Raw genomic sequence first — 144179 nt, 5'->3', positions numbered from 1 at the left:
GTTAAAGGGTCATGTGAAACCGAGAGATATTTATCTCCGCAGAAACCCTATGTGTGTAAGATTCCCGGCTGTACGAAGCGCTACACCGATCCCAGCTCGCTACGGAAACACGTCAAAACCGTCCACGGGCCCGAGGCGCACGTCACCAAGAAACAGCGTGGCGAGCTGCCATCACGACCTCACCAGCCCAAGGAAAATGTCGATTACGAGTCGGGAACCAAGCTGTCTGTCCAGACGGTGGAGGAGAAACTCGAAGCCAACAGCACAACTAGAGGCGTGGAGGACTATCTGCAGGTCAAGTCAATAAAGACTGAGAAGTCTATGGTAAGATTCCATTGAAAAGTAGTTAAGTCTAGTTACTCATGCTTGAGTTCGTATGATGTTGTATTCTGAAATGTGTCAGACCACAGCTCATAATGCAATTCTATAATTGCTATAAGTATGTAAGGCTATAATATGTACTCTCAAATCAAGGATGTAACCACTTATTCAGGATTGGTTGGGACCAATTGTAATAAATTAATAATCAACCTCGGAAAAATCCCATATCAGTAGACAACTCTTAAGAATATTGGGGTGGACATGTCCCCCTCAATGTCTATTGTGGTTACAGCCCTGTATCAGATATATTATTTATTGCTCATTAAATATACATTCAAATGTTTTTTGTCCATCAGAGGTTATGGTAACTGAAACTAACAAAGCATGCCACTGTATCGGACCTCAGTTTTCTGCTCACTATACATGTGCTTCCTGCTATCTTTTCCTTTTCTCTTGCGTACATTTTTCGTAAGGACAGACGTTATTGAGGTGAGCACGGAAATCATGTACTGATGTCTTCATAGCTGTTTCCACGGTTATTTTCAATGCAATGGGTAGCTGAAATACAAAGACATCGACATTTTTTTAAGCAATATTTTTGCTTAAAATGTATGTATTTGTATATGGGAAATGACCATGGATGTAGTTCCACATAAACATTACAAATTTAACTAACCGTAGCAGGTAAAACTCTCCCTCTTTACTTGCTAGCTTGAAAATAACTTATTAACTTCCTGTTGGGGTCCTGATTAGCAACATTTAATAGGCTCCCCAACAGATCGTCTATTTAGAAATCGAGTCACTCCATATGCTATCCAGCCAAATAATGGCAATTATAAAATATTAATAATTTTTCTTTTTGGACGTTAAAATTACATGTCATGTCAACTGCCCGTGCATGCATGGTAAAGTGATTGCAATGCATGAAAAAGCATGTCATGATTCTCTTTCAACCACATGCTGTAAATAAGTCTGCTATCTTCTCTTTTTATGCATTTGTTGTTTTATTTATTTCTGTGTGCAGAGTTTGTATTATAAAAGCTCCCTCACCTGCAAAATCAAATTCAGGACATTGTATAGCTTTGCACTGTTTTGCAAACTGCTAGCTTTTTAGCTGCCAGCTTGGGTGTTAAATAGAATATGGTATGGCCGCATAAAAAATGTGTACCCCCTATAGTATATTTCGTAATTGCTTGCGATATTTTGACATGCAGAGGGGCTCTAATTTCCCATGGAATTTCCCAACAATCCAATCCAATCACCCACATTAGAGATCTAATGCAGCCCCCCCCCACCCACCCACCGCCCGCCCCTGGCACTCCAGGATAAAAGCCATTTGTGAATTAATATTATATCAGTGGGACTATTTTTGTGTCCTGAACAAATAGTGCCAGAGATCAAGTTGTGATCAAGAGCGACTTCCCGGTTCACATGGGGACAGAATACATTTGTCGCATTCGTTGGATGCACCTTCAAATTACATAAATAAAATGACGTAGCATACCTTATTTTATGTTGAGAGATTTCCCCTTTGTGTATATACGCCAGAACACATGCATAATGCACAAAGATGTTGCCGTAGGAAATAATGATTAGTCAGGCATTTAACCTAGATTTCTGAGATGATCACGAGGGGAAGGATATAAACGTTGAGTGTGTGTTAAGAAGGCTCAGTATGCTTATCCCCACTCAGTATGCTCATTATTTACAATTACAATCCACGAAGTGATTATAAGGGCTGCCTGCATGTCGCTGTGCCTGAATTCTGCTTCTGTTGGCTCATTCTCTCCGTTGAGTAATATTTTGGGTGGCATTTATTGGGTAACCAAACTTGTACTCCCGTTGGTCTCTCTCAGATGTATCAGTCCAGCCCTGGTGGTCAGTCATCATGTAGCAGCAAGCCATCACCACTTGGCAGTGCCAGCTACCATGATGGTGGAGTAGAGCTGATGGGACTTAGCGGGGGCAGCATGGGAGATCTGAGCGCCCTGGACGACATGCCCCTCATGGACTCTACCGTCTCCACGGGATTGTTGGGCCTCCACCGTCACAAGAATGCCAGCTCTGCACACAAACTCACACACTTGAAGCAGGAAAAGCTAAAGTCAGTGAGGGACTCGTGCTTCTGGGCAAACCCAGCTCCTCCTGCCCCCAGCACCAAACTACCACCCATCAGTACCAGTGAGTTACTAAACAAACAAATCCATGATTATTCTTCATGTACCACTGCCGCTGTCATGCTGTGTCCTGAGAGTACAACGACAAGCAATTTGTTTGTCAGCACTGAATGCAAAACTGCTCAAGAAGCCATCACAGCCAAGAAGAACAAATTTGATGTTTGATGTAGTAATTTGTGTAGCTGAATTGTAGACCAATGAGATTTCACAGAGGGCGGGGTTACACAGCATAATACTGCAAAAATAGCAACCAAGCAATCAGTAAAATGTCCACTTGCTCATTGCTTGATAGGTCATGTTTCATAAGTTCCTAAAATCCAAAATGTCCTCATTATGTATGTTTTTTGTGAATTTTGAACTATATGCTCTTCTAAATTCTTCCTCTGTCACAGGTTCTTTGTTGGAAAGTTCTGGCAGACTCTGTGATCCGGGGCTCTCCAGCCCACGCCTGGGTGACCTTTGCCCTGGTAAGACTATGATTCTGAGTCAGCTGGTAGAGCGTCGGGACAGCCTGGCCAGCACAGTGAGCTCGGCCTACACTCTCAGCCGACGTTCCTCCGGTATCTCCCCCTGCTATTCCAGCCGTCGTTCCAGCCAAACCTCTCAACCTGGCGGTCGCATTTACAACATAAGCTCAGCCGGATCCTACGACCCCATCTCCACAGACCTATCCAGAAGATCCAGTGAGGCCAGCCAATGTGGAGGACTCCCCAGCCTGCTCAGTCTCACTCCTGCCCAACACTACAGACTCAAAGCCAAGTATGCTGCTGCCACAGGGGGTGCTCCACCAACCCCTCTACCCAATATGGACCGCATGAGCCTGAAGACTCGCATGGCCTTGTTTGGGGACTCCCATGAAATTACCTTGTTCCCAGTCCATCCACCCACAGTTCCAAGGAGGTGTAGTGACACCAGCTATGCTAATGGTAGCGTTTTGCCCCATGAGGTACCAGGCAACATCACACGAAGGGCAAGTGACCCAATTCGAAGAGTGGGCATAGAGCACCATTCTCTCCATCAAGGGCAGCGTTTCAACAGCATGAATAATGTCAACCACTACTCTAGCCAACATGTCAACCTACATCAACTTGAGGGTAACGTAAACTGCCACCTGTATCCACCCCGGCCTCCTAGCATTTCAGAGAATATTGCGATGGAAACCCTGGCAAGTGACATGGACAATCAGAACACTGGTCTTGATGATGCCATCATGTTACCAGATGATGTTGTTCAGTACCTCACATCTCAGAATGGAGGCTCCACCCAACATACAGCGACAGCACACCGTGTGCAGGGCATCCATGGCTTCAGCTCTCCACAGCAACAGCAGTGCCATTACCAAAGTGCGCCGGCCTTGGTGGAGGGCAGCATGAATAGCGTAACGCAACAAACAGCAGCTTCCTGTCAGATGAGTCCAAGCTCTCAGCAGACATTCCCAGGCTCCCCCAATGCCATCAAGAGCCAGATGCCAGTGCAGTGGAACGAGGTCAGTTCAGGGACAGTGGATTCGACTCACTGTCAGACCAAGCAGGGAAACATCAGCACAATCCATCAAAAACAAAACCTCAGCCCTTCTCAGAACCTCAGTTCCAACCAGCAAGTTGGGCTAATGAGTCAGAACCTCACTCAAGCTGCCCAACAGAATCACGTGCAAAGGAATAGCGCATTTATTTCCCAGAAAATGACCTGTGGGCCAACTCAAAGGCAATCACTGCATCAGACTGACTTTCTGCACAGGTACCATCAGGGCTCTGCTTCAAGTGACATAAGTGGAAATAACAACCAACTCCAGTCTCACAGAAACATGATAGGGCTCAGTGTAGGTTTGCCGAGCCCATCTGGTAAAACACTGATGGCACAGCCTGCCAGCGAACAGAATAACAGGGTGCAAGATGAGCCAGTGACAAGTCAAAACCATGCTACTTTTCAGAATAATCAGGAAAATTATTCCCAGTTGAACATCAACCAGCAAGGCTATGGCATTCCAGCCCAGAATCCCATGCTGAACAGAAACCATGGGAATCTACAGCCAAGACCGCCCACAGAACCCAAGCCTTACAGCCGGCAAATCACAGGGCCAATGTCAACTGCAACGCAGCAACTTGGTTACCCACAATCCAACTGTAACCCAGCATATGACACCTCAGAACCAAGACCAAAAAAATCAGGCAATGTGGGTGTTAACAGCTCAGATACCAACACCATGTTCTACACTGGTCAGATTCACATGTTCGATTCCAACAGTCTAGCAATGGTGGACACAGTGCAGCATGGGACAGATAGCATAGCCATGGCTGCATTAGGCTCCCCTGAATCAAATCAGGTCTCCAGCACGGTGGATTCAAATGGAGCAGAGCATCTGCAGATTGACTTTGACGCCATGCTGGATGACGGCGATCACGCCAGCCTCATATCAGGAACTTTAAGTCCCACCCTCCTCCGCAGCTTTTCCCAGAATTCCTCCCGCCTCACCACACCCAGGAACTCCGTGACATTGCCCCCGGTGGCTGCGGGAATCGGCAACATGGCCATCGGAGACATGAGTTCCATGCTTACTGCACTCGCAGAGGAGAGCAAGTTCCTCAATATGATGTCATAGGAAAAACAGGAAGTAATATTTAAAGAGACAGAGTGAGACCTATGTGACTTTGAACGCAATATAACCGAATATTGTATAAAACAACATTTAAAATCCTTTTAAAAAGTGTATTATTCTGTACAGTATTAGTTAAGACTTTGGTAGTGTCTTTTGTTGGCTTTTGTTTGTTCAAGAAGCCATACTTTGCCTTAGAAAAGTGTATACAGTGCATATGTAAACAGAGAATTTGAAAAGTGGCAGTCCAGTATTTTTATATATCCTTTGAAGTGACAAAATGAAAACAGGAAAAGTGCCTCGGTGTGCACAAGCATATGGAGGAATAACATTACACTAGAACAGAACGGGACTTTATCATTTCTGTCGTCTTCAAGGGATACGAAGAGGTTTTGTATATTCTGTAAATTATTGTACTTTCTATCATGTTTGTATCAGACATAAGAGAAGCTCCAAATTATTGATACCACAGATGGAGTATTATAAAATGCTTTTTTTGGTTTATGGAGGACCAGAATGGGATCATAAAGGAACATAACAGCGCTCTAAAGAGATGTACTAAAGAGATTATGACTCTCATGTCTGAACCGGGCTCAATCTGAGCGAAACACAGAACTGATTATCAAAAAACATATGCGTAGGCTGTCCCGATGTACACAGACTCCTTTTACAAGGCTGGATCATGTAGATATCTTTTGTATATTTTTAATGAAATACAATATTGTTGTTTTTTCTACAACAGTGTTGTTTGGTTTTTCATTCTACACAATTGGTCTTCATGAAGGACTTGGAAATAGGATTTCTTTTTAAGGGATCAAATAATGAACATTTCCACTATTTTTTAACAAAATCCCTGATTATTTCAGTCCAATCTTAACAGTTTCAGCAGCACATTTCAGCACAGATTTATTTGAACTGGTCTTAATATAATTAAGGTTTTACTGAAGGATGGGGCAGTGCAATTGGAAATCTGAAGCCCATGTGTGAGGACAACAAAGCATTATTAATCATTTCACATGTGAAGAAGGCATCTATATAGAAGTCTTAATGACACAGAAAAAAAGTACTGGAAAAGCTTTTTTTTTGGCACACAAGACTTTTGTGGAAACAAGGGGGAAAACTACTAGTGACTAGTGTGAAGCTTCCATCAAAAACACACGTCAAAATAAAATCTTGATTCAAAATAAAAGCTAGACACCTGAAACTTAAGAAATTGCAATAGAAAAAATTATGTATATTTTAACTGTATAGTAAATGTAATATTTACTTTATAGATAATAATTAATTAATAAATAAAATAATGCTAAATAATAAAAATCAAGCAATGCATCACAAGCAAGAGTGCTTTTGTACTGAATAAGTTTGGTAAAAAATAATGCAATGGTGTAAACTTAAACATAGAATTCTAAAAAACAAAACAAAAACACTAGATTTGAGAAAAATAAAACAGATTTGTGTAGGGCCCTACTTAAAATGAATGCACATAACACTTATGTCAGTTGGCGACAGTATGAGAGGTAAACGCACAAAGGAGGATGATCGCAAGACTCGCAGACTTGAGTGAGATTTAAGATGACATTTATTTGATGAATATAAAACAGAAAGGTAATGTCTCTCTCTTTGACGTTGGCACCGTCTGGCGGTCCGAAGAAGTACTCGGAACCGTCATATCCTGGCGGAGATAGGAGGCAGGGGCGAGGAGCCATGCAAGGCACTAGCCTGCCATTGGGAGCAACTTGGGGTTCAGTGTCTTGCCCAAGCACACTTCGGCATGTGGAGTCACATGACATTAGAAATAGTTTTCCTTCTTTTCTTTCAATATTGTTTTGCAGTTGTGGCTCTGGACCTCAAACAGTTGAGAATGGGTTACTTTAAGAGGACTCAACGCATACTAAACAGGTTCTAGAGTAAACCACCATGTTTTCTCAAATAAACAGTGGCAGATTTACCCAGAGGAACGACTGCCTAAACCACATAAAACACACACTTGAAGGAGGAAACGGTCGAGGGACAAGGCCTTCAGAGTAAAAGCCTCAGGAACAAATGGTTATATTCTGACAGTGAATTCAGCCGAGGCCTCGTTTGATCTCATGTTTCTGATCGCTGGAATTTGGTATTCTCTCTGTGAAATGAAGGAGAAGGGAAAATAGCCTTAGGAGGAATAGCCTGAGGATGAAAAAAAAACATAGCGTTGAAGTCTGAGAGCAGACAAAAGGGAAATTGCTAAAGAACGTGATGCGGGTTCATGTGAAAGGCATTGTAAAGTAACCCCAGTGACCTTCAGCAAAATCCTCATGAACCTTAAATTAGATAAGACAGTTCAAATGTGCATGCTATCTGGGTCAGTTTAACTTGTTTAGGGAAATTATCCTAATATCACATGCCAAGGCCTATTGAAAACTTTTCCAAAATGTTTAAAAATTGTAATGGACAAGAGGTCTATGGGGCAAGACATTCAGGAGGGTTTAAAAGCAATAATGTACGGCTCGTATTTTGTACAAAATTGTGTTATGTGAGCTGTAAAATGTTATGAATCGTACTTTTTGCACCGGGACTACTTTTCTAGCCTTGCCACCTTTGCATGTTCCGTACAAACTACAAGATACGAGGCTGTGGCTCAGTTGGTAGAGCGGGTCGGCCACTAATCGCAGGGTTGGTGGTTTGATTCCCGGCCCACACGACTCCACGTGCCGAAGTGTCCTTGGGCAAGACACTGAACCCCAAGTTGCTCCCAATGGCAGGCTAGCACCTTGCATGCAGCTCTGCCACCATTGGTGTACGAGTGTGAGTGTGAATAGGTGATTGGGACGCAGTGTAAAGCGCTTTGGTAACATCTAAGGTTAAAAAAATTTGCTATATAAGTTCAGACCATCTCTCGGAAGTACTCAGTACGTGCCAACTGAAATTTTATGTAAGACAGGAAAAGAGCATCATTTCACTTACCCTGAGTTCAACGAGAGACTCACAGATATAATAGAAAGGGGTAGAGAGAGGCTTGAGGGATTTGGTAATGGTGTGTGTTGAGAGCGGGCTCAGGAGATCGCACTGCTAATGATGCTGTAATGTAGTGCTGCTGTCCGCGTGAGCCGCGCTGTGACAGATTGGGTGAGCAGTGAGAGTAGACCCGAGAACTCCACGCACACACCGACTGATCAATCAATTAATGATGCGGGCAACCCCAGCAGGAAAGCAGGTGGAGAAGTCTATTTAACATACTGGGGTGAGGCGATCACACACACAAGAGATGGGAAGTCCCATTTCTGCAAAATGGTTTGCCCAATTTGACAACGTCTTTTACATCACGTGGTCCCACTGAAGCCATGCTGTTTCTATTACGTTTTATTAACATTGCTTTAATTGTTTGTCCCAGTTCATTTAATGAAGATGAAGAAAATTAGAGGTAAACATATTTCCAGTACATTTGTTAACATTTCTTCTTTTCGGCCCATCTGTCAAATCCTCATCACACTGAAATGACATTAGCTCACTCATTAGTTTCAGACATACTCGAAATGGTTCTCACTTCAATGTCCTCTAGAACCGATCCAGAATGATTCGTGAGCCTGATCATTCATAAAGGTTTGGTAAATCACTTGAACGGATTCATTGAAATAATCTAACTCACAAGAATAGTGGTGGGGATTTTGATTCATCTGAAGCCTAAAGTATACTTCGATTTTGGCACGGACGCTCAGCATCAGCATACGGTCGAACGCGACCAAAGTATACTACATATGACTGCCTGCATGCACAGGCAGATCAGCTCGCGATTGATCGACCGAGCGAGTACGAACGTGTTTGACACATGCCCACTATAACTTCCTTGTGATATTCTTTTAGTACAGTTAATAGCAGGCGCATGCATCAGCGCCAAACCGCGTGCGCGGGTCAAGATAATCTAGGCGGCGCACAGTTTCCACATTCGTCTCCTGTTGTTTAGCGGCGACTACATCTTCTTCTAGTACTTCTTCGTGACAGCAACGGCTCCATTGTGGGTGTTGCCACCTTGTGGACCCACTAATTAGTGCAAATAATGAATAATAATAATTAATGCACATTTTTGGTTAGAGAAATCAGGCTTTACATGTTCAGTGCTTGAGCACTCTGCTGATGACGAGATTTTTGTCACGTGTTCTGTGCGGCTGACCGAAGTATACTTTGGGTTTCGAGTGTTTTGAATCCGTTCATTAAAAAGATGAGTTCAGATTTGTTCACTGATCATATCAGAAATGATGCCTTTGCACCAGTAGGTGGTGACAAATGAGCGTCTTTTATGTGTTTTGAGTGAGTCATTGAACCAAAAGCAAGAGTCGTTCACAACTGAAACAAGTGCTCTGAAAAAGCCTAAATATCTAATGCAGTGTAGCTTCTCAAGTACATTTATTTTAAGGATTTATTAGATTGTTTTACAGGGGGAAAAAAAAGAATGAAATTCTTATTAAGATGAATATATTTGCGGTGCATCTTTCCACTAATATCAAAAGTCTTACTAGACGAAAAAAAAATCTAACATGGATTTTCTTGATAGCATTAATTATCAAATATAATGGTAACACGTGCATCTAATGGCTACAAATACCATTTTACCTTGACATAATGCTAAATGTTCACATGGCAGTATACACAAGGAACTATTTCTGATGCTCCAAACTCACAGTGTACACAACAACATCATCTTCTGATCGTTTGTGGATTCTTGTCATACAATTAGGCAGAAAATATAATATCTGTAGCTTTCTATATGATGCTACAAGCTACACTGATTAATACAAATACTCAAACCGTTAAAAATGCACGAACCATTTAGTCTTGTAATCGTGTATTTTTGGATTTATGTTTCGTCTTTCAGAGTGTTTCTAACTGCATCAGATCCATCTTTTCACTCACAACAGTACGAGTGCACCCTCTGTCTGCTCGTATGAGTGCAACTCATCAGAAGAAAGTGTTTCACCGCTGTTTAAACGCTCCTCAGATCGCTTCATTTAAAAGTAATCTCTTCAGTAACCAAATACTTTTTTATAGTAACGGTATTCTGATTACGAACTCATTTAAATTGTAACTGTAGTTGTATTTTGTACACACAAACACACACAAAAACATACACAAACAAGCACACACACACAAACACCACACACACACAAACATGCACACACACACACACGCACACACTCACACACACGCACACACTCACACACACACACACACACACACAAAAACATGCACACACACACACTCACACACAAAAACACAAACAAACAAACCCACACACAAACACTCACACACAAAACACACACACACGCAAACACACACTCACTCACACACACTCACAAATAGTCACACAAACAAGCACACACACAAACATGCACACACTAACACACACAAACACACACTCATACACAAACACACACACACACAAACACAAACCCACACACAATCACACACAAAAACATGCACACACTCACACACACACAAAAACACAGAGACACGCACACACACACACAAACACACACATACGTGTAATCAAACACAAGACCTCTTGACCTCGGTTAACCGTTTGGGTTACACACGCACCCCTGCTGAGAGTATCACATGAGCCGATGTGAGATTTCAGAAGCGTTCTGTCAGTGTCCGGAAACTCAAATAGATCAAAGACACGCAGATTTCTCTTTTATCTGATGACATGTCCAGGTTTTAGCTCTGGTGATGGTAGAATGAGGCTAGAAAATACAAAATGCTACATATAAAAAAGAGAAATATCCTATATTAGTTAAAGAAATGTCATATGGTGTTACATATAGTCAAAGTATTTTAATAATCAGAAATTCACTGTTATTCGGGTAAATTCTCACTGCATTTCTAATAATGCAAAAAACATTTTCTAAATAATTTCCATTTATAAAATGGTAAATTCAATGAAATTCCGAACACCAGTCTGCTCTTGTCTTTTTGCTTTTGTTAAGCCAGTATGTTAATATAGTCATAATATAGTCCGCTATACAGTCTCTAAAATGTACTCTGAATGGTGCCAAAAACACAAATCATCCAGTGAGCGGCAGTTCTGTGGATGGAAACGCATTATTGATGAGAGAGGTCAACAGAGAATGGTCAGACTGGTTTGAACTGACAAAGTCTACAGTAACTCAGATAACCACTCTGTGTAATTGTGGTGAGAAGAATATCATCTCTGAATGCTGTAATGAGATGCGGGTTGGCGCGGTTTTGGCGGCACGAGTGGGACCTATACAATATTAGACAGGTGGTTTCAATATTGTGGCTGATCGGTGTGTATATTCCCATCGTTATTTTATCATTTGCAATGCTTCATGGGATTGTGGTTTGTGTCCACATGAAAGATGGTAAGTACACAGTCTTGAACTTTATGTCTGATTTTCAAATACATCAATAATTTTAAGTTAGTGATGTTGCAATTCTCCTCGGAGCTGATTGGTTTGGTTCATCGCTTTGAACTGTTTTTTTGAAGACTTCTATGAAATCACTTATGCACATACACAAACAAGATGGCTGCAATTGGACATAAAATGTGCAGAAACAATGCATTCATGCATTCAGTCTGCTCTTTAATTGTGGGTCAATGTAAACATGCACTAGACCACTAAATCTTAGGCTGTTGCAATAAATCATGAGTCAAAACATTACAAGATCATGTCAAGTTAAAATTGGTGAATGAATCTGGGATCAGGTTTAGCATTAGCCTATTTAAATATGAACAAGCTTGTAAGTGTATGAGTGTTGATTAGAAACTATTTATGCACCTTCTGTTCAAGTGATTGGCTTCTTACCCTTCCGGTGGCAACAGAGGTTGGAAATGCTATGCACTTCCCACATCCCGTATCTCTCTTGCAAGACAGATCATGATCGGATCGCAACCCCCAGACAGCACTCGTATTTTGACAATAGCTCTGCAATTGTGTCTGCTAATTAATAAGGAGAGAGAGAGAAAGAGAGGCTCCTCTAGCACTCTTCAGCTTTTAATTCAACACTCTTACCGCTGGAAAACGAGATGGTGGCCCACGGTCTGTCTTACGGCGAGTGGAAGCTCTCAGATCTCTCTCTGTCTCTCAGAGAGCTGCCTGTGGGCAGACCCCTGGGACACCAGCCCCCCCTTGCCAGAGACATGACTACTGATCTGTATTAACGATGACACGTTGACTGAAGGACCATTGATGAAAGGGAAAGACGCCCTTAGATACCGTAACACTTTAAAGGAGCCGAGACCCTCTGAGGTTCCTCATCAAACTCAGGTTGATCATTCAGCGTGAGCGCAGAATCGAGACCATGAGCCTTGTGTTTTATTAGTGCTGAGTGTAACAGAGCTTTCATCTATAAAACGCAGACCTGCGTGATGGGCCCTCCTCAGTTGTGCAGTACAGACACGGTTCTGACAGCTGATTTTGGGTGTTAAGTGGACCGTGACTTTGCGGTTAAGATCAGATTTGTACAGAGTTGATTTTTCTCACCTGTGGAACTGCAGCACAATTCCAGTGACTCGTTAAAGTCAACATTAAAAAATCGAAATTGGTCTAATTTTAGATTAGATCTGATTAATCGAGGGAATGTGCTTCTGTTGAAGCCATCAGTCTGTGCTTTTTCAACGTAATTTTTATTAGACACCATGTCAAGTTAAAAAGAACTTTCAAAAATGCATCTCGAGGCACCTGCGTTCTGTTTCATTTGTTATGCTGCGTCTAGCTTGTTTTAAGCACAGGTTTCACAAAGATTTGACATTCTGGCTGCAAAGAGGACTTCACGTGACTGTTATACTGTTAAACATGATTCCAGATTGTTCTGCTCCAAGCAAAGTTTTGACACTTGATAAACGGTAAGCAAATGTTTGTTTGTTTTTTTCCTTCTGCTCTGCCTTGTATGTCATCTGCACTTCATTAACTGTCTGGTTTGGTTCAGCTGCGATATTGGACATTAGCAGACTACAAAGAACAGTTCGGACTGGTGAGAGGATTACTGGTTCCCCCTGCCATCCCTTCAAGAACTATACACTTCCAGAGTGAGGAAAAGGGCTGGAAAAATCACTCTGGGCCTCACTCACCCTATCCACTACCTTTTTGAACTGTTGCCTTCTGGCCGGCGCTACAGAGCACTGAACACTCCGGGTGGAAGGTTTAGATGAAGGAACCTATGCCATAGGGAGCTATACCATAGGTATATTTAGCCGAAGCAGCCTGCTTATATAGGCAGCCTCACGCAAGTGCCTCTCCGGGTGGAGAATTAGCTGAATCAGCCGATGAGGAGCCGGAGCCACAGTTCGAGAGAGAGAGATGCACGAAGCTGTCTGTATATGTCTGCGTGTCAGTGTGCTGTGTGGTGAAAAGCAAAACCGTTGATGTAATGCTGAAAAGCTTATTGTGTGACACTGAAAAGTGCAGCTTTTCAGGAACAAAAGTTCCTCCTTTCCTAGAAATGAACTTTGTTATAACGACCAAAGGGAGCTGTAGGTAACGATCAAATCAGTTGGCTTGTGGAGACTCATGCAATGGTAACAGGAAAATATGGGTTACTGAAATGAACAGGAGGGAATGGTAACCAGCAGTAAAGTAAAGTGGGTGTCCTGTAGGAGCAGAGTTAAGGAGCTGCTGTGGCAGTGGAGTTGAGTATTTGAGAGCATGGTGCTCCTCTGGGAACACTGTTGTGTTTCCATTGTTGCAGATGCAGTTCAAGAAAAGATATAAAATGTAGAAAATGGGAGCGCCTGTGGATGAAATAGATATAGCTTGGTTTGCATGCCTGTAAGGGAAGCAAAACTTAGTTAGGAAAACATTGCAATTGCATTTGAGCGGGGCACAGCTGCGGCAGTATCAACAGGCAAAAGGGGGCACTGCTGAGGCAGAATAGAGTGGGGTACTGATACGGTAGTATCAACAGTCGAAAGGGGGTACTGCTGCGGCAGTATCAAAAGGCAAAAGGGGGTACTGCTGCGGCAGTATCGAGTGGGGCACTGCTGCGGTAGTATCAACAGTCGAAAGGGGGTACTGCTGCGGCAGTATAGAGTGGGGCACTGCTGCGGCAGTATCGAGTGGGGCACTGCTGCGGCAGTATCGAGTGGGGCACTGCTGCGGCAGTATTAATAGGCGAAAGGGGTACTGCTGCGGCAGTATCAAAAGGCAAAAGGAGGCACTGCTGCGGCAGTATCGAGTGGGGCACTGCTGCGGCAGTATCGAGTGGGGCACTGCTGCGGCAGTATAGAGTGGGGCACTGCTGCGGCAGTATAGAGCGGGGCACTGCTGCGGCAGTATAGAGCGGGGCACTGCTGCGGTAGTATCAACAGTCGAAAGGGGGTACTGCTGCAGCAGTATAGAGTGGAGCACTGCTGCGGTAGTATCAACAGTCGAAAGGGGGCACTGCTGCAGCAGTATAGAGTGGGGCACTGCTGCGGTAGTATCAACAGTCGAAAGGGGGTACTACTGCAGCAGTATAGAGTGTGGCACTGCTGCGGTAGTATCAACTGTCGAAAGGGGGCACTGCTGCAGCAGTATAGAGTGGGGCACTGCCTCGGTAGTATCAACAGTCGAAAGGGGGTACTGCTGCAGCAGTATAGAGTGGGGCACTGCCTCGGTAGTATCAACAGTCGAAAGGGGGCACTGCTGCGGCAGTATAGAGTGGGGCACTGCTGCGGTAGTATCAACAGTCGAAAGGGGGCACTGCTGCGGTAGTATCAACAGTCGAAAGGGGGCACTGCTGCAGCAGTATAGAGTGGGGCACTTTTGCGGTAGTATCAACAGTCGAAAGGGGGCACTGCTGCAGCAGTATAGAGTGGGGCACTGCTGCGGTAGTATCAACAGGCGAAAGAGGATACTGCTGCAGCAGTATCGAGTGGGGCACTGCTGCGGTAGTATCAACAGTCAAAAGGGGGTACTGCTGCAGCAGTATAGAGTGGGGCACTGCTGCGGTAGTATCAACAGTCGAAAGGGGGCACTGCTGTGGCAGTATAGATTGGGGCACTGCTGCGGTAGTATCAACAGGTGAAAGGGGGTACTGCTGCGGCAGTATCGAGTGGGGCACTGCTGCGGTAGTATCAACAGTCGAAAGGGGGCACTGCTGTGGCAGTATCGAGTGGGGCACTGCTGCGGCAGTATCAACAGTCGAAAGGGGGCACTGCTGTGGCAGTATCGAGTGGGGCACTGCTGCGGCAGTATCAAGCTCAAACTGGAAGGAGTGAAGGTGTTCCTATGGGAGCACTGCTGTGCTTTTTTGTTAATTGTTGTAGATGCACTTTGATAAATGTATCGAACTTTAGAAATTGAGAGTACCTGTAAGGGAAACAAACGTTTAGTTAGGAAAACATGAGAACAATTACATTCGAGCGGGGCACTGCTGCGGCAGTATCGATGAAATAAAATGAATCAGTTGAGGCAGAAAGCACACCACAGTTGCAGTGACTGAGGAGGCTTAGTCGCGCGGCCCATGATGCTGCATTTGTGGCACCTGGACAACCCATTTTTTCTGCTTGAAACCTGCGTACAATCCAGTGAAGAAATGTAACTGATTCTCGCAGACCCCTGCTGTAAGCAATATTGGTGAAAACCCTGAGGATGGCGCAATTGTGGCTGTTTCTATAGAAAAGGCAAATTGCTCACATGAAAGAGAACCTTAAACCGCGAAAACATTGGAGTTATCACAATTCTGTGAAATAGGAAACAATCTGTGAAAACTTAGATCCATGGCAAAATGACCGGTGGAGTGGGGTCACTTGTATTTGCTGTACTTGCACTGGTAGAGGGGAAAAAACTCAGACTGCAAATGCTTATTTGAGGGGACATGAGTCTAGAGAAAAGGGAAAACAAATATTAGAGACAAAGGATGGCACAGCCACCATTGCAGCCACTGGGTCAATGCAGAAGAAGTTTTGTTGCATAAGTGAAGAATGGTACTTGTCTGCTTTCACATTAATGCTGGGATGGAGAAGATGGAGAACTAGAGAAATGTTTTAATTATGATGTTGGGTGGAATCTCTGGATCATGAGTAATAATTACTTGCATGCATATAAAATATATACACCCCTGTATGCTCCTAAAGATTGTTTAGTTTTAGGAACAATAATGTGAGCTATAGAATAAACTTATCAGTGAATCAAAAGAGCTGCAAAGCACTTCTAATCCCAATAAAATTACACAAACACCTTACTTACCTTACCAGTTTAGTAACCTATAAAATACAAATCTACTCTGTAATGGTGCCAGAAAGACTCAATAAAGTGAAACATGTAACATAGCTGGATATAGGAATTATTACCTTGATATATCTTGAATTAGAGCAGCTCAAAGTTAATTGTGGTGTTAATGAAATACAGAAATGCAATAGGCAATATCTACCACTAGGTATCTGGGCACACGGCAACAGATGATACTACCCGTTTATGTAGAGGGGAACAGTGGCTGGAAACATTTGAAGTCAAGAAACATTTTGTGATTTGACGTGCGATATGAGCGACCAGCAGAACGTGTGAAGCATGATCTCAATTAAATGATCTACTATTTAGACCTTTTCGGTGAATCGCATCTGCAAAATCCTAAAATTGTATTTCCAGGTTTCATTTATATTTTGAATAGTCTCTTTTGAACCACATGATGTGTGCTTATGTTTTCTCTTTTAATCGTTTAATGTAATTTTGAGTGTGACCAAGGATTCATTGTTACATCAGGTGTTGTTCTTAAAGCAAAAGAAGCAAACGAAACACAATGTTGACTGTCATCTGTGCAGCATGACCGAAGCAAAGCGATTAACCGAACGTGAAGCGCTGGCGGCTCGTGATGCGCAAATGGCTTGCACGAGCTGCATGAGTCTGTTGGGTATACCGCAGTCTCGTCACATTTTAACTTTTTATTTAGCCTCCCATTCAGCTCATGAAAACATGCTGCGTGATCATGAGGAAGGGTTGCATCAAGATGTAAATTGGAATGAATTTGCAAAATGTATATATTTAAATAGTCTACTCCGCTCTCGACGTTGCTGGTGTGCCAGTGATTACCCCTTTGCGTGCCAATGCTAGCATGCATGCCGTAGGTTGCCGATCCCTGGCCTTATGCATCAATACTTGCTTGGAGAAGAAATGATAAAGAGATTGAGTGATCTTTTTTTTAAGTATATGAAAGAAATTAATGGGGAAAATACTTCTTGAACCCAATCGGCTCAAATAGTGGGCTGTGTAACGCGAGTTTGAGGCGGGACTATCTTTTTGTACAGCCAATGAGAGATGAGGGGAGTTTTCTAGAATCTGTTTGATAATTTTTTTTAATTCTGCTGGGTGACACCAGTGAAGCAGAAAGTACACACTTCAATCTATGTTTATGAAATTCAGAAGGGTGAGTCTAGAGGAGACACGTGAGAGAATAGTATTTTTGCTCAGGAGAAACATCTGCGAAACAACTGAGGTGTTACAAAGATCTCATTTGTGATATTTCTCTGGATTTTAGTGACTGAAACAAGTCAGAGGCAAAAGACAGAGCAAGCGCCCGCTACTGTGGCAAAGGCTCACATGAAAAATGAAGAATTTGAAAATTTGAAGGTGGTATCACGGAGGTGTGCGATCCTTAGGGGCCGATTTTTAAGGCTTATTAATATCTCATGGCTCTGTTCCAATGACTTCTGCCCCCTTATTATAATAAGATGCAACCCAGCCAATCAGTGTGTGCCGTTGATACCATAGTGAACGCTGAGGGTCATGAGGGTGGGTCTGGTGAATAATAATAATTCTAACTGCATAATTCTATAGAGCCCAGAGGTCAGAGAGGGTTACCCTGCGGCAGGAACAGGAAACGCATCATCTAACTCACATCAGAGATGAGCAAAACCACACTAAGAGTGACAAAGAAAGTACAATACAATGTAAGGATTAATTTTATTATATTGCTAAGCTAGCTTGTGCTCAGGCTGGCCTGATTTGCAGCTTTTAGAAGGGTTTTGAGGACTTGGATGTAGTTGTGTGTTTTCCGTGAGAGTATTTTGTTTGTTCACACGTGAACACACACACCTTTCTTCTGCATATGGGACAGCTTTAGCAGGAATGCTAACTCAAGAGTTATAGGGCTGTTTAGATTTACCAGAAACAAGCTCCATGTGGGCACAAACATTCACAGCTGTAACCTCGTTACAACCCTGCGGGCACTGACAGCCCTCATTCGCCCCACCAGGGGCCCTCATACAGTGGCCCTGTACCTGCACCGTTAACATACACCACCTCACACTACCTATCTGACTCACACAAGTATGTACTTAAAACTTGAATAGATAATGGAGTAACTCTGGTAAAATGTTTAAATAACCCATTGACATTTCTCTTTCAAAACTCTTTAAGCTCTGAAGGTGTTTTTGCAGATTTCCTGTTTCAGTGCAATACCCAAAATTAAAGGCCAAAATTAAAAAAACTCAGCAAAATAAACAAGGTGCATCAAGTGCTTAATATCATTTAAAAAAAACATTTCCAATTTTTTTATGATATAGATTATGATGCATTTTGAGATGTTCAGCCTAAGAAACTGCTTTCTTGAAAGCTTTGCTTTACAAAATTTCATTTTTTCTTATTTCTCAGAAAAAACTGCTTTTGTTTTCTACACAATCATGTCAATTTTATCTCAAAAATTGTTTATGATGATACGTCAAAGCAATCAAAAGTTATAGTCATAGTTTCCAAAAGCATCTCCAAACAAATAAGATAATAATTGTGCATAAGAACTAATTACACATGCAAACACAACAATGACTAAAGGTTTGTATAGCATGCAGACATGATTTTAGTCATGAGATTTCACAGAATGAGTTTCATTCTGTGTCATTTGAGTCATCATTGAGTCTGTGTCGTGTATTTGGCGCCATCTCCTGGTGGTCATATGTAACATTGTGCTTCATGTGGATTATCTAATGATCTATACATCTGATTATCTTGTGTGTGGACTCGTTTGAAAGATAATCACCTCTTCTATGTGATATTTTGTCTTCTGTTTATTTTTTTGTGAAGTTACAAGCCAAAATGCAGCATATAAGCAACAGCAACAAAATTGTCAAAGACATATACTTAATTATTACTCACTATATTTGTGTCGGTGAGTAAAACAAATAGTCTGGTTGTATTTTACTCTTTGAGAGATTTACAACAACATATGACACATGAATATTTGATCAATTTGATGTTTTTACTGATTACACTAATATGTGCTGTGCAATTTTGTTTTAAGAATTTATCAAAATGAGCACTTTAGATTTGCCTGCAAATTTCAAAGCTCTTGTTCAGTTTTGGTCATAATGTCTACATGCATTGGAAAGTAGAGACTCTACCGTTTCAAACAATACCTATTTTGTGTTGGTCAAGAATGTAGTTATTAAGATTTTTATGATTTTTTTTATCACGGCCCTGTCTAAGATTAAAGGGTTAACCTTAAAATCCTCAGCTGTTTAGGATTTAACTCGTTTTTAGCACATAGTGGACATTTCACCTCAGAAGTGCCACGATATGTGTAATGAACCATGTTACATCATTTTTTAAATGTCAGCAAAGTCTTGTAATATTCATGAGATCAGGCTGGAAAATGATTTGGGTTTGAAGATTGGTACAAAAATCTCTAATAACAACCTGGAACCAGCAAGAATCACCATATTGTTTACAGTATTCTTGTGCTTTGTGCCATCTTGTTTCTGTAAAAACAAAATAATAAATGAATATTGTTTTCACTATTTAATGTTTTTATTTAAATTACAATTAAATACTAATAAAGACTTTCCTCAATTTGAACAATGTTGTCAAAAAGAAAAAAAAAACATGATTAAGTTCAGTCAGTATCTGTCGATTAAATCAGTTATGGGCACACGAATGACACGTCAGGTGATCTGATCTGGGGTCAGTTTAACACTTCAGGCGCCCACAGCATCAGAAAACCTGAGAACAGGAAACAGGAGGAAAGATGAGAATGTTTATTCAAACATGTGCAGGACAGAGATATATCACAGAAATATATGACAAAAAAAGTGTTTTCACCTCTTGTGTCAATTTTTGTTCTGTAAAAAAATAGTTCAATTTTGTATTAATTAACAAGATGTTTCTTATACGGCAGTGTTATTAAACAGCTCATTACCCATCATTTATTGAATTGTAGAAAGTTTATATAAGTATTTTAATGTCTGTGATTCAGATTAAGTGTTTCATTGAGCCAATATAATTTAGTTGGATTAGGTCAAGTCAGTGTACATCAGTATATGTCAGTTTAAACTGTTGCACTGTCTATTTAATAGCAACTGCTTATAGAGCTAAACAACACTCAAATCTAGTTTCACTTGAAAGTATAAAAGTCCATCCTCAATCTAAATACAAGACCCATTCTTCACCAGAGTGGTAACCCCCAAAACTCCAGCAGAACAGATATTCTTTATATAGCAATATCAATATAACGGAGCATTAAAATTCCTCATATTCTCATCTTGCTCTTAAATGCATTAAATTACACTTCTATCAGGAAGACATGCAGACTTGAGTGAAATGTAAAATTACATTTATTTGATGAATGTAAAACAGGAATGTAATGTCTCTCTCTTTGGCGTAGTCCCCATCTGGCTGTCCAAAGAAGTTGTACTTGGAACCGTCATATCCTGCCGGAGATAGGAGGCAGTGCAGGACGGGACTCAACAGGTGGTGGTGGGGTGGAGGAGGTTGCCGTGTTAGCACACTGAAACAACAATGTGACTTATAAAGCAACGGCTTACACGTGATTGTCTAGGAGTTACCCAGCTAATGGTGCGATGATGTACAGCTGCTAGTCTTCTCGCTAGAACTACGCTGCGCTAACGTTTCATTTCAACATTTGTTCTCCCAATCCAGTCCCAAAGGAAATCGCCTGCCCAGTTTCATCAATGCTGCATTAACACCACAGAAAGTATTAATGTTGTCCCAACTCAAATGGATTAAGTAAACTTCTATTTTACAAATTTAAAGGAATATTCTGGGTTCAATACAAGTTCAACAGCATTTGTGGAATAATGTTGATTATCACAAAAAAATTATTTCGACCAAAAAAAGAAAATGCAAAATTGAGGTGACAGTGAGGCACTTACAATGGAAGTGAATGGGGCCAATTTTTGGAGGGTTTCAAGTAGGGATGTACACGAATAGTCGATATACGGTTAACCGTTTGACACGCCACTATTGGAATACTAAAATCACTATTCGGTTATTCTACACGTGTAACAGAGGTCTTCAACCCGACCCAATCTGGATGAATTCCAACAAACCGTCAGGGTGTCTGGCCGGGTTTGGGACAGTTTTTCAAGTATATGGTGAGTTAGGGACTTTTCAAACATGGTTTTGTGTCCATCTGTGCTGTAAACAGTTTTTTCTATATCAGAGGTCGACTGATAGTGGATTTTGCAGATACCGATGACTATGGTGGTGGAAAAGGCTGATAACTGATTAATCGGGCGATAGTTTTTCAAATTTATTTATAAAACGATTTATAAAAAATTGTCTTAGTCTTTCATTACTATGACGGGCACAAATACAGAGGTGATAAGAGTCCAAAATAAATAAAATCCCCAAAAATAATGAGAGCAAAATTATGATTTACTGCATAACACGGGACTTTTAACTATAAACAAGCCCGAAACACACCTGGGACTGTTATTCTGAAATGCACAGACTTGGCTCTGCTGCAACGCTCTATACTTGAGTATTAACCAAATGAAACTGTTTATGCCTCTATCTCCACTAGATGACGGGTTTTGTATATATAGCACATATAAGATATGATTGGAGACACGATAAATGCGCCGACACGTTTCCATATAGTCGTGTTTTTCATTATATGCCCTCGCTTTAATTTAGATATTGTTTATCCAATAAAAAAGTTAGGATACATTTCTGGATGAATATTGTCAATGATGCAACTATTGCAATAGATTGTACCGATAACGATAGTGCCAAAAAGCAACTATCGGCACTGATTAATCAGTAAAACCGATATATTGGTCTATCTCTATTCTATATATTATTTACTGTTAACACATGCTGGACGTCTTTAAATGTTGTGTTTAACCAAACATATACAACACATATAGTTTATGTCTCGTGTCTATACTTTTGAAACAGTGAGTATTTTAACGTTTACAGATTAAACCCCATTGACTTCCATTGTGTCTCACAGTGACCCAGATATTAAATGCATTTTAAATGCAGTTTTTATTGTAAAAGAAGTCATATTAGAGCGAGTTACAGTATCGAGTGTAAGTAGGACAGTTTGTGCTTCTTTAAAACTCTATTTATTGTCCTTTCAGTGATTTTTCTCAGCAGCCTGTGAGAGGAATTCTGGACTACCGGTCTGTCAGTGTCATAAAATAATTACACATAAATATTCATGCCATGTTTCTATGCAAACTAGCATCTGTTTTGAAATAATATACCATCTGTTTTTGGGACTTTTAGGGACAAATGTGATAAAGAGCTCAATGTGATGTGCATTATCCATTCTGAGCTGAAGAGATTCATATTTTTATTGCACTTTTGGCAATCCTGCCATGTTTCACTAATAAATGATCCTAATCAGTTCCTGAAAACCTCATCAAACAAGTGGACATATTCATTGTCTGTTCCTAGACCTTTTTAAAAAAGCAGAACTATCATTTATTCTCCCTTTCTGTCATTCCAAACCCGAAATACTTTCTGTCCTCCAAGGAACCAAAGAATGAAATGAAGAATTAGTTATGATTATACAGTAGGTCAGAGGTCAGGTACATGTTGGATTTAGAAACCGATTTGAAAGTGGTCAAAATCAAGTGGCAGGAATCCGATCTCACACGTGTTTTTGCCGTTTACTCGCATGCAACAAGATCTGATCTGTGCCAGATACCTGCAAACATATCGGAATTGGATGACAGTGTAAACGCACACAAACAAACACTCATCCATCTCTTCATCTCTCCCTCCATCTGTCTATACAGGAGAGAAACTCGAGCGTGTCCTCTCAGCTCAATTTAGAGCATCACTTCACAAAACGCAGGCGGCTTTTAGCACCCGAGGTGTTGAACACACACATTTATAGGTGGGAAAACATTCCCAGCATCCCTGTGGCATGCAGGTCAGCATGAACGCAAAGAGAAAGACAAGAGAAGGTCAAAGATTAAGCCACAACCTTGAGTTTCAGCCGTAGAGGCTTTAATGAATCAGCAAAGCTCCGATTACACGCCTAATGTCCACTGCTTAAATTCGGTTCGGTTTAAAAAACTCTCTGCGACATTGTGACAGATTGAGACAGTTCAAACAGTGGTACGCTAAAGTGTCGTCATATGACCTCATTGCATGCATGTTAAATTAAGTGGGAAGTGTCCAATTATTGTTTTGAAAATAAACTATTTCTATTATTTTTTCAATTTTGTGTCAAAATGTTGTAGCTTTTGTCAGTCGGATCAAATAATGAGTCAAGAAATAAATAAAAAGAAAGAAACCATCAGATTGATCAGGGTGATCTGCACATTTTGATAATTGTAGTTGGTCGTTTGACTACAGAAAATATGCATACTGTATATATAATGCATCAAACTTTATTTAAACTAACAGTAGATAGGACGCCAATTCAAACATACTCATATACTTCAATAAATAATGAGATTGTGAACCCTCCTATGGAGTGTGTGTGCGTGTGCGAGTGAGCGCGTGCGCAAGCGAGTGTGTGTGTGTGTGTGTGCGTGCGTGAGTGCGCAAGTGAGTGTGTATGCGTGTGTGTGTGCATGAGTGTGCGTGCGTGCGTTTGTGCGTGCGCAAGTGAGTGTGTGCGCGTGCACGTGCGCAAGTGAGAGTGTGCGCTCGTGTGCGTTTGTGTGCCTGTGTGAGTGTGTATGCGAGTGAGTGAGTGTGTGTGTGTGTGTGTGTGTGTGAGCGTGTATTTATCACTTTGTGGGGACCAAATGTCCCCATAAGGATAGTAAAACCCGAAATTTTTGACCTTGTGGGGACATTTTGTCAGTCCCCATGAGGAAAACAGCTTATAAATCACACTAAATTATGTTTTTTGAAAATATAAAAATGCAGAAAGTTTTCTGTGAGGGTTAGGTTTAGGGGTAGGGTTAGGTTTAGGGGATAGAATATAAAGTTTGTACAGTATAAAAACCATTATGTCTATGGAAAGTCCCCATAAAACATGGAAACACAACATGTGTGTGTGTGTGTGTGTGTGTGTGTGTGTGTGTGTGTGTGTGTGTGTGTGTGTGTGTGTGTGTGTGTGTGCGTGTATTTATCACTTTGTGGGGACCAAATGTCCCCATAAGGATAGTAAAACCGAAATTTTTGACCTTGTGGGGACATTTTGTCAGTCCCCATGAGGAAAACAGCTTATAAATCATACTAAATTATGTTTTTTGAAAATGTAAAAATGCAGAAAGTTTTCTGTGAGGGTTAGGTTTAGGGGTAGGGTTAGGTTTAGGGGATAGAATATAAAGTTTGTACAGTATAAAAACCATTATGTCTATGGAAAGTCCCCATAAAACATGGAAACACAACGTGTGTGTGTGTGTGTGTGTGTGTGTGTGTGTGTGTGTGTGTGTGTGTGTCAGATTGCTGGAAAACTTGTAATGTCAACAATGACCAAAAGAAGCCGTAGAGCTCCACTTATTGATATCCTGGTTCAGTGTGTGTGTGTTCGGCATTGTGACTGATATATTTGTATTTTTTTGACATGTAAAAAAAAAAAGAGCTCTAGTCTCACCAGTTTTTTTCTTTGTGTGTTTGTGAGTGTTTTTTGTTTTCGACTGACATCACAAACCCTCTCATTTTTCAAGCCCTCCTCTTCAACCACCTGTCTTTATTCTGGTAACGCCCACTTTGACAAGCTAGTCAATTATGATGGATAAAATGAAGTACCGGTCTACTGTATCTCTGTCCTAATTTCAATTGGAAATACGTCACATTCTAGAAGTAAAATTGGTTCTGAATGATGTTTGCTAAATCCCACCAACATAAACTACACTGAATAAAATCAACAGATTCAAAAAATAATAATACTAATTTTTAATACAAAGACAATCCAAGACATTGTGCAAGTACAATCATTTCTGTAAGAGCCTTTCTGGTAAAAGAGAAAATAGAGTTATGAACTAAAAGATGATGGATATTGGGTGAATTTCTCTCTTTTCTTTTTTTTTTTTGGCTCACGAAAATGAGTTTAACAAAAATGAAAAACCTCTTTCCAGCACAAACCCTTTTTACCCTGACAAGACAAACATCTCAGGGCCTCAAGAGCCCAAACTCACCCCGCCAAACCCAAAACACAGGGGCCACCTCACTTTCATCTATATGCCATGCAGGGTCAACAATGTAACAGTGGTTTGAACATAAATAATGCAGCTTACATCTTCACAAAGACAGTTTGAGAACTCTTGTGTTGTGGTAACAGAGAGAGACACACAGACAGAGTGATTGTTCCCTCATGTAATATTTCAAACACGATTGCAAAGGGCCCCAGAACTAATATGTATATTGTCTCTTTCATTCACTAAGGATGTTTGACTGACAGACGTATAATTAGCCATGAATACAAATAGTACCATTGTGACTAAAGACAATGCCTGACAAACAGCTAAATCACTTTTCAGTTCTGCAATATAACAATTGTAATGTTTACTCAGTTAGAGGGATTCATTTTATTTCTATCAAATATTATCTTATTCTATGGCTACTTTGTCTTTTAATGAGCTCCATTGAGAAGACAGATAGTCCCACACCAAAGGAATGTTTCGGGTTCGGTACAAGTTAAGCTCAATCTACAACATTTGTGGTGAATTTGGACTCGTCCCTCGTTTATTTAAAGAAAAAGACGAAGAAGGAAATCATGTTTCCAGTAAGGCCACGTCCATACTAACACGCTTGTGTTTGAAAGCACATTCATGTTGATTTGTTTATGGCTCTCATCTACACTGGAACGGCACTGACAAAGGACACTTTCCAAAACACATAAAATGATGCCGTTATGAAACTGAAAATGGGAGTTTTTAAAGTGAATTGGATTACGACCATATATGGGATGTCCTGTGAATGCCTGCAGTTATTGACAGGCAGAATGTCTTCTGATTGGCTAAACAAAGGATGTGACTGCGGCACACGTACGTATTTCTCGTCAGTGTTTACTGAGCCTACAGCTGTTACAGAGACTATACACTGCCTGGACACATTGTTTTTAAATTAGGCAGATACTTAAGAGCTTGTGATTGGATCATTATAGCAGTGTTTAATTTGCTTCAGCTGGCAACATTTACTTTAGCCCAAACTGATGCAGTGTGCAGCTTCTCATTTCTTAAACAACCATGTCGGAAGACGTATCATGTGGTCGTGGATGTTACTGTGTTTCAGAAAGGGTAAATTATTGTCCCAAAACAAGCAAAGAACACAGCTAAGGAGATTGCTGAAATCGAGTGAAGATCTGTCCAATGCATTAATAACACCTGGAAGGATAGTGGTGAACCGTCAGCTTCATGTTGAGTGATCGTGATCAGAGATCACTAAAACAAAGTCACATCGTAATAAATCGACAGTAGAACTCACGGCTATGTTTAATAGTGAAAGTAAGAGCATTTCCACACGCACAATGAGACGAGAACTTACAGGATTGGGACTAAACAGCTGTGTGCCCACAAGAAAGACACATGTTAGTGAGGATAATCAGAAAAACAACTTCTATTCACTAGAGAGCATAAAGATTTGACTGTGGAGCAATGGAAAGGTCATGTGGTCTGATGAGTCCAGATTTATCCTATTCCAAAGCGATGGGCGCATCAGTGTAAGAAGGGAAGTGCATGATGCACCCGTCATACATAATGCCACTGTACAAGCCTCTGGAGGTGGTGTTATGATCTAGGGTTGCTTCAATTGGTCAGATCGAGGCTCAGCAACATTATGCGCAATACAATGAAGTCAGTTGACGACCTGAATGTACCGAACGAACAGTTATCCCATCAGTGGATTGTTTTCTCCCCTGACGGCACGGGAATATTCCAGGATGACAATCACAAGACCCATCAGGCTCATATAGTGAAAGAGTGGTTCAGCGAGCATGAGGAATCACTTTCACACATGAATTGGCCACCACAGAATCCTGAACTTAACCCCATTGAAAGAATTTGGGATGTGCTGGAGAAGACTTTACGGAGTGGTTCAACTCTCCCGTCATCAATACAAGATCTCGTCCAAAATATAATGCAACTCTGGATGGAAATAAATGTTGTGACTTTGCATAAATTTGTCGAAACAATGCCATGACGAATGCACGCTGCAATCAAAGCAAAAAGCGGACTAACAAAATAGTATATAATGACACCTATTTAAATTAATCTGACAGGTCGTCATTTTCTGCATATCATTCAAATAAACAAAAACACTAACAGCACCTTGTTCTATTATAGTCACTAAACGTGAACATTATATGCTAACAACATGTTGTTATAAAATGCTTAGAGTGATTACAAGATTTACCGGCGCTACTTCATCATGACCACGAAGTTGTAATATTGGATATAACGTCACACATAGAAGTTTAGTGATTGTATCACACCAAAATCATGGACTTGCCCCGTTCACTTCCATTATATGCACTTACTGCAATTTGTTTCGTGATTGTATTTTTATTTTTGTTATCAACATTATGCCACAAATGCTGCTTAACTTTGAACCGGGAACATGCCTATAAAGTATAGTAGTTTACCCAGAGTTCATTAGATCTGGACCTCCAGCATCTGGCCTAGCGTTGAAATGTTGGAAGTATGGAGGAAACGCATTGGAGATGCGAGACGCCACGGCAATGACCTTATATCAAACCCAGTGGACACCATTTAATCTGGCCGTGTAAAATATATCGGCGGGCTCCAGCAGACAGCGTTAGACCTGATTTATGCAAAGCAGCTTCCGCAGCCTGTCACAGGCTAATCATCCGCAAGGATGATAGATGATGTTTATTTTACGATGATGGAACGCAACCCCCCGGCCGATGATAATTACAATAAAATGGACAGATCAAGCCGGCCAAGTAATTAAATTATCAAACTATAATTTGCATTAATGTCTATGTTTTGGGGGCTTCCTGACAGGAGATCATGCTGGTGTTGTGCGGGACAAACCGTTCCACCTTCACAGTTGCTGCCCTTGACCTCTAACGGGTTTTATCGGCCTCATCTACCGTTCCACTCGTCCTCTCCCACGTGCTTCTGAAAATGGACTCTTTAACGGATCCCACTGGTTCTACCTGGACTGGTCCACACATCAGTCTACACGTGCAACTTGCTAGAATATGCTCTGAAAATAATATCTCAGTCCATAATGTGTCTTTATCATGGGCGCCTGCAGCATTACGCATAAAAGCATTTTTAAATCCTCATCCAGTAATAATAACAAATGTGAGTTCATGCATCCTGGCCAGCGCTGAGAAAAGTAACAGATACCAGGTGACACTGCCGTCTAGCTGTGTGACACCAACTCGTACAACGAAGGGGGCATTTGACAGACTCACAGACAGGCAACTGCAAAGGTTCTACAGATATCTGGACAGATTTTGCTGTTTCAGAAGGAAATCGGTACTTTAATTCACCAAAGTGACATTCAACTGATCACAAAGTATATTCGGGACATTACTGATGTATAAATCAGCACCATCACTATTTAAACAAAGTCATTTTTGATCAAATCTTGACAGCAGCATCACTCCAACACATTATCCTTGAGTAATCATGATAAATTGATCATTTGATACTAGAAAATCACTCGCCATTATATCAAACACAGCTGAAAGATATTTGGTTCATTAAATGAAGTTGAACATTGTCTTTGTGTTGTTTTTGAGTTGCACAGTATGAAATAGACTGGCATGTGTTAAGGTCAATATCAGGACATAAATGGCAAAAAAGAAACTTTCTCTAGAAACTCGTCAGTCAATCATTGTTTTGAGGAATGAAGCGATACAATGATTGAAATTACCAAAAAACTGAAGATTTCATCTAAAGGTGTAACTACAGTCTTCAGAGACAAAGCACAACTGACTCTAACATGGACAGAAAGAGATGTGGAAGACCAGATGTGCAACTAAACAAGAGGATAAGTACATCAGAGTCTCTAGTTTGAGAAATAGACGCCTCACATGTCCTCCGCTGACAGCTTCATTGAATTCTACCCGCTCAACACCAGTGAAGTACTTTGTACATTGAAGTGTAAAAGTGTTTACAAGTTTATTTACACTGTGTTTATTGTTGATTTTGTTGTCACGATTGGCAACTTCTTATTTTGTGAAGTCTGAAGTTATGTGGTACGTCATGAGGTACGTGATTAAACATGTTCAAAAAGGTAAAAAAGAAATTCAAAACCGCTCAAAATGTGAAATGTTCTTATAAACGGTAAATGGTAATGATTTTACGAAGCATCTTTATGTATCATGTACATCCGTTTTGTACGTAAAAGTTACCGTATTAACCAGGGACTAAAAAAAGGTTCAAGAAACGAAAAACAAAAAACAAATGCATTTTATTTTTTATTTGCATTAAGTAACTGAAAACAGGAACAAAGTGATTTCCAATTGTTCCAGAGTGAAAACAGTATTTTTAAATGCTAGTAACGATTATAAACGGTTAATTTAATTCCGATAAAACGAGTTTATCACAGTCTATACCTCTTCATGTCGCCTGAAAAAATTAATCATGTGCTGCATCACACATTTATTTGCCTAATTGCCTCATAAATACCAAATAAACATGCACGGCTAATACAGATACAATGCAAACATTTCTTAATTGTTTCGAAGTCTTCACTGAATAATTGTCAGATCTGATGCATTAATACAGATTATTTGATGCTGCCGGGTTTCGACTCAGAATCAGATCTGTAATTAAAATTATACTTAAATGTTAATTAATTTTATGCTTGTTATTTCTATGCTGATAAATTCACCTGCCATAAACAAAAATTTTTGGTCACTGTGTTAAGTTAAATATAGTTTAACACTCTTACACAGTTATAGTTACACATCTTGAGAACCCTTAATTTGAAAGTGTTTTGAACGCAAGAATGTAACGCATGTTTGTGTTGTTGCTACTGAAGTGTTTCTTCACTGTATAAACTGTGTGTTGCTCACACAGCTGAAGTTTCACTTACTGCCCCCTGGAGTAAACGGGTGGTACTGCAAGCTTGCATTTCTCAGGAATCTTCCTTATTACAGTTCCGGGTCATTGTGATTAATTGCGTAAATTTTTTTAACGCATTATTTTTAATAAAATTAATCGCACTGAATTAACGTGTTAAATCGACAGCCCTAATTAGAGTATAATTAAAAAAACAAAGATACAAGACTGTGTACTTACTATCTTTCATGAGGGCACAAACTACAATCCCATGATGCATTGCGAATGATGTCATTGAAAAAGAAAACGATGGGAAAATATACATATAAAGCTATTGATTTTAGGTTGTTGATTATAAGTATAGAAACAATATATTTATTGCAAATATCCCGATATGTACAAATATATAAGTAGTTTAATTACATCATGCACAGTGCATTATGGGAGCGCGCAGTCGCTTGGAGGCACGCTTCACAGGTTTCGTTCGCCGTGGTTCTCACATTGGTGGATCTTCACTGATGCACCATGGGTAATGCAGTTGTTCACCATGAATTCTGCTATCAAACACAATTTTTAAATGATGAATTTGGACTTATGTCTTCAATGGAAGCTCTCTTTATCGTTAGCTCACGCTCCACTCTTCGCCATAATCAAAACCCCCAAAACTCCCAGAGAAACTCTTCTGAATCTCAACATAACAAAACATGAAACACTAACAAGTCTTCCACTATATACTTCTCACATCAAACATAGTTTTTGAGTGTAGTCTTCCTTGAATCTGACATGCAACAGTCCAATACTACGTTTTGAGATGCACTAAGCCTACAGTTGTTTACTACGTAGTTTGGAAAGAGTGTGAATTGACATGCGGCCCAAATCTCAAAGAGAACACCAGAACAAACCCATCCAAAATAATCCAGCAAGATCACATCTGCTGGGAGTGAAGCTTCGATCCAGTTCTACACAGATTCAGTGTCTCCTCTAGAGGTTCTTCTGGCCGGGAGCAGAAGTGAGGCCTCACGCTGGAACATTTGCCTCAGTTGTCCTTTTTTAACGAAGTGTTTGAAGAGTCTCGCAGGGGAAGGGAAGTCCTGGTGGGCAGCCAGCTGGACAGAAATGCAGGACGAGTGAAAACACGAGAGAAGGGGCTAATCGGGCTGCTGCCTCTTTTAAGTGTGATCTGCCAGAGGAATTCATGAATGTGCAGAGCAGAAAATCTTTTTTCTTTTCTTTCTTCTGTTTGACTAGAACGTGGTGATACACTTCTCAAAGACACAGAAATGTTGTCTGATTTTATCAAACGGGACAGGATATTTTAGAGTGAGACAAAACAACCAACACCACAAAACATCAAAGAATTCATCAAATCAATCGCTCGTGTTTTCCCACTAAAACGAGTCACTTCCTGGACGATGATGTCATTAACTAACAGATGGCCATTTGTTAGTTAAAGAAACGATCTGAAAGATGAACTCAGAAAAAGCCTAATTGATAACCAATTAAAACGAAGCTCTCCTTGTTTGAACATTTTCAATGAAGGAATTGAAAGACATGCAAAAAAAAGAGAAAAGAAAAAGTAGTAAATAATACAAAATTCACCCCCATGTTCACTTTAAATGGATTGTTCACAAAAAAAATTTAATTGCACTCATCATTTTTTGTGTATGACCCTCATGCCATCTTAGATGTGTTTGACTTTCTTAGTTCTGCAGAACACAAATGAAGATTTTTAGAAGAATATTTCAGCTCTGTTGGTCCATAAAATGCAAGTGAATGGTGACCAGAACTTTGAAGCTCCAAAAAGCACATAAAGGCAGCATAAAAGTAATCCACAAGTCTCCAGTGGTTTAATCCATGTCTTCAGAAGTGATATGAGAGGTGAGAGTGAGAAACAGATCAATATTTAAGTCCTTTTTTACTTTAAATTCACCTCCCTGCCCAGTAGGTGGCGATATGCACAAAAATGTGAATTGCCAAAAACAAAAGAAGAAAAATGTGAAAGTAAAAGTGGAGATTTATGATAAAAAGGATTTTAAATATTGATCTGTTTCTCACTCTCACCTCTCATATCACTTCTGAAGACATGGATTAAACCACTGGAGTCTTGTGGATTACTTTTATACTGCCTTTATGTGCTTTTTGGAGCTTCAAAGTTCTGGACACATTCATGTGCATTTTATGGACCAACAGAGCTGAAATATTCTTCTAAAAATCTTCAAATTAGTTCTGCAGAAGACAGTCAGTCGTACACATCTGGGATGGGTGAGAGAATGATGATTAATTGTGTTAATGTGATAAAAGAATTAAACTAATATGATTTCCATCTTTAAATGTTTCATATTTCCTCAATATATATAAACATATGATGGGGGCATACCATTGTTTGCATAGTAGGAAAGACCTAAATAAAATAATACATTTACAAATAGAAAAACACCTTTATATAAATGACATTTGCTATTATATGCCTGTACTGAACAAATAATGATAATTTAGGCATTATTTTTTGTTTTAGATATATATATATATATATATATATATATATATATATATATATATATATATATATATAAAAAAATACAAGTAAACATAATTTCCTGCATCACGTAAAAATAACCACAACATGCCCCCTGCTGCGGCGTTCGGGCTTTTGACCATTAAATGTGTTTATGGATCCCAAAACAAACAGCAACAAACAAAAGAAATCGCACATAATTAGAAGAGGTGGCAATTTAAAACAGATGTGAGTGAGTTTTGGCCGTGGCCCAGGTCGTGTTAAATAGGGAGACCAATTGAAGGCAAATGCTCCAAATCCTGCTCTCAGCCAATCAGGGTGGAGCTTGTGTCCCTGATGGCCCCAGGGTCAGAGGTCACCTGAGCTAAAGCAGATCAGAGGGGCCGAGAGCCTGGCTCAGAGGAAGTCATCCTTCACCCCGCAGTTAAATCTAAACATAATCACACGGGGGCACGGAGGGACACGAACAGTTTTGAACACAATATTTATTAATTCTGCATTTAAATGGGCAATTAAATGTATTTGATTTTTGATCTAAATCCATTCATGTTGACTTTAATCAGTGGAGTCTCCACATTCATGTGTTTGAAACATAGACTGTAAAAAAAGATGGACGACGCCCCTTCGCTCTTTTCCATTGGTGAGAACTGAAGCCGCCAGTGTCCCGATATGGCGCTGACATCTGCGCAGTTGCAATTTCGGGACCAGACCTGCACAGTAGTGAGTAGGGAGTAAAGCCTCGAAATCAAGGCCCCGCCCTCACTCTCGCCGAATCAATCGCAAGCACACGCCCTGCACTTTTGACTTTTGACTTATGACAGTGTGAAATAATTATAGAAATTTAGATATTAAATTTAAAGCTCCAATCTCCTCAGTCCTCCGAAGATCCCGAAAAAAAGTCAGTTGGTGCTTCAGTGACTACTTCGCTCAGAGAACCTGTCAATCACAGCTGTCAATCATGATGTCACAGCACCGTTTTTATAGCATCAAATAACTAAAAACAAACTTATTTTGAAAACAAACACTTGAAATGACATCAACGTGATAGAAACGACAGTAAATGACAGAAACTATCTTTGGAAAAAAGATATGTGAAGTGTAATTGAATTGTTTAGTTGGTCTCATGTCCCGTTGAATAACATGTGGAGGCGGGGTTTATGACCTATACTAGGACCAGTCACCGGGGGGCGATCGAGACGTTTTGGCTTCACTTTTGAGGGCTTGTGTGGCACACTTGGTTTGAAACCACACCGGAAATCTGGGATTTAGTTTTTCTACTCAAACTTAAAATTTTGAAGAAGTGAAAACAAGCAAACAGGATGATATTTCAGATTTTGTCTCTATTTAATAGCCAAATGTGTGATATTGACCATGTTTACTCATTTGTACAAAAGCAAACAAGATGCTCTTGGGAATATTCTCAAATCATGTTTGGATATCTTGCATCATCAGGTTTGGTTTAATTCCACATACAGTATCAATTGCCAAGACAGCCTGAAATTCGTGTACTTTTCACTCAATATGTCATGCTCATAATATAAATTGTAATTAAAAATGCTGCATTAAATTAGAAAAATAGAAGCATTTCCACTTTTGGTTTTAGACTTTTTCACCCCACTGTATATATGCATTAATTATAGCACAAGTCCATCGAACAATACCTGTCTTAACTGTACAGGTATTTGCTAAAAAGTGTTTTACCCCCGAGAGAGTCTATAGTGAACTTGAAGTGGCCTAGTTTACTACAGTAGTCCTACTTACAGTGGGACAGTATAAGTGACATAAATAATGATACAAGAATGTCTTTATCACCGTCACAGTATTCTCAGTATCATGCATGAGATAATAGAGCACTTGAATTAGCAGCACAGCACGCCCCCTAATCCAGCTCTTTGATTGATTTCTGCAATTTTACACTGAAGCACAAAATCTAAAGCAAGTTATAATCAAGGGGTACATTTTTTATCACATTACCTGATGACTTGATGATTTCTGCCACTCACAATTCCCTTCATTTATCATGTGTCTTATAAACGCCTCTACATGTGGTTTACTTGCATTGTGAAACAAAATATCACTAAAATCCTCATGCATACGTTCCCAAATGAAGAACTAATGCTTAAAATTATGCATCTCTTTCAGATTAGATAACGGTTGATTTAACTTGTGTAGAGAACAGCGCAGCAGTAAAATAAGCAACAATCTCGACGTATAAACTGAAGCCTCGGGTGTAATTCAGGTGCTATTTCAATCATCCAGACACGTTGTAAACAGCCGAATCATAAACGGGTCTGAATGGGTGCGAGAATAATATAGTGAGCGACTAAACCACATATTCACGTTTAATGGCAAAAACAAAAGGAAACTCTACCGCCCCCTAGAGTACTGAAGTGTGCAACCAAAGCAACGTGCAACAGTATGTGCAAGAGCGTAGATTTGGCTTGAACATTGGGGGGGTTACAGTGTGAAGAATTTACATGTTTCCATTGATCATGGTATAAATATTGGGGGGTTGTACTTGCTTGATTTTATTATTGGGGGGGGGGGGGGTAACCTCCACCCCATCCCCCTGGAAGCTAAGCCCTTGAGTATGTGCAATGCGTTGGCCAAGCATACGCGTCCGCGATTATGTAATAGTCAGTTAAAATTTACTGTGGTTTTCCGTGTGCGATTACGTCAGCAGATTTCGCCTATAGCGCAGTCCACACAGACCGTCCGCATGCAGCCAAGTTTTTCGAGACCGGGTGTGCATGCACTTTGAGTTGACTGTGTGCCGAACACATAGTAGTGTATACTTTATAAGTCTAGAGCAGTCGAGATGTACTGGCATGCACGGCATAAGCGTTTTCAGGAGCCTCGATGACCAAAATATTCTTTGGTTTTCCGTGTGCCATTACGTCTCTCGCTCAGTCGAGCACACTAGCCTTTCAATGTCTTTCCTTTTGACTATACGTGCCTGTATGGATGCATTCGACGCATGTGCACTACGACTGGTGCACGAAGACGCGACTGTCCACGTGTCTAGAAAAACTTGTCTGCACGAATGTCAAAATTGTCGAGCACTCAAAGTATACTCTTTGACCACGAACACATTTGTGAAGCTCTTTAGTAGTCAGCTCAAGGCGCATGTGCAGATGGCGTGCACAGACGTGGAAAAACTGGGTTGCCACTACGACTACACACAGATAGCATGAGGTCAAGTCATCAATACCACAGTACACGCAAAACGTCCACGTGCTGCCTAATCTTTCTAGATGCATGGACTGTTTGTGTTTGTCTGCATGTGAACCTGGTCGTAGTGCGCATACGACGAACGTGTCCATACAAGCTTGTGGTCAAAAGAGTATACTTTGAAAGGCTAAAGCACTTGACCATGTGGACAACGTATAAAAGCACAAAGTATAGCCTACCGTTCACTATCTGTCAAAGGTATTTCTGTGAAAGTCACAATAGTGCATATTTGTTTGTTGGGCCGTGCTGAGACAATGACATTGGGCGAGTTTAAGTCTCCAACAAGCGCCGCAATGCGACTGCATTCAATTTCATAGTCTGCTCAATTACATCTTCATAATCATAATGGATGACAGGATGGGCAAATTCACCCCCCAGAACCCCAGAACACTGTCAGTCTGACAGCGCTCACATGGGCCACTGGAGTCGAGCGCATACATATTAATCAGGCCGATTAGACGTGTTAAACGCGGGCCAGTATGGAGAGGTGGGTCTCACGGACCTCCAGGTCTGCATCTCATCACCGCTGGCTGCCGACGGCCTCCCACCGCACCCCCTTACTTCATCCGACATCTATCCGCGCCCTGACCCGCTCGGCTGCCAGCGTCTGCTACAGTCCACTCCTTGCAGTGTGCACCGGGGCCGGTGGGCTCCCATGAGCCCACGCTCGCTCCCTGCCATCTGCCGTGATTTATAGAAAACGGGCGATGATTTATGGTCCAGTCATCACACAATGAAGTCGTCCTCTTTCATGCGCTCGACCTACCCGACCCAAACGCCACTCCCAGCCAGGTTTGGGAAATATGCTCTAATCATACACTAAAAAGATGTTTAAACAGTGAGGTCTGGCGCAGGGAATTGAGGCCTTTAATAGAATTAATTTTCTCCGGCTGGGTGAATGTTGATGAGGAATAAGCACACGGTGGCACAGAGGAGACGAGGCGAGCCCACCACAGAGAGAATCGGCCTTAATGAGAGCGGCTGACAGACCAGCACGCAGCTCAGATTTATACCTGCGACAATGTTTCGCTTAGGTTCCTCATCTTTAAATAAACAATAACATGTGTACCTTGAACATCACCTGAGGATTTAGGACAAAACAGACTTAATTTTTTCAATGTCAGATGAACATTAAAAGAAATGACAATTCAAAATTGTATCATCCTCGTATTTTCAAGCCAAAGGACGTAAAATAAGATATTAGGGCAAATGTCCGAGCTGCTCTTTTCCATACAATGAAAGTGGATGGTGATATATATGGAGAGCTCCATAGAAGTATCATAAAAGCAGTCCATATATAACTTGAGTGTCATATTTCCAATCTATAACTATATATTTGCAGATAAATAATATTTCCTTCTGTTGCAGCTCTCAAATCTAATTTACAGTGGTGTATATTCAAACTAGGTAGCTCCAGTTGTGTTGTGATTGGTCAAATATAGTCTGCAATTCATGAGTCACTCCCATGAGTCAAGGCGGACTCCCAAGAGTCAAGGCTGACTCCCATGAGTCAAGGCGGACTCCCATGAGACAAGGCCGACTCCCAAGAGACAAGGCTGACTCCCAAGAGTCAAGGCCGACTCCCACGAGTCAAGGCGGACTACCACGAGACAAGGCCGACTACCATGAGTCAAGGCGGACTCCCATGAGTCAAGGCGGACTCCCATGACTCAAGGCGGACTCCCGTGAGTCAAGGCCGACTCCCGTGAGACAAGGCCGACTCCCGTGAGTCAAGGCGGACTCCCACGAGTCAAGGAGAACTCCCATGAGTCAAGGCCGACTCCCAAGAGTCAAGGCCGACTCCCATGAATCAAGGCGGACTCCCGTGAGTCTAGGCGGACTCCCGTGAGACAAGGCGGACTTCCTTGAGTCTAGGCCGACTCACATGAGTCAAGGCGGACTCCCATGAGACAAGGCCGACTCACATGAGTCAAGGCGGACTTTCATGAGACAAGGCCGACTCACATGAGTCTAGGCCGACTCCCATGAGTCAAGGCCGACTCCCATGAGTCAAGGCCGACTCCCAAGTGTTTTGAAGTGGACTCGGAAATATGGTAATTACGAGTTCTGAGCACATGAATGACCCAGCGAAGTCGGAAGTTCAAGTAGGAAACTCGGAATTCTAGATTATACCCAAGTTGCCGAGTTGGGAGGAGTCCTAAACTTTCAACATGGAAGAGCAGAGTACAGTTTCTGTAGCGAATTAATTTTCTAAATACAGCTAATAGAACCTGGCATTGTCCATGTGTCCTTTTCCTTTCCGACAACAAAGCAGTTTAATGCAACATACTCGTAATTACTACAAGTGGGAAGTAGGAAAATTCTGTTAGCACATGAAGGAAGCATTAAACACAAGCGGAAATGAGATTTGAGGGTTTTGAAGATTTGTTCCTTTAGCTACAATAAGATTATAGTCAACATAAAGAGTAATTTGACTTTCAAATTGAGACATATTTCTGAGTGAAACAGCACATTCAACAAAATAATCTTAAGACCAAGACTTGATTACATCCTCCAGGAATTGATTGGATAGTAAAAAGTGACTCTTATGGATTAAAAATAAGAAGGTTCTGTGACATCAGCCAAAAAGGAAAGTCATTTCAGAAAGGAAAAGATATGACAAACTTTTATATTCTTTGGAATAAACTGATTAATCGTGCATCAAGCCCAACATTGCAAAAGTAAATAGGGTACATTTTAATTTCATGTCGACTCCCAAGTAATTAATTCCTGAAGGACTTTTTAGTGTCAAGAGGAAACAATTATAAACAGTGCAACTGGAATTGGTCATCTACACATGCATGGGTAATATCCTGCAAATGATTAATCGTAAGGAATAAACAATTCTCCATGATAACAGATCTGTCACCGCGGACAGAGAATACCGCTGATATCAAACACTAATACAATCACAGATTATCAAACGTCTCGCTGCCATTTTCAGCTTCACTGCACTCTCTCATTTCTCTCGTGGATCATTCAGATGATGATATTTGTCCTGTGACAGTAGAGGACAGTGATGGCGTGTCAGGACACATACCTCTCCAGACAGCAATACTTATGATCCTGTCACTGATGATTCACACGGTGTTGTTATATCATGATCAGGATGATTTCGGAGGACTGTGATGTCTGGTGTCGTCTATGAGGTGATCATTCCTGGTATTCGGTGCCTTTTGGGCATCATAACAGTTAGAAAGTCAAGCACAGTTTTTAAAATCACTTCTTGAGTAATCATGATAGGGAGATGTAAAACATTTGAAAACTGATTTTGGTCAAGCTCGGGTAAGCATTTATGAAACAAATAAATGAAATGAAATGGAGGACCAAAAATGTCCATCCTGTTAGGGACAAATTAACAATTTGAAAATGTATGATTTAAATGTATGAGCGTTGTGTGCATTAACATAAGGGAACCCGTGTCCCTTTGTGCTCTTAAACACTTATCAGTTAATACATTATTAAAAAAAAAAAAAAAATAGATATATGAATTGTACAAACTTTCTCTCCGGGACATTATTGTAAGGAAAACTCGTGCTTAACTGGGTGGCCAAAGCGTTTACAGAGTAAAAACCTGAAACCAAAAATGATTTGGTGGTTTTATGGCGCTAATAAAGTTCACATGAACACTAATTCTTCAGCTTTAAACATAAATGACTTGCGCCATCTTCTGACTTAACAAGGGTGGACATTCTGACCTAAAGTCGGCCATTGCACCTTCTGAGCAAAAAGAAGCTAACATAGAAGGTTTATCAAATAAAGAATTGAATGGCTTTTCAAATGATCTTTTTAATATGAACTACTGCTGACTTGTTTCACATTTCACTCAACAGAGTGGACATATTAAGGTTGACCACATCAGATTGGAAAGATAAAATAAGTTATATGAGGATCTCATTCACCTTCCCGAGTTGATTTCCCTCCAAGTTAGTTATAATATGACGTCATTTCATTTTGCCAGCTTTCATTTAAAGAGACAGTAGTTGAAAGTAACAGAGTGGACCACTTCAGGGACAAGCTAAAAACATTTCTTATTATTGTTCACATAAATGTAAGAATTGAAAAAATCTATACATTAAAGATAAGTGTTTCTCATATACCAACAACGTGAAGAATTAAAAAAAAAAACAGCTCTTTGAGAGAACAATCTCAATAAAATTATTTGAAACAAACAATCAAATACCTCATCCAGTAATCAGGAATGAGGAAAAGTCATGGAAATTAACTGGTCAAAAAGTGCGGGAAACCCGCGTACTGTAGTATGCAGTACACTAGAATGCAGTATACTGTAGTCTGTCGCCCTCTGCTGATGAGATACTGAACTGCAATTACCTCAAGTCTAATTTTCATGACTCTAGTCAAGTATGGTGTACAAAAAGCGTATAATAATCCGTGTTGGGTATAATTAATTACTAAGTAAATAATTACTTTAGTCAAATGACATTTTCATTGAAAAAAGTAAAGCAATGGATTACTCTTAATTTTTCAGTCATTTAATTACAGTTACTTCTGATGTAATTCTGTTAAATACTGTTTAGACTGTTGAACAATTCTATATAAAACAATAGTGAATTTAAAATCTATATTTAACGTCTAATTTTAACATTTATTTCTAATTTAAAGCTGCCCCCTTAAATTCTTTGGCCAGTTCATGAATAATTTATTTGATTTTATATGATTTATTTGAAAGAATTAAAAAAACAGTTTCATGTCGATCTGGTCAAGGTTGATAAGGATTTTAAAAAGGTTATTAATAAGTAATACAATTACTTTTCAGACAGAGTAATTAGTATAGTAATATAATTACACTGTAGAAGATGTCATGGAATAGTTAGTGATTAATAACGTTTTAGATAAGTCATGGAAATTCACTGGTCAAAAAGTGCGGGAAACCCGCGTACTGTAGTATGCAGTACACTAGTATGCAGTATACTGTAGTCTGTCGCCCTCTGCTGATGAGATACTGAACTGCAATTACCTCAAGTCTAATTTTCATGACTCCAGTCGAAAAGCGTATTATTTATGACGATATAAAGAAATCCCACTTTTAGATTTATAATCGGATACTGAAAGCAGAATTGGATTAAATATCATTTTTTACAGAAAACACCAATTTAAAAGTAGATGCAAAATAATCAAATGATAAAATGACGGTGCAGATAACAAGTCAGCAACTAGAAATGTTGAATCTGGCAAAAGCTTTAAAGTTGAACGTCCATCTTGTGTTTAGAGAGTGACAGAAGAAGGAGCATCTCATTACATCACAACACATTCAACCCGACACAGATCCAAATGTAAACCATCCCAAGAGGCTTTGCGATTTATTTCACTCACTGTTCCTTTAGAAGCGCTTCAAAGTGCTGCAGTCACAAATAGGGTTGCAACGGTATGAGATTTTCACCGTATGAAAACCGCCTCAGAAAATATCACGGTATACCGTATTACACAATTACTATTATTAGTTATTATAAGGGTTATATATTTTATGTATTTATTTTTGAGCAAACACTTTATTATAATTGAAGTATGTGTAAATTCTCCCTTTTGAAAATAAAATAAATAGAATAAATAAGAAAGCTAACAGAATTATAATAAACAATTATAAACATGATAAAAATAGCATGTAAATATAACATGTTATATAACTAAAGCATGTTAGTTTACATGAAAATAACATCAGCTGTGTGAATTTTTAAAAGTAATGTCCGATTATTATTAATAATTAACTTATATTTCTCCTGTCTGTATATTTATCTCAGTGTTTCTCAACTGGTTTTGCTTCAGGACAGATTTTACATTTGGACATCAAGTGTCGACCTGTAATAGATTGAACATAACCTGTATTTAATGTTCTTGGGTTGCATTTCCTGTTGTGTTGTATAGTTTGTTCATGGTTTTCAGTACAAGGACAAGCATCAAGTGACATTATTTGTGTTGTTGATGTTAAAATCTACAGGAAGTTTCTCTCCCTTTAAAAATTGTAGAACATATTTACTTATGAGCCCATTATTATCCCGTTTTGTTGCCTAATATTACATATTTATACACATATTACACAGAAGGAAAGGCTCCTTGTTACCATGGTCAGTGTGCTAGTCTTAAATAATAATAATAATAATAATAATAATAATAATAAATTAATGTATTTATGAAAAATAAATCTTGAAACTTTAACTACAACTTCCACTGTTGAAATAAAATGTGGTCTAACTGATTCTACTTTTTGATCATTTCATATGAAACTGAAACATTTTGTCAAAATATAACATGTAAAATCCTGAAACACATTTGTAAAGGTGATGTGTGTAATTTATTTATTTATATTTTTGGCGCAGTGTTGCTCTTTTCCTCTGTGCTGTTTGGCATGTCAGGGCTGCTACTGTTTGAGAGGTTCGGATTGACAATCTCCGAAACACTTTAAATAGTAGAGGTCCTGGGTAAGATTTGTATGCACTTCATTTAGCGGAGAATATCTCGACTGTTATAGACTAATATGACCCCATTGAACAACATGGGATGTGTGCCAAAATGTCTAACCGGGACGAAAGTCCTGAAAATGACCACAATAGGTGACACTATAATGACACTACAAGTGAATGGGACTTTTTTTTTATCTTTATAGATATTCTCATACATTTCTACCAGTTTAATCTTCATATTAAGAGAAATACTTTTTGTATTACACTTTGTCTTAAAAATACAATAAAATATGCAAATTAGGCAATATCTCATTAAATATGAGTACATATAACCTCTTGAAGCTACATATTTTCTGAGGTGATCACAATGTTTACAATGACCATGTAGTGTAAGTGTAAGAATGGAGGGGGGATGGGTGGGGTTGTGCTTTATTGAATGGAAAATTATAAATACAAATGTATACAAACACTGGAATTTTTTAAAAGAAAGAAAACAAGCATTTGATTAATATACATACATTTTATATCCAACCTTGCTATTATCATTGGAACGTTAACTTAAAGTGAAAAATACAAAACAACAGGTTTATTCCGTTTTGCAAGGTAAAACTTTCACAACAGAGTCCAGGTTTGGGGATGATGATGAGAGCTCATTCAGTGATAGCATTTTTACAACTATTGCCTCCCTTGCATTTGCAGTACTTGCAACAACGGATACCAGCTACCTTATAGTCAGTGTGTATCTCCCCGCGCTCTTTTATTGGCCCCTTTCTGATAATCTTTTGGCAAAGGACTTTAGACCTAAGCTTTACTGTGGTCCGGCTCTGAGTGTCAACGGACCTTGCAGAGCTCTCACTTTCAGCTGATGGTTTCTCTACATTGATTGGAACATTTTGGAAGATTACAAGGATGGTATCATGTGTGGAGCCTGTTCCTGCCAGGGTGCTTTCATTGCGGTCAAAGTTATCCAATGCCCCATTTAATGGGCTTGTTGCTTCTAGAACAGAAGGGAGAGGTACTCTGTTGTTACCTGCTGTAGTAACGATACGTTCAGCAATGTCCACATCAATCCTCTTCACTGTGTTGTAGCTGACACATATTCCGTGATGGTTAAGAGCAGTCACCAGCTCTTTTGATCGTGTCAGACTGTGCACTCCTTGAGCCACCATTACATGGAAAGGTGTTGGTTCTTTGCCATCGGTAAGGATGTTATGCAGAATTTGAAAGACTACATCTGTCTTCAGCTGAGAGGATGTTTTCCCCTTAAACATATAGGAGAAAAACTCCTGCCATCTTTGTGGTCGGTTCTTAATGAATATGTCATTGGACAGTTGGAGGTCTTGCGGTTCATAGAAGCTCTTCTGTAGTCCAAAGCAGTATTCCTTCAACTCCTGCGCAAGCTCAGTTGCCACCTGTCTGATAGGGGAAACTCTCAGGGACTCTACCAAGACCTCTGGAGAACTGTTGGTGGAAAGTACCATCTGAGATGTTCGTTTGTTACTTGGGTATGTAAAGCAGACAGTGTCTCCATACAGCTCGATGATTAGCTGCTTTGCAGCTCGGTTTGACACTACTTGAGTTGAACCTTCATTGAGCCTGTCTCTGATGGAAGTCAGACTGTATGCTGTTTTGCTCAAATCAAGCCCAAGAGCTAAAAATCTAGCCTTCAAGTTGTCGTCTTCAGCTGTTATTGAATCCTCCTTTTCAAGGTTTTTCAGTATGTCCTCAATTTTGGCATTATACTTATTGAAATAGTCTTTACGACAAGGGTCATGATATTGGATATCAGCTGCAAAAACTTCATCTACCTCACACATTACCACTGTTTGAGTATACACATGGTCCTTGAACAACATGGCCACATTTAGTAGTTTCTGGGTTATCGGTTTTTAACAGATTCTGAACAATTTGTGTATTTTCTTCTGTTTAACTGTTTTGCAATCTGAACCACAAAAGATACATACATTTTTAGTTGCACTGGTCTTAAATCTCCCGCTTCGCCGCTCAGTTGGATCATTAATAGGTCACTGCTGAGATGGCTTAGATTGTTCTAATGGTTGAGTTGTGTGATCAGCCTTAGCCATATCCCTTTGAAATGTTTTGTAGCAAGATTTGGTGTGGTATTTTATGATATCTTGCTCTTGCACTGTCAGTTGAAGAACCCTAGCAGTTCGAGTGTCATTGATCTTTGTTTGTTTGGCAAGCGAAACAATAATACCCCTGCCAATTTCACCACTAGAGAGGTACTCGGATTGCTTCTTCTTCTGGCATAGGATGCACTCGTCGAGACTGATCAGTTTAGTACTAGGTCTAGGTGTAGCACAAGGAGCAGTGAGAGGTACCTCATCCTGAAAATAAACAATTATACTACTGTTAGGTTGCTCAAAAAAGTTAGATTACATTTTTTTCTACCATAAAATATTTCCCACTTCAAACAAAAGTTGCCTTAAGCATGGCATGTCACTTTTCTATTTTTTAACCCCCATAATCCACAGATATATTTAAATAAATTCCAATGAAGTATTATCTATGTGACACTGGATGGATAAGTTGTTCTCTCACTCTCTCCAGATCTTTTGGAATTGTGTAAAATAAGGTAATTGGTATGTACCAACTTATCTGTTCTTTGTGAGGAATAACTTCATGACATGAAGACACTGTAACTTCATCAACTTGTCTGAGACTATGTGATCACAAGTTGTCATTTTGCAAAAAACAAAACAAAAACACTAGCAGCTAGCTAGTTAACAAACTGTAGTTAGCTAGATACAATACACACCAAATTAAATATAAAACTGATACGAATTCATTATAATTATTTAAATACACAAAATTACAACTCAAATGATAATGACACGTACTGTAAGTGTATACGCCAACACAAAGAATAAAGAGTAGATTTCCTTACTTTTCTTGATCTCAAGTCATCTTGCTTGACAGCCATGTTCTCTGCTATGACCTCAGGTCACTATGGCTACCAAGTAAACTTTTGTCCAAAAAAAAGTTGGAGTTGATGACGTGATGACAGCAATATTTAGAATAGGTAGGAAATGTAAGCTTTTAAAGTTTAGGTTAATAAATAACTGGGAATTCCTGTATGTTGGTAGTTATGTAATAGGTTGACTTTTTTTAGCCATTTTCTTTATATCAAATCAGAATGCTTACACTCTTCTATGACCTTATAATCATGGTCATTGTGAACATTGTGATCACCTCAGAAAATATGTAGCTTCAAGGGTTTATATGAATGCATATTTAATGAGATATTGCCTCATTTGCATATTTTATTTTATTTTTTAGACAAAGTGTAATACAAAAAGTATTTCTCTTAATATGAAGATTAATCTGGTAGAAATGTATGAGAATATCTATAAAGGGAAGAAAAAGTCCCATTCACTTGTAGTGTCATTATAGTGTCACCTATTGTGGTCATTTTCAGGACTTTCGTCCCGGTTAGAGATTTTGGCACACATCCCACGTTGTTCAATGGAGTCATATTAGTCTATATAACAGTTGAGATATTCTCCGCTAAATGAAGTGCATACAAATCTTACCCAGGACCTCTACTAAAACTAGAAAAGTGTCGCTAGAATTGAAATTGGTCGCATCAGTTTTGATGTCTGCCCTCCGCAATATCGACGGAAGCTCAGATGTTGAACGCGCGCGCGACCGAGAGAAGAGCAGATCATTAGCGAGAGCTCGTTACACTCGCGAAAGTGCAGATGAGAAGTCTTTAGCTGTTTGCGAGATTATCATTAAATCTGCCTCGGCAGGTAAAATACTCGATCACTTGATCGGCCGCCGAAATATCTTCAATGGGAGAAGTTACCATGGCATTGTTATTTCCCTGATGTCCGCGACCCAGTCCGAATAGACCAGTTAAGAAACACTGCTTTAACACACACACTCATGTCAGACCCGCTCAACTCACTTCTCTATCTACTCTGTGTGTGTGTGTGTGTGTGTGGCACAAGTTGACGAGTCTGACGGACAGTGGAGAAGGAAAGGACATGCGCACGCGCATGTGAGATTCTCCGTCCGGTTGCATTTTTTTCTCAATACCGTATATAAGCAAATGTACATGGTATGATAACCGTCCAATTTCAAACCGTGGTATACCGTGAAACCGGTATACTGCTGCAACCCTAGTTACAAGACTGTCAAATAATGTAAGTGTAAGTCTCATAAAACCTGTCAAAAGCATGTCAACATACAGGATTTCACACCAAAAATTACTAGAAAGAATATGTTGTATTTTGCTTAAATAGGTCAATGAAAAGAGTTCACCCACATAATGAAAATTATGTCATCATTTACTCACCCTCATGTTGTTCTAAACCCATATGATTTTTATTTTTTTGTTTGTTTGTTCTGCTGTGGAACACTAAAGGCTAATTTATACTTACTGGGTGAACAGACTTCTTTTAGTTCGCCTAAAATGACGACAAAATGCCTTGACAATGTGTTCGTTTGGTGCCTCAGCGCACATCTCTGAAATTCTTGACCTAGGAGAACTCGTCTGGATCAGCGGGCCAGCTGAGTAGTTAACTAGTTTACTTTCATTAAAAATGGATAACTTTGAAACCCATCTATCAGATTTTGTGCTCAAGTACAAAAGACAGTGTGTCCATGGCAAATGAGTTGATAAGGAGAGATATTTTTGTCATCTTCCATCTTCTTTGATTTTTAATGGGAATGACAACGAGGCTCTTCAATGGCACGCACGGTGCTGAATAAAGCTCCTAGATCACATCTGATTCTCCACAACTCATGTTGTCTGGAGTTCTTTCTATACTGAATGTTTCGTCAGCAGAATGATCCAAAAACACTTTAAACTGCAGTAAAACCCATTTAAGAGACAGTACATCTATCCCGCACAGCCTCGTTGTCATTACCGTCAAAAATCAAAGATGGCGCTGCTGTGAATAAGGTCTACAGAAGTGGTCCGTCTCTGCTAAATAGTCTCAAAGTATACTTCATTTGACTGTGTGCGCATACAAAGGAAGTTGATGCATGCGCGCTGTGACTGTTGACATGTCCTATGAGATACTGGACTATTTATCGACAAGAGTTTAGACCCATAAATACATCTTTATTCTTTAAAACACGAATTATACAGTACAAATGCATGTGCTATGTGTCTTGACATCACACACGCAATACTTGACGTGCACATCCACTGTTGTTGTTTTCACACATGTTGTTTAGGGGCGATGGCATCATCTTCTAGCGCGTCTTCGTGACCGTAGCGGCTCAGCGGTGAGTGTTGCCACCTTGTGGACCCACTAATTAGTGCAGTAATTTCAGGCGCTTACGTGTGGTTCGAAAAATCAAAATATACTTGGGGCTGAAAGAAGATCACCATTCACCATCATTATGACATAAAATCAAAGTACATTAAAACATTAATGGTTTCAATCGGAAATAAATACGGATTAAAAAATAATTGTTTGGACTTAATTGTGAGTCGTTCTGCTTTTGGCTTTGTGCAGAACTGAAGGAAACCTCCTGCAATTAAACGGCTTCTCTTCCGGTCACAATCACCGACTGATCGGATTCAACGAGAGATCAGGTCAAGAAAACGCATCAACATTAAACCGGTCCGTTCCATTGATCTCAAAATCACTATTAATACACTCGATATGAACACCTGCGTGCACATGAACACTTCATGATGACAGGCTATTGCATCATCAAAAATAATATTACCCCGTCTATGGTGCAACTCTTATGACTAAAGTGTTTCATTGATACAGACAGTAAATGTGCATTAAGTTTGTCTACTGAAATCTAAATCAAATCAAATTTCAATAAAAGCACGCAGAGGCACAGAGATGGAAAACTCAGAGGTTTTGTTTATCTAGAGCAAATTAAGTTTACAGATTGCAAATTCTACATGAACAAAAACAGGTCATATGTACAGCTGCCATAAAGCACAAAGAATCAAATAAATACAGATGTGAATATTAAATATGAGCGTCTAAATCAAACACATGCTCAGCATTTGAAACTCTACATATATTTCTCTACTTAAATTAGCAAAGCGTTTAAACAAATCTCAGTCGTGTTAACAGTGTGAAAACTGTCTTTTCCCTTTTGTAAATGAACTTTAACACACATGACTAGTAAAGATGAGTCATGAGTACTCGATGATCTACACTTGACAGCATTTAATCAGTCTTCATTAAAACAGGTGAATTAAAGATCCTGTGAGGTCTTTGTATTCATGGAGTATTTACAAGATGCCACAATTTGGAAATTTATTTCAAGTATCTAAATTAGTTTACTTTTGATTATTATATATTTTGACAGTAGTGACGTTTTTGTACTGAAGACACAGCAATAGATTTGAATGAGCTCTTTTATAATGATTCAATTCTTGATTGTTTCTTTCTTTTTATTATTTTAAATGTAAAAAAAAAAATTGTTAAAGGGATAGTTCACCCAAAAATGATAACTCAGTCATTGTTTACTCACACTTGTGTTGTTCTAACTCTATATGACTTTGTCTTTTTCTGAACACAAAGGGAGAAACTGTGAGTAAATGTTGTGCTCAGTGATGTCACAATGGCAGTTTATGGTGACACCTCTTCAAGCTTCAAAAGAGCACAAAAGTATCATTTAGAAGTCTAATTAATTATTCATGAGACTCATGATTGTTATGAAAGGACACGATAAGATTTGATGAGAAACTGAAATCTAAAGTATTATTGAGTGTAAATGTTCACTGTTGATCTCCTGTGTGTGTTCATGATAGCGCACGAGAGCAACAGTTCATGCAGACCCTTTGCGACATTGAGGCCGTTCAAGTGAAAACTCCTTTTGTTAATCTAAAAACAGTGATAGTGACAACAGAACACAACTGCACACAAAACATAGAACAAAACTTACTAAACATGTCTGAAGAGTTTGTAGTCCAAGAATTGATGCATTTCTATGCCCAGCCTTTTTATTTATTTTTTAACATTTTTGGAAAGGTGCCAGTTTACAGTGGTCAGAGTTACACACGCAATGCCAAAGATAGAAAACAAGCAATCGATACGATGTACTGTCACTCGATACAGTTGGTTAGGACAAAAACTCTGATTACCATAGAAAATATACATTTATCGTGTGTCGTTTGTCATCATGTTAGGACACTGTGTGAGTGTGGCTGCATGCATCAGCCTCTATGTTTCTCTTTGATTTTCGAGAACTCTGTTAAAAAAAAAAAAAACAAGGCTGGGCATAGAAATGCATCAATTCTTCTACTGCAAACTCTTCAGACATGTTTAGTAATTTCTGCTCTCTGTTTTGTGAGCAGTTGTGTTGTGTTCTGTCACTATCGCTGTTTTTAGATAAACAAAACGAGTTTTCACTTGAACGCCCTCAATGTCGCGAGGGGTCTGCGTGAACTGTTGCTCTCGTGTCCTATCATGAGCACACACAGATCAACGGTCAGGGAACATTTACACTAAATAATACTTTAGATTTCAGTTTGTTTCTCATCAAATCTTATCGTGTCCTTTCATAACAATCATGAGTTTTATGAATAATTAATTAGACTTCTGAATTATACATTTGTGTTCTTTTGAAGCTTGAAGAGGTGTCACCATAAACTGCCATTGTATGACATCACTGAGCACAACATTTACTCACAATTTCTCCCTTTGTGTTCAGAAAAAGACAGAAAGTCTTATAGAGTTACAACAAGAGTGAGTAAACAATCACTGAATTATCATTTTTGGATGAACTACTCCTTTAACAATGACTAGACGGATTGTAGGTGATTCACTGAGGAACACCTTCAGATTTGTAGTAATTTGTGTGCAATGTTCTTTGGGACTTAAAACAAGAGTGTAGGATAATGTGATTTTCTTTTTAGAAACTGATGTTATAGTACATGGTAAGGCCCTTCTATCAAACCAAAGAATGAAAAACATTCAGTAATTCAATTAAGCACCAATATTTAAAACATCTTACAAAATGACTAATCGAGCACTTTAAACGACCGTACAAGCACAAACCTTCCAAACAGTGATTTAAGTACTAGCAAAATCCAATTTGGATTATTTATTTTTAAAATTATTGCTCTAAAAAGTTAAGAATTCCACGGATAACTTCGCTTTTACAGTCTATCTTACGACATTGCGTTCAAGTATTTGATATACAGCCTGTCAATATTCTGTAAAGCTAGCGTGTACATTAGTGAAATATTTAATTTGCAAAACATAAATTCAATTCAGTGTGATTAAATGTTGGAACGTCATCTTTTAAATGCACCATTAAGGCAGATACTAATACTTTCTGAAATCCGAGATTATTCAATTGTACGTTTTGTAAAAAAATTAAAATAAAACAAAAGCATCAACAAGACCTTTAACCAGAAAAGTAAATGTGTAAAGCATAAAATAATATCATGGTCCTTTAAAACATATTCATGCTAACCCAAATTTCTCACTGATTTTTTAAATAATCTTATATGTAGGCTTAACATCAAGAAAAACTTCAAATTTAACGCTTCACTTGTCGGCCAGAAATAAAACAAAGTACTGTACAAATACAATCTCTGTTCTTGCATATTTTTAAATGTCCAAAATGAATGTTTAATTCGCTCTAATACTCGCTACGAGCTTAACAAATTAGGCAGCAGCGTTAAACTCTGTAATAAACAACTCTTTAGACGGGCGTTACAGTCACTGATGACGTCACTGAAGCCAAACACGCAACTCTTTAACAGTAACGCAACTTCTGATTGGCCGAACTGAAAAGGAACTTAAAAATCCTGGCCTTATTTGTGTTCCACTGAAGAAGTCATAAAGGTTTGGAACGACATGATGGTGAGTAAATGATGACAGAATTTTCATTCGCAAAAAAACGTATTTTAAATGAAACCGAAACTGATTGCGATGAGAAATGTGAGACTCTTCTGTTGGCGAATAAAAGGTATAACGTTGGTTTTCTTACAGACGAAGAGGTAACATTGGCACAATCACTGCACACGCACTATTGTCATGGTAGCAGATCTCCGTTCAAACTCTAACGCAACCAATTACAAAACTGCAGTTGAAGTCGTTACGCCTCTTAAAATAGTAAATAAAGCATTGGCCTTTTAAAAGGCGCATTTATACGTGCGTCTAAACAGGATCTACTCGCACGATGGACAACTGCAAGAGTTCTGTGTGCACAATCGTTTGACAGAGTTAAAGGACGGGTAACATCAGCAGGATTCAGCGGAGATGACGGGGTGGATTAGAGGGGCATCAGAGGGCAGTTCAGCTGTGAGACGAGATGTCTGAAGAACTGCTGCTGTTGCTGTTGGTGGTCTGAGCTCGTTTGATGTACAGATTCAACAGCTTCATCTGCAAAAGTCACAGGAAGAAGAAATGAGTTGTAGAGCAATTTAAACAACAGACAAGTTAGATCCGTTTCAAAAACATTTGCTTTAGTTGAGTGCCATGTTTTCACGTACTGTTTGAGTGAGTTGTGTTTTATTGAATTATCTAGCAGCTCCAGTTTAAAAGGTTAAAATGTAATTATCGTTTTGATATCGGCCCAGAAATATCATATTAGCGCAAGTATATCAGAATGCAGGTGTCTCGAGATGTCCATTTAAAAATGTGCAGTTCCTGTGCGAGAAACTGCAACAACAAAAAAACATAACGAGATCCAGCGCAACGGTCAAAGTCGTCCGACTAGCATGTTTACGTAGAAAAATGAAGAAACGCAGACGGACGCAACAAATGCTTTCGGTGTGTAATATCACGTATCCTGCATGAATAAAGCAATCCCAGAATGCATTATGTGGAATCCAGTGAAGAAAATCATCCAAAATGATGAACGAGTCAAGAGATAATTTGCTATAAATATTTGTATATTTACATTTACATTTATGCATTTGGCAGATGCTTTTATCCAAAGTGACTTACAGTGCACTTATTACAGGGACAATCCCCCCGGAGCAACCTGGAGTTAAGTGTCTTACTCAAGGACACAATGGTGGTGACTGTGGGGATCGAACCAGTGAGCTTCTGATTAAAAGTTATGTGGTTTAGACCACTACAGCACCACCACCACTACTCCACTTATATAATTGAATAACGAAAAATACAGATATAAAAACAGTAGTTGAATTGAATAACAAAATCACGGAGCAGTCATGGTGCGCATGCGTCGAATGTGACCGTACGGGCTCACGATAAAAAAAAAAATAAAAAAAAAAGCATATGTTCGAAAGCCAGAACGCTTGACCGTGTGCGAGATAGCCTTTTAGGGTGTGTTCACACTTGTAGTTTGGTTCTCTTGGTCCTCTTGTTCCGGACCAAAAATGAAAATGATGCATTAATCCTGGTTCGTTTAACGTTCACATCTGCACTTTTAACACCGAACCTAACGATACAAAACCAAACGCATCAGGGAAAAGTCACGACCTGATTGGGCAGATTTTATGACGTATATTTTTTGATGGAACTTACCGAACATCCAAAACAATGCTGGCAAATGCGCTCGTTACATGTATATATGGGGGTATTTTTACCATCTGAGAACAAACGAAGAGTGAATAAAATGTGTAAAGGAGTCAAAACAGCGCCAGGAATTCCTCCATTGCACACACAAAGCAGGTATGCTTGAGGTCAGTATTAGGCAAATTACTTCCTATTTTTGGTCCGTTTAGACGTCTTTGGTCCATGTTGCGTTCATATGTCAATCGAACCGCACCAGAGTTTGTTTGGAAGGGGACCGAGTCCCACATTTCAGGCGATCTCGGTTCGCTTGTTTAGTGCACACCACGCTTTGTGTGACAGCGTTCACACTTGTTCAAATGAACCGCACTAACAGAGCAATCGCACCAGTGTGAACACACCCTTAGCGATGTGTTAGTTGATGAAAATGTTGATCCATTCCACAGGTTCTCCACTTACATCAGTGCCTTCTCAGTATGTTTATTAAGTTTCATTCAATTAGGGTGTTGCCTTAGAAGGCAGCTGCCTATGTACAGAGTAGACAGCAAGGTCACTAGGTTTCAGAACGGAGTCATTGAGAATATACTGCATGTATTGCAGTATATATTACCTTACTGCCGGTCAGCTGCTGTAGATGTGGCTTCAGATCTTCACCAATAACAGAATAAATGGCCACCAGACAAAACACACTGGCCTTCCGTACACTGCTCTCGGTGTTATCATAACCCTGGAACACACACAACATATTTAGTGTAACAGCACTGGGACGCTTCACTGTTTGTATTGCTCCACTTGTCTGTATTTTTGTAGTGTTCCAGACAGACTGTGTGTGCACCTGTAGCAGTCCTGGTATAATGTCGGGTAGGAGCTGAAGCAGGGAATCATGGGAAATGCGCTCGATGACTTTGGTCAGCATTTTAATAGCGGAGAGGTTGACGGGATAATCGGCCGTCTGGATGATTGGACACAGAACTTTAGTGCACTGTTCAGAGTGGATGGAGCTCGCGAGTGTCGACGCAGTTTCTTCTGCAGCCCGCACCACCTGTGGAGCACACAAACTCGTATGATAGTGCCGCGAACTTTAGAGAAAACACAAACCCCATTTTACTCCCATAATGTGATGTAATTGTAAAGGAAACACAATACTCAACGAGAAAGCATGTAGGGAGGTGCATGATGATGTAAAGTGTCTCTGTACTATGGAAGACCAAAACGAATTAATTGCAATAAATAATGCAATTAATAAATGAACCCTATTAATCATGTCCCCAGAATATTCCTACCATCGGAGCAATAACAGCTGTTTTCAGCAGGGGGCAGTAAGCGAATCTCCAGCTGTCTGGACGACAACCCAAACCCAGGCCTGTTTGACGCTGGGGACAGCACAACATGAATACGGACGTGTTCCTGCATTCAAACACAGTGTGCGATTCCAAATGCAGCGATCCCGAGACATTGTTTTTGTACATTTTAAACTATGTTTAACTTGACACAGCGACCTAAAAAACGCTGTTTATGACCCAAGTGAGACGTCCCAAAAGCTTCCGTCTGTTGCATGTGTACACTGATGCGTACGATTTTAGTAATTCTTATTGAAGAACTCAATTGCAAAATAGATTGTTGTGAACTGTAAGACAATGATAGGCTTATGGAATATGGAAATTAATAATATATTGACTCTTAAGCCACTTTTTGTATCGTCTTATCAATGCTTTCTCATCTGCCACAACAATGTAATGCAATTTAACCCTCTACGCATTATGATAGACACATAGAAAAAATATTTGAATATTTTTCTTTTCTCAGAATAGCTTAACTTGAAATGCCGTAAAAAACATTTTTGAAAAAATATTAAAGTACTTTATGATATGTTGCCATACGGCAAAACCATACAACAGTGGAAATAACTTGGAATAAGTGTAAGTGTACATAAAGTTAATATTTATCCTCAGAAATGTAATTTGTGTTGACTCAATTGGCGCATTATAATCTTTAACACTGTACTTACATAATACACCATAAACAAACATTTCAACAACTTGGGATTTTATTCATTTCACTCTTTGTTGCTGAACAATCCTTTATTTTCTTTGAATTTCATAAAATGTTTTGTTTGAATATTATTCAAATTCAATCTTATAGTGTTATAAACAAATATAATGTTCATCATGCATCATAAAACATAGAATATCTGGGAACCATAAATCCAAAAACATTACAATTCATGAAAATTCAACATTATGCCTTAGTAAGACTATGAACAAGAGCCACCATAATCCTTTATTCAACTTCAAAAAGCAGGTGAGGCACAGGTACACCTCATATTTGGTGCACTTCACCCTAACAGTACCCTTATAGCCACAATAATTACACCTGCCCTTTTGAAACACCATGTATTGAGTGAGTGTGTGTGTGTGTGTGTGTGTGTGTGTCATGCTCGTGCTAAATGATGTGACATTTGTGCTACCTGTATTCATATCTAATCAGAAGGAAAAGTGCCGTTTAAATTCAATATATCTATTATACAAATGCCAGACGGTGCTTAACGTACGACTAACCAACATTATGTCACTAGAATTAATGCTGTTATTGTTTGAACAGCTATAGCTGTTTCGCGCTAGCAAGCTAAACTATTGCAGTGATGGCAAAACAGACATTTAATCAATTTACCAAAAACTAATTTCATAAAAACTTTTTGGAGAAATGAATATGTCATCATAGCTTACCTGACGTGATGTTTACAATTTTTTTGCTGGTCTTTCTTTCTTACTGACATTTCAGTCAGCTTTCAGCAACTTCGATTTAAAGACCGCAGGTTGTCAGAAATCGCGCCACAGAAAAGTACTGCATGTCATGTGACTTAACCAAAGCACCTCATTGGCTAAACTAAAGTCTTCTCTTTAACCCCCAAAAATGTAGCATGTTTTATTAAAGAGACAGTGTCAAGGAAATGAACGCAAAGACAATGTTGCCATATAGCTACACTGTGCTGTAGAGGGTTAATTATCTGAATGATTATTTTTATAATGTGTATTTATAATCATTTAAATATAATTACTTAATCACTATATACTGTTGTTGTTATTTTAGGGGCTTTATCAGCAAATATTTATATATATATATTAATTTAATAACTGCATATATATATATATATATATATATATATATATATATATATATATATATATATATATATGCAGTTATTAAATTAATAAATCAGTAAATTAATATGCATATATATGCAGTAAATTAAATTAATAAATCAACATATCATGAAATTAATTTGATTCTCTCTCTTAGCGTTTGTCCTGCATGTCCGCTGCAAGATAGTCCGTATCTATATATATCTATATATATATATATATATATATATATATATATATATATATATATATATATGATTTGGCACAAGTGATACGCCGGATGTCCTTCCTGACACAACCCCAGTGTCTGGGGGACTCTCACTCACACATACGGGGCAATTTAGAGTCTTCAATTCACTTAACCTGCATGTTTTTGGACTTGTGGGGGAAACCAGAGCACTCGGTGGAAACCCACGCAAACACGGGGAGAACATGCAAACTCCACACAGAAAGGCCCAAGTTGATCCTGAACTCAAACCCCAGGACCTTATTAGTGTGAGGCGACAGTGCTAATTATTTTGATGAACATTTTTAATTGATTGACAGCCCTAGTATGTTTTCACAAGTGTACACTGAAAAATATAGTCAAATCTGACATAAAAGCACATTTTCACTTTTATTTCCTTATTTATGAATTATCATATGTATTTATTTCCACATTTCTTTCATTTTTTTACATGAATGCATTTGTTTCACTATTCCTCTACTTTCACATTCATTTCTACATTTCTATGTTTGTATGGTAAAATTCTACAATAATGATTTGAGAATCGATTACTATGATTGAAGAAGAAAGACACGCCTCACTTATTACCATATGGGAAAAAAATGTAGAAATAAATAAATAAATAAATATAACTATTCATAAGTATGGATATAAAAGTATAAACACCCATATACAACAGATCTGAAAAATTATTTATTTTCGATGTACACTTTCATTTTCTACATTTCTTTGCAAATATATTGAGTTATTTGTCATTTTGGCAGATTAGGTCCTCCACAATACATGACAGGTGGTTGAAAAATAAGAGGGCTTGGAGATGCCAGCAGAAAGGAACGTTGTTTCGGAGTTGGAGCATGTTATTACATATTGATGAAAGATTGTAAACATAGAACAACATACAAATGAATAATTCACAATAAAACCAGGAAATGGGCAAAATTTTGGTTTCATGTTATGGTTGAGTGGGTGATTGTTCGTCTCACCTCTTTGTGACAATCTTTATGGGCCTCCAGTGTTTTCATGATGGTGAGTTCTGCGTAGTTTTTAAATCGCGCTGGTTGACTGCGCATGATCTCCTTCAGAACACGCAGCGCCAACGCTCGAATAGTGTGCTGCAGAAAACATCAACACAACAAACTCATGCACAATAGAGATTTTTTAATGCACACCACAAATCAGAGATCAAATTCTAACCCTTGAGGGGGCGTTCATACAGGACACGTTTATGCATTCAGTCTGTGATTTTTTTTTTATAGTTTCAGGGTTCTGATCCCTTTGACCAATTAATTTCCTTGACTTTCCAGTCATTTGTGATCACTGGAAATAGAATTTTCAAAGTAAATTTGATTTAGACCAATTTGCTAATTAATCAATTAGACTAATTTGGGAAATTTCAACCAATTAATTAAACTTGCCCTGAAACTGAGTTTTTGTGGTCATTTTGATTTTTGTCGTGGCAGACATGAACTGTTTAGAACAAGCGACCTCTACTGGCTGATAGCAGTAATAACATCATGTTTATATCGATCGATTTAAAATGGCAGTGAACTTTTGTGAAATTACAGCTTATTTGAATAAAGTAAAAGATAGTATTGATTATATTGTTACTGATATTTTAAAATAAGTATTTGCTGATTATAAGCAACTTGTGCTTGATTAAACTTTTATACATTATTTTATTGAAAAAGCCCCTTTGAAATCCATATATCAACAGACTTTTGAGGAATATCTCTCAATCACCATTACATTACATTCATGCACACCACAACAAACATCACAGAGCTTTAAAATTATGACATAAACATGTTATAATATATATTTAAAATGTGAACTAATATTTACTGTGTATTTTCATATATGCAGCCTGCTTTGTCATTATAAAGATCTCATTATTTTATTTGATATATTGTAATTGATGTGCTGAATTGAACTGTGATATATTTCAATCCATATTTATAGATCAAGGAGAGGAAGTTGTCATGGCCAAACTCTCAAACGTTTGGTATCTCTGAAAAGCCCAGAGAGTCCTCTGATGACACCCCAAGATTTACCCCAGTAGAATAACTTACATAACAAATGTCCTACACAAAAATTAATTGCTGGACCTCGGGAGGATAATGACCTTTAAAGCCTAATGTATCAAATATGATACAGAACAATAAAAATGCTATTTATTTTTCAGATTTCTTTTTATAGTTTGTCTAATGGTACTAAAAACAGTTTAAATGTAAAAAAAAAGTGTGAATTAAAATTTCATATGTCAGACTTTACAGGGTTAATATTGTCGTATGCAGGTCGTATATGGCCCTGGGCCGCCAGTTGCCCATCCCTGATGTAAAACAACCAATCACAGTCATTTTTTTTTTGTTTATACAGTATTTGTCGTTTAGGAGTGGGTAAATCTGACATTGCTGACTCATTAACAGACTGGCATAGAGCAAACATTATATACATTATTTGAGTTGGTTTAGCATGATTAATGTGTGTTTTTGGATCTGTATGATAATCTGTGTGTATCTCACATCTTTATCTCCCAGCGTCTCCAATAGCAACAGCAGCATGGTTTTAAAGTGCTCCTCCCACACAGCCAGACTGTCGTCACGGGTAACCTTCAACAACTCCAGCAGAGCGGCCCGCCTCTCGTCCACGCGCTCGCTGTGATTGGACAGCTCCTTCAGCAGGTCACCAACAATCTCCAGGTGCTGCCCGGGTCCTGACCAATCATAATCAATGACATCAAACACAGACCGCCTGTCAATATTGTTTATATATATATATATATATATATATATATATATATATATATACAATCAAATAAGTACATCATAAGCATTAATAATACATGAGCATTAATAAATAATTAGGCATGAAATTTACAGTACTTATTCATAAAATACATCATGAAATGAAATATAGTGGACAAAAAATAAATAAATAGATATACAATGGCATAACAAAATACAAAAAAATCATGAAACGTTGCAATCAATAAATAAAAGTATTCTGAAAAGTGATACATATAAATAGATCATGAACTGCATTTATTAATGTAAAATAAAGTGACGTGAAATACACCTTGAAATGGAAACGGGCCTATCAAAGTTACGAGGACGGGATTTATTTATGCTTACATTTCATTGTACTTTTTTCTTTATTGATTGCAACATTCCATGATGCATTATTTATTAGTATTATATAAAAAAATTTTTTTTAAATGTTTAGAGATTTCCCACTTTTTCAGCAGATTTATTCAGTCTGGGGTTTTAAGTCTTAAATGTTATAAAAATCAACATGAGATCAAAATTGACCCTATTTACTTGTTTAAAACATGATCCTGTCCTAAACGATTAATCAGTGTGCAGTATAAAAAAAGGCAAAAAAGATTTTTTAACTCCTCCCCTCCAACCACATGCCAATATAGAGAGCCCCTTTCACCATCCAATCAATTCCTGATGAATAAAATCAAGTCCCGCCCTCATTGAATATTCAGTTTCAATCAGAAATGCATCACAATACCAAAGTAAAATGGCTTATGAAAGTTGATCCTCATTCATGAAACTTTCGTTAATATACGAGTAAATTCAGAGTAATCTGCACGTAAAATGGACCTTCATGAAACATTTGCACCAGGTTTACCATCCCTTTATACTCCCCAGATTTGTTAGTAAAACGTGTGTATGTTAAAGAGGGGGCGTGTGCACATTCATTCCCAATTATCATAATCCATGCCCATGAAAACACCATACAAGGAAAGCACCAGACTCGCTAGGAAATGCTGTTAGCATCGATGCAGAACAGTAATGAAATCGTTTTTATGAATGAAGTGCATTCACATTGTACATTTCTTATTTAACAAGCACAATAGTGTCTCAAAAAAGTGAGGAATTACTGTCGTCACATGTTTTTGCTATCATATGACGATCTTATGTGAATCAAAGAAGTCAATAATAATGGTTTGACATGAGTGTAAAAAAATAAGAAATCAAGCACTTCTGCTGGAAAAAACAAACAGAGTTGGAAAAAATTATACTTTGAAAAAATAAATACAAGCAGTAAAGAAACGTCTCTAAATAATAGGCTTTTTTTCTTTTTCTTAATTTATGTTATTTCTTAAGGTTAATTTCACTCATTTAATTAGTAAATTTTTCATTACTTATTTAATGTAACTTTTATCAAAGTTGAATGACAGTTTCCCTGAAAGAACACGTTAAAAATGGTCGGGAGCAGATATTCAAAATACGAAAACCGAGGATTTACGTCAGAACGGCTTTACGAATGATTTACACAAAAAAATCGTTCTGCTCATGTTTCACGAACTAGGCCCGTTGTTTTGTGTTCCTATGAGGAAACAAGATTTGATGCTGCAACATCCCATAATAATGCAAGTTAGGCAGGTAATGATACTTAGCTAGCCTCCTCCAAATATCAAAAACTCACTTTGCCAAAATTTCTGTTAAAGAAAATAAATTTTGCTAGGAAGATTTTTAATGGAGTTCTCACCGACATCTGACAGCAGATAAACAAAATATGCTCGTACCTGCAGAAAAACTCTTAGTATGTATGATTTTGTTTTCCCCACAGTTTTGTTGATGACCTGAAAGGAAAAATTGAAAACATTGTCATGTTTTATTTTCAAACGACACAAAGTGACTCTTTGTAGATCCGTTCGTTTATTCACCGTCTCGGAGTTGCTCCACGTCTTCAAACACGGCGAGCGCTCCCTTCTCGTAGGCACTGATACAGTCGCTGTAGTTGTACGGGTTGTACTCGCGCGACCACGGCCCGCTGAACGCCCGCGTGGACGGCGTGTTTAATAATGACGTCTTGTTGTCCAGTGCGGTTCGGCCCCCCTCCATCAGACCTGCAGACAGTCGAGGGTCTGCACACGACGACGCCACACCCGTCTGACAGAGAGAGAATGCAAAAGAAATACATTTTAATTCGCAAATCGCAACTCAATTAGATCATCGAGACTGGCCGTCTGATGCACTCACAGCTAAACACCCCAAACTGTGATTGATCACTTTGAATGTCTGTCAAAGTATTATTTCTTGTCTAAGTTGGCAGTTCCTGGTCAGAATAAACTACAATGTGGTCCGGACTTTATAATACTATTTGGGATGCTAAAAAAATGTAATATTGGGAACCTTTGACTTATTTACTCATTGCTATTTTGAGGAGTCATTCTCCTTTATTTTTAACATTTTAAGCATAACAAAACCACAGTGACTCACCGTCTCGTCCCTCTTGCCGTCACGTTTGTTTGGCTCCAGAATGTCGTCCTGACTGCGGAAATTAAAGCTCTGGATGGCTTCAGTTACGCCTCTCAAAGAGCTGAAGATCTCCTCAGAATTCATGTTCTCTGTGTCGTACTCCAACATACTGCGCACATACACACACACACACACACACACACAGCGAGTACAGTTGTGTCAAGGTGGCACATGTTACACATGTCATACACACACATTAATGATCCAAAGACATCTGCATTCACAGCGAGCAGCAATACAGCAAAGCAGAAAAAGAAATCTGTAAGATGAAAGACTGATGTCACAAAATATATTCAAAATGAAAATGGCAGCTTCTTGCGGAGGACAAACATAATGAGAGTTCATGTGATGCTGGACAAAATAAAATGGCAAAAATACAGTTCATGATTTTAGAAGTTGGCACGTTTGCTCTATTAAACGCTTTCAAGGAATGTTCTGGGTTCAATGCCAGTGTCGGCAGCATGTGTGTCAATCAATCTTTTTCATTATAGCGTATACATTCATTTTTCAGTAAAACTAGTGCTTTACATTCATATGAGGGCTGTCAGTCGATTACATATTATTAATCGCGATTAATCACAGATTTTGTAAGAGCTGAAATTTGACTCTCTCTCTATATATATATATATATATATATATATATATATATATATATATATATATATATATATATACACACTTCTTTACCTGTTGTTTATTTCCATCTTAAGCAAAACAAAAACATATGTAACTATATAATGCTTTATTAACATTTTTCGAAACATAGTCTTCCACAGTATAAAGATAGAAATGCACTAAAATATCATTTATTTAAGTAACATTAAACGTTTGTGGGAGTTTGACTAATTAAAAGAACTAGTCTCCACATAGGGTGCATATTCATTGCAATGGGCATTAAATCTCTTAATCTCTCACCCTACACAGTATTACTCAGCCAGTAGACTGTGACTATCCACTTTGTTACAGCAATCATGAAGCTGCGTTCATGATTCACGTCAAGTCATCAACGTCAGTGTCATGCGGCACTTTGTATTCCACATGAAAAGTGCCTGAAGACAAACGTCTCATTCTGTGTTTTGGTGATAGTTAAGACTTGACGTGCTTCTGTGGTAATTCAAATGTGTTAATTAGGCTGACAAATAATTTTATCACAAGTCTGGGCTTGTTTTTTACAGCATATAGCATTAAGAGGTCCTTTCTCCATCATATACACTGACAGGGAAGCGCTGTTGTGTGTGTGTGTATGTGTGTGTGTGTGTGTGTGTGTGTGTGTGTATGCGTGTGTGTCTGTATGTGTTGTGAAGTGTGCATCGGTGTACAAGAGTTTATGCTGTTAAATTATGCTTTAGTAACGGTAAATGCAATTAAGATAAATTAACGCATTAAACATTATAAATTAATTGCATGCGTTAACGTGTTAACTTTCACAGCTCTAGTAAAAACCCATTTATTATTTAAACAGTAAAGTTTTTGAAAAGGTGGAACTACTTTTCTAAGTGGAGCAACTTCTGGTTATGTGTTACAGATGTAAAACAGTGCCAGAGTTTATGTTTCTTAAAAACCTTTTGATAAATAGTTTTTAATTTTCTCCATTGACATGGAGAAAATACCAAACAACCATTTTTGGGGGGTCAAAAAAGACCCACTAGAGTACAGTAGACATACAGCACGTAAAATTAGCAACAAAAAAAAAACATAGCCTTCCATTGAAATATTCCCTACACATATCAAGCGATCAGGATATTATAGAGACCCGGGCCAGTATGCAACCATCTAGAAATGCCCTTGTAACCACCCAAAACCAGCCAACTTGGCAGTATACGTATATGTTTTTGCTTGTTTTTCACATGCTCAATATCATGCCTTCTTTGTCCATGGAATTTCGCCATGCGATGGTAAAAGTGACCGCGCCTTAAACGTCTTTCAGGAGGGAATGAACTACAATCCTAGCATTGCGAATGACGTAAATCGGGGAAAAAAATGGTGGAAAATATAAAACTATTGATTTAAAGTTGTTGATTATAAGTATAGGAACAATATATTTAAATTTTATTGCAAAATATTTAAGTAGTTTGATAGTGTAGGGATAATGGGAATGGGCGGTGCCTGCAGAGCACTGTTGGCGTGCTTTGTTGGCTGCGATCCTGTGATTGGTGGATTGTTTCTCTTCAGGATCATGGGAAGTGTAGTTCTTAACCAGGAATTCCACTATTAAACATGGTTGAAATAATGCAGACTGGTGGCTTCAACAAAAGCGTATACCATCGTTAAGTCTTCCATTTTAAGTGCGTTACTATAAACGCGAAGTGATTTTCTATGGTCATTGATCACATGTCAAGGATGCTGTTTAAAAAGTTTAACTTGTTTTGAGCCCGGAACATTTCTTTAATAATATGCCATGCAATGCATTTGATTGTCTGACTACTAAAAAAAGGTATTTCTTCTCTTATGTAGAGACGATGTAAGATCTTAACACCCCGCCGAGGTGTGTTACCTGGGCGAGTATGCCCTCCGAAGAGCCCGAAGAGAGGGCGCGGCAGGGCCGGGGTGGGGGGGAGTGAGGGGAGAAGAAGACTTTGAGCTCCACCCCCATAAACGACTGAACCGAGAAAGAGAGAGAGAGGTGCAGAGACAAAGTGGAGGAAGAAAGAAAGGAAAGAGGAAACAGTGAAAGTGGCTAGAACTCAAACTTAAGCCCTGAAAGCTTTGATTTACACCACGACCGAACTGGGTGAAACCCACGAAACCTGTCAAGAACCAATCAGATTTCAACCCAATATCAAAAGAAAGAAATAATGAATTTGATTTTGCATTAAGAAAATGTTTAGGTCTTTTTTTTGTACCGTTCTATAATTGACTATTAAGTACTATAATAGACAATTAATATAATGATATTTACGCAATTTTTTTTCCACCAAATTCGTAATAGGATATTTCTACATAATGGTTCTCTTAGATTTTATGTACGCTAATGCAGTTTTTTTATTTTAATACAGTAACAGCAAATGCTGGATTACAGTATTGAGAATCTAAGATAATAACAAAACAAAAAAAAGACTATAAAATTATAAATTACATCAATATGAAATGGGAGCGAAATATGCATTATTGACATGAAAATAATGTCACAATGCACACAAATGTTTTTAAATAAATACAATTCTTTCTTTTGATTTTGGGGTGGATTATGACCTGGACATGTTTCCGTCAGATTCACGTAAACCAGCGCAAAGTGACATTTTGTTGCTCGCTAGGATCCTATTCATGCCTCGTCAATCTGTTCCACATAGCTGTAAATTGTTTTGATGGGCTGTTTGTGTTGCTTCCTGCAACATTTTCCCTGAACTCTTGCCACGTCACACCTGTTCAGGACACTCAAAATAGATTTTCCATCAGGGACATGTAATCTTAATACTCTCTTCCAAAGCCCACAAAACAGACTCTTGTGTCAAATGACTACTTGAGCAGTATACTTTAAGTAATTCATACATGGATTAATCTTGCATGCCGTGACACATTGTTAGTGCAAAAGCTTATTGGTTAAGATCATGCAGAAACGCTAACTAAACAGTTTCATCATCATTTGCATTTGCATTAGTTATTAAAGCAAAGTGTATTACAGTATAATGCGCTCTGAGACGGAAGACCCACAAGATCAGAATCACTACAGCACCGTATTGCTTTTGTCTTTTGGTGCTAAAGACAACGAGAGCCTGTGATTGGCTGATGCATTTGGCACGCACCAATCACCAGTTACGTCCAGACCCAGATGGAATCAACTTTTGGGTGTTAATGTGCAGAATGGATAGAAACATAGTAAACTGTGATAACCGGAGCTGAGAGTATGACAATCTTACTGGTAGCTGAAAGTATTATCAGTTTAGCTTAAATGTTTAATAAACAAACGTGCAATGTGAATGACAGGCGCTCCAATTCTGCTCATATCTGTGGATTTCTGCGGGTGCGGTGTAATGTTAAAGTGTTGTGTGTAATCTTGTGTATTCTGAGGTGAGAATACAGCCGTGTTTGCAGTGAGATGTTGTACCTGGGTGAAAGTCCGCCACGAGAACCGGTAGTCGGTGATGCCAGGGGGCTCGTCCGGGTAACGGGATGTCTCGGGGGCGTTCGTCCAACTGTACTGCTGGGAGATACCTGAGATTGAACAAAAATTAGTGCTATTTTAGAGCATTTCTATCTTTATACTGTGGAAGATGAAAAATGTTAATAAAGCATTATATTGTTCCATATTTTTTGTTTTCTTTAGATGGAATAATAAGTATATTTAAAGTCAAATTTCAGCACTTTCATAATCTGTGATTAATCGCGGTTAAGAAGAAACAATTATGTGATTAATCGTGATAAAATAATGTTAGCGAGTATTGCATACTGACATATTACAATAAAAATCTAGTGTTTTGAGTACAAAAGTTTGGACACACCTACTTATTCTGTACTATTATTTACTATCATTACTATTTTCCACATATTAGAATAATAATAAAGACAAAACTACGACATAAAACAAATGGAATAATTGGAAATGATGATTCAAAAAAGTAAATACATTTTTAAATTGAATGACATTTAATCACTATTTTCAAGCATTTAACGCTCATGTTATATTCCGGTCAATTTTAACCCATTTAAGAGTTAAAATGAGTGTCAAACTAATCTGAATTTTGTATTTGGTCAAAATGTATTTGGATTCTCCACAACAAGTAATTATGAAAATTTTTACGAGACTTGTTTATATATATTCAGGGTGTTTTGGGTGGTTACAAGGGCGTTTCTAGGTGGTTGCTTGAAGGTTGCTTACTGGCCCGGGTCTCTATAATATCCTGATCGCTATATATGAGTGGGGACTGTTTCAATGGAAGGCTATGGGTTTTTTTCGGGCTGTATATCTCCTGTACACTAGCGGGTCTTTTTTTGTATGAAAAGGTTTTTAAGAAACATATACTCAGTCAAGTGTGTCTAAACTTTAAATTTATAGTGTATACTGGATGTCTGTACCACTGCAGTGGCGTTACTGTTGTTCTTTAGATGGTTGTGTAGAAGTTTTGTAGCTCCATCCTGGAAGGTTTTGGGAAGGGCGCCCAACAACATGGTGAATTCTGGTGTGTTCAGCTCAAACAGGGCGATCAAAACCATCTGTGCTGCCTACAAAAACATTTTTTCCTTTAATTATGAAAAGTAAACAAGAAATCAATCTTCATTTATAGAAGGTAAAACTGACTGTCTAATGTAAAGTTGTTATTTTAATCACAATGCATTAACATTTACAATAGAACGCAACAGTGTCCATCTGCTTTTTCAGCCATCTTGGTTCCGGAAGTCTTTTTCCCCATTCATTTGTTCCATAGGCATTTCCTAAAATCCTTCATAAAAGAGTTGTAATTCATGGAACAAACCAACCAGCTCTGAGGGGAATCACAACATTACAAACTATGATTTGAAGGGGAAAAAAAGTGTTTGAAAATTGGACAAAAAGACAAAGTTACAAGACTGTGTACTTACCATCAATGAACTACAATCCCATGAAGCATTGCGAATAACGTAACCGAATTAAAAATAAGGATGCGTCTCAATCAGCTCCCTAGTAGTCCGGACACTGATCAGTGAGTCAGCCATTTCTAGGGCTATCCCATTTGCTAAATCATACCCCCCTAAAATTTCCCAGAATGCACTGTAAAAACCAGGGAGCACCTTTGCTCACTATGTTCCCTTATTTACCGCAAATGTTGTCAGGTCTTCTCAAGTCAAAGCCTCATTTTCTCTGTAAAATAGAATTACCTTTCACCCAAAAAGGGAAACAATCTTTTAAATATTAGATCTGATAGAATATTTGTTTGTAAAGTACACTACTTATATTTTTTCTTCGCTTATGTCATTTATCTTTCAGTACGTTTTAATATCAACAACGATCATTTCATTTACACAGCGATGTTGCAAATTAATACCAGCTGCGTTTTAAAAGCGCAACCGGTAATTAAGTCACGTGCACGTGGAGCTGCCCAGCTCTTTTGGCGCACATTGTTCACCGTGATTCTCTGATTGGTGGATCGTTCTCTTCAGGATCATGGGTAGTGTAGTTCTTCACCACAATTTTTAATCAGGATATTCTCCCCTTTTCTCCCCAATTTGAATGCCCAATTGCTAATGCACTCTAAGTGGTGGCGTAGGAACTCGCCTCAATCCAGGTGGCGGAGGATGTACCTCAGTTGCCTCCGCATCTGGGACCGTCAATCCGCGCATCTTATCACGTGACTTGTTGAGCACGTTACCGAGGAGACGTAGCGCATGTGGAGGCTTCACGCTATTCTTCTGCGGCATCCACACACAACTCACCACACGCCCCACCGAGAGCGAGAACCACATTATAGTGACCACGATGAGGTTACCCTATGTAACTCTACCCTCCCTAGCAACCGGACCAATTTGGTTGCTTAGGAGACCTGGCTGGAATCACTCAGCACACCCTGGATTCGAACTCGTGATTAGCGTCAATAATCACTGAGCTACCCAGGACCACCCCCTTTTTATGGCTTCAACAGAAGTATATACCATTGATTAACAACCTCAGAGCTCACGGTAGGTCTGTCTTTAAAGATTTATAAGTTATCGGAAAACAAATCAATTCACCTATGGAGAAAATGAATGTGATTTTTACTTCTGGAACCAGACTGTTGCGCTCTAGATGCCTGATAGCACATCCTACGTAAGTTTTTAAACATTTTGTACAGAACCATGTCTCCTATCCAGCAGTGATCATAAAAATCCACGTTAGAACACGTTAGAATAACGCGACAGGAATTTGCCATAAAATCTGTCTGATATGCAATGCAGAAAAAAGTGTTAGTGGCAGAGAAATCAAGTTGACATGCTGATTGATTGAGAATGTGTTCAAACTTCAAAACCACCCTGATTTTGTGAAGGACAGATCGAAATTCCAACTATGTTCCTTATTTCTGGCATCAGCAGTGTTAGAAAAGCCCAAAACAGTGTAGCAGATGACCTCTGAATGACCATGCGTAGAGGTCATAGGTTAAAGGTCAAGGTTCGGGGGTCACTACCTGCTTACATCTCTCCTCCACGTCACTTCCCCCTGGCAGGGAGGCCACAGTCGAGCTCCTGCCCGACCCCTCCTCATTCACCCAGCTGTGGAGGCTCTGACGGCGAGTACGAGACACATCAGAACACTTCCTGTATAAGCTGTTCATGCACGTTTCCCACCAACAGTGTGTCGAGCAGTGTTAGAGGAATGTTCCAGGTTTAATAAAATGTATGTTTAATTGACAGCATTTTTTGCAAAATGTTGATTACCTCTAAAAATTATTTCAACTCGTCCCTCATTTTAATTAAATACATCTGGGTTACAGTGAAGCACTTACAATGGAAGTGAATGGGGTCAGTGCATTTTACAATACCTACAGTTTCAAAAGTATAGCCACAAACGTAAACATTAAACATGTTAACATGAATTGAATGTGATACAATTGCTGACTTACCTTATCTGTGTAACACTGACAGCACTAATTTGAACGTTTATGGATTCACCCATTCACTTCCACTGTAAGTGCCTTCCTGTAACCACGATTTTGCTTTTGCGAGCAACGATGGTGTGAGGACCCATTTGTTCTCTAAGGCGTTTTATTATTATTTTCCCAAATGAATCGCATTTTTGAGGGTCTAAACATACTCGAAAACTCATGAAACTTTGCACACGCATCAGTAGTGGCAAAACTGATATGGGTTTCATGATTAGGTGTGGCAAAATGGCTCGATAGCGCCACCTACAAACTTTCAACAATGTGCGCTTTACGCTATGTTTCAGCTACGTGTACGAAAATTGGTACACATGTGTAACATGCCAATACCTACAAAAAGGTCTCTTGAACCCTTGTCCTAAACTCAACAGGAAGTCAGACATTTTTATTATTCTCTTCAATTTTGCTCCGTTTTTGCCATTTCCAGGCCTCGTACTTTAACTCCTTCTAGAGATTTCATCAGATCTACTTCATATTTGGTTATTGTAATCTAAAGGCGATACTAAATTGCGAATCTTTTGAGTTTTCGCTGCATGGTGTGGCCGTGACAATCTGACAAATGTTGATGTTTTGCCATGAAACAGGAAGTTGTTATAACTCATACATACAATGTCCAATCTGCCCCAAACTTCACATGTTTGAGAATAGTTCCGGCCTGAACACATTTACGTGCCAATATTCATTTAGAGGCATAGCGCCACCTACTGGCAACAGCCAATTCCAGGTCTTGTACTTTAACAAACTCCTCAGTCCTTTAGTCAGTCTTAATCTAAAGGTCTTGGTGATGTTAAATTGTGAAGCTTTTGAGTTTTCGTTGAAGGCCGTGTCCGTGGCGGCCTGACAAAGTTCGATATGAACGAGTCACATTTTTGAGGCCTAAACGTGCTCGAAAACTCATGAAACTTTGCACGTCTCAAAATGTACATCTGATACTGGTTTTAGAATTAATTGTGGCAAAATGGCTTGATAGTGCCACCTACAACTTAAAAAAAAAAAGCAGTCCTCATGCCACATTTCACCTACATGTAAGAAAATTGGTAGGCATATTTAACACGTCAACATGTACAAAAAGGTCTCTTAGAGCCATAAACCCAACAGGATTTATGGCTCTGCTTATTTGTTTGAGTCTATTATGGTCTATAGTCTATTATGATAGACTAGAGCAGTTAATGTTGGCTAAACATCTGCGTTTTAGAAGATATACAGACTGTTTTAAAACATAATAAACAATGCTTTAGTATAGTGCGTTTGCTCTTTGACTGACAAACTTTACTTTTTCTGTAGTATTTTGCGAGTCAGCTCCTGACTAGGGTTGGACATCGATTCTAAAACAATCGATTCCTTGATTCAGAGGCGTTAGGAATCAAGATTCTATTCCACAGGTTGTAATCGATTCCATCGAGGAGAATCGACTCCTTTGTAAGATTCAGTTTAACAGTTAATCATGAATACGCCTCTATCTCTCCAACAGTGACTGGAAGTCCGATTCATTTCCACGAATCAGACTCTTTCGGACGGTTCATTTAGAACGTATTTCTTTTTCTAACAAAAGTCTGCATTGTAGCTACATACGCTCGGATTCAAAGTGTCAGAAGCGAATTCAGTCCATCAACGGTGCTCGCGCTCTTTTGAACTGGAAATAACCGTCAAATGATCTATCTCAAAATGACGCTGATCGTTAGAATCAGTTTATTTTTTACAATACATTACAATCACTCAAAAATAGATGATACCTGAATCACGAGCTGCACTTTCTTTGCATGCCTGCTTAGCCTTACGCTTAGCAGCTCCTTAAGGATGAGTTCGCTTCGGCGCCATCAGATAAATTTGCAGAAAAGTTGGATTTTATTCATATACAATCTCTTTATTCATAAATTCAGAGGTTGGGAGTGACTCGCATGTAAACGGTGATATTAATTGGTTTAACTACAGGTGAATGACAATTGTTATATCCAATGGACAAACAGCATAGTATTTTGCTGCTCTTGATTGGTGGATAAGCATGTGTATGTTTTGGAGGCCCCGCCTCCAAGGCCGAGGCCCTAGGCAACTGCCTAGTTCGCCTATAGGTAGCGCCGGCCCTGCTTAAAACGTATTAAACCTGGAACAAAATGGAAATATTGTCGTTAACTGGACTAAAAATAAAAACTTGGCATTGGTAGAAAAACAGAAACTCAATATTATACAATTTTCAACTAACAATAGTGACAACACTAGACAGCCCTAAAGAACTGAACGGCCATTTAAATATCAGTGCATGTATTATCTTTGCGATGTCCTCACCAAGTTTCAAAACTACAAATTAAAAACACCTAACAAAACATTCCCATTATCACGTATTATAAATATTTAGCATATGCAAATATAATTCACAAATATAATTTGGATGTTAAAACAAGTTCTCAAAACTACTATTAAAAAATGTAATCAAACATAACGATGCGCCATGTTTTTTTGTTGGACGTAGTCAGTTACATCATCGCTCGACTCTCAAGTCAGTGGAAACGCAGTCCGGTTCTGAAAAATGTCTGTACACCTCTCCTGCCGAACACTAGCATTATTTCCTGGAAAAGCCTGACCTCACTGTCAAATTCTTTGGGAGAAAGATGAATTAATAAAATGCTTTGATTCATGAGAAATATCACACCAAACCTGTCAGTAAAACTCACTGACCTTTCTAACATCTGAGCTCTTTGGTTCTGTCGTCCATGTGATGATTCGAGAAACAGCCAATCGAGTCTCGCTCGAATTAATGAAGTCGGATGGATCCATCTGTCTGGACAAAGACTCAATGTACTTCAGGATCGCCACCTTCACCTGCACGCATTTGATTGGTAAGAATGTGTAAGATCAGTTATGACAGTTTGGGAATATCTTTATCAGTTTAAAATCAATTGGAAATACCACAAAATAGTTTTTTTCAAAAGTCAAATTTACATGAACGATTGCTGCAAATATACAAAGGAAACAACAATGAAATAATTTCTTTGTCATATGTACAAAAACAAAACAAACAAACAAACACATAAATGTTAATATTTAGTTATTCAGAAGTTATTGGTAATTTTAAGGCGATTGGCGATCAAATAAAAGGTTGGCGTGACACAGTCATAACGGATCTAAAGCTCGTTCAGCTCGCAAAGGAGAAAATAAAGACGTGACCAACCTTGAGGTTTGGAGTCTGCGTTTGATCAACAATAAATCTCATCAGGATGTTAAACTGCTGATCGTACGGAAACGAATCCCTGTGAAAGACACAAAAAGGACAAACAATCAGATGTTTGCTACACGGCAAAAACTCAAGACTTCGTAGAATCAAATGAAGTAAACTCTTGAACTGTTTATATCACAAACTAAACTCCTGTCATTGGTAAAGTTTGTTTAGGTTGGAGAAGCCGGTTCAGACCTAGTAACATCTAGGGCCCGCTGAACTTTGGCCTGAACGGACCCCAAAAGTTCGGCCCCCATTTTCTTCAGCAGCTGTGTGAGCAACACAAACAACCAATCCTGAAGCTCTTCTCTGTGTATCATGATGAAATCCACCAGCGTCTCCAGGAACATACTGAACACCTGACATCAAACACACACACATTAGTGTGTACACACTCCTGGAAATATACTTTCGGTAAGTATTTCTACAGATATTTTATTTGTGGTATTTGTTTGAGGTTTAAACACTTACTCTCTGATGTAACAGTCCAAACCAACACAAGAACATGAAACACAAACAAATCATTAGCATTAGATGCCATAAACATGCACAAATATCACATATTTTGATGAAATCGCTGGTTTTATAATCTCACCTTGCTGTGTGGGTCTGCAAACATTCTGGTGAAGATTTCACAGAGTCTCTTCAACTCTACACGACTGTAACAGAGACAGCGGTCACGTAAATTAGCATTATTGTAATGCAAAATACAAATTATATATCTGTTAATATAATTACTGCATTTTATAGATTATTATATTATGTATAATAATATCACATTTAATATTGTAGCTGCAAGCAGCAATTGAGGGGCCAAGCACCAACATGGCACCAACCATTTCACAACACTAAGCACAACCCAAGGAACAGAGTTCACATGACATACAGAGCAAACACACTTCAGATTACACGTTGCCCCAAGATGGATTCAAACCTACACCTTTACATTTTGCAGGAAATGCACAAACCACTGCACCACATAGCCACAACATTAACAGTCATCAAAGGGACACACCAAGCTAAGAGTAATCACAGCCAAGCATAGCAGTCACCATGATCAACTTCGTATTCATTGAACTTTTCAACAAAGAAGAACATCAAAATTTGATTGGGGAAATGCCCAGCAACCATTCACTAAGCACATCAAAAATCTCCAGAACTACAGAAATGTAACTGCATGACTTGAACCCGTGACCTTTAGATTAATAGACCAGTGACTTACACACTGTGCCAATAAATTGACACATCTCAATCATGCCAAAGACACATGCTGAGTTCAGAGTCAGCACTCAAGTGTGGGTTATCATTGAAATGTAGGTGGCTTTGTCTCCAAACTGCTCGGGTATTCTCAGGACATGATGTCAATGATGCTGTAAAGGGAACAATGGAAAGGAGGAGGCGAGAACCGGCTTGACAATATAAATAATACTTTAATGAAAAACTTAAACAAAAGACAAACACACACATGACGGTCAGCTGCCCGTAAACGATCTCTCTCTCTATCACACCACCAGCCACAGTCAGCCTTTATCCCTCTCGGAGGCTTGATTAGCCTGATATGGGACCGGGTGTGTAAAATCACGAGGGAAACAAAAATAATTAAAATATGTTACTTCCTGTACCAGTGTAGTACCCCCCAAAAAACACTGTAAAATTTAAAAGAGAGGGAAAAGGCCAACGCGGAGCAGCAGTGGGAGAGAGAGAGGAACTTGCCGGTTCTCCGATACGCCGTAGCTTTGTCCTCGGCCACTCCTCCACCCTCTAGTGGACGACAGCCGCGCCTCCCCGGGCGGATTGGAGGTAGTCCTCCAGCCCCTGGTGGACAAAACATCCTGCCACGTTCTCGGGGAACAGAAGGGGTCTCTTTAATGTAAGGGTTGCTTTTCAATCTGCACGAGCAGTGTATTCAGACAAAAAGTATTTGGTTTCTAGGACAAACGGTTCAAAAGATTAGCGCAAAACAAATAATAATATTTGAACTGGTGCTGGTGCTATAGAGTTTGTCCTAGAGACCCCAACATTTTCAGAGGGCTATTCATACATACCCCTATCAGTGTGCCAAATGTCATAATTTTCCTATGTACAGTTCATTGGGCTGCCATTGACCCCCGGCCAGAAGAATACAAATAAGAAAATCAACAGATACAATAGATGCCACACAACCTTTGGTGCTTGGCCCCTAATTAATATTAACAACTAAATATTATTACAGTATATAGTAATATACACTCACCTAAAGGATTATTAGGCACACCATACTAATACTGTGTTTGACCCCCTTTCGCCTTCAGAACTGCCTTAATTCTACGTGGCATTGATTCAACAAGGTGCTGAAAGCATTCTTTAGAAATGTTGGCCCATATTGATAGGATAGCATCTTGCAGTTGATGGAGATTTGTGGGATGCACATCCAGGGCACGAAGCTCCGTTCCACCACATCCCAAAGATGCTCTATTGGGTTGAGATCTGGTGACTGTGGGGGACATTTTAGTACAGTGAACTCATTGTCATGTTCAAGAAACCAATTTGAAATGATTCGAGCTTTGTGACATGGTGCATTATCCTGCTGGAAGTAGCCATCAGAGGATGGGTACATGGTGGCCATAAAGGGATGGACATGGTCAGAAACAATGCTCAGGTAGGCCGTGGCATTTAAACGATCCCCAATTGGCACTAAGGGGCCTGAAGTGTGCCAAGAAAACATCCCCCACACCATTACACCACCACCACCAGCCTGCACAGTGGTAACAAGGCATGATGGATCCATGTTCTCGTTCTGTTTACGCCAAATTCTGACTCTACCATCTGAATGTCTCAACAGAAATCGAGACTCATCAGACCAGGCAACATTTTTCCAGTCTTCAACTGTCCAATTTTGGTGAGCTCTTGCAAATTGTAGCCTCTTTTTCCTATTTGTAGTGGAGATGAGTGGTACCCGGTGGGGTCTTCTGCTGTTGTAGCCCATCCGCCTCAAGGTTGTGTGTGTTGTGGCTTCACAAATGCTTTGCTGCATACCTCGGTTGTAACGAGTGGTTATTTCAGGCAAAGTTGCTCTTCTATCAGTTTGAATCAGTCGGCCCATTCTCCTCTGACCTCTAGCATGAACAAGGCATTTTCAGCCCACAGGACTGCCGCATACTGGATGTTTTTCCTTTTCACACCATTCTTTGTAAACCCTAGAAATGGTTGTGCGTGAAAATCCCAGTAACTGAGCAGATTGTGAAATACTCAGACCGGCCCGTCTGGCACCAACAACCATGCCACGCTCAAAATTGCTTAAATCACCTTTCTTTCCCATTCTGACATTCAGTTTGGAGTTCAGGACATTGTCTTGACCAGGACCACACCCCTAAATGCATTGAAGCAACTGCCATGTGATTGGTTGATTAGATAATTGCATTAATGAGAAATTGAACAGGTGTTCCTAATAATCCTTTAAGTGAGTGTAATACTTATTGACAATGCTTGCAGAACTCAGTATCTTGTTACCTGAGGACTCTTTGGCTCTTCAGAAGGTTCTGGAGTCCCAACAGCCCTTCCTTCCGCTCAGACCAGTTGGAGCTGGCGCAATGATTCAGAACTTCAGCCACGTCCTCCGTCTGACGCAGGTAATGCGGGATCCCTCCATAAGAGCGGTCTGAACACGCGCTGGACGCGTCACTGTTGGCATCATCATCAGAGTACATGCCAGGAGACTCATAACGGCGGCGCATCGGCCTCGGCTACAACAGAGGAGGAATAAATGATATCATGACATCATCCAAATAATAACGTTTTTATTTTATTATTGAGATTATAAAACCATGCACGCAGATTCACCCATGTATAGAGTTTGACTGGAATCTCACAGATATCAGTAATAAATCGAATAGATCAAGTGAAATAATGATTTTGAAAAGTGGCACAGTCTAATGTGAATAAATAATAACTACCTTATTCCTGGAGTCGCCTAACAGCTGATGAGGTCACACAAACACATCGAGAGAAGAAAAGACAAGCACAAATAATATGAATATAATGGGGATTTATTGGGGGGGGGGGGGGTTAGATTAGAAATAATAACATGATACTCCGCACTTTGTAGAATGTGTCAAAAGTATATTTTTTCCACCAAATAATCCCATTTATATGAAATACACACTGAAATAAACATACTGTACATTTTCTTTATAGAATGATACTCTAAAATAAGAAACAAGAAATGGCAAACATTTATTTTACTATTACAACAAAATAGAAGTGAAAATGTGTTGTCTAGTATTCTGGACATTTGAGCAATGTTGAGCCAGATTACACACATTGCATTTTCATATAATGACAATAGGATCAACAATAGGGTTCCCGCTCTTTTCAAGGCATTTTCCAGAGCATTCCCAGGACATTTTATTTGAACAGCAGGTGTAATATTTAAGCAAAAACGCACAAGAGTTGATAATATCATTATGTATATTGTGGTTATTGAATGGTTATTTTGTTTTCTGAATTCATTACAGAAATTCATTTAGAAGTGTGCAGCACATGCAGATTATATATTTATTTAATTAAATTGCAGCCTCAGTGTTTAATAATCACACTAAGACATACATCACAGTTATCATTTGATTATTTGTGCATTCAAACATTCTATTTAGTCCCAATTATGTCAAATTTTGAGACATTCTGAGTTTTATGGCTCCATTTTTATGACTGGATTCAGCAATTCCGGCCGAGTTTTCCACATCGTGTAAATCATTGGGTCTAACGTGGTAACTGTGATATAAGCCGACTCGAATCATTCAATTATTAAAAATGAGTTCACATCCCGAGGTATAATAGCCGCATCACTACAAAAACACCTCGGGTTGTGAACTCATTTTCAAATAAATCAGCAGTCTGCCCGTCGCCTATTGTCCAATGTTTACATCGTAAAACACAGCAGCTGTGGTAGAACGAAAAAATCCGATGAGCAGAGAATGTACTGTACGTGACAGGGCTTCATTCATGACAGTCCTCTGCTGACACTGACAATGTGCAGCTGCTGCAAGTGACAAAACGATACTTATTTGTGTATTTGACACCTATCCCAAGTCCCAATCGTTACCTTGTTTTTGTACATGTAAGAAAAACCATGTAGGCCACACAGTCAAAAAGTTTAATTATACTAAAATATTTTCAAGGACATTTAGGTATTTTACTAATTTTCCATGACTGGAAAACTGCACTGCAATATTTCAAGTTTTCCAGGATGTATCGGAACCCTGAACAAGAATAAAATGTATTTTAATGAAAATATATATATATATAAAATCATAAATATTGAATACATGTTGGGTGCTAATTTTTACTGGTAGGTGTTTATTTATTTATTTTTTTTTTACATGTAAAAAATGACTTTTATTTTATTTTTGTCTAAATTAATGTTTTACTCAATTTTTGCTTAAATGATTTATATATTATATGGTACCATTATTTAGCTTTGATATTTTGTTATAATTTTTTAATACTTTATTTAAATGCACTTACTCACTTTGAGCTGCACTTGATCAATGAAAGGTGCTATACAAATATAATGTATTATTATTAATATTATTATTCCATTGATATTTTATCTGATTAACCCATTAGTTCAACAATTTGCATATAGTAAACACAGAAAATGTGCAACAATTAACACTTTTCAGAACTGAATATTTGTTTGTTTGTGAAGTATCTCAGGACTGAGCATGTGTGTATGTACAAGTGTATGAATAAATGGTGATGAATCTCACCAGAGCGTCTGCTACAGCAGCTTCTACCTCTGTGCCCGTGTTCAAGATCCGCATGGCATTAACAGACGCCGAGATACGAGCGTGATGAATCAGACCAAACTGATCTGAGAGATAGAGAAGATTAGTACATTACTTGTGAAGTCGTAACATGCATCTAATTAATTATCACACACCAAACTACCCTGTGTAAATGCTAATTAAATGCATTTGACAACATGCCATAAACAAACAATGCAATCAATCAATAATCTAAATAAATGAAAAAAATAAAGGAATATAATGACAAGAAACTCAACATAAATGTATCAAGCACAACAACACAATTCAAAACAATAAAACTGAAATCCTAATCAGTTAAAAAAGGTTAAGCAATGCCAAAAAACAATTTTTCAACTGAAACACGAAGGCCAAAAAAATGCACAACAATAAAAAACAAACATTCTGACATGAATCAAAAGTTACAAAATAAACACAGTGGAAAAATGTTTCCAGTTGACATCCAGGACTAATGAGCCGTATTGTTACACTGTTAAACAGCTCAAGGGTTCTGTGGGGAACTGTGCTTGTGCGTCTGGCACCACCGTGTGTGTGTTATACACACATCATTCTCTTGAGACCTGCACTAGTCCTGGATGTGACCGGTATCTGCATTTCTAAACAGTTTAATATGAGGCCTGTTGAATAATCTGGTAACTGAGATATGGTGCCGTGACCCAGATGACATGCTAGTCACCTGTCTGCAGGCTGTCACTCGTCAGTGCGCTAGTGGACCGCGAGTGTCTGTGGGATGCTGGGAATAATCAGGAGGCATGTGACACACATTCCAGAAGCAAAACTTTACATTTAGTTAAACAAAAGTACATTTTATACATATACAAGAATACTTTTCTTTTAGCTCATAAAACACTCCAAAAAATGATTCCTTGCAAAGTAAGATTGAACAAATGGTTTCAGTAAGATTTATTTAAATATGCACAACTTTGCTAAGTTTAAAACAATTAAAAATAATTTTGTTGATTATTTAGAATGAAATATTTCACATTTATTCTGAATTTGTAACATGTGCACTATTGAAAGATTACACAAAGCAACTAAAATGTGTACCTCTTAAAGACTGAAATATTTGGAGATATAGTGCACAGAGGTTCATTTAGGAATGAAATATATGAAATGAAGAGGTCAGATTTTAGAGTTGCAGGAGAAATAAAAGGTGAAAGAGAAATGCTTCGATAAAAGCGAATTAAAGGGATCATATCACGAGAAATGTATTTTTTTCAGTAGTTAAAAAAGAGACTCGTTCTAAACATGCACAACTCTTTGACAACAGGTGATGAATACATCAATATTTACACTTCAATAGTGCCTTTTGCGTGATCAGATATTTGGCCGGTGAGGTAATAATGAGGAAGCAAGATAAATACAATTATTCCCACCAGAAGAACTGACAATAAGTGTAAAATGAGGGAATGTTCGCCAAACCTTGTGCTGTTCCTGACTGTGTGTAGCACCTACAGCTCTGCAGATCCCTGATCAGTTCAGTTCTGAATAGTTTGAGGGGCACATTTTAGATGAATGTGTCACAATGTCATGCAGCTTTGCTGTTGGTCGAACCAGACAGCAAACCCGCAGCCTGTGTGTGAGCGCAGCAACACGCTGTTACTCTTTTCACATGCAAAGGGTGTGTTGCTTTTATTGTGAGGGCGGACTGATTTATTGTAAGGCTCACTTACATTATACTGTAAGTGGCTCTCAAAAAAATTGTGATATGAACCCTTTAAACACAAACAACTAAACAGCAGCTGTTAAACCCAACAGACATCCAGTGTGTGTGATGTTGGGTGTCTTACCGAGCGGACTGAACCCTCGAGCCGGACTAGTGTCTCTGCTGCTCTCACGACTCGTATCACGACTACAACCCTGGCTCATACTGGGCCTCGGGATACGACTGCCCCTCACTGACACACACACACACACACACACACACACACACACACACACACACACACAGCAGTACAGTAACAGGGCAGAACAGAGGGAAAGACGTGCAGGTAGAATATGACAGCAGGATTGAGTCAGCACAGAGGATTAGAGTTTAAAGGAGCTCAGAAGGTGAGGTGTGATTCAATCAGGATGTTTAAATGGTAAAATAGAAGAACTGAAAGTAAAGATTTAGACTTCAGTGTTGAATCTACGCCGTAGCCTCTACACAGTGGACAACGAGGTGGCACATATTATTTATGATACATACTGAAGAGATACATATCTTGAGTCACTTAAATATTAATAAATACATATTTTTCCATTCTTTGATGCTCCACGCTGGGAAAAATAAAATATCAAATGAATTAATAACGCTGCTGTGGCCTTTGTTGCATTTCGCTTGTAACTTCATGAAACATAAACAGAATATAAAAACAACAGATGTTCCCAATTAAAACAAGCCCAAATACAACGTGAGATGATGCAGAGATCTTAAACAATGAAGGAGAAAATGCGACGCTACCTCACATATCTTTTTAATCGTCATGAAGGAGCGGACCAATCAGATCAATCTATTATTATACATATTTTGATAATATAATCTACATTTCACCTCGTGAGACCCCATGTCCAATTGTGTGGACGTTGCAGTTTGGCTTCACAATACGCAAAGCATTACTTTTAAACAATACATTTAAACCGACTGAATCCTGTTCGCAAGACGCTACACTGTCATCTAAAGGGTTAAACTTCTGCCGCACCGAGTCATGTGACACAACAGCATGCGGTCGATATCCTTGAAGAGCTCCAGTGGGTGCAGAGCAGAGAAAAGTGCCTCTGATAAGATATCCCTTTAGGTTTTTTTCATTGTAACCTGTTTGGCTGTAAAGAGTAGCATCTCTAGTTTCGTTTGATATGCCACTTTAAAAAATCTGTTTATTTTTCGCACATTGGCGGGCTGATAAACATGATGTCCACATACGTGGAAACCAGCTCTGCGTTTCCTCAAAATTATATTTATTGTGAATTATCACTCTGAGAATCAATAAGTTCATCCAAAAACTGGAAAATGTGTCTTTCAGAGGATTTATATGGATTAGGATGAAAATAACATGCATTTCAAACTGGTCTGAGACCAGTGCAGACAGACAGCACACTGGAGGTTAAGTCATTCACTACACAGGGAGCAAGGGAGCATCCTATAGCTCTCTATAACTGTTCTGAGACCAGTGCAGACAGACAGCACACTGGAGGTTAAGTCATTCACTACACAAGGAGCAAGGGTGCATCCTATAGCTCTATATAACTGTTCTGAGACCAGTGCAGACAGACAGCACACTGGAGGTTAAGTCATTCACTACATAGGGAGCAAGGGAGCATCCTATAGCTCTCTATAACTGTTCTGAGACCAGTGCAGACAGACAGCACACTGGAGGTTAAGTCATTCACTACACAGGGAGCAAGGGAGCATCCTATAGCTCTATATAACTGTTCTGAGATCAGTGCAGACAGACAGCACACTGGAGGTTAAGTCATTCACTACACAGGGAGCAAGGGAGCATCCTATAGCTCTCCTATAACTGTTCTGAGACCAGTGCAGACAGACAGCACACTGGAGGTTAAGTCATTCACTACACAAGGAGCAAGGGAGCATCCTATAGCTCTATATAACTGTTCTGAGACCAGTGCAGACAGACAGCACACTGGAGGTTAAGTCATTCACTACACAAGGAGCAAGGGAGCATCCTATAGCTCTATATAACTGTTCTGAGACCAGTGCAGACAGACAGCACACTGGATGTTAAGTCATTCACTACATAGGGAGCAAGGGAGCATCCTAAAGCTCTCTATGCAGTTAAGTGCGTTCAATCCAAACTTCCTATTTAAAGTTCAGTTTCAGCTGCAGATGATGTTTGGATCACTCAACATGTTAGATGAAAAAAACAGGACTTTCTATAGCTTAGTGTTATTTAAAATGTCACAGCGTAGTCCCGCTGTCCACGTATGTGGACATCAATATTAGGAAACAATTAGCTCTATAAAGTTTTTTTTTTCTTTTGCATGTTTATTAGGTGCTACTGGTTGCAAATCAAAAAGGGAAATGGAAAATGCACACAGCGGTTTATTACCACAGTTGCCCGTTAAAACTGTGTATGTTTACTGTTACTATACTGTTATCAATCTTCCTTAAATAACATACAGCATACTGTAACAAATGTACTTGCTTCTTGGAGAAGAAATTATAAGAGAGGGAGCAATTTCAGGGTTCGGGCTTCAAATTAAACGGTCACACGGCACACAGTATGGACTTAATGTCCGTGCAGACTTCTTCTAGTGTACTATAAGTGCATACTATAGTGTACATTGATTTATATGTATTATGTGTTTTACCCTCTCTGCTGCAGGTCGGGCTGGTCTCTCGACTGCAGCCGTGACTCCAGGGAATTTTGCTGCGTTTATCTGATGCCTTTCCATTGGATCCAGGGATGCGAGGAGTTCTTCCATAAGAATGAGCCAACAGCTTCCCAGGTGAGCTAGACCGACTGCCAGCTACAACACACACAGTTAAAAGATACCTGATAAATAATAATGTCAATGCCAAAGTAAATATACAGTATCTGTAATAAATCACAGGCTGATAGCACATGCAGTGAACACAAATACAAAGAAACAATGGCTTCAACACACTATTAATAAATGCATGACTGAACACTGAAACACAACAATGACAAACAACAATAAAGGTTTGGTTGCTGGACAGGTCATGAAGCACTTTCACGGTGGTTCAGAATATATACTGCTCAGTATATGAATGTTTCTTCATGTTTGATCACTTTCATTGCACAGGGTTTATTATTCTTCAAATGAACAGATACAAAAAAAAAATATTGTTATATATGGCAAGAAAAAGTATGTGCACCCTTTGGAATCAGCTGGTTTTCTGCATTAATTGGTCATAAAATGTGATCTGATCTTCATAAAAGTCACGAGTATAGACAAACACAATGTGCTTAAGCGAACAACACACAAACAATTATTATCTTTCATGTCTTTACTGAATACATCCCATTAAACATTCACAGTGCTGTGGAAAAAGTAAGTGAACACTTGGATATAATAACTGGTTGATCCTCTTTTGGCATCAATAAACTCAATCAAGTGTTTCCGGTATCGGAACATTCAGAAGAAATATTAGACCAATCTTCCTCACAGAACTAATTCAGATCAGACATATTCTTGGGATATCTGGTATGAACGTCTCTCTTGAGGTCATTCCACAGCATCTCTATTGGGTTAAGATCTGGACTCCAAAAGATGGATTTTCTTTTTCTGTAGTGGATTTACTTCTATGTTTAGGGTCATTGTCCTGCTGCATCACCCAACTTCTACTGAGCTTCAGCTGGCACACAGACACCCTGACATTATCCTGTCGGATATCTTGATAATCTTGGAAATTCATTTTTTCCTCGATGATTTCAAGCGTTCCAGACCCCGAAGCAGCAACGCAGCCCCAAATCATGATGCTCCTCCACCGTACTTCACCGCTGGGATGATGTTTTCATGCCATATGTAGAGCTGCATGTTCTTCCCAAAAAATTAAACCGTAGTTTCACCAGTCTACAAAATATTTTCATAATATAATAACTTCAGGTGTGCAGCAATGTTTTTGTTGGAAAGAAGTGGCTTCATTCATGATGTCCTGCAATGAACACCATATCTGTTTAATGTTTTCTGTACAGTAGACTCATGAACAGAGATGTTAACCAGTTCCAGTGATTCCTTCAAATCTTCATATGTCACTCTTGTGTTCTTCTTTACCTCATTGATCATTCCGCGGTGTTCCCTTTGAGTCGTCTTGACTGGACGGCCACTTCTAGTGAGAGTACCTATAGCACTAAATCACCTCCATTTATAGACAGTTTGTCTAACTGTGGACAGATGAATATCTAACGGCCACTTCTAGTGAGAGTACCTATAGTACTTAATCATCTCCATTTATAGACAGTTTGTCTAACTGTGGACAATTGAATATCTAACGGCCACTTCTAGAGAGAGTACCTATAGTACTAAATCATCTCCATTTATAGACAGTTTGTCAAACTGTGAACAGATGAATATCTAACGGCCACTTCTAGAGAGAGTACCTATAGTACTAAATCATCTCCATTTATAGACAGTTTGTCTAACTGTGGACAGATGAATATCTAACGGCCACTTCTAGAGAGAGTACCTATAGTACTAAATCATCTCCATTTATAGACAGTTTGTCTAACTGTTGACAGATGAATATCTAACGGCCACTTCTAGAGAGAGTACCTATAGTACTAAATCATTTCCATTTATAGACAGTTTGTCTAACTGTGAACAGATGAATATCTAACGGCCACTTCTAGAGAGAGTACCTATAGTACTAAATCATCTCCATTTATAGACAGTTTGTCTAACTGTTGACAGATGAATATCTAACGGCCACTTCTAGAGAGAGTACCTATAGTACTAAATCATTTCCATTTATAGACAGTTTGTCTAACTGTTGACAGATGAATATCTAACAGCCACTTCTAGAGAGAGTACCTATAGTACTAAATCATCTCCATTTATAGACAGTTTGTCTCACTGTGGACAGATGAATATCTAACGGCCACTTCTAGAGAGAGTACCTATAGTACTAAATCATCTCCATTTATAGACAGTTTGTCTAACTGTGAACAGATGAATATCTAACGGCCACTTCTAGAGAGAGTACCTATAGTACTTAATCATCTACATTTATAGACAGTTTGTCTAACTGTGGACAGATGAATATCTAACGGCCACTTCTAGAGAGAGTACCTATAGTACTAAATCATCTCCATTTATAGACAGTTTGTCTCACTGTGAACAGATGAATATCTAACGGCCACTTCTAGAGAGAGTACCTATAGTACTTAATCATCTCCATTTATAGACAGTTTGTCTCACTGTGAACAGATGAATATCTAACGGCCACTTCTAGAGAGAGTACCTATAGTACTAAATCATCTCCATTTATTGACAGTTTGTCTCACTGTGAACAGATGAATATCTAACGGCCACTTCTAGAGAGAGTACCTATAGTACTAAATCATCTCCATTTATAGACAGTCTGTCTCACTGTGAACAGATGAATATCTAACGGCCACTTCTAGAGAGAGTACCTATAGTACTAAATCATCTCCATTTATAGACAGTTTGTCTCACTGTGAACAGATGAATATCTAACGGCCACTTCTAGAGAGAGTACCTATAGTACTAAATCATCTCCATTTATAGACAGTTTGTCTCACTGTGGACAGATGAATATCTAACGGCCACTTCTAGAGAGAGTACCTATAGTACTTAATCATCTCCATTTATTGACAGTTTGTCTCACTGTGAACAGATGAATATCTAACGGCCACTTCTAGAGAGAGTACCTATAGTACTAAATCATCTCCATTTATAGACAGTTTGTCTAACTGTGGACAGATGAATATCTAACGGCCACTTCTAGAGAGAGTACCTATAGTACTAAATCATCTCCATTTATAGACAGTTTGTCTAACTGTGGACAGATGAATATCTAACGGCCACTTCTAGAGAGAGTACCTATAGTACTAAATCATCTCCATTTATAGACAGTTTGTCTCACTGTGGACAGATGAATATCTAACGGCCACTTCTAGAGAGAGTACCTATAGTACTTAATCATCTCCATTTATTGACAGTTTGTCTCACTTTGAACAGATGAATATCTAACGGCCACTTCTAGAGAGAGTACCTATAGTACTAAATCATCTCCATTTATAGACAGTTTGTCTAACTGTGGACAGATGAATATCTAACGGCCACTTCTAGAGAGAGTACCTATAGTACTAAATCATCTCCATTTATTGACAGTTTGTCTCACTGTGAACAGATGAATATCTAACGGCCACTTCTAGAGAGAGTACCTATAGTACTAAATCATCTCCATTTATAGACAGTTTGTCTCACTGTGAACAGATGAATATCTAACGGCCACTTCTAGAGAGAGTACCTATAGTACTTAATCATCTCCATTTATAGACAGTTTGTCTCACTGTGAACAGATGAATATCTAACGGCCACTTCTAGAGAGAGTACCTATAGTACTTAATCATCTCCATTTATTGACAGTTTGTCTCACTGTGAACAGATGAATATCTAACGGCCACTTCTAGAGAGAGTACCTATAGTACTAAATCATCTCCATTTATAGACAGTTTGTCTAACTGTGGACAGATGAATATCTAACGGCCACTTCTAGAGAGAGTACCTATAGTACTAAATCATCTCCATTAATTGACAGTTTGTCTCACTGTGAACAGATGAATATCTAACGGCCACTTCTAGAGAGAGTACCTATAGTACTAAATCATCTCCATTTATAGACAGTTTGTCTCACTGTGAACAGATGAATATCTAACGGCCACTTCTAGAGAGAGTACCTATAGTACTAAATCATCTCCATTTATAGACAGTTTGTCTCACTGTGGACAGATGAATATCTAACGGCCACTTCTAGAGAGAGTACCTATAGTACTAAATCATCTCCATTTATAGACAGTTTGTCTAACTGTGAACAGATGAATATCTAACGGCCACTTCTAGAGAGAGTACCTATAGTACTTAATCATCTACATTTATAGACAGTTTGTCTAACTGTGAACAGATGAATATCTAACGGCCACTTCTAGTGAGAGTACCTATAGTACTAAATCATCTCCATTTATAGACAGTTTGTCTAACTGTGGACAGATGAATATCTAACGGCCACTTCTAGTGAGAGTACCTATAGTACTTAATCATCTCCATTTATAGACAGTTTGTCTCACTGTGAACAGATGAATATCTAACGGCCACTTCTAGAGAGAGTACCTATAGTACTTAATCATCTCCATTTATAGACAGTTTGTCTCACTGTGAACAGATGAATATCTAACGGCCACTTCTAGAGAGAGTACCTATAGTACTTAATCATCTCCATTTATAGACAGTTTGTCTCACTGTGAACAGATGAATATCTAATGGCCACTTCTAGAGAGAGTACCTATAGTACTAAATCATCTCCATTTATAGACAGTTTGTCTCACTGTGAACAGATGAATATCTAACGGCCACTTCTAGAGAGAGTACCTATAGTACTAAATCATCTCCATTTATAGACAGTTTGTCTCACTGTGAACAGATGAATATCTAACGGCCACTTCTAGAGAGAGTACCTATAGTACTTAATCATCTCCATTTATTGACAGTTTGTCTCACTGTGAACAGATGAATATCTAACGGCCACTTCTAGAGAGAGTACCTATAGTACTAAATCATCTCCATTTATAGACAGTTTGTCTAACTGTGGACAGATGAATATCTAACGGCCACTTCTAGAGAGAGTACCTATAGTACTAAATCATCTCCATTTATTGACAGTTTGTCTCACTGTGAACAGATGAATATCTAACGGCCACTTCTAGAGAGAGTACCTATAGTACTAAATCATCTCCATTTATAGACAGTTTGTCTCACTGTGAACAGATGAATATCTAACGGCCACTTCTGAGAGAGTACCTATAGTACTAAATCATCTCCATTTATAGACAGTTTGTCTCACTGTGGACAGATGAATATCTAACTGGCCACTTCTAGAGAGAGTACCTATAGTACTTAATCATCTCCATTTATTGACAGTTTGTCTCACTGTGAACAGATGAATATCTAACGGCCACTTCTAGAGAGAGTACCTATAGTACTAAATCATCTCCATTTATAGACAGTTTGTCTAACTGTGGACAGATGAATATCTAACGGCCACTTCTAGAGAGAGTACCTATAGTACTAAATCATCTCCATTTATTGACAGTTTGTCTCACTGTGAACAGATGAATATCTAACGGCCACTTCTAGAGAGAGTACCTATAGTACTAAATCATCTCCATTTATAGACAGTTTGTCTCACTGTGAACAGATGAATATCTAACGGCCACTTCTAGAGAGAGTACCTATAGTACTTAATCATCTCCATTTATTGACAGTTTGTCTCACTGTGAACAGATGAATATCTAACGGCCACTTCTAGAGAGAGTACATATAGTACTTAATCATCTCCATTTATAGACAGTTTGTCTCACTGTGAACAGATGAATATCTAACGGCCACTTCTAGTGAGAGTACCTATAGTACTTAATCATCTCCATTTATAGACAGTTTGTCTCACTGTGGACAGATGAATATCTAACGGCCACTTCTAGAGAGAATACCTATAGTACTAAATCATCTCCATTTATAGACAGTTTGTCTCACTGTGAACAGATGAATATCTAACGGCCACTTCTAGAGAGAGTACCTATAGTACTTAATCTTCTCCATTTATTGACAGTTTGTCTCACTGTGAACAGATGAATATCTAACGGCCACTTCTAGAGAGAGTACCTATAGTACTTAATCTTCTCCATTTATTGACAGTTTGTCTCACTGTGAACAGATGAATAACTAACGGCCACTTCTTGAATTTTTAACGATGTGTTCAGAATGTACAAGAACAATACAATAATGTGTTATTAGTTAAACAGGTTGTGTTTGTTCATTATTGTAACTTAGATGAAGATAAACCAGACTTTAAGACAAATTTATACATAAATGTAGGAAATTCCAAAGGGTTCACATACTTTTTCTTGCCCCTCCATGAAGGTCTCATTAAAACAGACTTGGAAACTTCATGCCTTGATCAAGGCCTTCATCATTTATTTTTGGCACTTTTTTAAAGGCCTTTTATGTGTAGATTTACCTGTTTTATCTAAGACCCAGACTTTCAATATTAAACTATGAAAATACATTATAAAAATACCAATTATTACATGATTAAAACTATGATCATGTAAAAAAGGTGAAATAAACAGAAACCATTTAAATATTTATTGTGTCAAAATTATTTCTATAAATTTTTCAAAATTACAACTTTTCCACCACACCAAACAATTTACCCCTAATAAAGTTTTTCAAAAGTGAGTGTCCTTGTTAACCGAGTGACAGTGAAGAGCATGCTTGAAAAATCAAGGGAAATGTCACTTGTAATATAATTATTATTTATTAAATGTACTTGGTCATATTATACATAGTACACACTGTAGAGATCGTAAGAGTAGTATGCCTGTATGCTATTCTGAACACATCCAATCTTTCATTATGGGAAACATGCAGATGTGAATCCATGTGTTTTAATGCGTACCGTGAGTTTTACCCCCCGCTTGATTAGCCGATCTGGATCCTTGATGCCAAACAGTGAAAGATTTATGAAACTACGTTACCCATGAGTCCATGCACTGGACACACCATGATATCAGAATGTAAACCAGTGACTGTAAAGCATGCTGATGTTAATGACACAGAACAGGAAGAGAGATGTGCTTGATATTCATACTGTATCTTATTGAATATTAACATGCAGTCTACAGCTTCAAAAACATGTGAGTATAATGCTACTGTATCACCAGCCACTGATATTGCTCACGTTTTAAAGGGATAGTTCAACCAAAAATGAAATTCATGTCATCATTTACTCACCCTCTTGTCGTTCCAAAGCTGTATGTTTCGATGTTAATGAATATCGCGTCTGTCTTTTTAATACAAAAGCAGTGGATAGTGACTCGTTTTAAAGCTAAAAAAGAACCCAAACCCGACAGCATTTGGGTAATAATATTGATTACCATCAAAATGTATTTCGACCAGTCTCTCCTTTTCTTTAAAAAAAATTACAAATAAAAATACAAATTCTGGGTTACAGCATGGCACTTAAAATGGAAATGAATGTGGCTGATCAGTAAACGTTAAAATAAGAGCTGTTAGTCAATAAATGTTTTTTAATCGTGATTAATCGTATGTGTTTTTGTAGTTAGCTGCGATTAATCGTATATGTTTTTGTTGTTAGCTGCAATTAATCGTACATGTTTTTGCAGTTAGCTGCGATTAATCGTACATGTTTTTTTAGTTAGCTGCGATTAATCGTATATATTTTGTAGTTAGCTGCGATTAATCATATATGTTTTGTAGTTGGCTGCGATTAATCGTATATGTTTTTGTTGTTAGCTGCAATTAATCGTATATGTTTTTGTAGTTAGCTGCAATTAATCGTACATGTTTTTGTAGTTAGCTGCAATTAATCGTATATGTTTTTGTAGTTAGCTGCAATTAATCGTACATGTTTTTGTAGTTAGCTGCGATTAATTGTATATGTTTTTGTAGTTAGCTGCAATTAATCGTACATGTTTTTTTAGTTAGCTGCGATTAATCGTATATGTTTTGTAGTTAGCTGCGATTAATCGTATATGTTTTTGTGATTAGCTGCGATTAATTGTATATGTTTTGTAGTTAGCTGCGATTAATCGTATATGTTTTTGTAGTTAGCTGTGATTAATCATATATGTTTTGTAGTTGGCTGCGGTTAAGCGTATGTTTTTGTAGTTAGCTGCAATTAATCGTATGTTTTTGTAGTTAGCTGCAATTAATCGTACATGTTTTTTAGTTAGCTGCGATTAATCTTATGTTTTGTAGTTAGCTGCGATTAATCGTATATGTTTTTGTCGTTTGCTGCGATTAATCATATGTGTTTTTGTAGTTCGCTGCGATTAATCGTATATGTTTTTGTAGTTCGCTGCGATTAATCGTATATGTTTTTGTAGTTAACTGCGATTAATCGTATATGTTTTTGTAGTTAGCTGCAATTAATCGTATATGTTTTTGTAGTTAGCTGCAATTAATCGTATATGTTTTTGTAGTTAGCTGCAATTACTCGTATGTTTTTGTAGTTAGCTGCGATTAATCGTATATGTTTTTGTGGTTAGCTGTGATTAATCATATATGTTTTGTAGTTAGCTGCGATTAATCGTATATGTTTTTGTTGTTAGCTGCATTAACCATATTTTTTTTGTAGTTAGCTGCGATTAACCGCATATGTTTTTGTAGTTGGTTGCGATTAATCGCATATGTTTTTGTAGTTAGTTGCGATTAATCACATATGTTTTTGTAGTTAGTTGCGATTAATCGCATATTGTTTTTGTAGTTGGTTGCGATTAATCGTATATGTTTTTGCAGTTGGCTGCGATTAATCGTATATGTTTTTGTAGTTAGCTGCGATTAATCGTATATGTTTTTGTAGTTAGCTGCAATTAATCGTATATGTTTTTGTAGTTGGTTGCGATTAATCGTACATGTTTTTTAGTTAGCTGCGATTAATCGTATGTTTTGTAGTTAGCTGCGATTAATCGTATATGTTTTTGTCGTTTGCTGCGATTAATCATATGTGTTTTTGTAGTTCGCTGCGATTAATCGTATATGTTTTTGTAGTTCGCTGCGATTAATCGTATATGTTTTTGTAGTTAGCTGCGATTAATCGTATATGTTTTTGTAGTTAGCTGCAATTAATCGTATATGTTTTTGTAGTTAGCTGCAATTACTCGTATATGTTTTTGTAGTTAGCTGCGATTAATCGTATATGTTTTTGTTGTTAGCTGCATTAACCATATTTTTTTTGTAGTTAGCTGCGATTAACCGCATATGTTTTTGTAGTTGGTTGCGATTAATCGCATATGTTTTTGTAGTTGGTTGCGATTAATCACATATGTTTTTGTAGTTAGTTGCGATTAATCGCATATTGTTTTTGTAGTTAGTTGCGATTAATCGTATATGTTTTTGTAGTTGGCTGCGATTAATCGTATATGTTTTGTAGTTAGCTGCGATTAATCGTATATGTTTATGTTGGTTAGCTGCGATTAATTGTATATGTTTTGTAGTTAGCTGCGATTAATCGTATATGTTTTTGTGGTTAGCTGTGATTAATCATATATGTTTTGTAGTTAGCTGCTATTAATCGTATATGTTTTTGTTGTTAGCTGCATTAACCATATTTTTTTTGTAGTTAGCTGCGATTAACCGCATATGTTTTTGTAGTTGGTTGCGATTAATCGCATATGTTTTTGTAGTTAGTTGCGATTAATCACATATGTTTTTGTAGTTAGTTGCGATTAATCGCATATTGTTTTTGTAGTTAGTTGCGATTAATCGTATATGCTTTGTGGTTGGCTGCGATTAATCGTATATGTTTTTGTAGTTAGCTGCGATTAATCGTATATGTTTTTGTAGTTAGCTGCAATTACTCGTATATGTTTTTGTAGTTAGCTGCAATTACTCGTATATGTTTTTGTAGTTAGCTGCGATTAATCGTATATGTTTTTGTTGTTAGCTGCAATTAACCGTATATATTTTTGTAGTTAGCTGCGATTAACCGCATATGTTTTTGTAGTTGGTTGCGATTAATCACATGTGTTTTTGTAGTTAGTTGCGATTAATCACGTATGTTTTTGTAGTTAGTTGCGATTAATCACATATGGTTTTTGTAGTTAGTTGCGATTAAGTGCATGTGTTCCTGGCTTGTCGCGATTAATCGCATATGTTTTTAGTTAGTCGCGATTAATCGTATATGTTTTCCCAGTTGCTTGCGATTACCCGCATATGATTTTGCAGTTGGTTGCGATTAATCACATATGTTTTGTAGTTAGGTGTGATTAATCGCATGCTTTTATAGTTAGTTGCGATCAATCGCATACGCTTTTTGCAGCTAGTTGCGATTAATCTCGAATGTTTTTGCAGTTAATTGCGATTAATCACATGTTTTTGCAGTCGGTTGCGATTGATCTCATATGTTTGCGTGGTCAGTCGCGATTAACTGCGTACGTTTTTGTGGTCTGTCGCGATTACCCGCGCACGTTTTTGTCGTTGGTTGTGATTAATCGCATGTGTTTTGTAGTTGGTTGTGATTAATTGCATGTGTTTTTGTAGTTAGTTGCGATTAATTGCATATGTTTTCTAGTTTGTTGTGATTAATCGTATATGTTTTGTAGTTAGCTGCGATTAATCGTATATTTTTTTGTAGTTAGCTGCGATTAATCACAGATTTTAAAAGTGCAGAAATTTGACACTATATATACTTCTTTTCTTGTCAAAATTTATTTCATTCCATCTTAGGAAAGAAAGCAAAGCAATATGTTACAATATAATGTTTTATTTTAAAAAAAGAAAAAGTTTTGGCTTAAAAAAATTCCAGCAGTTTATTAGGCTGAGAGTCTCAGAATAAATCATAATCTATATCACTAAAAAAATGTGAAACGTTTTCTTTACAATGATAACAAACACTTGACCCTCCTTGGTTTTGTTTTGTTCGTTTTTTTTCATGTTATAAGTCTTTAATTTTAGAAAGAAAAAATCTTTAAAAACACCTTCAGAGCTTAAAGGGATAAAGTGAGTCACAATAAACTGCCATTGTATTGACAAGACGGCCCGCAATATTCGATAAAACATCTCCTTTGTGTAATGCATAAGAACGAATGTTAGAATGTTCTGATTTTAGTGACCTTTCCCTTTAATATGCAATATCTGTGCTGTTTCTCTGGTGAAGATGGATACTTTATTGCCGTAAATGACATCATTTATTTATATAAATCCTGTATGTAACAATTCTAATGAACAGCATGATGTCATTTGCAAACTCACGTTGTGATTGGGACACAATTTTGGCTCGGCTCCTCCCTCTGCTGTCTGTCACAGAGGCTCCGCCCCCAGCAGCAGTCTCTGAACTCTGTCGTCTTGTGCGCACACGGCCTGCAGACAGACGCAAAACATGGAAACTAAGAATCAATAACTAGAACTGACAAAAACAAAAATTATTTCAGAAATGATTGAAATCAAGAAAAATGTAATGCTACTAAATATTATTATCCTTTAAATCCAAAGAGACACTTTCATGCATAAAACAGCATTAAATGGTATGAACACACAACAACTTACTGATACTCGACAAGCCAAAACTGAGACTGTGAACAAAAATGCTGTCAACATTCTTAAAGAGACATTCATGCTAATTAACGTGTTAAACACGAACTAACCGCTTCTGCTGATTACTACAACATGCTTGATGCATACAAGCTTTAAATGTTTACATCATAGCAAGATTCTATATGTAAGATAAATACAATATTACAATTATTTCTGGAGATTTACAAAGATTTGATGCTCAAATACAGATATTCCAGTCAAACCTACAGATTAAAGAATCTTAACTATCTGAAACTTTACAGCACTAACAGTCCATGCGAACAGCTAACAAAGAAGCACTCGACTGACAATATTTATAACATTATATACAGTATAACTGTATAACAGTATACAGTACAACAGAAGACAACAGAGAGAGAGTCTATGAGACACAAACCTCAAATAAATATACTTATAGACTCACACACACATCTTACCCTCCACATTATCAGTGGCATCTTTGAGCAAATACAAATAGAGGAAGTGAATAACAGACATTAGCATCATTGCATGTGAGAGGCGACGGGAAGGAAAGATGTTCAGACGATTCGTTTTGTCAATCAAAGCTATCATGTGACTTCAGAAGACTTTCTCTCATTTACCTCCTCCACCCATCTGCTCTCCATCTCTCTAATTTCTTTCCCTTTATTTCTGTATGTTTGTTTTACCTAGTGAGGCGTAGGATCCGGGCGGCAATGCTGCGGCAGAGCTGAAGGGGGCAGCGGCGGGTACTGTGGGCATTCGTGACTTGGCACTGGCTGCAGCGTTGACGTCGATGTCACTGCGCGATCGTTGCAGTGAGCCCGGCGTGGACGACACGCGAGAACTCCCGGCTTTAGCTGAGAAAGAGAGAACCATGTGATATTTTTTGGGGGGGATTTTCTCCCCTTTTCTCCTCAATTTGGAATGCCCAAATCCCAATGCGCTCCAAGTCCTCGTGGTGGCGTAGTGACTCTCCTCAATCCGGGTGGTGGAGGACAAATCTCAGATACCTCCACGTCTGAGACCGTCAATCCGCGCAACTTATCACGTGAATTGTTGAGCGCGTTACCGTGGAGACGTTGCGCGTGTGGAGGCTTCACACTATTCTCCGTGGCATCCATGCACAACTCGCCACACGCCCCACCGAGAGCAGGAACAACTTTATAGCGCCCACGAGGAGGTTACCCCATGTGACTCTACCCACCCTAGCAACCGGGCCAATTTGGTTGCCTAGGAATCCTGACTGGAGTCACTCAGCACGCCCTGGATTTGAGCTTGCGACTCAATGGGGCGTGTGGTGAGTTGTGTGTGTATCGTGGAGAGTAGCATGAGCCTCCACATGCTGTGAGTCTCCGAGGTGTCATGCACAATGAGTCACGTGATCAGATGCGCGGATTGACGGTCTCAGAAGCGGAGACAACTGAGACTTGTCCTCCACCACCCGGATTGAGGCGAGTAACCGCCTTACCACGAGGGCCTACTAATAGGGGGAATTGGGCATTCCAAATTGGGAGAAAAAGGGGTACTTTTTCTTTAGCAGCTTGTTTTAAACGTTTGGGAACACTTGCTTTGATTGTAAATGAAAAATACCTCCTGTGACATACAGCATTTAACTCACTACATATAAAGATGCTCTTATACTGCTTATTTAACACATCAGTTTCTTTATAAGACAGACAAAATGTTCTTACTCCTGCTCAAGTTGCTCCCGACTGGCGTTTTAGCTGACAGTGGACGACTACAAAAGAGTGATAAAAGAAACAACGATTCAAGTGTGGAAACTCATTAGCACACTACAGAGTGATTAATAAAGCAATAATAAACAGGTTTTCTCACTTTAAACTCTCTTGTGAGCTTGAGGACGAGCGATCGGACTGCGGCAGTGACATGATACTGTCCGAACCCTTCAGATGAGACTGAAGCGCTTTCTGATAGTTCAGTTCCAGCGCCTGAAAGAGCTGCTCCGCCTCTTTTCTGAAGTGTGCGTGAAAACCCCAGTAACATCTAGAATGAAATGATCAAATGCATTAAAGTTAATGCAAATATAAGAGCAAAATCTGTACGGGCTCATTTTTCCTGTGCTTGGATTCAAAACTACTAAACAGTTAACCGTCATTTCTTGACTGTTGTTCAAAAAGTTCCTATAAAATTCCAAAATGTTCAGCTACTAATAAGAGCAACGTACATTCATCATCGTTTCATACATTTCTAAAACAAACTGCAGATTCAGTCTCGACCTGCATATAGGTTAACGGGTTATTGGTAGTACTTTTACCTCTCTTTAATGGTGCGTTCACATACAAAGCGAAGCGAGCGTTTCACGCTGTGCAATTACATACAAAATCAATGCAAAGATGCGAATTGTAAGTGAGCGAGGAAGTTGGGCTACCTGGTAAGTTCTGAAAATATGCGTGACTACTTGATTCCAGCTATTGGTTGTACTTTACTATCGTAGAAGGCCCTCCTCCTGTCCTTTTCCGGAATACTCGCGGGTTCGCGTTACTCGCGAGAACGCGAGTTTAAACACACGTTTATAATCCAGCGGTCAAACTCGCGCGAGCAATGCGAGGCAAACATTTTCTTCGCGTTGTATGTGAATGCACCATAAGACCATTACCATGTCTAAAGCAACATGTTGATCCCAAAAATGAGAACAGAATTAAGTCTGGGGCTGAATATCAGTTATCGCCACAACAATTATGCTTTGCAATTGGTATCACCCAAAAGTTATATATATATATAACGTCATATATTTGTGTCCCAATGCCCACGTGCCCGTATGAATTATGTACGGAATGTTTGTTTTTATTATACAGCACCGAATAAAATACAGAAATCACTCACTTTCTTGCAACGGATCTTGCTTCCGAATCGGCATCATGAACTCCTTTCTTAATCGTTTCCATGAGAACAGTCACATGCCTGTAGACGAAAGAACATAATACAACGTTTACTGCAACAGCCATACAGCGTCCATTTAACCTGTCTGCCAAAGCTCCGCCACAGCAGAACACGATCCCAAATCAATGAATTGGCTGTCCCAGCAGACCTCTCAAAACCGGATTCTGGATCCATTAACCAGGGAAACAAAATGCTGTTGAAGGTGATATCGAAGGCATTGCCATGGCAACAGCTGGTATTAATTCCACTGCAGTGTACTGAACATGTGTGGCAATATTAGTAACATTACTAATCTGTACGATTGTGTGTGTATCATTGTTAAAAAGCTTTGTGCACTTATCTCATCTCGATGGGACGTGTAAACTAAAACCTCTCTTGGGAATTCCGACTGTGTGTGTTGTGTGTTGTGTGTGTATGTGTGCATGTGTGTGAGTGAATGTGTTGTGTGTGTGTGTGTGTGTGTGTGTGTGTGTGTGTGTGTATGTGTTGTGTGTGTGTGTGTGTGTGTGTGTGTATGTGCGTGAATGAATGTGTTGTGTGTTGTGTGTGTATGTGTGCATGTGTGTGAGTGAATGTGTTGTGTGTGTGTGTGTGTGTGTGTGTGTGTGTGTGTGTGTGTGTGTGTGTGTGTGTATGTGCGTGAATGAATGTGTTGTGTGTGTGTGTGAGTGTGTGTATGTGTATGTGTTGTGAATGTGTGTGTGTATGTTGTAAGTGTGTGTGTTGTGTGTGTGTGTGTTGCATGTGTGTGTGTGTGTGTTGTGGGTCTGTGTTGTGTGTCTGTGTGTATGTGTTGTGTGTGTGTGTTGTGAGTGTGAATGTGTTGTGTATGTGTTGTGTGTGTGTGTGTGTTGTGTGTGTATGTGTGTGAGTGAATTTGTTGTGTGTGTGTGTGTGAATGTGTTGTGTGTGTGTGTGTGTGTGTGAGTGTGTGTATGTGTTGTGAATGTGTGTGTATATGTTGTAAGTGTGTGTGTTGTGTGTGTTGCGTGTGTGTGTGTTGTGTGTTTGTGTGTATGTGTTGTGTGTGTGTGTTGTGAGTGTGTATATGTTGTGTGTGTGTGTGTTGTGAGTGTGTATGTGTTGTGTGTGTGTATGTGTTGTGTGTTGTGAGTGTGTATGTGTTGTGTGTGTGTGTGTGTGTGGTGAGTGTGTATGTGTTGTGTGTGTGTGTGTGTTGTTAGTGTGTATGTGTTGTGTGTGTGTGTTGTGTGTGTTGTGAGTGTGCATGTGTTGTGTATGTGTTGTGTGTGTTGTGGGTCTGTGTTGTGTGTCTGTGTGTGTGTGTTGTGTGTGTTGTGAGTGTGCATGTGTTGTGTATGTGTTGTGTGTGTTGTGGGTCTGTGTTGTGTGTCTGTGTGTATGTGTTGTGTGTGTGTGTTGTGAGTGTGTATGTGTTGTGTGTGTTGTGTGTGTGTGTGTGTATGTGTGTGAGCGAATGTGTTGTGTGTGTGTGTTGTGTGTGTGTGTGTGTGTATGTGCGTGAATGAACGTGTTGTGTGTGTGTGTGAGTGTGTTTATGTGTTGTGAATGTGTGTGTGTATGTTGTAAGTGTGTGTGTTGTGTGTGTGTGTTGCGTGTGTGTGTGTTGTGTGTGTGTATGTGTTGTGTGTGTGTTGTGTGTGTGTGTTGTGTGTGTGTGTTGTGTGTTGTGAGTGTGTATGTGTTGTGTGTTTGTGTGTTGTGAGTGTGTATGTGTTGTGTGTGTGTGTGTTGTGAGTGTGTATGTGTTGTGTGTGTGTGTGTTGTGAGTGTGCATGTGTTGTGTATGTGTTGTGTGTGTGTGTGTGTGTTGTGTATGTGTTGTGAGTGTGTATGTGTTGTGTGTGTGTGTGTTGTGTGTGTTGTGAATGTGCATGTGTTGTGTGTGTGTGTGTTGTGAGTGTGTGTTGTGAGTGTGTATGTGTTGTGTGTGTTGTGTGTGTGTGTTGTGAGTGTGTATGTGTTGTGTGTGTGTGTGTTGTGAGTGTGTGTTGTGAGTGTGTATGTGTTGTGTGTGTTGTAAGTGTGTATGTGTTGTGTGTGTGTGTGTTGTGAGTGTGTGTTGTGAGTGTGTATGTGTTGTGTGTGTTGTGTGTGTGTTGTGAGTGTGTATGTGTTGTGTGTGTGTTGTGTTTGTGTGTTGTGAGTGTGTACATGTCCGAGGACTTTGTGTGTGCAAACACACATCCACATATGTGTTCATTGTGATGCTCCTGAACACTTCGTATTTCTGTATTTTGTAATCTAATTCATTAGTTTTCAATGGCCGGTCATTTTTGACCGGGAACACAACAAGTGTCACAAAGTGTAATAAAACCAAAAATATTTAAAGAAAAATGGTCCAATTTTCTTTTTTTTGTGTTTTCAATTACCATATGTGAACAAAGTCAATTACTTTTATTCCAATCAACAACAAATTAAAGTTGTCAGGGTGCAAATGACGGGAACACAACATGAGGGTTAAAGAAGCAAGATTCTTACCTGTCCAAAGAATTCGTCTGCAACTCTTGAAGCAACAGATCTAAAAACTCAAAACAGCGGCTGCAAGACACAGAAAACATTACTGATGAAATGATGATGTCTGTGATCGGAGAGGATCGGGTTAATTCAGATGTGTGTGTTTTCCTCACCGTCTGATGGCCACAGATTTAGACGTGCAGTTGCTGGTCATGATTGGGATCAGTCGGGAGTAGTGTGTGTGCTTTAATAAAGACAAACACAATGCTGTGACCACACTAATATACTGTACACATGATATCAAGACACACTTTATAATTGGCAAATTACACGGACATCCCCATCATTAAACATCAGGAATAGAGAACTATGTGTGTCAAACCCACAATTCCAAAAAAGCTTTCCATGACTGTCCAAAAGAGCCGACAGAGATGTAAATAACGTTCAAATCAATGGTATTGATCATGCATGCCGTTCCAAATTCAACACAACACTCACACAGTGCAATGTGCATCACAAATGGGTAATATGAGATGTGTGTGTGTGTTTGAACATACTCGTATAATAAGACGGATCGCTGCCACTCCAGATGTGGCCATCACTTTCGTGCTGTTTGGTACTAGGTTTAGTAACGTTGGCATGATATTCTCGGCTCCATGATCAAACTTATTCCCCAACACAGATGACAGATGCCTGGAAGAGACACGTCAGATATTAAATACAGATTGCTCTGTTCCAAAACCTGGATTTAAAGGAGCTTTAAAATATTGGCACCCATTCACTTGCATTGTATGGACCTACAGAGCTGGAATATTCTTCTAAAAATGTGTGTTCTGCGGATGAAAGAAAGTCACACACATCTAGGATGGCACGAGGGTGAGTAACTGATGAGAGAATTTTCAATTTTGGGTGAACTGTCCCTTTAAAAACAACTAAAAGCACTCATATGACCAAAGAAACATAATTAAATAATTCTAGTGCAAAGCATTATGGGTATTCACCATAGCCTCAATTTTGTCCATAATAGTTTGAGTAATTAACACTTAAAAAGTCTATAGATCTTTAAGAAAAATAAGTTTAAGGAACATAAATATTTGAGTTATTAGCCCAAAACTCCCATTTAGATTGAATGTGACCTTCATATAATAAAAATAAATACATTTGAATTTTTTATGAATCTTTATGTTTGAATACATATCAACCCCTGACACATGGAAGTGCCTAAAGTTGAAGCAACCTCCAAAAAAACCACCTCCGTCATGTCTTAATACATACACGGACACACCGTTCACTCACCCCAGTGTGATACAGGCCTCTCGCACAACCTGCGAGCGCAGATCTTTGGCTGACAATTTCAACGGCCCCTCGAGTTGCCGCAAATGCTGTGAGAAGCCGTCGTAGTCTGCCGCGCCCGCCAACAGAAGAGAGCGCACCTTCTTCAACTAAAAACAAACCAATCAATGAACTACTGCACAAGGGTCAAAGGTCAAGTCTTGTGTCATAATGATTATATATTATAATAGAAGACGGAGATTACGGAGTGATACGAGAGACATGAAAACACTCTTGACTGAGATAACAGTCACTTATACAGTTATACTCAGTTGGCATATCCCAGAGTGCCGTGTAATAAGCAGTTGTATTCCATAACAATTGTGATGTAACTCACTGCTGCCACTCTCTGCTCCCAGTCGTGTTTGTCACTGGAGAGAATTTCTCCGATTTTATTCATGGACTCCTCGAGCTCTCGACCGGAGTAGATCTGTGAGGGAGGGAGACAACAGTGTCATCAAAATGCATTGTGGGTTCAATGGAAACCTGAACGAATCAGAAACTGGCAGCTCTCCAGATTTCTAATGGAACAGCCATCGAATATAAATCCTTTCAGACCAGTACAGAACGTCCAGATTGACGCTCCAAACAACACATACGTAGACGGTGATAGTATAAGAGAGTATTGATGTGTCCTGGGCTTTGTCCTAATTGACTGCCCAAATTCTGATTTCTAGTCACATCCGACACAAATCTGTTTAGTTTTTTGTAGAATCGACAAAACGGGCACCAGCCACATTCATTAGTGGTTGTCAAGACAAACTTTGATGTTGAGAACGACTTCTCTGATAGTTTAAACTAGCTTTAAAGGTTTGATGGTTATGCTGACGTTACAGTAAGACAAACAGTAAGCAAGCTGTGTTACCTTGAGTGGGTTTGTTTGTCTTTTATTTTTTTGAAAGTTGGAGTTTGAATAGTCTTGGTCTGTTTGAACATTCCATCAATGGGATATTTTTAGAGATTTGATCGCCCGCTAAGCGGAAACCGTAATTCCGATCAGGCAGAAAAACCATAGCAACCAAAATCAGAACAGTCTGAAGGTCTGTGCCAAGTTTGGTGGATATAGCTTTAAAGCTTTAGGAGGAGTCACAGTTGATCATTTTGGTTTAGGGATTTTGGAAAAGCCGATATAATTTATACCTGATCATATTTGGATCAGTTTTAGTGAGAAATGCACCAATATGAAATTGTTGGCCGAAGCCGATCCCGATTTTAAGAGGAAACCTATTAGCCGATACCGATATTTTACCTCTTAATTTGTAAACAGTTCACTGTTTTGCTCAGAAGTTTTGTTTTAATAATGAACAAAGAGGTACAAAAGCTTTTAATTGTTCTTAAAATAAATAATTTCATTTGAACATGGATTGGATTTGTTGCCCATGACACAATGAAAGATAAATAGAAGATTTATTTTTAAAGCATGATGATTAATGCCACTACAGGGCGCCGCTTGCACATACAACGCTGAATGAAGCGCTGATCGTCTATTTTTAAGCTTTGACGGTTCAGTAATGACGTGAGACCATATAGTGATTTCAATCTTAATTCAATCAATCATGTAGCCTTAATAGATACCATAACAATGTCTCAGAAGTCAAAGTTTGCTGTTTTCAAAGCGTTTTGGACGGTTGTACCTCATCCTGTAGCCTATGGGTAAGTGCCACTTCCACAACTGTCACGTCTGTAACGGCAGATTTTCTTCAGTAATGTGAGAATGATTATAAATGAAATATTACTTGTTCTTAGGAGTGTCAAACCTTCTACATTCTGCTGCAATCATTATTTCTGGATTGTGCATTTTAATTCACCGTTTGTTTACAAAGTGTGTTGATAATAAATGATAAATGAACCATCGGTTTTTCATATCCCGATTTGACGATGGTCTTATTTGGTCAATAACTGGCCGATAAATATCAGCGGCCGATCCATCGGTGCATCCCTAATTTTAGTCATTATTTTCGTCATTAGGAACATGATGTTCATCAAACATGATACACAATTAAGATTCCATCTTGTTAAAATTACAAAAATTGTTAAGATAATATATAGAAAAAAATGAATAAAAATCTAAATTAACTTCAAACGGTCAATGGCTTACCCTGGTTTATTTTATTTTTTTTTAAGAAAAAAGGGATATGGGTTCTGGGTATGCCAGCGAGTATTGACGCTGACTATCACCCTGAGTGACTCCAGCCAGGTCATCTAAGCAACCATATTGGCCCGGTTGCTAGGGAGGATAGAGTCACATGGGGTAACCACCTCGTGGTCGATTGAGCTTAACTTGTATTGAAGGGTTTACTGGCGTTATGTCTTCATGACAACAAAGTTATAATGTTGGATAAAACTTCATACAGAAAAGGTCAGTAAGTGACTTCATTAAATTAAACTATGTTAACACTTCTAACGTCTTGTGGATATACTTTTGAAACAGTGAGTGTTTTTAAAGTAAAAAAAAAAAATGGCCACATTTACTTCCATTGTGTCTTTCTGTAAATGGTAAACGGCTGCACATATATAACGTTTTTTTAACCTTAGCGGTTTTCAAAGCGCTTTACACTGTGACTCATTCTCCCATTCACACACACACCAATGACAGCACAGCTGCCATGTAAGGTACTAGGAACTTAGGAGCAACTTGGGGTTCAGTGTCTTGCAAAGGACACTCCGGCATGTGGAGTCATGTGGGCCGGGAATCGAATCACCAACCCTGCAATTAGTGGCCGACCCGCTAAACCACCTGAGCCACAGCCGCCACCCCGCGCGTAACTGCGATACTTCCAGTATGACCTGCCTCTGACTTTTTACATTTGTTTACAATGAAGGAAGTTTGTTGTAATCCCAGGTAAAGTGCGACTCACCTGTACTGTAGGCACATCTTCAAAGGCATGAATGAAGTCTTCTTCATCAAGGGCACCAGCACTTGCGCTTTCTTTACCTGCTCAGAGAAAAATCAACAAGAAACTCTTGCAGGTTTTGCCACATCTCATACACATGCACACATCGCTGACGCGTTCTTCACCTGAACTCTTCGTGCTGGAGGCGGAGCTCGGCAGCCGCATGGATCCCGTTCGCCGCACCGACGCTGCTCCTTTAGAAGACGACGAGGAACGGCCTCCTTCCATGGAATCATCATCATCTATGTTCTTATCTGAGAAACAAGAGGAAATGTTTATGTCTTTACTGTGTGCACCACAGCTGATGTGGTCTATCAATCTCCACTTTCACATTCTACTGCTTTTGCTTTTATTCAGAACAAAACATCACTACCCCTATCGATTATTGGCCTGACTCAGTCATGACCCAGGGTTTCCAAGCAGAACATTGCCCAGAGCATCATACTCCCTCCTCCGGCTTGTCATCATCCCACAATGTTTCCTGGCACCATCACTTCCCCAGATAAATGGTGCAAACGTACACAGGTGTCCACGTGATGTAAGAGAAAATGGGACTCATCGAACCAGGAGAACTTCTTCCACTGCTCCAAGGTCCAGTTTTGACGCTCACATGCCCATTGTAGGCACATTCGATGGTGGACAGGGGTCATCATGGGCACTCTGCCCCATATGCAGCAGGGTGCAATGCACTGTGTATTGTGACACATTCCTCATGTAACCATCATTAACATTTTCTGTGACTTGTTCCACAGTAAACCTTCTGTCGGTTCAGACCAGACGGTATAGCCTTTGTTGTCCTCCTGCATCGATGAGCCTTGGGCACCCGACACCAAGTCAAACCATTCCCGTTTTTCCCTCCTCGGACCACTGTCGGTAGGTACTCACCACTGCTGACCGGGAACACCTCACAATACTTGCCGTTTCAGAGATGCTCTGACCCAGTCGGTTGGCCATAACAATTTGGCCCTTATCAAAGTCGCTCAGGTCTTTACTCCTGCACATTTCTCCTGCATTCAACATGCTGACTTGGAGAACTGATTATTCGCTCTCCATCTAATCTACCCAGACCTTGACATTTGGCCTTGTTAGGAGGTGATCAATGTTATTCGCTTCACCTCTGAGTGATCATAATATTTTGGCTCATCAGTGTACATCTAACCATGGTTGTAAAAACACATGTTTTGATTTTCCAGTGGTTACTATGGTCTTATTAGAAATACCAGTGTTAAAACTGTGTATTATGGTAACAGTTTTCCATAAAGCAAGTACAAAATGGAATTAGGGGATTTAAAGTCTGACTCTGGTGAATTATAGACAAAGCGAGATTTCCTTCTGTATAAAGTCTGTTCTCTCTTTGTGCTCTTCTATTGTAGGAAAATATAACTGGTTCTGTTTGCCTTTAAAACTTCCAAGAGATGACTGAACTTCAATAACAGTCTGATGAACGAAGTCCCAACTCATTCTCACTGTCAGAATAATTTAGCAAATTTATAATTAACCTAAATTAGGTTATAACTTATAAGCTTTTACAGATGTTACTGTGGTTCAAATATGTATCTGAATGTTCCTTTCAGTGGGATAAAATATGCAATATTATTGGTGATTAAATCTATTTTTGTAAACCAATAATAATAGTTTCTGTCTTTCGTTTATTAATTTTATAGCCCTCAAACCCCAACCCCCACCGCTACTACCAAATCAGGTGCTGGGGCTTCCATCTGTCGAACTTGGTTGCACTGCTATCAAATGTTAGTCTGGACCCTGTTTACTGATACTAGACTGCATCTACATGAGACCGGAATAAACACAGAATTTCATTAAGACAGTCTATCTGTGGTGCTGTATGTGCATGATGCTTCAAAAGGAAACAGTCTTCTCTTCAGGCGCTCAGGAAGCCCCACACAAATATATATCTCCCCCCATGAGAGAGAACACCTCCAAAATCTGCCAGACCACGATCAATTGTCATTAATTATTTATGCACACACACACACGCACACACAATTCATCATGCATTAATGTCAACACCTCTTTCCCACAATTCTTCACTGTGGACACCCATCACACACACTCTATAATAATACTGAAGCCATTAAGAAAATAAAGAAACATACACTTCTAGATATATCGTTAATGACCAAAGCATAACATTACAATAACTTCCAGAATAACTTCTGAATATATCTGATACAGTGAATCTTGCACAATATGAGCAACATCTGAATGCAGTTTTTTTTTTTTTACTGAAAACTATATATTAATCTTATTTAATTTAGCTTAAGAGTCCCAGGTTTGTATCCCGGACGAGCCCCCAATTTAGTATGTTCTGATACTTGATAAATGATAAACCTTATATACTTAAAGTATTTGTCAAAAACACTTTTTGTAACAAATAATAAATGTGTGTGAAAATGTTTATTAATAATTAAGCACTTTATTAGCGATATATTGTAAAAAAAAAATATATATATATATATATATATATATATATATATATATATATATATATATATATATATATATTATCAATCATTTCCCCAACTGAACAACACCCTCAAATGTCTCCGAAGGGATTGTTTTCTGTTGTTGAGATTTTTGTAATTATCCCTAAGCTAACCCTCATACAAATCTTTATACACTTTTAAATTTTCATCAACACACTAGTATGTTTATCAAGCCGCTTTTTCAGGTTTTTCTTTCCTTATGGGGATATTTGGCCCTCTTAATAGTATATTATAATAAATGTAATTATTTGTGCATTCCATTTGCCATCATTAAATTGTATTACATCAGCATTATATCAGACACCCTGCTCTCTAGATATCGGTGTCCTAACCTACCCCTAAAACAAAATATTTACATATTTATAGAATTAATCATTTAAGTGCATAACTGGAACAAATGCATCATCAAATGAATTATTTCGTTCACCTGAGAACATCCCAAATGTCCCCAAAAAGAAGGGGACAATGAGGAGGAGACTCACATCTGGGATAATGTTTTCCTCAAACCAAGTAAAACCAACACACATACTCACATGGTTCACTGCATGCAGCATTTAATCAAAGCAATCAGATTTCACACACACAGCACAGAAAGACAGAGAGAGAAAGACCGATGAGAGCGACCCTCAATCATTCACGAAACCTAGCATCTCACTCACGTCAACACAGAAAGCTAATCCATTTGACACTGGATATCAAGCACACTTATCCGTCTGCAACCACAGTCCACTACAAATGAGCATGTCTGAAGTGACCCCTAGTGACCTACAGACGCTGGTTTCGCTAGTTCATCTCCCATCTGTCTCTGAATTGCTCTGTTCATGCAGTGTAAATTGAGTCTCTTACAAGCGCAGATTCTTCGGCACACCAGCTTCCTCAACATGTCGTCACGGTTTCCCACGCTGCCTCATTCTGATGCGGCCTCCAGTGGTGTCGCGACCCCTCCCTGCCTCCACACATGTGTGTGTGTGAGTGTAAATTAGAACATGTTGGGTTGATCTATTGCTGACTAAACCCCGCCCTTCTCACTTCAGTGGGAGGGGGAGAGCAGGTGGGAGGAGCCAAACACACAGGCTGTATTCAGAATGGAAAACAGCTCACTGCATGCATACTATTTTATACAAATAGTGTGTGAAACAACATGCAGTATGCAGAAATAAACCTATCAAGCAGTAGATTGCTACATTGTTGTCACATGAACAAATTGCTGCATGAATTGTATTCAGCGAGTGGGGTCGATTCGATTCCAATTAATTCAGTTATAATGTCTATTCTGCTTACATGTGAAACCAATTTGATGATTATAAATACCAATTTCAATACCACGAGAAAAAAATGACTAATTTGAGTAAAAGTTGTTTCAAGTTCCCAAGTTATTATTCAAGACAAGTAAACAGTCAGAGAAAAGAAGAAAAAAAAAACGAATTACAAGCATGTGACGAGTTGGAGGGCGTGGTCAGGCCTTGAGTTGCCCAATCAGCGGGAGAGAGATAAAGGACGAGACAGGGATGCCAGAGCGAGAGAGAGAGAGAGAGAGAGAGAGAGACGCGGCCACTGTATATGGGCATGTCTGTGTGTTTTATGTTATGTAAAACTATAAGACAATAGCTCATCTTTGACTGAGAGCTATTGATTTTGAAGGGTGCTGCATCCACACCACTAGGTGTCTCTGTAAGTCCAAGATGACATGAGCAAAAAGTTACTGAGTGACCTTTCACGACATACTAGACAGAAGCAGGTCTATTTGGCTGCATTTACACTTACAAATCTGTTATTTTGATACAAATTTGCTTTTTGTCCCACTGTTTAAGTTCACTTTAGACATAAGTGACTCTGTTTACATAAATATACCACCAAAATGACCACCTCCCCCTCGCAAACCCTCCTCCACCCCCAACACACACAAACATCCTAACCGCAGGCAGAAGGTGTGTCATCACCATCATTTAAAAATATTAAAACCTACTTTCGGATGCATTAAAGGTGAAGACACTGCTGTTAAAAACATAAATCGCAGCAAACATACATTTTCTAGATATGCAAAGTTCCATGTTTATATGCTCCCGGACAAGCCCCCAATATATCACGTTCTGAGACATGATAAATGCTAAAACTTATTTATGTAAAAACACTTCTTTTTTTTAACAAATAATTAAGTGTGTACTTGTTTATTAATAATTAAGCATGTTTTATTTGAGAAAGCTAAAGAATGAATAAATCAGGTAACAAATCAAGAGTATTGTGGCCATAACTGGAAATGGCCTTTACACAACTACAATGAAGAACATAAAAATACTCAGATGTGATGCCTAATTTCACCACTAGATGGTATAACACCAACAAAATATAAAGTATATGTCTGTGTTATAAAGCACTTTTAAAGGGTTCTCTGTTATATTTCACTGCCTGATAAAAGTCTCATAATAAATAGTTAAATTGTTAATCTGGAATGTGTCAGTAAGTGAAATCCAATAATCCACTTTAAGAGAGAATGAAAGGAATGCCGATTAGCAGAAACTCATATGAACAAAAGACACAAGCAACCTTCATTCACTCCTTCATTGTTAATTAAAAGTATTAATCAAATATAGACAAAATATTTGAATCTCGGTCTAAAACATGTCCAGGTCATACAGCATTTCACCCTAAAATCGTAAAGAAGGAAATAAGAAATTATATTTTGCATAATGAAATGAAATGAAAACACTGTAGTGTTTTTGTAATTATCATTTTTGTTGATGATACTTATTACAGTATATTCTCATTATGCAAATAAAATATTGAAAAAATTAAGGCAGCATTATTTTGTCTATAAATTATTCATATAAAAAGGTAAAAAGGGGTATTTTTTTACCTTTAGATAAACATAAAATAACATGCAAGTACAACATAAATGTAAAATAACACAAACATAAAATAACACAAACATAAAATAACACAAATAAAAAGTACAAATTTAGTGCAACAATGTAATTTTCAATGTAAACAATAAATCTTTATTTTTACTAAACAATTATATATATATAATTTAACATTTGTTTGTTTGTTTGTTTATTTAATTAGGTCAGGCTTAATTTTCTTTATGCAAAAAAGGAAATCATTACTCTTATTTCTTTTCTTCTTTTTTTAAATATGGCCCATATATACCTCCGTGAAGTTGGCACCCCATATAATTAAATAATCACCAAAACTATTTCATTCGTTTGTGCCGATTTGTGCCGGAAATATGAATGTTTGTGCTGGTTTGGTGTTTGAGATATTAAGCATTCTTTTTTTGGGCTGTGTGACGTCACTCTCCACCCCACCTCGCTCAAATCGATCTGGTCGTTGGGGTGCCAACTTCACGGAGGTCCCATATATGTTCTTGACGGTTTTCGTGAGATTGACACAACATACTTCCAAATCTGAGCGTTTGCAGATGGTGCATTTAACTCAAAATAATATGTGGCAGGGCGGAGGGCGGGGCCGGGTTGTGATTATACACACCCGGTCCCTTATCAGGCTAATCAAGCCTCCGAGAGGGATAAAGACGAGACAGAGATTGTTTACGGACATGTCCATCATGTGTGTGTTTTGTCTTTTAAGTTTCTCATTAAAATATTATTTATATTATAAAAAATAAATAAAAAAAACCTACTCGCCGGTTCTCCGATACACCGTCGCATGGTCCTCGATCACTTCTACACCCTCTCAGGCGGACGACAGCTGCTTCTCCCCGGGCGGACCGGAGTCAGACTCTCCACCCCCGGCGGTCAAAATGACCCTCCGCGTTCTCGGCGACTCGTGGGGATACTCCTCCGCCCCTGGCAGCGGCCCTACCACTCCAGGCAGTCGAGGAACACTTCCCTCCTCCCCTCACGGACGGCGGTCTTCCTTCGACCCCTCCGCGTTTCTGGGGGATGGCAGGGCGCTCCTCTGCACCTGGCAGCGTCTCCATCGCTCTAGGTGGTCGGGGAGTTCAGTCCCCACTCGCCTCGTGAATGGCGGCCATCCACCCCGTCCGGGCGGTCGGTCTACTCCCTCCACCGGTGGATGGCAGCGGCACTCCCCTGGGTGGACGGCAGTGTCGAGGACTCTGCAACGGGCATCCCTCCTCCTTCCTGTGTTTCGGCACCAATGTAACGTAGTTCAATGGAAAGGAGGAGGCGAGAACCGGCTTGACAATACAAATAATAGTTTAATTATAAACTTAAAAGACAACAAACACCATATAACGTACATGTCCGTAAACGATCTCTCTTTCCCGCACAATCCTCTGCAGTCGGCCTTTATCCCTCTCGGATGCTTGATTAGCCTGATAAGGGACCGGGTGTGTATGATCACCCTCCGCCCTGCCCTCCGCCCTGCCACATAATCATTCTTCTTTTTTCATCCAAAAATAAATACAATTAGAGCTGGGCGATTTTGGGGGATTTTATCGATTAATTAGAATTTAAGTTTTTGACATGATTGTATTTTTTTTAAAATCAAGGTTTTGCATAAAATATTAGCAGATGCTGTAGTTCGATACACTGTCAATCCACCAATGGCTGAATAAAAAATAGAAAACAAATGTTCACAGGACTTGTCTTGATGCCGCCCTCAATCTGATAAGCTGAACATGTGTGGAAATATGCGCTGCTGTGCGCTCCAACATAGCATAAGTTAACAACACTGAAACCGACATAAAAGCCGGTAATATTTCCAGTATGATTATACAGTGTGATTTGTAGGTAGACTTCATCCATCATGTATGTTTACACCAGCTTAATCAAAGAATAACTGTGTTCTGTGTAAGTCATGAAGCACTAAGATACATTTTCTGAGATGTCAATAGAAATGTATGTTTATTATAAAGTGTTAGAACATACGTGACAGTTATGTGGGCTTCATATCAAATCATATAATGGATAGACTATAAATGGAAGGATCGACCACATCTCATTTTGCAGTGATGATTCAGATCACTAATTATTGCTTTATTCTTTGACGTGTTTCAAGTGTACCGCATTTAGGAAGCGAAGCGATCATTTTGACAAACAGCGATATTATTTGTTGTTGCTGCTCTGCTCAGCGTGTACCGTTAGAGGGCGCCGCGTGCTCACAGCACTGACGTCATTATCTTAAACTGAGCTTTTTACTTCTTGCATTTTCAACTACAATGACATTTTCTCTGTATGACTGATAGATATATTAAAAATACTTTCTAGATAAACATGACTATTTCGAACATGACCATTTAGAAATGATATAGATATTTGAGTCATGTGTCCAATCAAAAGTTGCTTATTTTTGAAACTGCGCTGAAGTGCGTTTGTGTGTAGGTTGACCACAAAAAGGCCTCTGAATAGTTAGTCCAACACACACCTTCAGGCTCACAAAACACACATTCAAGCACTAAGACGCTGGATACACACCAAAATCCCTTCTGTGTTTCTTTGCCAAGCACCCACTCTCCCTAAACCAGCACAGGAAGTCGAATTAAGACTGTATTACAGCAGCAAACAAGATTAAACTACATTTTTTTATAAATGTCATTTGTCTCAAAGGCGTGATGGACTTCTATTGGAGAAAATTGATGCCCGTTTTGGTCGAGTACCCCTCTGCCAGCCTCTGTGTGCCCCTGACGGTCGTGATTCACATGTACAAGGATCTATTCACAGCAGGCATGTTAATTGGCAGCTGAGAAACGCAGAACAAAAGCAACATTCAGATGTTTTCATCTGAATATACAAACCATGGCCATCTGAGACGCAACTGAAGCTTATTTTCTAACTGTTATTAAACAAAACAAACTGTAATCCAACTTGCATTTTATTACTACAAATGTTACAACAGGTTGCAATAAAAACAATAAACGACTGAATAGCATTTCTGCCAAAAATCTCAGGAATTCAAATTACAGTATTGTCGCATTTATTGTTAGTTTTGAGGTCATCTATATAAATGTATAAATACATTTGAGCAGATATAGTCATTTAAAATGTATCATATCTCTGCTGGGAAAATGGACCAAATATTGATGACATCATCTTGCAATCTAGGGCAAATACAAATTATATCTCTTAAAGGCTTGTGTATACTTAGTTTTTCCACGTGGTGCTACATACTTTGGCCTTAATACCAACTTAATATGCCTAAGACTAGCAAAAGACAAGACCTTCGGAATGTCCCACCCCAACTTCCAGTTTCAATGGGAAATACGTCTTTTTCTTATTTGTCATCCATCCCAAATGTCCTACTTCAGTCCATCAACCATTAACAGCAACAACTTTATCCAGCATCAGTCGTGCTAGCCAAGAAATACAACTACATCTTTTTAATGAGGACTTAATAGTACAAAAAGAAAAAGAAAAGCACAAAGCAAAAGGCTTTACAAGGAACATTTAGCTCCTGAAGAGGGAATAAGACACAATGGGAAAGCCCTTTAAAATCATGACAATTTATTGGCAGATGGCACTTGATGCTCCACCGATTGATGGACCGAAAAGGTCTGAAGATCCCCAATACATTTAACCGAAGCCAAAGATTGGTTTTCAGAGATAGTATGTGAAAGCTTACGGCATTGAGTGGCTTGAAAGGGGGTATCAAAAGCACATTTATTACAAACGCCAAGTCTCAGATTGGAACAGTAGCAGGGCGAGAGACCTTGGAAAAACCTGATGACCAAGGGGTTTTTTCCCACTGACAAACCACCCAAAAGGTCATAGCCCTTTGAGCAGTACCCTTTGAGCGTTGATGGCGTCCCGCATCCAAACGCTGATGAAGCACTGCTCAGGGCAATGCGCTGGGTTCTCACCTCGGGTGGAACACCAGTCAGCAAAAACTCGCCATTTCAAGGCATACAGCCACCATGTGGAGGGGGCTCTGGCCTGTAATATGGTGTTGAGCACTGGCTGGGACAACCCCTCTGTGTCAGACGACCCCCGTTTAGAAGCCAGGAGAAGCTGGCATGCCAGGTCCAACATTGGGCACGACCGGACTCCCCCCCTGGACGTTTATGAACGCCACAACTGCAATGTTGTTTATCCGGATCAGTGCGGGAAAGCTCTGCAGCACTGATAGGAAAGCTCTGAGAGCTAGGAAGACAGCAAGCAGCTCCAGGTGATTTATGTGCCATGCCATCTGCACACCTGTCCAGGTGCCTACAAGGCTCATCAGCCTGTGTTGGACGCTATGTTTATTGCATTATTATGCATCATATTTGACACTATACCTGTTATTCTTAATGTACATTATTCCATGTGTATTTATATCACTGTACCTTGTGTTATGTTATCTAGGCATTAAGGTCTGAATAGACCTTCCGTTGGAAGTTCGTCTCGTAAAATCATCATGTTTTGGTGTGAACAGGCCTTTAGACCAGGCCTCACTTTCAGACGCTGTGAGCGATATGGCATCTCCATCTTCGTCAGAACCGCCAAACATGATCACAACATACGCACCGATTGTGGGGCACAGATAATCATGGGTGTAAACGCTTTAAATGGAGACGGAAGGCACCCAAGGCTTGCGCCGGTGACAAATCATACTCAAACTCACCACGCTTAACTTGCCATCACGTTATAATCTAGCTGCTTTAAGCATGCTCTCTCAGGGAATGAGCGTCCCGTGACAGTGTGCCTCAGCCGGTGCTGTTTTAATCTCTCTCCCTTAGATCGGGACACTTCGTGCAACTCATAGAAGAGGCACTGACCACACAGAGAAATGCCAGTTTCAGAGTTTGTAGTTATTTACTTTGCTTCTGTATTATTTTAACTTTAAAAAAGCTATAACGCATTAAATATTACTGCATTATTCCGGGATGTTCCCTTTAAAGACTCTTGACACGCAAGTTTTGCTTCAGCGGAGCGGCAGTTCCAGCTCCAATTATTCCATAACGGGAGTGCTTCTGTATTTACTTATTTGGTATTTGCATTATAATTCCATCATACTTTGCTATCTACATCATCTGAAGCTGTTTGGAAAGTTTAGAGTCTGGACTGTGAGCTGTGTTTTCTTCTTCTCTTAAGCCAGACGCGAGCTGAAGTGCTCTCACGTGTCAACATTAGTGTTACGTATCATCTCATGTTACGTTAAATGACCTCAAATGACAAAGTTGTTGATAACATCGACTAATCGTTCAGCCCTAGTGTTCACAGTAAGTGCAATCTGTCTCACCGAGCACCACTTCCGCATCAGTGCTCATACCCGTCAGGCAGAGAGATATAACACTCACAAGGTGGAAAACATTTGTTAAATGCCATCTTGAAAAATCAGTCAACAAACACACAACACAATCAAAATGCAATAGCGTTTCGAACTCAGAAGTGATAAAGGATACACTGTTTGTCAGAGCACAAGCAGGGAGGTAGAAAATAATCCACTCGCTATTAAGGTGTTCAACGATGTAGCGAAGAAAGGGCGTCCAGAGAACGAGAGATAAAGAAAATGAAATTGCAACATTGAAGAGAAAAACTCTGTGAAATGACACTGTGCACTGGTTTATATGCCTGCAATGAAGCACACGTCACGATTTTAAAGGGCTATAGAGATTGTCACTCCTGGGAGGAGTCTCCCATAGCATCAGCAACTGACACAGAGTCGAAGTGACCGACTTGAAAGGGAACTCGGAAAACAGAACGCACATTACAATACTGAATACTGTCGTGTGGACCCATGGAGTATTAGGCTAAATATTAATTAAACAACATACTGTAAATACTTCAGAGCACTGAAGACATCTTACGATCATACACTAACAGCAACTAAAACCTGATTATCAAACAAAAAAATGGAAACGAGGGCGACTATCAGATAAAAAGACAAGGAAATCCTGAAACGCAGATGACATCAATGCACAGAAACAAACACAGCAGAGATTTAAAGCAACTGCGACTAGTTAAACACCTCTAGAGCCAGTTAAATAATGCAGAAAAATATGCCATGTTTTACAGTTCATCAGATCTTACCGTCGCCTGCAGTCATGACGAGAGTGTTTATATGAATGTAGCTCAGCTCTCTCTTTCTCTCTCCGGTCTTGTGACTGAACGCACACAAGTGTTGCTGCTCTCGTCTGCAGTACCTCCCTCACTACTGGCCTCTCTCTCGTATTTAAATGAGTAGTCCAACCAAAATTACCATTCTGACATTATTTACGCTCATGTCGTTCCAAAACCACTTGACTTTCTTTCTTCGGTGGACCACAAAGGGGCTCAAAAAGAATCTGAAGAAACACAAGAGGGATGTCCACATGCCACCTTCCCAAACGAAACACAACCAAACTACTGTCGCAAACACACACACACAATCACTCAAACACAAATGCCCACACACACAGAAACTGGGGCATTGAGGAAACAATGGTTTAACAATGAGAACAATCTCTCCAGCGAGATATTCACACACACACATACAAAACAAGCAGTTCTGAGAAGAAACTTTAACTCATTTATGATCCAGTAACTTCATACAGCACATGATGTCTGTCTTTCATCCTTTTCTAAGGAGATTCTGTGTGATTTATTTCACTCACCTGCAGACAGGATCATATTGCCAGACCTCTGGACTTCATCAAACTTGCTGAAAATCACATTCAACCTAAACAAAACACAAAGACATTAGGGCTATATAAAGGGTTTATAAAGAGTTTATAATAGAGATTATAGCATCTGTCACATTGCAAGAAAGATGGATAAGACAAAGTTTTATTAGTCAATTATTAAGTAAGTCAAATACGTTTTATTTGTTTTTATTTTGTGTTCATAATGAAATGCGTTATTTTACAAGCTCAACTTTTAGATAAATCATAAAGCACTCAATTGTGATAAAAAAATATATAAAATGCTAAATGTGCTCTGGAAATAAGAAAAATACAATAAATTAGGTCAATAAAAATAAATCAATAAAATAAAATAATATACATATAATTAAATTAAATTACAAAGTAATTATAAATTATTTTAAATAATGTTTTTAATTAAAATCTAAATGGCTAAAATACATGTATAAATATATTTTCTTTATTATTTATAATTATATTATATTTTATAAAAATACATTAAATATATAAACTGCTAAAACTAGCAGCAAAGTAGCATGTGCGTTTTAAATTAATCAAATATATTTATTATATGAAATAAATGATTAAACATGTATATAATAATATATAACTATAATAGTCTAATTTTAAAATATGTAATAATTCAAGTGCAAATATAATCTATTTATTAATAAATAACAAACAAATAAATAAATATACAGTTAAATTAAATAATAAATTATACATAAATCATAAAAAAAATATTTATGTTGTTCAATTGATTTATTATTAATTAATTTAATTTACATGGTTTTATATTATTCTGTACATGGGTGCAGAATGATGTCATTACCGTGATTGCGGGAGTCCCTTTTTCCCCAGATCGATCCTCACTCTCTCACCCACATGTTTGTAAATCTCCACAAGGCAATTCATTGCGCTGTCTCGGACCTGTGGATAAACATATACATTAGTGTGAATGTAAATGTATTCATTTAGCAGATATGTTTTAAGTATGATGTCGTATGAGGCTGTCCCTCTGCCTAACATCTCCTTTTGCATTCCAGGGAAGAAAGTCATTAAGGACATGAATGAGGACAGAATGTTCATTTTTGGGTGGACTGTCCCTTTAAATACAGCCTTTTGTAAGCAGTTCCTATCATCGCCAGCAAGGGTCCCCCAAGACTAGCATATACAGATCCCAGCGATCTCTCCAAATCAGTTCTCAACAAAGAAACATCATTTACCTGACTCGTGGGGTCTCCCAAAAGATTACAAATATGAGGAACAATCTTGCTGAGGGTTAAACCTTGGGCTCCGTATCTGTAACCCATCCAAAACGTTAAGTTAGCCTTTTTAAAACGTAAACATTAGAAATCAAAAGTGATTCAGTTGGCACATACACATTAAGAGTGGAAATCAGGCAAAAGCAAACAGCTTCTCTGGTTCTGTTGTTTTTATGCTTGAATCCGCTCAGCATTCGGTCCCAAACATACTGCGAAAAAATACATTTATCCGCTTTAGATGCAAAGTGCAGTTGAAAGAGATCCAGTAGATTAAGGGTGAATATTTCACCTGTGGCTTGGCCGCTTGGTCCATCACTTTTAAGAGTAGCGTTTGCACTTGGTCGCGAACTTGGTCTTTGGAATCGCCTAAACGATCAATTAAACTAGGAAGAACTGAGAGATGGAGAAACCAGACAGATTAGTATCATAATGAGATTATTAATGTCCGTTTTATTCCTAAAAATCTGCAATTTTTACAAACTTTACACTCAACTTTATATTATTTAAACACAAAAGGTGTAAAAGTGTCCATTTTAATAGTTCAACTTGTATTTTCAATGTTTAAATGTAATTTTTACTTTATTAAAAGGTTTTACCTGTTCCTATGTGTGTTTTGAAGCGTTCCTGTAGTCTGGTCACTAAAGCAGAAACTATATCCATTCCCAGCAGTGCCACCTTAAACAACAACAGAAACATATTTACTCAAATATACATGAAAAGGTTCAAATCACTCACATTACAAAAGGCATTAACTCGCATTTCAATGTCAAACCCGTCCTGTAAATGTATTTTCTTGCTGGTCAGACACAATATGCATATCCAAGCAGTGGGGGATTATGGGTAATGGACAGAAATGATCAAATATTCACCAAAATAAGAGCAGTTTTTTGGGAAATAGTCACTGATAACAAGAGAGTGGAACCTAAAGAATCAAACAAGCAAAAGACATGCTCCGTTACAGACATGCTCCCTTACATCATTGTAAGCACCATCCATTTGGGTGGCTGTGGCTCAGTTGGTAGAGCGGGTCAGCCACTAATCGCAGGACTCCACATGCCGAAGTTTAAGACACTTGTGTAAGACACTGAACCCCAAATTGCTCCCAATGGCAGGCTAGCACCATGCATTAGTAGCTCTGCCGCCATTGGTGTGTGAATGTGTGAATGGGTGAATGTGACAGTGTAAAGCACTTTGAATACCGTTAAGGTTAAAAAGGTGCTATATAAGTGCAGAATTTATGAACCCATTGGCTGTTCCCCTACAGTTGACCTTCATTGTCTGTGGGTGGATTGGGATGTTCATTGAACGTGTAGTGAGAACATCTTTGCTAACACCTTACCAAAACAACCCACATCCCCTACACTAACTAGTTTGTGCTATGGAACCATTTTTGGACCAGATGCAGGGCTGGATTGGTAATCAGGCATAGCAGCATTTTTCTGGTGGGCCGACGCACTTTGGGGCCAATCAGGGGTGGACTGGCCATTGGCAGAACCAAGCGGGCTACAAAACGGGCCGAATGGGCCACGATAAGATGAAATGAGCTGCCACGTTATGCAGAACTGACCACAAAACGGCGCTGCGAACAACCACTTTTGGCTCAACCCCTTTCCACAGGGCAAACAACTGCACCCCGAAATGTGCTCATTACAATAACATGCTTTGAAATAAGCCGGATAATGTTCTGAAAATTCATGCATGTTCACTCTCAATGCATACTTTTTAAAGTCTTTGATATTTTGCTCATATATCATTTTTAAATTACAGCTTATGTTCATCACAGCATTTACACACATGTTATAAATTAACATGATTATTCCATTAATTTGCTGAATCTCTGATCTAAGCGAAGTGTGACTGTGTGTGTGCTTGTGTGTGAGGTAAAATAAGAAGTCCCCGAGCTGCGGTGGGACCCCTGTCCTCATTACAGAGAGTGGGGTGATTACTCTCACCAGAGACACTAGGTTTCCAGGACAGCTGTGGGACGAGCGTTCTGATTGGATGCTGGAGCTCAGGCGTTTGTGTGCTCTTAAACATTTGCTAAAGGACTGTAGTGGTGCAAAGAACAAGGTGATGCCACAAGCGCTCTTAAAATCTTCTCTGTTAACATTTGAAACTGCTACACAGACTAAAAATTATTGTGGTCAATAATTGTAGCGCACTCACCAATTGCAATTACCCCCCCCACACACACACTCCTAGACAAATGAAAATAGTTACCTATAGGTGCGTCCCAAACTGCACACTTCTGCACTACTCTACACCATTTTGTATCGTGAGAAGTGCAAGCAGAATGTTAACACTGAAAATGCAACTTCTGCACTTATTCAACCATCAAAACAGAGAGTCCTCCATGCACTCGCGGCTTGCTCCACACAGCGGAAGGGGCGGAGTTACCTGGCTGCATTGCTGGTTGGATGAAATAATTGTAAATAATGGAGAATGTAGCAACTAGCAAAACTTTAGTGAAAACAGCACCTTACAAATGTGAGTTGAACACTGTGTGAATATGTTCATTATTTGACATGTAAGTGTTGAACTGAGTTTGGCTAACACACTAAAGCTAAAGCACATTGCGTGCGTTTGAAACGTCACTTCCGTCAGCTGAAAAACAAATGTTTCCACGTAGTACATTTTTTTTTGTGTTTTAATTTGGACAATTAGGACATTGCTACATTTAGAAAATTCATACACTGGATGGACGAGTGCATAGTGTGCAGTGCACCGGCGCCGGAACACGTTTTGAAGTGGGGGGCGGGAAGGGTTGGGATTGGTGTGTTGTTCAGACTGGACTGGTTGTGATGTCATCACAACACTATTCTGCAGTAAATAATGTCCAATTTATTAAAAAAAATATATATATATATATATATATATATATATGTCTACAAACAACATAGAATGGCAGTGACAACAATCATCACTCCCTCATCCACTTTCATTCATATCTGGCTTGTTTTATTCAGGTTACGGGGCGTTTGTAGATCTGTTGTTATGGCTCAATCAGACGTCTGCACATTTTCACTTTTCTTGGTGCAAAGAGCAAAATGGCACTTTAACGTCTATTGTTGTTTATGCTTGAGGACTTGCTATTGGCTGTTTTCACTGCATAATTACTGAGGTACATCTGTGCAGGTTTTGGGGATTGTTTGGGGGTGTTATTTATAAGCATTTAAAATATACTGTGGGTTATAGTTATGTTTTAAGTTCCAGTTAATGTTAATTATGTCGTTTATTTTGTAGTTACCCTGGGTAAGATTAGTGTTCCTTTGAGTTAGCTGTGATACTGTTTAAATAAATGATGGCTGTGTTGGGTCATTTGGGATACAGCTCTGCCCAATGATAGACAGGGGGAGTGTTCAGAACACAAGTTGAAACAAAAAAACTTGTGATTCTGTTTGAAATTGCACACTTGAGCTTTAAGTTTCAAAATCAAAAGGACTACTAATATAGCATGAACAGATAAATAAGTGCCTTTCCATATATATCATCCATGAATCCACAAACATAACCGTTAGATAACTATCAATCTATAAATACACCAAAAACTGTTACTCAGATCAGCATGCTACAGTTGAACTGTATTAACATTCTCGGGTGAATCATCATTCATTTTTCTGCAGAAATATAATGTTTAGCATCCACTGAAGCTCACACAGATACTGTAGATACTCTCTCTGAAGGTGTCAGAAGATAAGGTTGTTGTTGAGTAACACAAATGAATATGATCCGCTACTGAATGATAAGTATTTCTTATCTAAACCGTTATCTAGTTCAACTCAAGGACGACAAGTCACTCCAAACACTTGATTTAGTGAACTTTTGCTGTACATGGTCTTTTCAAATTATCAAATTCCACAAAATAAATAAATGCATAAAAAAATACATTATTTCCGGTATCCAAACTCCTCACCTTTCGGAGAAATTCGGCATTTAGAAACCATAATTTGTCACTTTCGTGATTGTGAAGAGCAATGAGTAATGTGCAGAAGTGAGTGATATTTATACGAGTAAAGGGTCATCTCATGACTCGCGTCAGCGCTGCAGAATACATTGAAATCTATGCAGTGACGTCACACCAAAGTGTTTTTCACACACACGTTTCTGCTTCACCAATAATGTCTTTGAGAGTACTAAGCAACAAGATATATTCAAAAACTGTCCAAACTTGTGAAGAGACATTAAATGTCTCATAATTTATTTGAATTAAATGTGATCTTATCGTTTACGAATAGATTGAACTAATTTAAATTCACCAAGAAAACGCTTAAACCTAAACATAAAGTTTAGAGTCCTTTTGTTACTTTCTGCGATCAAAGCAACTGCAAACTTTTTTCTCTCTTCCAAATACATGTTTTCAACGTTTATTGTGCACAACTCCCACTTTTTTATGTGGCAAACTGGTAAAATTGCCTCTGTGACGCTTTCTGCAACTCTTGCCATGTGGAGGGCGTTGCGGCGCATAGCGCGGTTGTTGAACGGTGCGTTGACGCCTCGACTCAACTCTAATGCGCTTTACAATGAAGAAAGAACATTATTGAAACTCAAAAAAGGTTGGGAAACACTATTCTACACGAATATTACAAATAAGAGTGCCTCTTTAACACTTCAAGCTTTGAGGGTGTTTTTAAAATTTCCTGTTTCAGTGGCATACCCAAAATTAAAGATTTATAACTCCACAAAAAAACTAAACAAGGAGGGTTTGGTATCATTGTGAAGAAAACTTTTCAAATGTTTTAATGTTATAGATTATAATACATTCTGAGACTCTAAGCCTAAGAAACAGCTATATGGGTTGATGAGTCAAAATGTTTATTTTTTATTATTTTTCTGATTTGACATTATATATATCTCAGGGTGTAAATGAGCTTTTGTTTTGTTCCAAATCATGCCACCTGTAACTGAGTAAAATGTTGTGTTGATACGACAAAGCAATCAAAAGTTATAACATTACAAATATAATTTATCAAAAACATCTCCAGGTGTCCAAAAGCCTCTCCACACAAATAAAAGATAATAATTGTACATAAGAACTAATTAAACATGCAAACACAACAATGACTAAAGTTTTGCATAGCATGCAGACATGATTTTAGTCATGAGATTTCACAGAATGAGTTTCATTCTGTGTCATTTGAGTCATCATTGAGTCTGTGTCATGTATTTGGCGCCATCTGTTGGTGGCCATATGTAATTAGAGTGATTGATCACATGGCTGTCTGCCCAAATATTAACGACTATCACCTCTGCTGGAGCAATCTAGACCCAATCCGATTGGTTTAGCGTTCTATGATGCTACAGCATTTCCAATAACGTCATCTGATCCAGGAAAGCTAATGTGTTTGTAGCCAGATAGCAAGATCTGTGTGCACATTCTGCTTCATGTGGATTATCTAATGATCTATGCATCCGATTACAAGTGAAAACACAGCATATGAGCAACAACTGTTCAATTGAAACATGTATTGTAAAGACAAACTATTTTTGGTCATAATGTCTACATGCATTGTAAAGTAGAGTTTCTAAGCTTTCAAACGACACCTATTTTGTGTTGGTCAAGATTAACAAAAAAAACCATTCTCGTTGGCCCGCCAATCCGAGCTTAAGCGATTAATATTGAATATAGTTAGGCCTACATAACATATGGGCTGATATTTTTTCTCCAACAAAGCCAAGACAGGATCAATCATTGTGTGTCACAAGCAACACACAGTATGTCAGCACTTTCTGGAACGCCGCAAACACAGACAAGCATAGTCAAGCTACAGTCTTCATCTGTCTGTACAAGTATACTCGATAATGCATGAGCGATTATGTGATATATTTGTTCTTTTGGAGCGCACACAAAATGGCAAGGCCAATTGAGGTCTAACCCTAACATGTATACATGCAGGATGAAGCCGAGCTAAAATTGCATTATCTAGGTCTGTTAGCATGTCTGCTACAATTTCAGTCGAGCTAAAGAGCTTACATGACGAATTATTGTTTTAGTCTGATGGAAATTGAACTTGTAAAGTGCATGAAAACACACTGACTGAAACACCACTGATTTAAGCATCATTACGACTGTAGTCAACACTGTATTCTCATTCAAGGTGACATGTCACATGCGTGTGCTGTCTAGCACGGAGCTCGAATACGAAGTAGTATGAGTGGATATCTGTGATCACTTAAACATGCTAATGCCTGCGCAGAACCTCAAGACACTCAACAATCAAAGTCAGCAGTGAACATTTCATACATACAACCATTTAATGTTTAATCAAGGCAGATACAGGAAGGACGTTATTGTAATGCATCACAAATCCTATAGACGTCTCCCAGAAAGCTGCCCACTGACAGGAAGTAGTGTCTGTATAATTACACCTCAAGTCCAGTTGTGCTTGTGGTGTTCTGAGAATATAAATATTGATTTCAAAAAGACCACTAAATGAGCTGTACAAAAGACACAAAATATCACATTTGACTTGAACATCAATGTGCCGGAAACATCAATAAAAACATAGTTTTCTTTTAAACTGTCTTTGTCAATGTCTTTGACAACTCAGCTATTTATGATGCCACCGTCACATTTTTCAGTAGCTGTTCAGATGTGTTTAGTTACAGGCTTGTCATGTGTGAGATCTAGCAGCAGATGTTCAGAGAAAACGTTCATATACCAGAAGAAACAGCTGCAGTGTCAGATGCCGAATAATCATTTATTTACAGTTTAACACTGTAGTTTGAATGCAAATCAAACAACAGAACTTAAACATACAGCCAACAGAAATACCCTGATGCCAAAATAATGGAAATGTTTTAGCAAGTTTTTGTTGAGTTTGATGCATTACCTTGAAATTGTCCCATTAGATCTAATTTATCTTATCCGGCATAAAACCAGTGCCAAGACTAACATGCCGATCACAGATAGTCTGCTGTGGAGACCCTTAACGGGAGCAGCCAAAAGTGCGAAAAAGGACAAAAAAGTACCATAAAAGTGTCCATATGACATAGGTGTGTAAGGGGGTTAGGATGGGCAAGGAGGAGGCGAGAACCGGCTTGTCAATATAAATAATAATTTAATGAATAACTTAAAGACAAACACACACATGACGGACATGCCCGTAATTCTCTCTCTCTCGAACCGTCGTCACCGGCCGCCTTTATCCCTCGTCAGGCCGACTGGGGACCGGGAGTGCGACATTCTAGCCCGCCCCACCCCTCCGTTCCACAAGGTGCTATATTTAAAGTCTGGTTCCAAAAATGTGTACTTGAAAAAAATAACAGCAGAGTTTGGTACAACATGAGAATGAGTAATGCATAGTTTTCTCCCCTTTTTCTCCCAATTTGGAATGCCCAATTCCAAATGCGCTCTAAGTCCTCGTTGTGGCGTAGTGACTCGCCTCAATCCGGGTGGCGGAGGACGAATCTCAGTTGCCTCCGCCCGCGTCTGAGACCGTCAATCCAAGCATCTTAACATGTGACTTGTTGAGCGTCCAAGCACAACTCACCATGCGCCCAACCGAGAGCGAGAACCACTAATCGTGACCAGGAGGAGGTTACCCCATGTGACTCTACCCTCCCTAGCAACCGGGCCAATTTGGTTGCTTAGCAGACCTGACTGGAGTCACTCCGCACGCCCTGGATTCAAACTCAGGACTCCAGGGGTGGTAGCCAGTGTCATTACTCGCTAAGCTACCCAGACCCCCACCCGCATACCTGCATTTTCTAGGTAATGTATCATAATCACACTCCATAAAACTGACAATGACTCTCTCAGGTCACTGATTTTATTGCTGAAATGGAGATCTGTTAACACAAACTACAAATTCTCTGTCACCCGAAACTGCTGTCCTTTGAAATTATATACCATTATAGTTTCCACTTGAACAGAACTGCATCAAACGAGAAGTATTGTCAAAACTCAAGCCTGAATGGGAGTGACCCACTCTCCTTCCTGAAACAGATGCTTTAATCATCCTTCAAATCAACAATCATTTCCACTGTGTCAACATTCCCCAATTGAATGTGTGATGTTTGAAAGAGTTGTGTCAACCAGTGTTGTGGGAAAAACTTACAAAAGTTAAAAATACACACCGGATAAGGTTTTTCTTGTACATACGTGAGATATTGAAGTACGAAAAAATTGAGAATGGACTGTTCAATTTTGGAAAATTAAAGGTGAAATGTCATTTCGAGCGACCTGACTTGGGTTGCCAATTGGAACAAAGTTGCGTTCTGTATGAAATCCACACGGAACGCCGTTTGTCCTGTATTTCAGTGTCTCACACCCCAGCCTGATCTCATTAATATACATAGCTACTTGTACGTTCATTTTTGTATCATTAAACGTACATGATTTTACATTTGAATTGACACCTTTTGTGTCCCATGGCAAACAAAAATAAAATTAAATGTTTCATAACTTATTAAATGATTAAAATTCATTTTAACATTTTAAAGTTTAATCTTGGTTAAAGCATACCTGTCAACTCTCCCATTTTTCCCGGGAGTCTCCCGCATTTCATACCCATCTCCCACCCCCTCCTGTTTTGTTATTTCTCCTGGGAAACTCCCGTAATTTGTATGGCCCAAATATCATTATATGAATAATCACATCAATATATTATTCCATGGTTGTCCAGTTGCCAGACCTTGTATGAAGATCCTACTCACACAACCGACACATCATACACATTTCAACCCATTTGTGACCTCAACCTGGCAACCTACAACCCAGTTGCGCTGTTGATATCTGCGCAGGTAGTAGATGTGGTAAGTTGAATCAAGCATCACTGGTAGATGAGGAGAAGACTCAGGTGGTGCTCCGGCGAAAAAAACAAAATATACATGTAAATGTATCAGACATGGTCAGTATCACCGGCTTGTTGGCTGCTGAATCCACCACTGTAGTAGCCTGAGAGAGGGGGACTAACAGGGGGCGAAGCTTTGACGGTGGTCCGGCCGCGGCGGGGACTGAGCCGTCGTTTTTTCAACAAGGCTAGGAGGACTTCGGTTGCTTAGGTTTCAGCGCAACCTTAGACCGAGGCCCGCGGGGGGGCGGCGGTCTGCAGCGGCTGTCTGAGCGCGATCGAGGGCGGCCGCCCTGCCGACGCTGAGAAGTCTGACCTTGTTGAGCTGGGCGCTGTGAAGAGGCTCGTGCAGGAGGCTGGTCACGTGGGCGGCCTGCAGAGGAGCTAGCGCGATGCGGCAGGAAGAGGTTCATGGCTTGGGTGGCTTTCTGGACTTCTGAAAAGCGGTCAACAATGCCACTCACCGCGGAGCCGAAGAGACCGGTCGGAGAGAGCGGTGCGTTGAGGAACGTCTCCCATGTCGGCTAGCGTTAGCCACAGGTGTCTCTCGGTCACAGTCAGCGAGGCCATGCACTTCCCTAGAGCTTGGGCTGCAGCTTTGGTGGCGCGAAGGGCGAGGTCCGTCGCGCTTCTTAGATCTGCAACAGCCTCTGGGTGCCTGCCTTTCTCATCCCTCTCCCGAAGAAGGTCCGCTTGGAGGATCTGTAAGACGGCCATGGAGTGCAGAGCAGATGCGGCTTGGCCGGCGGCGGAACAGGAGCGGCCAACATATGCGGAAGTCGCTCTGCAGGCCTTAGACGGGAGCACTGGCTTAGACCGCCATCTCGCGGAGGGCGGGCAAAGGTGTGCTGCTACCGAATCCTCGACCGGGGGGATGGAGGAGTAGCCCTTCTCGGTGGCGCCGTCCACCGAAGCGAGAGGGGTGGAGACGTGGGAACGGATCCTGGCCGAGAGGCGCTGCTCCACGACTTTGCAAGCTCAGTGTGGAGTTCCGGCAGGAAGGGAGCGGCCCGGCCGCGGGTGTTGCGCGGCGACGGCTCTGAAGAAAGCAGCCGTCGAGTCTGTTGGGAGCCTGCTCAGGGGGCGGTGACCACTTGAGCCCGAGGCGGTCGACGGCCTGTGTGAGGAGGCGTGTTAGTTCCCCTTCGACTCCGGCGCGGGTCCTGCTGGATTCCTGGGCCGAGGAGGAGGCGTGGGAGCCTGACCACTCCTCGCTGTCTGAAGCCATGATGGAACAGCCCTTATCCTCCGCCTCGTCCTCCGAGATGGCAGCAGTGCGGCCGCTGGGCGGCAACTGCGCGTCCCGGGGGGGCGGGGAGGGTGAGAGCGATGCTCGAGGGAGAGGCTCCGGCGAGGCAGTCACTTCTATCACCGGTTCTGGCAGCCTTTGGGAGCGGTGCTTTTTCCTGCGTGGCGGAACGGAAGGCAGCGCGGCGGCTTCGGTTCTGAGCGCTTCGAGTCGAGCCCGCAGGGTCGACATCGGGAAGCTCCTCGCAGAGGTCGCATCCGCCTTCAGCGAGGGCGAGCTCTGCATGCCCCAGTCCCAGGCAGAGAGCGCAGATGATGTGGCGGTCTCCGGCGCTGAGAGGGGCGCGGTATGAAGCGCAAGTGGTGCGAGGCATCTTAAAAAAGACGCTTGTTACTCTTTTGTGAAGTTCGTTAAGAACTAGCTTGCTCTAAAAAAGTATACGTCGCCGGATGGCGTATCTCGCAGGATGGCTGAAAGTGGCGGAGACGGCCGGCTTCTTCGAGCGCTGTCCAAGCTTGCTAGATGCCCCTCGAACGGCGACGCGGCTTCCAGTTCAGAAATGCGAAGAGCTTCGCTGAAGAGATGAAAATCAGGGTTCCAGCCTACAAACTACGCTTATGCACTCTAGCCACGCCCATTTTGGCGGGCTTTGATGCAGTAAGCGCGCGGACACCTCTCATTGGACGCGAGTTCGCCCAAGTTCGTCTATAGGCTGCAGCAGTTGCCGCAGAGCAACCATTGAGCTCGCTAGCTAGCCCGCTCAAGGTCTGCAGTTGCTGCACTGCGTTGACAAATGATACAAAATTAAGGATAATTTTTTGGCTTCAATATCTCAGAAAAGATTAATCTTTCCCGTAGCGTAAGCTAGCTTACGCAATACGAGAGATCCTCTCGTAAGAGAACCGATAAAAATGTCTTATAATGTCAACTGCATTAAATAAATGGGATGGCATTTAACTAATCTCAAATGTATTTAACTGATTAATTCCATGAATTATTCAATATGAATCCATTAAAACAGTACATGTAAACATTTGTATGTATCTAATGGTGATAATACGTAAAATTATGACGGTACATGCTTTCAGGGGATCTGGGTATCTCAGCGAGTACTGACGATGACTATCACACCTGGAGTCGTGAGTTTGAATCCAGGGCGTGCGGAGTGACTCCAGTCAGGTCTCCTTGGCAACTAAATTGGCCCGGTTGCTAGGGAGGGTAGAGTCACATGAGGTAACCTCCTCGTGGTCCCAATATTGTGGTTCTCGCTCTCGGTGGGGCGTGTGGTGAGTTGTGCGTGGATGCCGCGGAGAATAACATGAAGGCTCCACACGCGCTAGGTCTCCACGGTAACGCGCTCAACAAGTCACGTGATAAAATTGCGTGGATAGACGGTCTCGGAGGCAACTGAGATTCGTCCTCCGCCACCCGGATTAAGGAGAGTCGTTACGCCACCACGAGGATTTTGCATTGTAAATTGGGCGTTCCAAATTGGATTATATTGTACGTTTCCGTGTCTATGCAAACGTAAGAGAGTGTACGTTTGCTTGATCCAAACTTTACGTGAGAGTACATATGAGTTCCCATAAGATCACTTTGCACACCCAAACTGCCAAGAATGTTTCAGAAATCAGGAAAATGGACCTGAAACGCACCTTTCAAGTAATCTGTGTGAGATATCGGCTGTTAAACGTTAAACAAACGCAACACTTGAGCGTCCGGGGAAAAGATCAATGAAAATCAGCGCACGTCTTCTGTCGTGTTTTCAGTCAGAAGCAGCAGAATTTTGTCAAACAGAGAGCATTCGAGTGCATGATAATCGTTTATCACTATTGTGATTGGAAAAAACACCAGTAATTCATGACATTACATATTTCAGGGCTCATTCTGGAAGAAAGACTCAACTTAATGACAGTGAGAAAAATTGCAGCACTTTTTGAAAGTACAATACAGTACAGGTTTTGTACCAAACACTTTTTACTTTTGGGGATTTTTTTTTACATTTCCATTAAACACAATTTACAATTTTTCTTCCCTCTGGCCATTCACCTTATGAACAGTTACCAATACTCTTCATTGTGGCAATACAATCATGTGCATATTCAACTATTCATTCATATTTATATTTATAGACATATCCTACCACTTCTGCACAATCCATTAAATCACCTTGCACATAACTGTATATCTGTATAGAACATACACTGGCGGCCAATATTTTGGGTTAATGTACAAATTTTGCTCTTATGGAAATAAATTGGTACTTTTATTCACCAAAGTGTCATTCAACTGATTACAATGTATATTCAGGTCATTAATAATGTGAAAATTTACTATTATAATTTTAAAATAATGTTCAGAACTTCTTAAACTACTTCAAAGCGTTCTCATCAAAAAATCCTCCCCTTGCAGCAATGACAGCTTTACAGATCCTTGATATTCTAGCGGTCAGTTTGTCCAGATACTCGGGTGACATTTCACCCCACACTTCCTTGCCATAGATGTGACTGTCTTGTCGGGCACTGCTCACGCACCTTACAGTCTAACTGATCCCACAAAAGCTCAATGGGGTTAAGATCCGTAACACTCTTTTCCAATTATCTGTTGTCCAATGTCTGTGTTTCTTTGCCCACTCGAACCTTTTCTTTTTGTTTTCCTGTTTCAAAAGTGTCTTTTTCTTTGCAATTCGTCCCATAAGTCCTCCTGAGTCTCCTCTTTACTGTTGTACATGAAACTGGTGTTGAGCGGGTAGAATTCAATGAAGCTGTCAGCGGAGGACATGTGAGGCGTTTATTTCTCAAACTAGAGACTCTGATGTACTTATCCTCTTGTTTAGTTGCACTTCTGGTCTTCCACATCTCTTTCTGTCCTTGTTAGAGTCAGTTGTGCTTTGTCTTTGAAGACTGTAGTTACACCTTTGGATGAAATCTTCAGTTTTTTGGTAATTTCAATCATTGTATCGCTTCATTCCTCAAAACAATGATTGACTGATGAGTTTCTAGAGAAAGTTTCTTTTTTGCCATTTATGTCCTGATATTGACCTTAAGACATGCCAGTCTATTTCATACTGTGCAACTCAAAAACAAACACAAAGACAATGTTCAACTTCATTTAATGATCCAAATATCTTTCAGCTGTGTTTGATATAATGGCGAGTGATTTTCTAGTATCAAATGATCAATTTATCATGATTACTCAAGGATAAGGTGTTGGAGTGATGCTGCTGTCAAGATTTGATCAAAAATGACTTTGTTTAAATAGTGATGGTGCTGATTTATACATCAGTAATGTCCCGAATATACTTTGTGATCAGTTGAATGCCACTGTGGTGAATTAAAGTACCAATTTCCTTCTGAAACAGCAAAATCTGTCCAAAATTCCACTTTGGCCACCTGTGTATTTGAACAACATTATTGCCCTGCTGTAGTTTCCTCTATATATTTATCTGTTTTATCATATTTTTTATTCCTATGTCACTGTTTACATATATGTATATATGTGTGTATATTATTTTGTATTCTCTTTGCATTGGAAGCTTCAATCACCATGACAAATTCCATTAAATATATATTTGTGTGTGTGTGTGTGTGTGTGTGTGTGTGTGTGTGTGTGTGTGTGTGTGTGTGTGTGGATACTTGGCAATGAAGCTCATTCTGATTCTGATTACTGCCAAAACAACGACGCTGTAATCCAAGGAAAAATCCACTATTTCATGTAAAGCATTTTCTCTCCCATAAGAATCCATTATAATGCATGGTTAGTACTAAGAAATGTCCTGAGACAAATTATATTTTTTTGTGATAAATTAAAATATTTTTATTAAACTAAATATAAAATACTATTTTTGACACATTAGTCTTATAGCCTGCTGTCAACAAAATGATGACCCAAATTTTTAACAGGAAGCCAGTTAAAAATGGAAAAGGATTAAGTTAATTATGGGGAAGAAATGGGGAATTACTTTTTTTATTGATTGCAGCTTCGTTCTTTTGGCAAAAAGTTGCATTTATTAAAAGTGAAGATTGAAAGAAATACTTTTTTTGTTGGATGTTGTATTAAAGCGGTTTTCATTTTAAACATATTAAGGGCTGTGCACACCAAATGCGTTTTTGTGTCCATACACCCTGTTTTACAATTGTTTTCTATGTAAAAAGCTTTTAGGTGGACCTCATTTGCGCAGCGTTTCATCCTGGAGCCCCCCTGGAATGTCCCGAATCTGTCTAGAAAGTTGGCAACCCAACATAACAACACTGGCCTAACAAATGATGTGAGTTTGGGGTGGGCCAGCCTGTTTGGCCAACATTGGCAGGGAGTGAAACGTATTTTAAAACAGTCGTTCATTTTGTAATTCTGCTTAGTGCCACTAGTGGTGCAGAAATTAGACACACTTCACCTTCAATGCTCACGAGTCACGCAGGGTGGTTATTCGAATCAGAATGGTCCATAGTCAGTTATTACACTTCTAGGATATTGTACAACCACATGTACTTGTGTTAGACACATGATATTTTTAGGTTCTTTTTTTATATGCTCTATTGTGTAGAATTGCATTTCATTACACAAATCATTTAAGCATCTTGCTTAGAAACAGTCACTGTTAACACTTTGAAACTGTAATAATTCAGAAGTAATGTGGAAATGATAAGCAACTGTAATGCAGTCGATGAAACTGGAACTAATTCAAAGTAGTGCAGTTATAAATAAACAAAACCTTTGGAAGGGGTGTCAGCCAATCATAATCAAGAATACAACAATTCCATTTCATTCACCTTATTCTGCGCCGCCCCTTTTCCGCACTCCGCTCTTCTGAATTTTGTTACCTAACTTCCTGTTTGTATTGAAGCTACTGAGAAGAGTCGATCAAAATTGATTATGTGTGGGAGCACAGAAAGTATTTTTCCCCAAGAGTTGATGGTGTCTACAGCACCCCTTTACTACGTGAAAATACTTGTGAGGTCACTCTAAATGTTCTTTTATGTATATTGACTTCGCTAGCCAATTACAGTTTGACATCAACACCTTAGATCTCTATATAAAACTGCTAGAATGGAAGTTACGAGACAACATTTCCAAGATGGCTGCGCGCTAGTTTATATTATGCATGAGGTGAATAGAGCGCAACAGTGTCCGCCCACTTTTTCAGCCGTCTTAGTTGTGGAAGTATTTTTCCATTTCCCATTCTTCCATAGGGATTTCATAAAATCCTTCATAACAGTTGTAAGCCATGAACAAAATCAACCAGCTCTGAGATGATCCACAACATTACAAACTTTGATTTAAAGCTAAATTATTTAAACATCGGACAAAAAAAACAAAAGGTACAAGACTGTGTATTTACCGTGTTTAATGAGGGAATGAACTACAATCCCATGAAACATTGCAAATGACGTAATCAAACTAAAAACAATGGAATATTGTAAAATGATTGATATGAAGATGTTAATTATAAGTATAGAAACAAAATATTCAGATATATACAAATATATCAGCATTCACTTTGCTCATAAATAGTTTGAGAGTGATTTGATTGCGTCATTCACAGTGGGATTGGGCGGTCGCTGCGGAGCTCTTTTACCGCACTTTGTTTGTTGCGATTTTCTGATTGGTGGATCTTTCTCTTCAGGATTATGGGTAATGTAGTTCTTCACATTTACATTTACATTTATGCATTTGGCAGATGCTTTTATCCAAAGCGATTACAGTGCCCTTTTTCGGGGACAATCCCCCCCGGAGCAATCTGGAGTTAAGTGTCTTACTCAAGGACACAATGGTGGTGGCTGTGGGGATCGAACCAACGACCTACTGATTAACTGTTGTGTGCATTAGCCCACTACGCCACTACCGCTCTTCAGCAGGAATTCTGCTATTTAACACGATTTCTTTCAAAAGATTAAATAACGCAGACTGATTGCTTGATGACTGATCCCATTGAAAATTTTCCGTGAGCAGTTTAAATATGGAATAAACGATTCCTGGGAAAGACGGTTGATATTTGAACTCAACAGCCAAACAAACACACCCCTCCCTTCAGTGCTCCTTCAGAAGCTCCGCCCCCAAATTCATGCAGCGCAATGGTGTTGTGTGGATTGGTCCAATCCACTTTGTTTATTTTCCCATTTAACAGAGCCAGGGCTGTGTACAAACACCAGATTTTTATTTCAGCGCACACACAGATTGGACAGCTAGCAGAAGAGACATTCGCGGAATTTGACAAAACGTGTATTGGATTAAAATGGCTTACTCCACCTTTAATTGAAAGTCAAGGAATTCTACTGGGTTTCCTTCAAACTATTTTTATGCAATTTTTAAGTTTGCGCTTAAAAAAACGTGAATGGTTGATATGTGCAAAAGCTCGCTCATAATTTGCTTACACCCTGTCTACACGGTGCAGCTTCAGAAGCAAATAGATCCCATTATAATCAATGAAGCTGACCACACTGGAAGTGCCCGTTGCGGCACATTGCGTGCGCCCGAATGTTAACGGATGCCCCGTTTTATTGCTGACACACTGCAGGGCTACTCCAGCCACTTTATGGTCCCATCCGTCTGAAATAAAATGATTTGACTTACCAAATATCATACGTTTGAATCTTTTTGCCATTAATTTTCTGTTAACTTCTGACTGCTACGGTAAAGCCAGTTCGTGGTGCTTCTGGTCTACTTGTTTAAATAATATTTTGTGTCTAACCACGTTTACGCAGCTATAGCAACAATAACATTACAATAATAATTTTAGAATAAGTAGAAAATAAAGGTCATTTTCCCTGTTTATCCCTTCCTCAAGGTCACAGCTGATTAGTCTGTGCTTTCTTTACGTCATTTAGACTTCATTGAGTCCAGTGTCGAAACCCCTTAGCCGTTGTGGCACGTCACATCAACGGACGCGCCCGGTGTAGACAGGTGTTACAAGTTTCACTAGGCAAAGGTGAATGCACTTAAAAAATTTGAAACATTTGAATGGAAACCCAGTGTATGATACATTCGGATAATGTCCGAACTCTACAAAGCTTCAAGTGGTAAAGAGCTTTTCACCGATAAAGCTTCACCTTTCTTACAGTGCACAAGCCCTCACCTTGAAATTACTTGCGTTGACCCACGTGGTCGCTAGACTGTCCACCATCCTGTCCAGCATCGTCTGATCATGTTCCAGATCATGTGACTTCTGCCTGTCCAGGATGTAGTCTATGATTTCTGGTCCCACCTGAAATCGCCGCCCAACCTCTTTCTGGGTCACCTGCGTGACAATGTACTCCATATTGGGTTCCATGATTTTGTAGAGCTGGACCTGCGATGGACCGCCACCCAGAACAAGACATAAAAACACAAACACTGGCCAGAGAACAGCGCGTGATTCCGTGGTTGTGGATTTTCAGATGGTGTTAATCCAAAAACAGCATCCACAGTGAAGGTGACAAACTGCTGCAAGTATGAATGCTGGTTTGGAGATAGTGATGGTCCAACATGAGTTGACTGTCCAATATTATGACAAACAGATCAAAGACTGATGGTGTAAATCCTTTAGCAGGGAAGTCTTGTCAAAGCCCAGTCCATTATGCTTATGTAATCCAGATCCACAAGTCCTACAATGCAAATTAAAAAAGTTATTTGTATTGCACAAAGTGATAGTCCAGGTCCAGATAGGCAAACTTAACATAGCATAGCATTAAAAAATGAAGGCATAAATGAATATATATATATATATATATATATATATATATATATATATATATATATATATATATATATATATATATATATATATATATATTCATAAGAACATAAAACTGTAGTATTTAAAGACATTTACAGAAATGGTTCTATCATTAAGCATTAATTAAGCAGCTGTTGTGATTGCTAATCTAACTTTAGCAGTGTTTAATTTCACTGAACAGTTGTTTAGCAGTTGTCTTACAAACATATCTTAGTGTAAACAGTGTGTTCAGGCAGAAAAAGCTCTGTTTAACAAACCCAGAGCATTTGTAGCATAACTTTAGCATTAAAAGTCATATAAAAACATTAGCAAAACTAGCTAGTTGACGCCTTGATGTCATTGCTTGGTAACGGTGAGACAGCTAGCGAAGACAGTATTTACAAACACACACACGCTTCCTTTCACCCATGAAAATGCTCATATTTTTTATGTCTCATTCTAAATTATTACGCATGACCAAGGGCGTAGCCAGGAAATTACTTTTGGGTGGTTTTGGCCCAAAATTGTTGTTTTTTTACCAAGTTTTCCTTAACAGTGAAGCGGAGCATTCAAACGGTTCTTTAACACTTAAAAAAATAGAATTTTTGCATTTTTAAACTATTTTATAAATATATATTTGAATTCAAACAATAATCTCCAATATTCTGGGTGGGCCCGGGTCTAATTCGGGCCCACCCCGGCCCATCCTCGGCTATGCCACTGCGCACAACATTCCCTTTTTAAACATTCCCTTTTTAAACAATAAAACCGTTTCACGTGTATTTCTTTGCATAAGACCGTATTCTTTGAAATACCTCGAGTACCATGTTAAATACCATGTTATATGACAATCATTACATGTACAATACATACAAAAATATCATACAAATTCATGCTTTTTTTTTTAAACTGGTGTGTAATATTTTTATGTTTATTTTGTATTCATTTTGTCTATTTATTGTAAAGTACACTGTGTTTAAATTGTATATATTGTTTATAATGCATACTTTTTAAATGTCCTATTATTGTTTGTCTGCTTATGAGCCCAGATTTCCCACATGGGATCAATAATAAAACTGTGTATATATATATATATATATATATATATATATATATATATATATATATATATATATATATAGATTATTATGTATCTTGCATCTTACTCTTACAGCTATTTTGTTTTTCCTAAAACTAGATTTTAGCCATTTGTATGTTATTTAAGTCATGCAACAATGAATGGCCGCCCTAACAAGACAATGATGAAGATGGATATTTCCCTAACATGATCATTTACACCATTATTAATAATGCAACTCTGCTTTCAGAATATAACAGGTCCTTTGCATGTAAGAATGCTCGCAGTGTAGCACACGCTGTTGAATATTACAACATGCAAACAACTATTTTCACTGATAGTGCATGCAAAGCTTAGCTGCAACAAGCTGAGTCACAATGCAACTAGAGATGAGGGTTGTTAAAAGGTCATTTGAGAACGAACGTACCTGGCACATCGCACAAATCCCTCTAAACGGGCACCGTTTCCCGTGGGCTGATGGTCAGTTGGTATTTGGAAGGAAACAGCAGTGATCTCCACCCATTGTGCGGCTTGAAACGTTAAGATAATAACTGCGCATGCGCAATATGCTGCAGCCAGAGCGCCCTCTGCTGTTTCAATCGACATCTTAACAGAGCAAACTTAGAAGCTCCAAAAACCACAAAGGCAGCATAAAAGTAATCCATAAGACTCTAGTGGTTAAATCCATGTCTTGATTTGATAGGTGTAGGTGTGGGTGAGAAACAGATGGATGTTTAAGTCCATTTTACTATAAATTCTCCTCCCTGCCCAGTCAATCTCCACTTCACATTCTTCATACATACGCCCCCTACTGGGCAGGGAGAAGAATTTCTAGCAAAAATGGACTTAAAGGAATAGTTCACCCAAAAATGAAAATTCTCTCATTATTCACTTCCCCTGATGCCATCCCAGATGTGCATGACTGTCTTTCTTCAGCAGAACACAAATGAAGATTTTTAGAAGGTAGTGCTCTGTCAGGTCCTTATATCATATATACACGGGTGCCAGCACTTTGACGGTCCAAAAATCTAATTTAGGCAGTATAAAAGTAATCCACACGACTCCAGTCGATCAATAAAATTCTTCTCAAGCGAATCGATGCATTTTTGTAAAAAATAAAGCGACAATCTTTTAAAAAGTGCTTCCTGCCAGCAGCTGTTGCGTTACGTTATGTCACGCGAGAATTCGGTCATTTCAAACCGCATCAGAGCCATGGATGGAAGCACCAATTTAAAGTTAAAAACTATTTTTTGTTTTTTGATCCCCTTTTCTCCCCAATTTGGAATGCCCAACTCCCACTACTTAGTAGGTCCTCGTGGTGGTGCGGTTACTCGCCTCAATCCTGGTGGCGGAGGACAAGTTTCAGTTTCCTCCACTTCTGAGACCGTCAATCCGCGCATCTGATCACGTGACTCGTTGTGCATGACACCGCGGAGACTCACAGCATGTGGAGACTCATGCTACTCTCCACGATCCACACACAACTCACCACACGCCCCATTGAGAGAACCACTAATCACCACTACATCTAATATTTGCACCTTTTGTAATAGTTGTCCCAAGTGTGTGAATCTGGATCTCAACATGTAAACTTTTCAACAGGACCATTTCTGTAAATTAAGTTACTATTTTGTCTTGTAGAAAATATATATGTGAGTATCTGTTACCCCCCTTCATATTACGCTAATACATGCAATTTTCCCAGCTTAGCAGTTTGTAAAATCATTAAATATACTACAAATGAGGGGGCCTGCATAGCTCAGTGAGTAAAGACGCCGATTACCACACCTGGGGTACGCTAGTTCGAACACAGGGCGTGCTGAGTGACTCCAGTCAGGTCTCCTAAGCAACCAAATTGGCCTGGTTGCTAGGGAGGGTAGAGTCACATGGGGTAACCTCCTCGTGGTCGCTATAATGTGGTTCTTGTTCTCGGTGGGGCGTGTGGTCAGAGCCGGATTATCCATAAGGGCACTTGGGCCAGTGCCCAGGGGCACCAACCATTCACAACCACTAGGGGGCACCACATGACACAAGCTTTAAAAATATTTTTCGTAAATTGTTATATTATTAACTTGAAATTCTTGAAAGACCATACATAACTTGTTTATGAACACTAATTTAACAATAACAATAAATTATAAATAAATGAAGAGTACATGACCACTATCACTCCCCCCCTCCCCAATCTGCCAGAGTTGAGTTGGTCCACAACAAGTACGCGCAAATGTGTCATTATTTTAACGGCTACAGAAAATGAATCAAAATCCAAAATGGACAGACGACAATTGAGTGGTTTCGCAAAAAGAAGATTAAAGAAAGAGAAGGACGCTAGACGTTTAGCTACAATAAAAAATGTTCCAGGGATCGACAATTTTTTTGTTAAATCACTAGTTTTTTGGGAGAACACTGGAATTGCAGACACCAGCAGCACTAAGTCTGACACCACTGGCGCTGCTAGCGGGGGAGATGCAGCAGCTGCTAATGTTAGTCAGGGCGTCGGCGATGACCGCCAGGCGAATGAGGATATTCTCCTTGTCCTTGGGGGAGACAGGAGCGAGGAAGACTCGGGTGAGGAAGAGGACATTAATGAAGGTAAATATTAGGGGTGGGACGGTACATGTAAGTTATTCATATTGAACCGAAACGGTATGGGCGTCACGTCTCGGTGCACGAATTTACACGGAGAATACACGGTATAAAAATAAATAAAACTAAATAGCGATACATATCGCTCTATTTCGCATAATGAACAGTCTGATCAAGATTGCAATGCTGGAGTGTGTGTGTGTGTGTGTGTGTGTGTGTGTGTGTGTGTTGTGTGTGCGCGCGCGCGATCGAACTGTGTGTGTGTGTGAGAGACACTGATCTATTATAGAATGTCATTATATAGATCAGTGGAGAGAGAGAGAGCGAGAGAGAGAGGCGCGGGCGCGATCGAACTGTGTGTGTGTGTGTGTGTGTGTGTGTGTGTGTGTGTGTGTGTGTGTGTGTGTGTGTGTGTGTGTGTGTGTGTGTGTGTGTGTGTGTATGTGACGTGAGAGAGAGAGAGAGAGCCGTGGGCGCGATCAGACATAAAAACATACTCCGTCATTTTGTTCATACAGGACATCATTCAAACTGCAGTGTTTACTTATATTCGTGTACACTCGCAATAAAACACAACAAAGTGCTTTTGTCACACTCTAAACTCTTGTCAAACTGTAACCTACAACTGTCACCCAACAAAACACACACACACACAAATCTGTTTATTTTTAAGTTACACATTCTACATTGATTAAAAATCAAATGTGTTTTAATGGTAGTATTAATAAATTGAGACATCTGAATATAGTGCTCACTGCTCATATGCCTACATGTATGTAGTTGGACAAGTTAGGAAATTACATTTGAGAAATCACCTTGATTATGTCTTGTCTGATTGGGGGGGCCTTTTGAGGTATAGTGCCCAGGGGCACTACACTGTCTTGATACGGCCCTGCGTGTGGTGAGTTGTGCGTGGATGCCACGGAGAATAGCGTGAAGCCTCCACACATGCTTTGTCTCATGCTCAACAAGCCACATGATAAGATACACGGACTGACTGTCTGAGGTGGAGGCCACTGAAATAAGTCCTCCGCAACCCGGATTGAGGCGAGTCACTACTCCACCACGAGGAATTAGAGCACATTGGGCATTCCAAATTGGGGAGAAAAGGGGAGAAGAAATAAAAAAAATTATAATATATATAAGAAATAAAAAATTATATATATATATATATATATATATATATATATATATATATATATATATATATATATATATATATATATATATATATACCACAAATTTAATTGGAATACAATCATACCTGTGTGTCACTAGGTGGCGACAGTGAGGAGAAATGTAATGAAAGTGGAGAGGAAAAGAAGCAAATGGTATGCTAAGCTAATAGGCTAACCGATTAGCTTGTAAGCTAACTGGAGAAAACAGAACAGATAAATGTGTTTGAACAAGTAGAAAATGTACAGGAATAGAGTAAAACACTTCCACAAAATGTTATATTAAACAAGTTAGTTCAGTTTATCATTTATATCTTCTGTCTAATAATATGATTAAAAGTTATTATTTGTCATATTTAAAGAATTATAAAGCGATTGCATAGGATTTTAAAAGTTCTTGTAGCCAATAGAATCGCTTGATGATCCAAAGATGGCGTTACGTGTAGTGGGCGTGTCGTGAAGTGGGCGTTCCTTGTAGTCTTGCAGGATTTAGGCAGATGGACAGTTCGACTACAAATTGACGTCATGGCGCCCCTGAGCAGTTTGTTGAACTCGGTTCACAGTTTTACTTCCACTAAGATAATGAAAACCAGGAGTATTTTTAAAAGTTGGCTACAGCGAGAATTATATCTGGAAAAACAAATGTTAGAAAATGTGTTTTGTCTAAGAGTCTTGGATTTCTTCGAATTAGATTTAGTGGGTTGAAAATGTGCCGATGTAACCATGACTCAATTTGGTATTTTATTCCTAACGCTTTATATTCAGTAGACTGCTGACGGTCTGTGTTAAGGCAACATTAATGTGTGTTTTGTTTGTTTGGTTTCAGAATCAGAATCAGCTTTATTGCCAAGTATGCTTACACATACAAGGAATTTGTCTAGGTGACAGGAGCTTCCAGTCAACAACAATACAAACAATACCAAAAACAGCAGCAAGACATAGGTAATTAAAAACAAAAAAGAACACAAAATAAATAATTATACATATACGTACATACACTCACCTTCATACATACCCACATACACACACGTAGTGCAAATCTAATACAATCTGTTATATTAAGAACAAAAACCTGTATATTATGTACAGAGCAATGTAAGTAATGGCAAAGTGGTTTGAACTGTTTGTTATAACAGGCCAATTAATATGTATATAAATAGTATATTAATAGACATTAAATTGATTTATCAAAAATTAAGGTTTTAGCATTAAATGTCTTACATTCCAACTGATATTTTGATTGATTCACATTTAATTCAGTTCTTTAAATGTAATTATTTTCTAAGGTTTCATCTATTGTTGGTAGATTTAAATGGGTTAAATATTGCTTTGAGGTGGTTCGGTGGTGTTGGAAATAATTTTCAATTTTTTTAGTTAATTTTAAGTTTGTTTGTTGCTAATAATTGTTTTGAAAATGTTCACTAGAAAAGAGCGTGGTGAAACATACTGCATCTCTTACAAAATATGAGAAGTGCATTTTAAGATACTGCATAATATCTATCCAACAAACTTTCCAAAAATGTCCAATTTATGTGTATTCTGTAAGATAGAGGAAGAACGTTTGCATTATTTATTTTATAAGTGCAAACACGTGCATTATTTGGGGGGGAATTGAAGTGTTTATTTGATTCCTTTTATAAAATGCGATTTAAACATTTTGTTGAAAGACATATTTCTTTATTTTTCTGCCAGTAAACATGCTGTTGAACTTACAGTTAGTTTCATTGTTTTGCATTGCAAATACTTTATTCATAAGAACAAAACTGTAAAGGATTATGATCTTATTTTCCTCACTGATTGAGGTTTGTATACTTTCCCCTTCTCTTCTCTTTGTGTTACCAATGCAGTGCTGTTTATTTTGAGTAATATACTAATAAAAAAAGAATTACAAAAAACTTAATTCACAGTTTTAAAACTTTGGCAAATCTTGCAAGACAAGGTTGCTCTATATTCCCATATTTGTTTCATCTGGCCTCTCAATTTTTAGTTCTTAATATGTCCAGTATTCTTTTACAGGGTGTGACAATTGACGATAGACAAATTATTATTAGCCAGCTGGCCGATGATGCCTCCCAAATCCCTTTAGGATTGATTCATATATTTTCTAGGGCTTCAGGTCTCCACCTAAACTTTAATAAATGTGAACTAATGGCCATTAAAAGCCATTCTGGTGAATGATCAAATTGCACACCTAAGAATAACAATTAATAAAGACCAAAACACAAGTTGTACACTGAATTTTGAGCCCCTTATAGAAAAAACCCCAAATAAACTAAATTCATAGTTGCACGGAGACTTTTAGGTTGTCCAGACTCTCTCCTTGGAGGTTGATAAAGGGGTGCTGAGAAAAAATGAGAACATGCAATTTTGTTTGCAAAAATAAAACCCACTTTATTAAAACGTTGTGTAATGATGAACACAATTAATTGTGGCGGAAATATCCTATACCTGTTAAAGAATATGTGATTGTTTTCGATGCGGTTGTGTCTGGAGTGTCTCTGCTAATGTAAGGTCGTGAATTTCCATGGCCATCTACATTTTCCTTTAACTTGAGTTTGTTTACAGATAGACATGCTAACAATTCCTTACATAATACCATACTGGAATAACAGAGAATGTGCCGTGGGATAAGGTGTGGTCCTTGCCACATAAGTACCTGCTTGCACATAAAGAGACATAACATTTACATTCATTCATAGTCCTATCCAACTAAAGCTCATCTTAATGTAAATCAGACATTGATGTAAGTTGCTCTTTCTGTCAATCCTCAGTGGAAAATATGATCATTTGTTTTGGTACTTTGCCCCCACACACACACACAGAAGGTTTGGTCAGAAAATGTGATGTTTATTCAATCTCATGTTGTACATGACTTTCCTTTTAGTTTTAAAGATGTATATTTTTTGAATGTTTGATTACTCAATATATAATTAATTTATGCTTTTTGCTGGCACAATACTATGTACACAAATATAGTATATTTAGTATAGTAGTAAATATAGTGGTATTAAACCGGTCTTTAAGACTGAACTTGAGTATGTGAAAACTATCCAATGCTTAAAAAATCCCAAATCTATGAAAACATTAAACAATTGTGACCTCATAAGGAATGTTGATATGTATAGAAATATGTAGCCTATGTATATCTTTGTTTCTGTATGTTTTTGCTCCCGTGTTGTTCTATGCGTAATATTTGTACTCATTTTGTCATTGTTCTGTGTAAGCAATAAAAAACAAAACCTCAATTCACAGCAGCGCCATCTTTGAGTTTTGGCGGGAATGACAACGAGGCGGTGAGGGATAGACGTACAGTCTCTTCAACGGGTTATATAGTAACCCCCCATAATAATAATAATAATAATAAAATAATAATTACCCAAAAATTATTTTTGTCCCCCGCTCTTTTCCAAGCTAAACCCATTCCGAGTCCAAATGGTGGCTTTGTATACAATATTCTTTGCGTTTTGCTCAAGTGTGCCGCACAAGCCCTCCAAAGTGAAGCCAAAACGTCTCGATCGCCCCCCGGTGACTGGTCCTAGTATAGGTCATAAACCCCGCCTCCCCATGTCATTCAGCGGGACGTGAGACCAACTAAACTATTAAATTACACTTCACATATCTTTTTTCCAAAGATAGTTTCTGTCATTTACTGTCGTTTCTATCACGTTGATGTCATTTCAAGTGTTTGTTTTCAAAATAAGTTTGTTTTTAGTTATTTGATGCTATAAAAACGCTGCTGTGACATCATGATTGACAGCTGTGATTGACAGGTTCTCTGAGCGAAGTAGTCACTGAAGCACCAACTGACTTTTTTTCAGGATCTTCGGAGGACTGAGGAGATTGGAGCTTTAAATTTAATATCTAAATTTCTATAATTAATTATTTCACACCATCATAAGTCAAAAGTGCATTGGCGTGTGCTTGCGATTGATTCAGCGAGAGTGAGGGCGGGGCCTTGATTTCGCGGCTTTACTTCCTGCTCACTACTGCGCAGGTCTGGTCCCGAAATCGCAACGGCGCAAACTCAAGTCCCAAGATGTCAGCGCCATATCGGGACAATGGCGGCTTCAGTTCTCAGCAATGGAAAAGAGCGAAGGGGCGTCGTCCATCTTTTTTTTACAGTCTATAGAGACAGAGCGCAACGCGTCATAATCTGAAGACCACGCCCACCGGGGAGAAACAATCCAACCGTCTCCATTGACTTTGCATTGTGAGAGGGTGCCTCCTTGTAATTTATGGCATATAACAAAAGACAGAAAAATGCATAAAAGCTGCTGTATGACAAGGTGTACAGCAAACAAGCTAAAAACCACAGAAATAAATTTTTATAAGCTTCCGAACCGTTAAAGCCAGCCTTTAAGGAGACAAAAGTGGATACAGGCAATAAGACGTGAAGCATCAGCAGGAAGAATGGGTAAATTATGGGATAATAAAATTTAAATTCTCAATATATCTTATATCATTGCTTATATGTGGTGAAATAAGCAATCGACATGGTTAAAATTATGAATGTTGTTTTTACAATATCATGTCGCGTTCCAGTGGGCGTAGTTCTCAGAGTAGTTCGAGAACTAGTTTTTGTAACCACTTTTATGTCCTGAAACAAACCGTTTTTGGGGTCGACAGCTTACAAAAATTTATTTCTGGGTTATTTAGCTTGTTTCCTGTACACCTTGTCACACAGCAGCTTTTAGACATTGTTTTGTTTTTTGTTATAAATCATAAATGACAAGGAGGCAGCCTCTCGCAATGCAAAGTCAATGGAGACGGTTGGATTGTTTTCCCCGGTGTGGGCGTGGCCTAAATACGCAGTCTCTGTCAGTCAGACTAATCAACACAGCTCCGTTCATTTGTACAAAGTTGTTTTCAACAATGCTCCTTTATCCATGTTTATTATCTGCATTTATGTTGATCTAAATAAAAAAATATAGCGATGATGAACACACAAATGAGAGTTATTTATCAGCATATCA

The 144179-nt window shown here is 39.0% G+C and overlaps 2 protein-coding genes and 1 non-coding gene across 3 annotated transcripts in view; 2 read left to right on the top strand and 1 right to left on the bottom strand.

Annotated features, from left to right (window-relative positions):
• Positions 1-5766, top strand: part of LOC127625860 (zinc finger protein GLI2-like) — a 102032-nt gene extending 96266 nt beyond the window's left edge. Inside the window, exons 12-14 of the mRNA XM_052101278.1 lie at positions 43-324; positions 2178-2502; positions 2891-5766. Coding sequence (XP_051957238.1) covers positions 43-324; positions 2178-2502; positions 2891-5097 — 2814 coding nt within the window. The 3' untranslated portion in view covers positions 5098-5766. The remainder of the gene's footprint in view (positions 1-42; positions 325-2177; positions 2503-2890) is intronic.
• Positions 5767-50003: 44237 nt separating this feature from the next.
• Positions 50004-135983, bottom strand: LOC127625872 (CLIP-associating protein 1-B-like). The gene is made up of 39 exons (XM_052101298.1): positions 135873-135983; positions 133750-134257; positions 117233-117311; positions 116926-117029; positions 116754-116845; positions 116598-116673; positions 116204-116301; positions 115345-115409; positions 103473-103601; positions 103312-103388; positions 100791-100883; positions 100418-100563; positions 99679-99814; positions 99295-99365; positions 99146-99205; positions 96626-96703; positions 95618-95785; positions 95473-95519; positions 94468-94638; positions 93479-93586; positions 82313-82471; positions 77942-78045; positions 76127-76150; positions 75684-75916; positions 72790-72853; positions 72666-72668; positions 72390-72553; positions 72150-72228; positions 71657-71800; positions 66450-66596; positions 65482-65588; positions 61398-61545; positions 60842-61067; positions 60701-60757; positions 58686-58876; positions 57147-57275; positions 53630-53836; positions 53405-53521; positions 50004-51693 (listed from the first exon to the last, which is right to left on the bottom strand). The coding sequence occupies exons 2-39, from the start codon at positions 133942-133944 to the stop codon at positions 51607-51609; spliced, it is 4383 nt and encodes a 1460-aa protein (XP_051957258.1). The 5' UTR covers positions 133945-134257; positions 135873-135983; the 3' UTR covers positions 50004-51606.
• LOC127626397 (U4atac minor spliceosomal RNA) lies at positions 117904-118034 on the top strand. Its single transcript, XR_007968450.1, has one exon. It is a non-coding gene; the product is annotated as a U4atac minor spliceosomal RNA (small nuclear RNA).
• Positions 135984-144179: the final 8196 nt, after the last annotated feature.

Source organism: Xyrauchen texanus, chromosome 32 (assembly GCF_025860055.1).
Source record: "Xyrauchen texanus isolate HMW12.3.18 chromosome 32, RBS_HiC_50CHRs, whole genome shotgun sequence".
Lineage (NCBI taxonomy): Eukaryota > Metazoa > Chordata > Actinopteri > Cypriniformes > Catostomidae > Xyrauchen > Xyrauchen texanus.
The sequence above is the reverse complement of the archived record's forward strand: the minus strand, read 5'-3'. Positions and strand labels throughout refer to the sequence as shown.

Bases quoted from the DNA above. Each gene is read 5' to 3' on its own strand.
- LOC127625872 (XM_052101298.1), bottom strand. From the start codon at position 133,944: ATGGAACCCAATATGGAGTACATTGTCACGCAGGTGACCCAGAAAGAG. The intron at 103,602-115,344 runs GTGAGTGAAATA...CTTGTTTCTCAG, and splicing joins CAATATGATCCTGTCTGCAG to ATAAGAACATAGATGATGAT. The intron at 82,472-93,478 runs GTGAGTTTGCAA...TGTGTGTTGTAG, and splicing joins AATTGTGTCCCAATCACAAC to CTGGCAGTCGGTCTAGCTCA.